This window comes from Hemitrygon akajei, chromosome 5 (genome assembly GCF_048418815.1).
Source record: "Hemitrygon akajei chromosome 5, sHemAka1.3, whole genome shotgun sequence".
In the NCBI taxonomy this organism is placed as follows: domain Eukaryota; kingdom Metazoa; phylum Chordata; class Chondrichthyes; order Myliobatiformes; family Dasyatidae; genus Hemitrygon; species Hemitrygon akajei.
This window is the reverse complement of record NC_133128.1, coordinates 60,575,064-60,719,242: the sequence shown is the minus strand read 5'-3', so window position 1 is coordinate 60,719,242 and position 144,179 is coordinate 60,575,064. Positions and strand designations below refer to the sequence as shown.

The 144,179-nt window shown below is 40.3% G+C and overlaps 1 long non-coding RNA gene across 1 annotated transcript; it reads left to right on the top strand.

Moving 5' to 3' along the window:
- The first annotated feature begins 36,152 nt into the window (after nt 1-36,152).
- Nucleotides 36,153-98,319, top strand: LOC140727310 (uncharacterized). The gene is made up of 3 exons (XR_012098821.1): nt 36,153-36,274; nt 95,531-95,729; nt 97,537-98,319. It is a non-coding gene; the product is annotated as an uncharacterized lncRNA (long non-coding RNA).
- Nucleotides 98,320-144,179: the final 45,860 nt, after the last annotated feature.

Below are 144,179 nucleotides of genomic sequence, written 5' to 3'. Positions count from 1 at the left end.
ATCTCTATCAAATTTCTCCTCATTCACTATTCTCAAGGGGCAAAAAGTCCTAACCTAGTCAACATTTCCCGATAACGCAGGTCATCAAGCCCCAGCAACATCATTCTAAATTTTCCCTGTGCTCTTCCAATCTTATTGTTATCTTTCACATTGGTTGGTGACCTGAACTATACACTATACTCCAAATTTTGCTTCACCAACATCTTAAACAACTGCAAAATATTAATCCAACTCCTGTACTCAGTACTTTATTTTTTGAAGACCAATGAGCCAAAAACAAACATCAGATGAAAGTAGGGGCAGAGATGGAGTTTAATCCAGACAAGTGTGAAATGTTGCAGTTTGTGATATCTAATATAAAGGGTACTACAGAATAAATGACATGATCAATGGCATTAGAGGGATCTTGGGTCTTGGTACGTGGCTCACTAAAAGTGGATACACAGGTGGTGAAGAAAGCATATGGCATGTATGCCTTCATTAGGCAAGCCAAGGAGTTCAAAATTCAGGGATTTATATTACAACTTTATAAGACTTTGGTTGGAGTATTGGTACAACTTAATATAACTTCGGTTAGAATACTGCATCTAATTCCAATTACCTCAATCCTGGTCACCTTCACCGAGGAAGGATGCAGAGGTTTTTGAGAGGATGCAAAGGAAGTTTACCAGGTTGCTGACTGGTTTGGAAAAACATGAGAAGAGCTTTGAAAGCTGGGGCTTCTCTTGAGCAGCAGAGGTTGAGGGGAGATTTGATAGAAATTTATACAATTACATGAGGCACAGACAGAGTAGACAGCCAATATCCACAGAAAAGCTAGATATTTTGCAATGTGGCAATACTTTGAAAGTTCTGCCTCATTCTGAACAACACTTGGTTATTTGGACTTCAGGTGCAGGTAATTTTTGAGAATAACAGGATTTAAGATGAAAGGCAGCATATACAAAGGTTATGTTTTGAAATTTTTTCAGAGTGGTGGGGGCATGGAATTCTCTGCCAGTAGTGGTGGTAGAGGCAGATAGCATCGGAGCACTTAAGAGATTCTTAGGGAGGCACATAAATATGCAGGGAAGGGCTTGATTTGGTCAATTTGTGGGGAAGAGGGAATAGATTACCGTAATTAGGAATCATTGGTTTAATTAGTTCAGCGCTACAAGGTTGGGCTTAGGCCTGTTCTGTGCCTTACTATGTTAATTGATTTATGAACAACACTCAAGATATTTTTGGGGATTATTTTTTCATTGCTGCATTTTTATTTTTAGTTACACCATAAGTGCCGTATGAACATGTTGATTTAGAAAGCTGAAGAATATTTGAGAGGACATTGAAGCAGTTGAATAATGGATACTGTTAATGTCTAAGCAACTACATAAGAGTATAAGAAATAGAAATGGGTTCAGGTTATTCAAGACCTTTTTTGGCCTACACCGTTCAGTAAGATCATAGCTGTTCTCATATCTCACCAGCTTTATATCCCTAACTCCCTTAATACTTAAAACTATTACTCTCTAATTAATATACTTAAGAACTGAGTCTCTACAACCCTTCTAAGCTTTAACAGATCACCATCATTTGGGTGAAGAAATTTCTTTTAATCTCTGCCCTGACTCCTTATTTTCAGACTGTGACTATGGGTTCAAAATACCCCGGAAGGATATGCATCAATTATACACTAACCCTGTCAAGCCCTTAAGGAATTCTGTACATTTCACTGCTCATTCTCAAGAGAATACAAGAGAAAGCTTTGTCCGCTTAATCACTTCACATAGAAGAATCCCCAGAACAGCTAGCTATTTTGCAATGTGGCAATACTTTGAAAGTTCTGCCTCATTCTGAACAACACTTGGTTATTTGGACTTCAGGTGCAGGTAATTTTTGCGAACAACAGAACTGTAAAAATGAACTGGCATTAAGTCAATTCTGATTAACTAAAATGTTAATGGCATTTTTCACACCACAGATACTGCCTGACCTGCTCAATGTTTCCACCATTTATAGTTTACTTTTCATACTTTCAGGATCTGTAACATTTTGCTTTTGTAATTAAATCCATCCTGGAATTTAAAGGAGCTTTAGTTTTACATCAATGAGGCAAAAATTGAAGATTTTTGCCTCATTTAAGACTGAGATGGAGATAAGTTAGCATTGCAACATATTTTTGTGCTCCCTGGATTTGTTAATCATCTGTTTGTGAGGTACCACTAAGTAATAGGGCACTTCCCAAAACAAATGAGGTTTCGTGTGAGACCAATGTTTAATGGAATGAGGGTCAAGTAATTGAATTAGTATCCAGAGTCTATTGAACTGGAGAAACTCACAGAGGCAATGAATTAATTAAGCTTGCATTAAATTAAATAAAATAGTATCAGTAATGTTAACTCTGAAACTACATAACTGTTGTAAAAACCATTCTGGTTCACTTCTATCCATTAGGGAAAGAAAGCTGTAGGCTTTACCCAGTCAGGACAATGTGTGACTTCAGACTGCTATGTCCTAAATGCATTAGCAGTGCATTCAGTTCAATGGGCATTGAGATGTGCATAATAGAAGCTGGCCCAGCTATCTATATTGATAAGCTCGGAATGAATATTTTAGAAGCTGGCCTGCATAACTTCTGCAGTCAACATAGCAGGCATTTAAAGATATAGTGGTGACAGAACTTTTACAAGGTAGGTTCAGAAAACCAAGTATTTATGCTGATGTTGAGAATAAATGGGTGTAGTGTGAAGAGACACAAAGACATTTGAAAAAAAATATTTAAAAAAAGATTCTTGGATATCTTTGGAAATAAACACTATTAGGAATAGTGTGAAGATTTCTGGGTGAGAATTGTACTTGGAAAAATTCATTGCCGATCTTCTGCCAAGTGTCTTGGAGATTACTGAACCACAGGCATCATTGATTTTTGGTTCACTGCCTGAATGCTGTACGTTAGTTGATCTGGGCCATACAGAAGGTTGGAGTGTTGATCTACATCAGATTTAATGAAGAACACTACCTTCTCAGCTCTATCATTAGTTCCTATCATTCGAGAAACTGTTCTTGGAAATTGGGTAGGATGGCTTTCTGCTCATCTGTGACAAGTGGAGTAACCAAGCACTATTGTAATCAATTGTTCTCAACCTGGGGTCCATGGAATTAAAAAGTTTCTGAGCCCTTGATTGCAATGTAGATCTGAAGGACTGCCACTTGGCTGAACTACCAGAGAGAATATATTGTCCAGACAAAGCTTCATTCAAATGTATTTCATCTTTCTGAAGGCGAGGAAAGAGAGAAAAAAAAGGCATTGGATGGGAAATAAAAAGTGTGGAAAGAAATTAAATCCTATGGAGTGAGCACTGTATGTGGAAAAAATCCCCAAAGCGGAAAGATTCCTTTCTTTTTGTTTGACAGAAAATCTCAAGCACAGCATGAAATGTGTTGGATTGGAACATTTCATAATATATAAAGCAAAAGCTTTGATGTAGGCCAATTACTGATGAAGGCGCAGATGCATTAAACATTATAGAAAGGGCACAAATTATTCAACACATCCTATGTTCAGAATGATGTGAACTTAATGTTTGGTGGTATGCCCTTGTTTCAGAAGTTAGTGAAGAACTCTTATCAGCAGTCTTATGTTGTTAATTGCCTTATCATTGCAATTAAATATAAAGTTATGAATAGTTTCAGAAATTGGCTGTATTTAAAAAAATATATTTTTAATTTAATTTGAAAACTCATTAGTTCATTTTTTTTTAAAAGTCATACACAAAGGGAATTCTAAAGTTTTTCTGGCTAACTTATCTTTATTATATAATAGGATTTGTTTCAATATATCATCACTTAAAATGACAAAGTAACAAATTGATATATCATAATAAAAATATTTGTATCAATTTGTAACTCTATGGATTTAATTGTTCTGAATTAATTGAACACAAAATTGCACTGTGCCTCTCTAACAATTTATCGATTTTTGAATTGATTTCTGCCAAATATAGATGGGTTGTAATTTCCATTGCATTTCCAGCAACCCATCAAAAGGACTTACTGCTGTTGCAGTATGGGATAGATGTCAGGGATTTAAATTCTTCTTGTTTCACTGGTATTTCAAAATCTATCTTTATGATTAATATCATCTAAGTGCTTTAGCAAAACTATCTGATGCACTGTTATATCATAACTAAAGACTTAAGTTCAAATTTAACTCTGGCATAAAGTTCTTTTTATTATCCACTGCCCCACCCCAAAGACTCTTAGAGCTAAGTTGAACTGCATTAAGATTGTGATGCATGACCCAGAACAGCTGGAGATTGAATTCATTCTCTACGGTCATTATTAAAATGTAGTAATCGGTCCTTGCTAGCCACTTGGGTGATTACCAGAGGGACAGCTTCATGCATGGCTAGTGCTGCAGGTGAAACTGCTTCTGCCTGCTTTGCACCTTTTTAAGGAGAGAGGCAATCTGTTGTGACAGTAAGGTGCAACAGACTCTTTGCAGCTGGCTCTGAGAACTGATGCAACACAATCAGAGTGTGGAGTCCTTCATTTATTGACCATTGCTGGCTTGAAAGAAGGAGATATTAGCTGAATTCACAGAGAAATAGGAGTGCCTTCAGGCAAACCACAAAACATGAATGGGAGGAGAAAGCTGTGAAAGTGAATGCAAAGAGCACAGCATCGGGTATCTAGATGAATTGCTGCAAAAAAAACCCCAAAATGACCATAAACAAGTTGTCAAGGTTGGGAATTACATAACCAAGCACTGTCTCACACTGTCCATGATCTTTATTTATGAGGACACGATCGTAACATTCATCGGCAACATCCATCATTAAGGACCGCCATCACCCAAGACATGCCCTCTTCTCATTGCCACCATCAAGGAGGAGGTGTAGGAGCCTGAAGACACACACTCAACGTTTCAGGAACAGCTTCTTCCTCTCCACCGTTAGGTTTCTGTATGGACAATGAACCCATGAGCACTACATCAGTTTTCTCCCCTCTCTTTTTCCACTTATTATATATATATATATATATTTCTTATTGTAATTTATAACTTTTATTATTGTTTTGCAATTTACTGCTGCTGTTAAACAACAAATTTCATGACATAAACTAGTGATATTACATTTAATTGTGCTTTATCTAACCTCTTCATACTCTTAACACAGACACAAACCTAAACTCCACACCACATCACTTCCACAAACATCCAATTATTCAATTTATGCTGGATCATGGCATTTGAATTAACAGTTGGCCAGGACACTGGGATAATTTGCCTACTCTTCTTTGAAACAGTGCCAAGGAATGTTTTATTTCTATGCAAGAAAGCAAAAGGGACCTTGAATTAAGCAGGTCGCCAGCTTTTCTCTGGAGTAACAGCTGAAATTTTGTGCATGTGGCTCTAGGTAGGAATTTGGATGCAAGAATGCTATCGATTGGCTCATAACAGAAACAGAATATATTGAATGGTGGGTATACTTTCCCAGTGGGAAGTCTACAGTCCTGGTAAAGCACATGATCATGCACCCTGCTCTTAACTTCTGAGAATGAAGGATAACGAAAGCTGATCTCCTGAAGATGAGAGAATCTGTGACCTCCGCAATGCCACAGTGTTCTGCAAACTATAAATATTGTCATCCTTGCCTCCTTAAATCTGGAAGTAGTGAGGAGCATAACTGCAGGGTCATATTCAGATATCATTCAGCTTGGAAGCAACGCAGGTATTCCAAGATACAATGGGATTGCTTTTCACTGTTATTGTAGCTTTCAACTAAATTTATTTAATTAATTTATTTAGAGACATAGCGCTGAATTGGCCCCCTGAGCCGTGTTAGCGGCAACCCACTGATTTCATCCTAGCCTAATCATGGCACAATTACAATGACCAATTAACCTACTAATCGGTATGTTTTTGGGAGGAAATTCATGCTTTCCAGGGGAAGGATATACTAGCACCTTGCAGAGGATGTTGGGAATGAACCCAAACCGTCTCTTTTGCTTGCATTTTTGGAAACAGCTCTATTTCTATCTTTAATATCTCTATTTTTTCCTTTCAGGTTTCTTTTGAAGACCCCGACCTGGAATTACATGCTAACTTTGGCTCTTTGCGGGAGTGGGACCCGCTCTTGGGATCTCACGACTGGCAGCTATTCAATATACCAAAGACACGGCCTAGAAGACCTGTGCACCTTCAGAGTTCCAGAATTTCATGTCTCTGGAGGTGGGTGGACTTGAGGTCGGTGCCTCCGCAGGAAACTGGTGTGTCGTGAGAGTACTGGGAAGATCGAAAGCAGTGAGCTGGCTGCTGGCTGTGTGACCAGTAACCCGAGTTCTTTGGGCACCGAGCTCGGAAAAAGCGACGCAACAGACTCTAAAGATCGCAAATCAGTGAGTTGTTTGTTATGTCTCCCCTCTTGCTGTCAAGTGGAGACATCTCTTTTTCCCTTATTAGGGAGAGAGAGTGCCTGCGGTATGTCAAATTACCGGGTGAGTGAGTAGTCTTTGGGGTACTGCAAGTCTGTGTCTTTATTGATGCTTTGCTGCACACTTGAGTGCTCGGTGGGGGGCACTGATGCTTTTTTGCTGGTGGGGAGAGGGGGGGGGTCATTGCTTTGCTGCTGCTTATACATGGGAAGGGGAGCTGGGGGGGGACTTTGGGGATCTAACATTTAACTGTCATTCATTCTTTGGGGCACTCCTCTGTTTTCATGGATGGTTGCAAAGAAAAAAGAAATCAGGATGTATATTGTATACATTTCTCTGACATTTAATGTACCCTCAAAATCTTTGAACTATGATGTCCTGCGCTGTAATATCGTCGAGCTGACTGGTACGCTACCATGGTGTCCCAGTAATTTGATGGGCTCAGATGAGCCAGCTTTCATTGGATCTCAAATCTGAGTTCAACTAGCTTCAACTGAAAAGAAAGTCAGCATATAATTTGCTGGGTATCTGGTCCACAACTGTTAACTTACACCAATAAAAATGATATGAAAATTAATGGCTTAGAACTCCTGAACCTAGGCCAGCACCAATCCCAAAACCTAACTGTGTTTCCCTTCATTAAGCTTGGTTCCCAGCATCGACATGAGCCCAAGTTAGTTGAGGTGCTTCTCACTCTGCTGCCCGCACCATAACAGTGGACTCCTCACAGAGGTTAATGGGGCAGCATAAACTTCCGCAGGCTTCTTCACTCACAGGCTGCTCGCTCTGTGCCTGCACTGGGTTAAAGCTGATACAAGCACAGCAATTTCCATTAAAATACGTGGAAGGCATTAACTGCTGATACCAAAGTAGGAAGTTATTTTCCATTTGAGTTAGTCAATATTTTTTTTTTCTCCTGGCATATGTATGTGTTTGTGTATAAACATAATAAAATTTGTAATTTAACAGTATTTTAAATGTTTTAATATAGATTTAAGATGTCACTGAATTTCAGTAGCCCCAGTAACAGTGATATTTTTGTCAGCCATTCTGCAAGTGTGGCTGTTTATTAGCATGAGATGCTTCTGTTTGTTTTGGCAACATTAATAAACCACAATTTGAGTGCATTAAGCTGAAAGCCTTTCAAGTGAAATATCTTGCTTTCACTGTGTAAAATATTTCCCCCTTTTCATGGTTAAAGTTAATGCTGGAAAGAAGCCGGAAATTGATTGATTTCTATCGTGACAGTTTTGCACTTCCTAAGTGGACCAACACCCACTTAACTAAGAATAGCAATACTAAAGGACATTAAGCTAGCTGCTGAGTGAAACAAAATGAGAACATTGTTACCTGAATTAAATCTGAAAAGTGAGTGAACAGCATTTTGATATCCTGTGGGATTCCATTATTTGAAATGAAGATGAACTTGCTGAGATGAGCGCTTGGCCTCTACATTTTGCTGCAGTGGCTAAGTTCAAGGATGGTGGTAACCTTTATCATGTATATTCCTTTGTCAGTTGACATTAACCCCATGAGAGCTCTTATCTCTGGTCTTCTCCAAACTGCTAATATTGACCTCTAACAGCCACTGACATTGTCTTCATCAAATGAATGTTGTTCCCAGGCAGTCTTTGACAATGACAGTCTGACCTAGTTTGGCTATCACTAAGGGTGAGGGCTATCACATATAGGTAATATTCATACCTGACTGCAGTAGTCTTGTCCATTCAGCTCACAGGCACTTATCATTGAAAGAAGTTGAAATCTACAAGTTAATCTGATGATCTGATGATTCTCCACATTTAGTTAGTGTTTTATGAGAGGTATAATTTACAACTTGTTAACATAGAACATTATAGCACAGCACAGGCTCTTTAGTCAACGATGTTGTGCCAACGGTTAACATACTGTAAGATTAATCTAACCCTTCCCTCCTACATAACCCTCCATTTTACTATCATCGAAGTTTCAGTGCCGCAGAAGAAACATAATGTCTGTTAATTGTAATTTCTGCACCAAAACACTCAAAGCATCCTTGGCCAGCCATTTCACCCATGATTTTCCACTTGATAATTCACCATTTCATCTTAATTTTGGGTTCCAACACATAGTAAATCTTTTTAAAAAATTTTTGTACAGCAAAGAAAAAGCTGGTGAAGAGATTCTCCATTAGTAGACTGGTCACCTAGTATAGTATTTAGGTTGCAATCTTGGTACCTAGCCCTTTGTTCACATGCAAGTATCTCATTAAAATCTTAGAAGAGATGAAACAAGACTGAAGACCCTCTGGTTCACTGTTTAATGGAGAACAACCCCATCCTCATACTTCTATTCACTTGTTCTTTCCTATATCTTTGCAAATTAATCTCTCTGATCTGCCTATTCAATTCTTTTTTAAAGATAGCACTTGATTCCCTTTCCACCAAACGCTCCAGGCAGTGTACTTTAGATCCTAACAATTCCCTGCATAAGAAAAAAACCTTTTCAAATCCCCTTTGCATCTTTTGTTCAAAATTTTAAATCGGTTCTCCTTGTTCATGTCCTCTCATGATATCAGTGATCCAGAATCTACTTTGACTTCTCCACATAATTAATAATAATTTAAGGATCATCAATTTTATTTGTAACTTTATACTTAACGATGCATTCTGGACCAAGCAAAAACCTTACATTTCATTGTAATTGTTGCCCTTGACTGTAATGAAACTTACCAGATTTAAATCAGTTTTGCATTTTGTCTTCAGATATGCTGCTCATTTTGAAAATGCCTTTTGATAGTTTGTTGACTTCAAATTTCATTGCAACTCACCAAGCTGGCTCATCCCTCCCATAAAATGTCATTGACTTTATCACACAGATACTGATCCTGAAATTTCCTGCGCTGCCAGTTATTGTGTAAATGTTGGGGTAATCACCAGTAATAAACCTTAAAAAAAGTGCTGAATTGCTGAGATGGTGGACAGGTGGCAGGTCAAGTGGTGTCAACCAAATTGAATTTTCCTTTCCTGTATGGCAACAATTGCAAGCCCCATTTAGAGTTAGTTGCCAATATTAATGTCTTATGGAAAAGCAAATGTAAGTCCTCTCCGCTGTGTTGCTGCTTAAAGGGGGATGACAGAATCGTGCAGAAGAGAAATAGACTCTTCAGCGCACAGGATCTGTGTTGGTCATGTTGGGCAGGAGGAACTCCAGTCTACAAATTAGTGGATTTGAATGAATCAAGGACAGAGGAAGCAGAGGAAGAGGGTTGTCTTTGCCCCTCTTCCCCTCAGTTTGTGGACTCTGAACTGATTCTTGCTCTGGGATAATCTAATCCGAGCAACTGAATGTACACTTCGGGTAATGACCAGTTAAACTGGAGACTATTTTCAGATGAGTAGCTATTTATCATGTAAAGTGCCAGATCTACCAAAGAAGCCATCTGTAATCTCATTAGACCATGTCTGGATCACCTAGTTTAACTGGTTTGGACCAGTTAGAGTTGAAAACTACAAATACACAAGATACACAAGGCTAGGTTAAATCCAAGAAAGAATGTTGGACCCTGGTCTAGAACCAGTAAGAAGGTGACTCAGTTATGTCAGGAAACCTTGAGCCAATGGGATGGAGATCCACCAGTTCAACTGATGAGGAAGACTATTTGCTGATGATACAAAGATTGGAGGTGTAGAGAGGGATCTGGACCAGCTGGAAAAATGGACTAAAAAATGGCAGATGGAGTTTAATACAGACAAGTGTGAGGTATTGCACTTTGGAAGGGAAAACCAAGGTAGAACATACAAGGTAAATGGTAGGGCACTGAGGAGTGCAGTAGAACAGAGGGATCTGGGAATACAGATACAAAATTCCCTAGAAGTGGTGTCATAGGTAGATAGAGTAGTAAAGAGAGATTTCGGTACATTGGCCTTTATAAATTAAAGTATTGAGTATAAGAGTTGGAATGTTATGGTGAGGTTGCATAAGGCATTGGTGAGACCGAATTTGGAGTATTGAGTGCAGTTTTGGTCACCAAATTACAGGAAGGATATTAATAAGGTTGAAAGAGTGCAGAGAAGGTTTACAAGGATGTTGCTGGGACTTGAGAAACTGAGTTACAGAGAAAGGTTGAATAGGTTAGGACTTTATTCCCTGGAGCATAGAAGAATGAGGGGAGACTTGACAGAGGTATTTAAAATTATGATGGGTATAGATAGAGTGAATGCAAGCAGGCGTTTTCTACTGAGGCTAGGGAGAAAAAAAAACCAGAGGACGTGGGTTAAGGGTGAAGGGGGAAAAGTTTAAAGGGAACATTAGTGGTGGGGCTTCTTCACCCAGAGAGCGGCGGGAGTGTGGAATGAGCTGCCAGATGAAGTGATAAATGCGGGCTCACTTTTAGCATTTAAGAAAAACTTAAAAGTACATGGATGAGAAGTGTATGGAGGGATATGGACCGGGTGCAGGTCAGTGGGACTAGGCAGAAAAATGGTTCGGCACAGCCAAGAAGGGCCAAAAGGCCTGTTTCTGTGCTGTAATGTTCTATGGTTCTCTGTAAGAGACAGGAGTTCCAAATACGTAACAGTGGTAACTCAGTAGGAGACTATCGCGGATGTGAGATGCCCCACGGAAATGTGGAGATTCAAATGAGACTACGAGGAACGGGTGGCAAGCAGCAGAAACTCCTTTTTAACTAGTAATATGATTTTTGTTCTTTGACTGTTCATAGAAGGTCAGGAAAACTTAATTGGTGTGCGCACAGGTGTTGATTGTGTAAGATCATGTGTCTTTCCATTGAGACAATAAAGGTCAGTAAATACAGATTCCCTCTCCCTCTCTGATCAATATTATAATGGGTGATTCTGGTAACAGTCATCAAATATCCACTTAAACTAATCTCATTTGTTTTATTCTTTCTATATTCCTATCAATGTTCCCAGACTCCGGGGTGTGGTAGAGTCTGGGAAAGTTGATACGAATATAGGGAGAGGAAAACAAATTGTTTCATAATAAGGACAATTTATAGTGGTCGATTAATCTACCAACCTGCAAGATATTGGGATATGGGAAGAAACTGGGGTACTTAGAGAAAACACATGCAGTCACAGGGAGAATGTGCAAAGTTCACAAATAGATTACCTGAGACCAGGATTGAACAGGGTTTCTGGAGCGGTCAGACAGCAGCATCACTGTGCTACCCTGCAATCAGTGATTTATAGTCTGATTAAGGTTATTTAAATGAAATAACAATTAAATAAATTGACAAATTTTACCTACTGGGAGTCTCGGACACAGCCCAGTATTGACACAGATGTTCGTTCCAAGATGGTGTAACTTGAGGCAATTGGAATATAGGCTGGTACTTGCTGGTTCTTCACCAAGCATAGATTAGGAGATGTCTTGCCAGTAATGTTCCTTTCCTCATTTCTCACCACAACTGATCTATACCGCAATGAGATTCCCTGACAAACATCAAGAATGACCAGGAACTTTTGACACGTTCCCTCAGGATGTATGGTAGCATGGCTTTCTATTTTCAATGTCATTGTGAATTATAGGATACCTAAATTGATTCTCCCTAATAAATGCTATCCAATTGGGATCACTACAGTTATAACCCACTTTTCCCTTTGTTTCATGCACAAAACACTGGAGGAACTCAGCAGGCCAGGCAGCATCTATGGAAAAGTGTAAACCGTCAATGTTTTGGGCCAAGAGCCTTCATTGGAACTTCATCTCCCTGTTTGACTGCTTGAATCTTTTTTTTTAAATTTCTTGTTATATTTCTGAAAGTTTTAAGGTGTCATATTCAGAACCTTTCCTTTTGACAGCAGATATATGTGTAGCAGAAAAATCTCACCCAGCTCGCACCTCTCCATTTCCCTCTTGGTTCTCCCATCTTTGTTCCCTTTCCCATAAACCCCAGCTCCCTATCACCAGTTTTATCCCCCTCCCCCTCCTAGTTTGATCCAACTACTATCCACACGTTTACCTTTTGAATCTGCTCTCTCACTCATTTTGTTCCATCTGCTCTTCTCCTCTCCCCTAACGGTCCCCATTAACAGCTTTACATATCAGATTTCAGCACTAGTAGCCTTCTGTGTCGGCTAACTATTGAGTTCTTCCAGAAGATTGTTTATTGCTCTAGCACTTGTAATCTCTTGTGCTTCCAACTGGTGCTTAAACTTTTGTTCAATATGTGTATATAGTTGTTTTTTATTGACATATTTTCCATAGTTTCTGGGTATTGTGCTATATTAAATTTTCTAAAACATTGGATGTATGTCTGCAGGGCAAAACGACAATCTAACTCATTCTGAACCCTTAGTATGTGGGGAATGAATACCTGTTAGTGAGCAATATTTGCAGAGGTTCTGTACAAGATAAAAATTGCAGGTTTGTTAATGTCTGTCGAACATTTGCTGAAAGAAGCTGGGATTCTTTCTTAGTCTCGAGCACCATTAAAATGTGAATGCCTGTCAAGTTGTCTTGATGGATTATTTTATTGGATTCTGGCTTATCGGTTATATGTAATATTAATCTTCTTTTGTAATTCAAAAGGACTAGTGTGTGCTACGAAATAATAGAGAATGATTATTAAAGTGTCTGTATTTTTGAGGGCATGCTGAACACTCTGTCGATGGACACGTGCAGTTTGAATGAAGGAAACTAGTCTGTGTTGAGATGAAAGGTCAACGAGCTGGTCTGTCTCTGTGTCTCTCCACACTTGTGAAACCAGTACTTATTGGGCTGCCTTTTCCTGTTTCTTTGGATTTCAGCTGAGGACCAGAAATTACAATCAGCACCCGGGACCAAGGAATGGTTTTGCAAGTGAGTTGGAATTTGGAGTTCCCCTAACAACAGCAACGTTCAAGCAGTGGTTAAGAATCATGAGCCCTGAAATCTTGGTGGAAATCTTTGTGACTTGCTGCGTCATATTTTGTGTGGTTTATTTGTGGTTTCTTTTTATGATAATAAATTAGGCTTATATTACTTTGCTGTGCTGTAGTACCCTGATTATCACATCTCCTGAATACTCAAGCATTTTGAGCCTGTTCAGCTCAGTCCATTCCAGGCATCATCGTTTTTCAGGAACTCATGTGATGTAATTCTACCCTGCCATCCTAGGGAACATCCTCACATCACCCATTACTGACTGGTTTGCTGCAGCGACCTCTCACAATGTATGAAAACTACAGTGAACTGTCAGGTCAGCAGAAAAGGTCATCGGCTGCAGTCTACCATTACTGCAGGACCTGTATGCCTCCAGGACAAAGAAGTGGGTAGGGAAAATCATTACCACCGAGTCTGTAAACTGCATTTTCTGAAAGCTCCCTTCCGGAAAGCGTTATAAGGCTATTGAAACAAAAGCTTCATGACTTTTTAGAAATTTCTTCCTCCAGACAGTTAATTTGATCAACCATTGTCATTAGCTTCACTCCCCTCTATCTATTACCTCGTCACCGCATTGCACTGTAGGCACTTTAAGATACTTATTATTTTTAATGCTGTGTACATTGTAAAATTCATCCTAGTATTTATTTATGTACACTTGATTACATTTATGTCCTTTAACCACTACTTTTTATACACCTTTTTACATATAATTCTTTATTCTTTGTAACTGTTGAATGCTGTTTTTGTTGCATGTCACGCTGCAACCAACACACCACAGCAAAATCCTATTACATTTACATTAAGTGTAAATGGTGAATAAGGTTAATCCTTGATCCTTTCTGATACTAGATATCAAAATAATCTTTCTCTGATTCATGGAGCTGGATATCTGATCATCTCAACAATTGGAATAACATACTATTTCCAACCGTTCCGGTCCACCCCTTTCTTTAGCAAAAAATTATACATTACATAATGCCAATTTCAACCGTCAGCTACTTTTTCTGTTTATATTCTGTTTGGTTTGCCCTTGTGCACCTCACGTCTTTTCAACTACTAGTGCAACTTCATTTTAAAAAGACAAAACTCGCAAAATAGTACATTTGAAATTGTTATATCACTTTCCTCCCCCATAGCCTCATAACCAATTAGTGCTCTCATAACTTGTTCTTGTCACCCTCGTTTTTTTAATATATATTACCAGATGTTAATAATTTTTAAAAAAAAGAATCCGATCCCCCAGTTTTCCAAACAAGTGGACTGTTGCTGCAAGAAACAGACAGGATAACTTTATTCATATTTTGGTGACATGGAAGCTACTGGCAAGGCCAACATTCAGTGCCCATTCTCTCATTGCCTACCCTTGGGTGGTGATGAATTGCAGCGTTCTTTCTGGTGAGAGTTCATGCATGACACTCTGGGATTTAAAGATCCAAAATTGAATATTTTCAAGTCAGGGTGTGTATAATTTGTATTATCAGAGTGTGTATGATAAACATGCAGGTGGTGTTGTTTCCATATGCTTGACGTCCCTGTACCTCTTGGTGGTTGGGGCTGTAGGTTTGAGATGTGCTGTCAAAGCACCCTAGGGAAGTGCATTTTCTATGTAGAACACACAAGCAGCATAGTGTAGCAGTAGTAGAGGGAATGGATGTTTAGGATAGTGTCTGGTGACAACCAAGCAGTTTGCTTTGTCCTACATGGTGCTGAAGTGCTTTCCCTGTTGTTACTGTTCTCAATTCAGAAATTTCACTCATGCTCTTTATCTGTGGATGTCACAATTGTCATGAAGTGATTAAAAATGTGCTGAAGAACATGGTTTTGTGGTGATCCAAACTTTTAATGACTGCAGCACTGCAAAAGAACATGCTGCCCAGGAGGAAAAAGTTATGTGAAAGTAAAAAAGTAGTTCAGAAGTACCTTCCCCTCTGTGAACTGATACAGATCATAACACTGAGATAAATAGTCTCCAAACCACACACAATGCCATCAGTTCATTTTACTGTACACTGCAGTTTAAGTCCTTTCTAGGAATGTTGCCAATACTTTCATATTGGCAGGAGATACAACAGGACAAATATATGATAAGAATGGACATTACATGAGATAACCCCATTTGATTCTTTTATACACAGGATCTACAGTTAACACAGACCATGCTTGCTGTTTGCAGGCTTCAGCAGATGGATAATGGGGAGCAGAGCATTAATTATTACCTACAAATTGTTGTGCTCTATGGCCATTTCGAGAACCAGTTGCCATGCAAATGGAAGCAAGGGCTCTGATGAAGCAATAAGCTTCGGCACACCCAAGACACCTGGGAGAAAACTGCCCAGTGCAGAGAGGCTAGGACAGCTCTGGTGCAGTCAGTGTGAGTTGCTGTCAGGGAGTCCACCCTGAGCCCCCTGATAAGCTGGGCAGCAGGGAATGCTCCACTATCCTTCTGGCTAGTTGACCTGCGGTCACTAAGAGGAACTCGGTCACTTCAGTTTAGGGCCCTCGCAAACACAAAGGCAGATTGATTTTGTTACAGACTTCTGGAGGAGGCTGAAAATGTGATTATCCCAACGCACCATCACCTATTTTAGTACCGCACCCTGCTCAGTAATGAAAGGGCTTGCTGTACCCAAACAGCAGACTGGGTTTTAAGTGGCGAGTAAGTCTTGGGCATAATCTCCTGAGGCCTTACCCCCCCTGAACACCCTGACTCTTGTTGACTTCTTGCTGGACACCACAGGATTTTTCAGATTTTTTAACGTCTACGAAGGTTAGAGATATTTAAAAACTGTTCAAATAGAATTTAAGCAAACATTAAAATAGAATAAATGAAGAACTGTTTTTTTCCTTGTTGTTCGTAATCCAGTTCTGCTCAAGTTAATGGGGTCCTTGTTTGTACACTAGTCATCTCTGGTGCAAAGCATCCAGATCTTCTTTTCAAAATGTCACTGCTCCACTGATGGGCTGAACGGGGGAGTCTAGCATCCACCAACGGCTGAGCTCCAGTGTATCTCAGACCTCGGTCTTTTACCACATGAGTGTTGTGAGCTCCCTTCGGAAGTGCTCGCTTTCAGTAAGTATGTTGGGCCTGTCACGTACCCCGTGACCGGGTTACCGAACCAGCAGAAATGGAATACACATTGGAGTCTGGTATTACTGTAACTAATAGTGTTTATTAGTAAACTAAGCAATACAGTAATATAAAATGCAAATATATGAAACAAGTTAGCAATGATATATACAGAAGTGTGGAAATAGGAATCAAAACCAAGCTCCTTCAAAGTCTAAGGGTAAATGGATAGTCTTACGATGGTGAAGAGTTCAGTTCAGTTCAGCTTAGGTCGAGGTAGTTGCTGGTGTACCGTTGGAGAGAGAGAGAGCGAGAGGTGATGCCGTTACCATCGAACTGTCCCGTTGTCTTCCTGTTATGGACACCGACTATGACCATATCACATACGACCGTTCTTCAGTGGTGGACCTGTCACCCAAGCAAGGGTGGACACACAAACTGTTCCCCACCGGTCACACCTTCTCACACTGTGAACCACTGATTGATTTCCCCGAATCGATCCTCCAAACCCCCACCTTCACGTGGGTGCACAACGCTCTTTCAGTGCCCCGTGGTGTGTTTGCTTGTGTCTTAGCAGACCTGCTTTTTATCTCCCCTTTCAGGGCACCGGCTGTCCATCAACCCGGTCCTGCCTTGCTGTCTCTGCAAGAATCTTACAAGCAGGCAAAAGTGTCCTTGGAGCAAAGGTAAACAATCAGCCAAGGAGCCATAATATTAAATCATGTCTCTCTCTCTCTCTCTCTTCTGTGTGGGATGCCTCCTCCCTCTTCTTCTCTCTCTCTCATTAGCAGCATAGTTCACAGGGGGTCAACTCTGGACTCCATCTCAGCTTGGTTTGCTCATCACAGGCCATTGTCATAGTTAAAGTTACCTTCGTCCACAGTTGGAAATGTTCACAATGCTGCTCAGTAGCATTTACAGTATATGCCAATGACCTACAAGACTGGCAAAAAACAATGAATCCCAGGATGGTAGTTGCCTCACTTCAATCTCACAAAAAGTGAGATCTGAGCACGGCGGTAGAGCCTTTAGAGATTGTTTTGTCCCTATAGGTCACTGCTGCATGCCTGAATAACTCAGTCATGAGTAGAAGCTCATCTTATTTGTTAGTGTTAAACATTTCTGAGAATGTCTTTCCATTGTATCTGTCCCTGACATTTTGTTCCATTGACTTCATTGCTTCTGACTTCAATAAACTGAATGTTGGGAGGGGAGTATAAATAGCAGCTAACACTTTCATATCCATTTAATGCTTGCAATCAAAGGCAAACTACAATCCTTGCTTTTCTTCTACCATCTGTCCACATTTGAATTAAAAAAGACGGACTATTCTGTGAAGAACTCTGTGCAGTGCAAGAAATGTTCTGGATATATAAGACTCAGAGTGAAAGCTAGTTAAAAAATTGATACTTACAAAAATTGAAAAATAGACCGAAGACTCCTCAACAAGCTAGACTATGTCTTTGATTTTACCATCCTCAAGTGCTTGACAGTTAAATGAACAGAGCAATTTAAATTACATGGCACCATATGGTAGGTATTTACTTTTTCAGTCTAGGGTGCAGGTGTTTTATGTGACTGTGAAGATATCACAAGAGGACAATATTCTGTAATGTAATCTGTGATGGGTTCAAATTATTGCATCACTAGGTAGGTCAGCAAAGAAAATATATTCCTAATTCAATCTGTCTGATATGGCAACATGCAAACATTAACCATCTAGATTCAGCTGAAGGAAATCACTTAGGATTAGATCTTAAACCTCCAATTAGAGTAAATGTACTTTGCTTTATTTGCATTTTGAAATGTAAAGTAATTGGCCCCTTTAAATGATTATCTAATGGTTTTACAGCTATAATTTGTATTCATTTTGATAGGAAGCCATGGACCATGAAGGGTTTTCATTTATACTGAATCTAAAGTGGACAGTCAGAGCTCATAAACTTTGTATTTCAAGTGTTTTGTCTTTCTATGTTGAAAATGTACAGTATATATTATCTCGCAAGGTTATTCAATTTACTAATGTTTAAGAACAAGAGTTGCTGCAGTACACCACAGGCGTTTTATTCAAAAACTATAAACATGTTCAAGTGTGAAAAAAGAGTAAGTCCCATTGAAAATATAAAAAAAGGACATACTTCTGTGTAAGATATTTATCCTTTTGCTAATGGACGAATGCGATTGCATAAAATATCACAGACTACTACTGTATATATTCCAAAACATACCTGATTTTATTATAGAAATAGATATATTATTTTAACTTTTAAAATTGTTTTAAAATATGGATCACAATTTTATAAGATATTATAAGATTTTATAAGACTTTTATAAGAAATATACTGTATATGACCCAAGATTGAAATTCCATTTAAGAATATGGATTTTTAACACAGGCAAGTGTAAGGGTCTAAGGTAAAGAAGCACGTTTCAGAAATGGATGAAATCTGTTAACGATTTAAATGAATAGGTAAGATATAAGAGGCAAGAAGGTCTTGTATACCTGATTCTCAGTACATCCAGTCAGTGCAAAGCAGCATTCTACAAAACCAATATCTTGAACTATCTTACCAAAGCACAGAATTACGAAACAGAATAAGTCATGCTAATTCTCTTTCATGACTTGGATGGACTGGCCTTTTCAATCCTATCCATATCTCACCATTAAGTGTCAGAAGCAATGCAAAGGAGAAGCTTATGCTCCAAGACTGGCTTACGTGACAGAGGCAAATCCTTAACCTGATTATTACTCCCTGTACACCAGGATACTATGGCTGTACTGTGTACTGGCATCTTGCAAAGTTTGCTTTCATTGCACCTTAGAAATCAATGACCCCTGTCACTAATAAGGATAAGGGCAGCAGGTACACTTACAAAGCTCTCGTCAAGTCCGGACTTGAATATGTGTCACTGCACATCACCGTTACTCAGCTGTGCAGTGGCAGTACCGTCATCACACAGACTGCATTAGTTCAAAAGGACAATTCACTGCCATTCACTAAAGGGGAATTAAGGTTGTGAACTAATTGCTGCCATTTCTTCAGGAAGTATTGAAATGCGGCTGAGGAGCACTTGACAAATATTATTGTGTTGCTCAAAGAAATAATACAGTACACAATTCAGTTTCTAACTCAAGCATTCCATATATCGTGTCCTCACAGAATTTCATCATATCTGAAGACTTTACATCCAGCACTGCAAGCTACATTTTCAATATGCTGCTTGAAGATGAGCTATTGGATTTGCAAGCACCTTGATGATGAATATTGGGAAGATCTATCTCAATGGCTAATCTGCAAACCAGTGATATGCTATGCAGTGTGATGGTATTGGGTTTGTTGACCCTAAAATTCTAAACTCATATGAAGACCTTAAAGCCTGTTCAATTTAGATAGCTACGGGTGCCTTCACTAAAGGGAGGTTATACTGTAATCACTTACTCTTCAAATGCTGGCTCACTTCCCTGTTTATCCTCACTGCAAGTTTAGCTGCCAATGCTATTTGAGCAGGTCCTTCCAACGCCTGTACCAAGGAGAAGATACTTCAAGCTAGTGAAGTAGTTTTAAAGACAATTCATTTATTTTTAATGACACACATTTAAACCCAAACAACATTTTAAAACATATTTAAATCTCAGAGGATTTGTATCTTATAAACAATTTCCAAATTACAAATCATTTCTAAAACACAGAGGATTTCCAGAACATAGATACATAATCTTAGAAGAAATACCAAATAATTCCTTGCAGAAATCAAAGGCAAAGGAATGGATTCTAGTTCACCGTGTGCATTCTGTCATTCTTTTAGATGTTTCTAGGTCATTCTAAAAAGATTGGATTGCTCTCTACATTTTTATTGTTTCTCTGCTACTTGGGTAACTTCATAACCAAAATACTTTTTTCAGATACCTTTTTAACACAGTCTAAAAGCTTCTGGAAACTGAGATCCCAGTTACCCACATTTAATGACATGAAGCTGATTCCCTAAGTGCACAAGCCATCTAACTATTACCAGATCAGCTATTTGAAATGCTAAATGATAGTATCAGACTGGTCTGCAAGCTTCCATGAACTGAACTACTTAGCCAGTATTGACTGGTTTGAAATAAGCCCAGTTAACATACCCCATTGTCTTACACTGCACCTCTTTAGCAGTTAGCCCAGGTGCTGTGGACCAGCAAGTCTGATGCTCTACAGACGGTGCCTATTTGCAAAGCTGTTCTTTTGACTCCATACTCTTTATTGCTTTCTATTTATATTAGGAACTGAAAACTGGTTCTCGCTTACTACTAGAAGCTAAACAAAGAATATTGGTTGCAAGTTTAACTTATTCAAAAGCAGACCTTTGGTTGTTAGAAGTATCAGCTGCTTCTGGCAAAAAAAGAAAGAAGGACTCTTTGGCCCTGGACAGTGAATATGCATCACAGCAGCAAGTTAGGAAATACTCCACAGAATTACACAAATGAAAGTCTTTCTTACACATTGCATGAAACAATAAGTAGAAAGTGGTAATCCTCTCTTCACTACATGTTGGATGCAGCAATACAGGTTAATCCTTCATTGTGGTCCCTTCAGAAGACACTCAATGTAGCCCTTTCAATGCTTCTGTAAATATCTTCTTGTGTTCTGCATGTTTAGTCTCTCCCATAAGCAAATTTTTATTGCCACACATCAAATCATATGATAGCAATACCCATGGCCATAACAATGAAGTACACCATTATATGAACTGGATAGAATGAAATCTCTCAACTGCCTTCAGGTGCACTTCTCCAACCTTCTGAAACATGAACCAAATTGTCACTTTAGTTAGATGAGGCTAGAAACAAACTATAGCTTTGATTTATTCCTCACTGGTTAGGTGAATTTATAGTGACACAGTAAATGTCACTTCATTGCAGATAATTCAGTGAATCTCCTCACTGTATGGAAAATAGCAAATCTCATTACTCTGACTCATGACGTGGGCTTCATCTGCACTATTACTTGCTAGCTCTTTTTCTCATTCTGACCTTTTTTACACACAAAAAAAATTGACGTGTCTGAAGACTTTACATCTTGATAGATTAGAATCTCATCCCAAACTTAGTAAACAAAACAGCAATAGTATTTTTGTTGCTCCTCTTCTCAGAAACACAGGAAATCATCCATTTTAACCCATGGTTTATGCACAGTTTGGTAGGTAAGGGTGTCAATAATATAATAATTTCAAAATATTGGAGAAGACCACCTGATGTTCTCAAAAAAATTAGAGCCATGCCAACACAATGTTTAATATGAAGCTGGACTCCATTGTTTCATGCCTGTGTGACATTTTCCATGATAGGACTAGAGAAACAAGAGCACAGGAAAATAGGAACAGGAATAGGCCACATGCTCTACATTTAGTATCATCATGGCTAGAACCATCATACCCTAGGCATCAGCTCCTCCCCATGTCTGATCTCCATCTTCATTAATTCCCTGGTCTTTCACAAATTTATTTACTTCCACTTTAATTACATCTAATGATCTAGTCTACAGAACTCTCTGGGGAAGACAAATTCAGATATTCACTTTGCTCTTTGAGAAGAAATTTCTATATATTTCAGTTTTTAATAGCCTGCCCTTAATTTGAAACTGAAGTCTCTAGTCGGTGATTAGTGGCGTTCCACAGAGGTCTGTGTTGGGGCCGATTGTTTTTACGCTATATGTTATTGATTTGGATGGTGGAATTATGGCCTTGCTGCAAAGTTTGCAGACAATACGAAGATAAGTGGAGGGGCAGCTAGTTTTGAGGAAGTACAGAGGCTACAGAAGAACTTAGACAGATTAGGACATTAGGTATTTAACCCATTTCTTTGCAAGATAGAAGAACAGGAGGAGAGCTTGCAAGAAGAAACTATCAAAATTGAGAATGATGAAGGAGCAAAACTGCTTTTCAGAAATGTGGGCTTTTGTGGTTGGTGGCTACACTGTCTACGAAGTTTCCTGGTCTTTGGAGAAGAGCCAAACTGCTCTTCATTGTATTTCCACCCTCCTACCTTGTTAAAAGGCCTGAACAACTGTAATAAAACACCCCTGTTTCTAAACTCCAATGCCTCCACAAAAAAGAAAAATGGATGCCAAAAGATGCTATTTAAAATACTTACATGCAAAACATTCTCATGGAGTACATTACTCCTTTTGTCTTGTTTCATGCTTCCACACTTTTCAAAAATATTAACTTATACTTTTAATCTCTCTGGCTGTGTCAAGTCAATTAGCAACTAATTTAGCTTTGCTATTTTGATTAAACATATCCTATCAAGATCTTTTCTCTCAAACCCCTTCTAACATTTTTACATCCTAAAATGCACCTTTCAGTTGCTGAGTGTCACTTTATAATCACATTTCATCAGATTCAACATCTCAGGTATATTACATTTATCTGCTTTACCGCCTATTTTGACAATTTTGATCCAGTCACAATACCTGATAAATTTTATTCACATATTTAGGATATTTTCCATGCTTCCTTTTCAAAAATATCACATATTTCTTGCTCCCTTATCTATCTCACAATGTGTTAGCTCTGAGACATTGTGTACAATTGATTTGTTTACAATAATGGAATAAATACCGTAGATTCTGGATTATAAGCTGCTACTTTTTTCCCACACTTTGAACACTGCGGCCTTTACTACGGTGCGGCTAATGCATGTTTTTTTTTCATGCCGCCAAAAACATTTTGCCTCGTAACAGTAGACCAATAAAATTGATGAGTAGTTCACAGAGGTCCAATGAAATTGTACGATAAATCAAGCGCACTTTCACAATTAAATTATTGTAAATCAGTCATTTGTACTCACCCTCATCAACATGGAAAACACTCGAAGAAAAGCATTGTGCTGCCTTTATGGCAGTTATTTAGTTTATAATATTTTCGCTTAGTAATTCATTTGTTAGTATTTTCTAGTTAAAGTTAGAAGTGTTTTAAGTATATTTGTTTTCTGTGCTACATCCCGGAATGCTATGATGTCACATCTGGTTTCGCCGCGTCTTGTGGGAAAATACCGGTTTGCGATAAACGGAAAGGAGGGGGCGAGTGCATTAGACCCGAGCGAGAACGCTGCACGCATATGATGCAGCTTTTAAGTTAAAGGCGATCAATAACTTTTCCTGGTAGGCTGCAGTATATATATTTTTTACCAGTCATTAGGAGATATTGGAATGTTGTTCGTGCACTGTTCAGTAAAAAAGTATACGCAACGTAATTTGTGTGTTACCGATACGTATGTATATTTAAAAGTAGCCGTGTTACAGGCACGGTTCGAAAAAAAGCATTTGCAATATGTATTTGTTTATGTTACCATACGGATTTAATTAAAAGTTAAAAAATCCTCACGTGTAATATCTTTCTGTGTAAATATCTCATATTACGACGTGGGACACCTACGGCTTAAAATCCGGTGCGGCTTGTACAAGTACAAAATTGATTTTCTTTCTAAAATTAGAGCCTGCGGCTTTTAATCAGGTGCGCTCTGTAGTCCGGAATTTACGGTATACTAAATCCTGTTTCAAGTATTAGCAGTCCAGATCTGTTTTCCACAGACTACTGGTCAGATCATGCTCCATCAGCATTTATTTATTTAGAGATACAATGCGGAACAGGCCTTTATGGCCCATCGAGAGGTACCACCCAGCAACCCACCTATTTATTACTAGGCAAATCAGAGGACAATTGACAATAACCAATTAACATAATAACTGGTAGTGAAACTAGAGCACCCAGAGGAACGAGCACAGTCATAGGGAGAACATGGAAGCTCCTTACAGATGGTGCCAGATTTAAACTCTGAACCCTAGAATGCTCTGAGCTGTAATAGGGCAGTGATAACCACCACACTACCACACCATATTCTTTAGAAGTGTCCAAAGGCAAGGCCAAAGCTTGCTTGGATCTCTTGTATGATAGTGGGGATAGCCTGCCAGATACCATGTCAATCAATCTGGTTCAACTTTTAGATATTAGTAAGTTTAGTTACATTCTATGCTTGAAGATTATGAGCAATTTAGGAAGTAAAATGTCTTCTTACTTCACTCTTTTTTGGTCTAGTTCACTATTTGTGATTTAGTTAAATCTATTTTTAAACGTTTTCACTTGTTCTTCAATTTTTAATAAAAGCTTAAAATCCCTGACAGCTTTGACAAAAGGAGAACTCCTTTTTTGCCAAGAGTCAAAGATTATCAGGGTTTTTTGGAGGCAGTATGATTTCACTACACCAACAATTGCCTAGTTATGCCAAGTCTTTGTGCTTGTCTTGAATGAACAATAGACCAATGAGACAGGCACAACTGGCCCAGGTAAGGACAGGGAGGCAGAGAACAAAGATTTTGAACAGCACAATTCAGCCCAATCTAAAAGTACTATTTAGTTATCTTATTTTAGTTTATCTTATTTAATACCAGTACTATCACCTCATTAGGTCAGACCTAAAGTAGTAAGCCATTAGAACAGAGGCTCATAATACATGGGAATACATATCTTCACTTACAACTATATGGATCCTTTTATTATTCCAGCTGAATGATGCATGCCTAGAAATTGGACACATTATCACTTACTTAAAGAACTGTCTCACTTGGTTGAATTGTCATAGCAAAAGCTTCAACCGAAGTTGTCCTCATTACAGAATTGGATGAGGGAAATGTATTTATTTCAGTGCATTTGACACTTTTCTGGTATCGGACATGCATTTAGTAATCCTGGCGCCATCTCCAATGGGATCCCTCCACCAAGCACATCTTTCCCTCCCCCCAAATTCCTGCCTTCTGTAGGGATCACTCCCTACACGACTCCCTTGTCCATTTATCCTTTCCCACGGACCTCCCTCCCTGCACTTATCCTTGCAAGCAGAACAAGTGCTACACCTCCCCCAATGCCCCCGCCCTCACTACCAATCAGGGCCCCAAACAGTCCTTCCAGGTGAAGTGACTTTTCACCTGTGAGTCTGTTGGGGTCATCTATTGTATCCAGTGCTTCCGGTGTGGCCTTCTGTATATTGGTGAGACTCAACGTAGATTGGGAGACCACTTTGCCGAGCACCTACACTCTGCCCACCAGTAAAAGCAGGATCTCCCAGTGGCCACCCATTTTAATTCCATTTCCCATTCCCATTCCAACATATCAGTCCATGCTGTGATGAGGACACACTCTAGTTGGAGGAGCAACATCTTACGTTCTGTCTGGGTTGCCTCCAACCAGATGTCATGAACATCAATTTTTCAAACTTCCAGTAATGGACCCCCTCCCTCACCATTCCTCATTTCCTTTCCCCCTCTCACCTTACCTGCCCATCACCTCCTTCTGGTGCTCGTCCTCCTTCCCTTTCTTCCATGGTCTTCTGTCCTCTCTGATCAAATTTCTCCTTCACCAGCCCTTTATCTCTTCCAACTTCCCAGCTTTTTACTTCACCCCTCCCACCCACCTGGCTTCACCTATCAACTACTACCTTGTATTTCTTCCTCCCATGCCCTCACCTTCTTACTCTGACTGCTCATCCTTTTTTCTCCAGTTCTAATGAAGGGTGTCAGCCCGAAACATCAACTCCTCTCTTTTCCATAGATGTTGCCGGGCCTGCTGAGTTCCACCAACATTTTGTGTGTGTTGCTTGGATTTCCAGCATCTGCAAAGTTTCTCTTGTTTGTGATCTAATGGTACCACTATTTTTGCATTGCAGAATTCTCCCTTTTTAATACAATCTATGTCCTTCTTTAAATCAACACTACAATTAGGAGCATCTTGGGTTATCCGTTTTAATTGATTTTTTAAAAGGGCAATTCATTGACTTCGAAGAATTGATAGGCAGTTTTAGCTGTCACCTTAATATTGTAAAATATCACTCAAATCCTGCAGACTTATACTACCAGTGAGTATTTTGTTTTCAGCATTTAGTTACTGAGATGTTTATTCAATGAGTGCCTCACCTATTACTGGAGATCTCGACATGACAAAGACTGGTCACACAGTGGATCATGTATAGGAAGAAAATGGGCAAACTCATGCTTGCCAGTGGTGAGCCTGTCCCTCAGAATCTTCATAGAAGTCACAGAAGACTTGTTAGATTAACAGTGTAAATGTAGGCTCAGGTTTTTCAAGGCAAAAATTTATTTATATGTTGCTTGAATGAGTGAGGAATCTCACATCTGAAGGAAACAGCTGGAGCCACCTTCTGCCAGAGTTTATGCAACAAATGATTAGTGCTCCAAAAAGGGTAAAATCAAATTTATAGCTAATCGTATGAGGCCATGGTGCTTCAGCTGAAATCTGATAAAAATTGGATAAATTATGAAAATAATCAATGGTTAAATAGACAGCTTAATGCAGTATGTGTATCATCAGCTAATGGAGTTTTCTTCTTAACTTTCTCTTGATTAGTTACTGATCTCTACCAATATAATATGGGAGCCAAGCAAATATGTGAGACTTAAAAGTAAGAAAGGTGAATAAATCAACCAAGGGCACATGCTAAATTAGAAAAGGACATATAAAATGACAACTACAAAAGCCATAAAAGTATTAATGGCATTTGTTTCTGACTATTTGTTTTATATCAAAATTGAACAAACATACTGAACAACCCCTGTTTCTTGTTGTAAGTTCTTTTCAATTAACATCTAATGGTATTTGAGTCCTCTCTCTCTGTCTCTTGAATAGTCTCTGTATTACAATGCAAAATACTGTTGCAGTCAAATGATACAGCTAAATTAAATTATGTGTCTTTCTCAGAAATCTTTTAAAAATACATCTGGTATGTAGCACATGATGGATAACTACGGTTCAGCTGCATAAGGCTGACTGAATTATTGATTAAACTTTTGAACACTCGAGATCCCCAATGTCTATAACATTTTATTTTGCAGAATTTAACCAAAACACTTGTCAGTTTCAAACCGTATTATTAAATATGCAATAAAACCTGTTAAAAATCTGGTTGAAATGGTCTGAATTTAGAAGTGATAGCGAGCTATCAAACAGTGATTTTCTCAGTTCGGATCATGAGGCTGTGATGAAGCAGCAGAGTAGTTCACATTAACATTCCTCAATCAGAGATGATCTACTGATCTCACTCTAAGGGACTCTGCTAAGAGTGAAGTTGGAACCTGAAGGAATTACATACATTTAATCCTTATCATGAAGGCTTGAATATTTGTGCCTTCAATGTTGAAAACAGCCACAAGATATGATGAGAGTTCACAAATATAAATGCTCCCCTCGCAAAAATTAATGACCACTAAAGTAAGCTTAGAAGAGTGCAAATGAGTAAATTTATATCTGTAATTACAAACGGTGCCAGTCTGATGGTAAGGCTGTTTTACTTTGGTGCTTGTTTCATGGCTACCTCTGAGAGGATGAATCTCAGAAACATACTCTGTGTACATATTTTGATAATAAATGTACCTTGAATTTTGATATTGTCTGGGGGTGGGGTGAGTATAGGAGGAACTGAGTAGATCAGGAAGAGAGAGAATAGGAATGGAAGGGGATTAGTGTTACCTGAATTTGGAGAATCCAGTGTTCATGTTTTTGGTTGTAGATAACAAGGAGCAATTTGCATATCCGAATTGAAGCAAACTTGAGTGTCTGAATTGTGTGTGTGTGTGTTTCACTGAAGTTTGCCACCTGCAATAACTGTTAACCTCACATTGCCAGGTGGAAGTTAAGGTAGCTGCATCCATGAGCTATTTTGTGTCAGCTTCTATTGAGCTTACATGGTTTAATAGCAGTTCCAATAGATAGATAGATAGATAGATACTTTATTCATCCCCATGGGGAAATTCAACTTTTTTTCCAATGTCCCATACACTTGTTGTAGCAAAACTAATTACATACAATACTTAACTCAGTAAAAAATATGATATGCATCTAAATCACTATCTCAAAAAGCATTAATAATAGCTTTTAAAAAGTTCTTAAGTCCTGGCGGTTGAATTGTAAAGCCTAATGGCATTGGGGAGTATTGACCTCTTCATCCTGTCTGAGGAGCATTGCATCGATAGTAACCTGTCGCTGAAACTGCTTCTCTGTCTCTGGATGGTGCTATGTAGAGGATGTTCAGAGTTATCCATAATTGACCGTAGCCTACTCAGCGCCCTTCGCTCAGCTACCGATGTTAAACTCTCCAGTACTTTGCCCACGACAGAGCCCGCCTTCCTTACCAGCTTATTAAGACGTGAGGCGTCCCTCTTCTTAATGCTTCCTCCCCAACACGCCACCACAAAGAAGAGGGCGCTCTCCACAACTGACCTATAGAACATCTTCAGCATCTCACTACAGACATTGAATGACGCCAACCTTCTAAGGAAGTACAGTCGACTCTGTGCCTTCCTGCACAAGGCATCTGTGTTGGCAGTCCAGTCTAGCTTCTCGTCTAACTGTACTCCCAGATACTTGTAGGTCTTAACCTGCTCCACACATTCTCCATTAATGATCACTGGCTCCATATGAGGCCTAGATCTCCTAAAGTCCACCACCATCTCCTTGGTCTTGGTGATATTGAGACGCAGGTAGTTTGAGTTGCACCATATCACAAAGTCCTGTATCAGTTTCCTATACTCCTCCTCCTGTCCATTCCTGACACACCCCACTATGGCCATACAATAGCAATACAATACAATAGAGTAACTGCTTACAATAGCAGTTACACTATTGGGAGTATTCTATAGGCCCCCTGGTAGCCGCAGAGATACCGAGGAGCAGATTGGGAGGCAGATTTTGGAAAGGTGCAAAAATAACAGGGTTGTTATCATGGGTGACTTTAACTTCCCTAATATTGATTGGCACTTGATTAGTTTCAATGGGGCAGAGTTTTTCAAGTGCATCCAGGATGGATTCCTGTCACAGTATGTTGACAGGCCGACTAGGGGGAATGCCATACTAGATCTAGTATTAGGTAACAAACTGGGTCAGGTCACAGATCTGTCAGTGGGTGAGCATCTGGGGGACAGTGACCACCACTCCCTGGCCTTTAGCATTATCATGGAAAAGGATAGAATCAGAGAGGACAGGAAAATTTTTAATTGGGGAAGGGCAAATTATGAGGCTATAAGGCTAGAACTTGCGGATATGAATTGGGATGATGTTTTTGCAGGGAAATGTACTATGGACACGTGGTCGATGTTTAAGGATCTCTTGCAGGATGTTAGTGATAAATTTGTCCCAGTGAGGAAGATAAAGAGTGGTAGAGTGAAGGAACCATGGGTGACAAGTGAGGTGGAGAATCTAGAAGGCAGCATACATGTGGTTTAGGAAGCAAGGATCAGATGGGTCTCTTGAGGAATATAGGGTAGCAAGAAAGGAGCTTAAGAGGGACTGAGGAGAGCAAGAAGGGGACCTGAGAAGGCCTTGGCGTGTAGGGTAAAGGAAAATCCCAAGGCATTCTGCAATTATGTGAAGAACAAAGGTTGACAGGAGTGAAGATAGGACCGATTATAGATAAAGGTGTGAAGATGTGCCTGGAGGCTGTGGAAGTGAGCGAGGTCCTCATGAATACTTCTCTTCGGTATTCACCAATGAGAGGGAACTTGACGATGGTGAGGACAATATGAGTGAGGTTGATGTTCTGGTGCATGTTGATATTAAGGGAGGTGTTGGAGTTGTTAAAATACATTCAGGCGGATAAGTCCACGGGGCCCGACAGAATATTCCCCAGGCTGCTCCACGAGGCAAGGGAAGAGATTGCTGAGCATCTGGCTAGGATCTTTATGTCCTCGTTGTCCACGGGAATGGTACCGGAGGATTGGAGAGAGGTAAATGTTGTCCCCTTGTTGAAAAAAGGTAGTAGGGATAGTCTGGGTAATTATAGGCCAGTGAGCCTTCTGTCTGTGGTAGGAAAGATTCTTAGAGATAGAATCTATGGGCATTTAGAGAATCATGGTCTGATCAGGGACAGTCAGCGTGGCTTTGTGAAGGGCAGATCATGTCTAACAAGCTTGATAGATTTCTTTGAGGAGGTGACCAGGCATATAGATCAGGGCAGTGCAGTGGATGTGATCTACATGGATTTTAGTAAGGCATTTGACAAGGTTCCACATGGTAGGCTTATTCAGAAAGTCAGAAGGCATGGGATCCAGGAAAGTTCGGCCAGGTGGATTCAGAATTGGCTTGCCTGCAGAAAGCAGAGGGTCGTGGTGGAGGGAGTACATTTGGATTGGAGGGTTGTGACTAGTGGTGTCCCACAAGGATCAGTTCTGGGACCTCTACTTTTTGTGATTTTTATTAACGACCTGGATGTGGGGGTAGAAGGGTGGGTTGGCAAGTTTGCAGACAACACAAAGGTTGGTGGAGGTGTGGATAGTGTAGAGGATTGTCGAAGATTGCCAAGAGACATTGATAGGATGCAGAAGTGGGCTGAGAAGTGGCAGATGGAGTTCAACCCAGAGAAGTGTGAAGTGGTACACTTTGGAAGGACAAACTCCAAGGCAGAGTACAAAGTAAATGTCAGGATACTTGGTAGTGTGGAGGAGCAGAGGGATCTGGGGGTACATGCCCACAGATCCCTGAAAGTTGCCTCACAGGTAGATAGGGTTGTTAAGAAAGCTTATGGAGTGTTAGCTTTCTTAAGTCGAGGGATAGAGTTTAAGAGTTGCGGGGTAATGATGCAGATCTATAAAACTCTGGTTAGGCCACACTTGGAGTACTGTGTCCAGTTCTGGTCACCTCACTATAGGAAGGATGTGGAAGCATTGGAAAGGGTACAGAGGAGATTTACCAGGATGCTGCCTGGTTTAGAGAGTATACATTAAGATCAGAGATTAAGGGAGCTAGGGCTTTACTCTCTGGAGAGAAGGAGGATGAGAGGAGACATGATAGAGGTATACAAGATATTAAGAGGAAAAGATAGAATGGACAGCCAGCGCCTCTTCCCCAGGGCACCACTGCTCAATACAAGAGGACATAGCTTTAAGGTAAGAGGAGGAAAGTCAAGGGGGATATTAGAGGAAGGTTTTTCACTCAGAGAGTGGTTGGTGCGTGGAATGCACTGCCTGAGTCAGTGGTGGAGTCAGATACACTAGTGAAATTTAAGAGACTACTAGACACGTATATGGGGGAATTTAAGGTGGAGTGTTATATCGGAGGCAGGGTTTGAGGGTCGGCACAACATTGTGGGCCGAATGGCCTGTACTGTGCTGTATTGTTCTTTGTTCTTTCTTTGCAGGTTTCAAGCACAACATTCAGATGTGACTTACGTCTGTTTGAATCCGAGGATAGCCTGGAGCATTGCATTGTGATTGGAAACTCGTGCATGCTAATGGACTTGTCCACAATTTCTGCGTTTGGAAAAAGGCACTTCATGTTCTGTAGAAGCCCTCATGCAGATCTATGCCCAAGTCCATCTTGCATGCATGCTGTCTGACCAAACCTAGAGCTTCAGTGTGTATTTGTAGTAGATCATTCTATTTGTAAACAGTGCCATTGAAGTCAGTGCCTGACTCCTTTGCAGCAGAATGGGATGCTGGAACCATCACTGGCTTTGCTTTCAGCCTTGATTGCAAGTTCACCTGTGCTTAGTGTCTCAGTATCAGCACACTGCCTCAGGACTAACCTTTAAATTAGTCACAGTCTCAACATCCAAGCTGATGGCCATCAATGTTATATCAGGTAACACTGCAAATTCACCTCACGCTCTTCTTGTGCTTTCACTGTTCCTTTACCGGCTTATAGCTTTGATTCTCAGGTAGTCACAAATCTGGGGTCAGGAGTCAATTAAGAATCGCAAACTTGCAGCTTCTGAGCCAAAAGGGACTGTAGGGCACAGAAAGTGGATTAAAGCAGAGGATTAAGGAACACTTAGATAAGCACGTGGATGAGAGAAAAATGGAGGGCTATATGGGAGCGAAGGGCTAGCCTGCTCTCACAGTAGGTTATAAGTTAGGCACAATAGCATGAGCCAAAGGACCTGTACTTTCTGGTAGTGTTCCATGTTCTAAATATGAAACTAACACACCCAATATTGTTTCAACTTTGCCACTGATTTTTACCTTCATGTTAGTTTTGAGGAGTGGGTAAATATTAATATTTTCTTGAGAAATAAGTTATGGAACTGTAACTGCTCCTGTCCTGGCCATTATCTGCTGCTGCCTGTGACTATACACCACCATTTACCACACGGTGCTGAGTATGCTCTGGAAGATAACTGAGGGCTGGGCTTGTCAGGTTTTAAAGGATGGCGTGTGTGCAAGCTGTTAGAGGTGAGTGCAAAGCTGTCATTGTTCAAAATGTGTGAAGGTCAGATAAGCCTATAATTGCTGCATGAGTCCTGTGTTCTGATTTGTTCGTTGATATGTGTGGGATCTGTTGCAGTAATTGACGTTTAAAGCTTGTGATGACAGGCTGTGCAACTGCAGATGTATTTCCAAATCTTGACCAAATAATGTGGCATTGCATCCAATGTTCAGGCTTGACTCCTTGCATTGCCCACTTAATATTTACTCACACGAACTTTGCATTTCATTTGGAGAGCCTCTTAGCTTACTCTGGTTGGAATATATATCTGCTCTACCTGAATCAGATAGATCTTGCTCAAACTCACTTTTGCCTCTAAAGTTACACTCAGAAAATCTTCTGTAATCACATTTCCTTTTTCATTCTCTCAAATGATCTTCAAGGCTTTCCTAAGCTGCTTCTATGTGGTGCCATCTGGAACAGAACACCAGGGTCCTTGTGTATGCCAATGGTACCTTCTCACAGGGCCTTCCCTCACATCTCTTCTGCTCCTGAACTATTAGCAAGTTTGATTGTCTCACACTGCTGGGAGATTGCAACTTCGATTGGAAATAGTGAGAAGAATGAATCTATTATCTTCAGTTCCTACAACAAACTCTTCATTTGGCACCAATTTCATTAAACTTCCTGACTATTTTCATAAGCTGCCCAATTATAAACATTGAAATCAAACTGCCTCAAAATGAAGTAAAACAATTCTGTTATTAAAACTGATTTCCTTGGAATGTGAAACAAAGTTTGACTATACTTATGCACATTTTGGAAATATAATGCTGTATTCTTTTGTTACTAGAATAAGAAACGGTCAAATTTAAGTAGCACTTGTGGAAAGTGAAACATTATGAACATTCTGGGTTGATGACCTTTTATCAGAATCATCAGAAAATTCATCCATATTAGGTCTGTTTTACTGCAAAGGATCCGACCTGACCTGGTGAGTATTTTCATAAATTTATTTATTTCAGATTTTCAGTATCTGCAGTTTCTGTTACTGACATGTCCTTCTAGCAGCTTATCTGCAGTTATCACGTTTTTGCAACCCTCTCTCAGTTGACACTACATCAGTCTCTCTTGATCTTCACTGGACCATTGAAACCCATTTGATTGTCCCCATCTTTACCCTTGCTTTGCAATTTAATATGTATTTAATTCCGAAATTTCTTCATTTCTGACGTAAGTTCATCAACCTGAAGCATTAAAGCAACACATACAAAATACTGGAGGAACTCGGCAGTCCAGGCAGCACCTATAGAAAAGAATACAGCTGACGCTTCGGTTTGAGACCTTTCAGCAGGACTGGAACATTCAGCAAGACCTGAAACATTAACTCTGTTTCTTTCTCTATATGAGTATGAGTCTTATGAGTATATCCATCTGTCTCTGTTCTCATTTCAGATTTCTAGCATCTGCAATTTTTTTTTTGGTTTTTGGTCGTCAGAGTTACACTGTTTTATCTCCAAATACATAAATGGCCCCCAAATAAAAGATTTTCAAAAGATTTACAGTTTATGATGAAAACAATTTTATTTAGTGAAGAAATTATTTTAGTTATGACAATGATGTCAAAAATTCACAGCTAAAAAACATGTTAACTGCATGATGTGTGATTATAAAGGGGAGTGCTGCAGAAAAAATAAAATGAAAATTTAATCTGAGTGAGAACCTGTTCATCTTATTTTATATGTTCTGCCAGTAACAGTAGCAGTTAATATTTAAAGTTAAATAAAAACTCACCAAGAAATGAGATGAATATTTATCATTATTTCTGCAAAAGGCTACAGTTTCCACACTGGACTTAGCAGTTGAGAGAATGAAAATCAGAAAAATTATCAGCCTACCAATAGCCTGGGAAAGTTGTCTGAACAAACCGCAGAAGCTGCAGAGCTAACAAGCTGAAGGTTATGATTTGTACTCACCTTAGCAACTGCACAAGATTATATTAATTTTAATTGCAGCCTGTATTTTATAAGTCTGATACGCGCCTAAAAAAATGTCTGAAAGATACTCCTACATAACTGAGAGATCATATGCATCCATTTTAAGGCAATAATGATTTTCATGACGAAATGTACCGGGTGTCTCCAAGCATTTTCTTTCCATGGGATGATTAGATGTACTCCAATCAGACTGTGAATAATGCGTAAATCAATGTTCTCATTAATTTGCATGTGCTTCAAGCTACGAGCATTGATTTTAATGTTCAAGGAGGTTTTGCCCGGTAGTGAATTGAGTACATTAAGAATAGCTTTCGGCTCTGCTCTCAAATTCAGAAAGCACAAGGCCAACAAACAGGAATCAGATAAAAATACAACAGGGTCATGTGAACTTCACTGACAGCTCTGTCATGCTGTGTCATAGGAAGACATAATCAGGCAAAGAAGAGAGGAAATGATTCAAGGATATGCTCAAATGTCTCCTTGAAGAAATGAAGTATCTTTACTGACTTCTTGGAATTGCTGGCTCATCACCACTCAAAATGGAGTAGGAACATTTGGAATTCCATTGAGAATCTTGATGCCAGCACCAGGAGCACACAGAAGGAGTGTATCACTTCGCAAAATACCCATCAATTCCCCACTCCTCCCACAGCTACCACCTGCCCAACTTGTGGAAGAAACTGTGGTTCCCAGATTGACCTCATTTGCAACCTCAGACCCCATTAAACTAGAGTGGAAGTAAGTCATCCTTCATCTGAGAGATTACCTAAGAAGAAGAAGGAATACACAAGAGATTCTGTAAATGTTGGAAATCTTGAGCAATGCACAAATTGCTGAAGGGACTTGGCCGGTCAGGCAGCATCTATGGAGGGCAATACACAGTTGACGTTTTGGGCTGAGACCCTTCATCAGGAATGATAAAAAAGAGGGGATAGAAGGTTTAAACAGCCTTTCAATGAAACGGTTAGAAGTGTCAATCACAGTTTTCATGAATGCAATGCAATGTTTTGTGAACACTTTGAATCTTAAAAGAATGAAAAGCAACGCTCAGCACTGGTTAACAGAAAAGGACTTCTAAAACTTTGTCTGGAATCTAGTTGCCTGTGCGCATTTCATTTACATTTTAATAACAGTCGGCATGACTGAACAAGCATAATCATATCCGTTTACTTAAGCTCTGATACAACTGGCTGTGATGCACCATAAATACAAATAAAGCACAACTAAAGCTTGACCTAAGCTGTGAGTTTGCTGAAGCTACAACAGTATTATGCTACATTTTTGACCCATGTCATCATGATCATACTTCATTCTTTATACACTGAATACCTCTCTCTCTTTTGCTAAAGCTCTCTGTTCCATATTATTTCCTTGCAATCTGTCCTTGCAATTTCCACCCAATAAACCACCCAACTTACCACATGGTAGCAGTCCCCAGCGACCTGGCCACATCCACACCCCCATCAATAGAGCAGCTGACTGGAACCCTTCAGCCATTGATCACCCGGTGTCATTTCTGTCTTCCCTCACTGTGTCTAATTCAGCCTTGCCTGCAACATTGCTCTTTATGTGCCACTGAATTCTTAAGCAGTCCGCTCACGACCAAATTGGTTGTAAGTTCTTTGTGCAGTGACTGCCTCATGTGCCTCTTCAGGCTATGAGGAAATTCAAGGCAGCTGATCTCTAACAAAGGTGTATTTAACATTGATGATGCATATACATCCTTGAGAAGCCAGCAAAGGTAAGCATGCATCTTGTAGCCATTCAAAAATATTGATGGACAGTTTGAAATTACTGGTGTAATATAATCATGTGAATACTCAATGTGCAATTTCTTCTGACCAAATGCTTCCCTTACAAAAATCAAGATGAAATTTAATGTGATCATCTTAAGTACACATAATATAAGCAGAGGTATTTTCTACCCTTCTTCCATCTTCATGTCATGAATGGACAACCTGTGCATTCGATCACTTTTGATAATTACACCGGGTTAAGGCATTCTTCGCTTTAAACTTCAATCTCTGCTTCTGCGATGGTTTCATGCTTTGAAAATTATGAGTTTTGTGATAAATCATGTGGTTATATCCACATGCATGATAGTTATTTCCTGCCAATTTTATGTGACACAGCTTGTAATGACTGAGTATTAAAATGACTGCAGTCTGTTCATGTACTATTAATAGAAAATCAAAGCTTCATTTCCTTATGGATTTGTAGCTGACCTCATTTTACTTATACCTTTATGCAAGATGTTTTTCTTCAAAATCCAAGAGCTCCTAGGAAAATAGGAATTATAAAAAGAAAAGTGCCTTCAAGCAAAGTTGGCAATTTGAGCTCCAGCAGCCTTATTCTGCATTGCAATGATCAACAACACGAGTTAACAAACACAAAATTCCACCACCGATTTTTCATTGTCAACTGTAGCAAGGCTCAGGTGAGAGATCAAATAATACCTGGTACAATAGGAGTCTTTTTCTTAAAACGTTGGAGATTTCAGATTAACTCTGTGCTCTTGTTATCCTGAAGTGCTGCTGCATAAGGTGATAAAGAAGACTTAATTAATCACTAAGCTCCAGAAGACAGTTGCTTTAATATGACTCGTAAGCAATGCTGATTCGAAGAAGCAATGTCAAAAATTGTGTTAATTAGTTGGTTTGCCAGTTACATGGACAACAGTCTGAAGACATTCAATGCACCTTGCATTAGACCATGGATAGACAATAAAGAGACATCTTAATGTTGCCAATGACTTGTACTTCACTCTAACATCTTCTACTGTTTTGATTGTGGAAGCTGATAATGCAAACTTCCACCTGTAGCTTCACGATTTTCCTTTGAACCTGTTCCAAAGTGTTAGGAACAGCCTCCTCATTGTACAATTAACACAGCAGTTAAATAAAAACTGAGCTTCCATATGGCTCCTGGTGACTTTTCTGAACTGGTGGGAATTCTGCTCAAAGGTGGAATTGCGCATATACATCTTGGGGACTTTTTGCCCCATGACAAAAAAACTTACATCTTGCTGCAGGGTTCATTGTCATGGTTTGGCTATCACTGGGTCTTCCATTTTAAGTTGGTTTTCTGGAGATATGAGGGTGAGGGAGCATAGTAAGGCAAGAGGAAGGAACGCCAGCGTAAACGTTAACTCACCCACCGAGCTGATGCCTGTGAGATTCTAAGAAACTCATTCATGACCCGTAACCCAGTTTATTTGCTGCACTAATGGAGATAGGACTGACTCCCAACAAACTCACCACTCTCAAGAGAGGGTTGGCAATTTAAATAGCATAATAACGCTTTGTAGGTTGAACAGTGAAGCCTAGCAGCTGAAGGGAGCTACAGAGTAGATCAGACAGAAGGCAGGTGTTTATATACCATTGTTTGCAGGCAAGGAGGAGCAAGAGACCTTCTCTATCCATTAACGTCCTTGCTTTCTCTGGAAAAAGATATTGTCTTCCTCAGAATTGACAACCAAAACCCACTGCTCGTGTGGTCTTCCCTGCTGCTACCCATTAGGTAGGTTCAGATGACATCTGTGCCTTCTGCTCCTTCTAGAGACACAAACTGCTTCTATGAATTTTGTATTGACTTATACATAAATAGGCTGAGGAAAATAATGTTCTGTCTTCTGCAATTGATGACTCTATTCTTGATTTTAAACTGAAAGGTTTCCCTTAATTTGCTAAATCAAATTCTTCACTGACTTGACAAGGAAAGCTGGTGAGCAGCATTGCTAAGCCAAGCTATCATCAGTGGGAAATACACTGTATTACATGGCACCACAACTAACATAAGATCTTCAGTAGGAACTCTCCAGGTAAAGATCAATGTGAATGAGTGAGTTACCTTGCCCTCCACTGTTCCACCTTAATTCCACAACTGCTGTCAGCAGAACTGAAGAGATTTCAGCCTCATGTGTTCACAACAGAAAATTAGTGATTCATTTTCATTAAGCTGGTAAATTAAGGCACTGTGGAAGAACAGCAGTTAGTGAGACGCTGTTACGGCCGGAGGTGTTGGAGTTCAGAATCCAAGACCGATGTCATCTGTAAAAGAGTCTGTACATCCTCCCTGTGGAATGCGTGGCTATTCTCTGGGTCCTCTGTTTTCTTCCCACAGTCCAAAGAAATACTGTTTAGTGGGTTAATTGGTCATTGTAAATTGTTCCGTAAATAGTTTAGGATTAAATTGGGAATCTCTGGGCCGTGCAGCTCAAAGGGTCAGAATAGCCTATTCTGCACAATATCTCCAAATAAATAAATAAATTGTAAGCTTGAGACAAGAAAGTCTATAGATGAATTTATGAAAAATATAAGCTCACACCGGCAGAGATATTTTTACAAAAAAAGTTCTTAACTAAAATTCAAGTTAATGGATTTTGTTTTGGGAGTTTTTTTCTGCATCTAATACACAGACATAATTCTGAAAATAAAGGAAGGTATTTTAATTCCCAGTATTATCACAATGATTGATAGGGAAAGTAAGTTTCATCAGTGAACACACAGTAGATTCCAGCTATTACTTCAGATTGGTTACAAGGGTTCTCTCAACTAATATAACCAAAAGTATCTTCTGAATGTTATTCCAAAATGCATGGAAAATCTAAAAACTATCTAAAATTACTTCTCAGAGCATTCAGGGAAAAAAGGCGAGGTAGGATATTATTGCTACATTGAATAACTGATAAACTGCTATCAGTAAATCATATATTTTTCATCTCTTTTGAGCTTAAAAAGTAAATTATTTGGACTTCTTAAGCTGATTGTATTTTAAGATTTTCTTCACATAACTATCTCATTATCCTAACAAAAAGGTTACACCAAGACATGCCAAAAGCTTCACAAAAACTTCATCATAATTCTCTCGAAGAATGGGTTCGGTGCCTCTCTGACACACATAATAGCTTCATGCATAAAACATCACCCTACCGCACAGTTTTATTTACAGAACAAAAGGGAATGAATACAAAAATAAAATGCCCATTTAAAATAATCTGCATAGATTTGTGGTTTAGACACAGTTGATACTTTGTGGAGGACTTTACAGAACTCCTTGTTGTGTATTATTTATTTGCTATGAAAGTGTGATGTGCCCAGATAATTTGAGGCCCTCTGTTGGTCAGGGTCAGCTATCAATATTGCATCCTGGCTCTACGTGCTATGCAAGCCAGGGCACTTGACGATATGCAGAGCAAGCTATTACCCATGCAGTTGATGAATCTAAAGGAATGGCAGAGACTGATACAGTCTGGCACCAGGAGTTTCCAGTCAGCATCAGATTCAACGTAGGACAGCTTTAGGAACCCCAGCTCTGCATTTTTTCTTGTTTATTCCTGAAGCCTTTCCAGCGAGTGGAGGTTTGAGATCAGAGTTTTCCTTCATCTAGATGAGCTGTCATCCAGGCTGACGAGCCCCATCTACGGCTGGTTTTAAGGTGCCAGTAGCCCACCTTTGACCCATCTCCTGTCATTAGGAACGGTTCTGCCGGGCTTAGTTCTTAAGCCATACATGAAGGCCAAGAGATGGACTTTGAGTTCCGAGGCTATTGAGAGCACTCCATTGGGAGCACTTAATAAGTAGTGATGGAATCTTATCCCCACTACCTCCTCCAGCTAGGACAACCTTAAGGAACCCCTGCTACTCATGTATCTGTCAACACAGTCTCAGAAGTACAGTTTGTAATAATATATAATGCAAAACCATATTTTTAAAAAATCATTGCCATCTTTCATTAGGTATGAAATTTGAAATTTCAAATGTACTCTATTTTGTTTTTGAAGCTATATGAACATGTTTGAACACTTCTCTCCGAGTAGGCAATTTGCTTGACGAAGTTGTTCCTAATCTACATAGTCTTATTTGCTAGATTACCAGATTTAGGTAATTTGCCTCTCAGAAAATATATGCATTTATTTATTTATTTAGTGATATATTGGCATGGATAAGCCTTGCAACCATAGAAACCCCTGACATACCCAATTTAAACCTCACTTACTCATGGGACAATTTACTACGATTAATTAAACTATCCAGTGTGTCTTTGGACAGTGGGAGAAAACTGGAGCATCCGGGGAAATCCCATGTGTTCCACCAGAGAATGTATAGAGTCTCCTTACAGAAGACTCCAGAATTGAACTCTGAACTCCGATGCCCTGAGTTGTAATAGTGTTGCTCTAACCACTATGCTACAAAGATGTCCATCGTTAACATTATTAATAATGTGATAACTTATTAATAAATAGTCTAGCCTTGTCTTAAAAGCAGCAGAGAATAAAATTAGAATTGTCTTTTCCTCAAATAACAGGCCAAATCTCTATTTTTGTTTAAAAAACATAGAAAACTTACAGCACAATACAGGCCCTTTGGCCCATAAAGTTGTGCGGAACATGTCCCTACCTTAGAAATTACTAGGGTTACCCACAGCCCTCTATTTTACTAAGCTCCATGTACCTATCCAAAAGTTTCTTAAAAGACCTTATCGTATCCGCCTCCACCACCGTTGCCGGCAGCCCATTCCACACACTCACCATTCACTGAGTAGAAAACTTACCCTGACATCTCCTCTGTACCTACTCCCAAACACCTTAAACCTGTGTCCTCTTGTGGCAACCATTTCAGCCCTGGAAAAAGCCTCTGACTATCCACACGATCAATGCCTCAAAAATCAAATACTTGCTCAAATATCAAGCAAAGGTAATTAAAACCAGGAAGAGAATGAGAATCATTATTCTAACTTCAGTATGGGAGGTCACAAGTAAAATAGCTGAAGAAATATATAGATAGTATTTATTTCAAGTTGTTGGTAGAAATGAATGTAAAAGGTTAAAAAGCATCAAAAAGATTATGAAGACATCAGAGACCAACAATATATTAGAATCAACATTATATTGGAATCTTGATGATTAAAAGAAATGTACAACTTGCACTGAAGAAAGGATACGAAGATAATGTGAGAAGGATCTGGCAGGTAGAACGATGCATAATTCTTACAGAGCCTATGGATATATTAGGAGTGCTAGGAAGAGATTAGGTCTACATGGGCATCTGTATGTGGAACAAAATAAAATGGGTGAGATTTCTAATAAGTATTTCTCTTTAGTTTTTGCAGTGGATAAACCAATGGAAGCTAAGGAATTGAGGTAGGTTCTCTTGGACGCAGCATATGGATTAGCAGGATGCCCTAACGTGCCTAATGGTGGATACGTCAATGGGGCCTAACCTGGTGCATTGTCGGATGTTGTGGGAAGCTAGAGAAGAAATTGTGGAGCCCTTGCAGAGATTTTGGCTTCATCTCTACCCACAAGTGAGGTTCTGGAGAACTAGAGACTGGCTAATGTGGTGTCAGTGTTCAAAATGTGTAGCAGAACTGAGCTAGGAAACTTGTAGGCGTGCGGGTTTGACATTGGCAATGGGTAAATTACTGCCGGGGATTTAAGGGACAGGATTTACCAATATTTGGAGAGACAGGGTCTGCTTGGGGATAAGTAGCAAGGTTTTTTGTGTTGGAAGTCATGTCTAACTTCCTATCTGACGGAGTCCCTTAGAGGTGGTCACCTGGTGTGTAAATGAGCATAAGACAGGAGATGCTGTCTATATAGATTCTAGCAAGGCACATTACATGGCTCTTCATAGCAACCAAGTGTGGAAGGCTGGATGGCATGGATTCCAAGGGGATACAGTGAATTTATTCACAATTGGCTCAGTGGTAGGAAGCATAGGATGATGTTTCTCAGACTGGAGGCCTGTGTCTGGTGTTGTGCCAGAAGGTTTAGTGCCAGAACCTCTTGTTTGTAATTAGGATGTGAACATACAAGATATGGGTAGTAAGTTTGGGGATGATGCTGGAATAGACGGTGTTGTAGATAGTGTAGAAAGTTATGAAAAATGACAGAAGGATCTTAAAAGATAAGTGTGTGGGCTGAGGATTGCCAAATGGTCTTCAATTCAGTTAAGTGTGGGATATTGCAATTTGGAAGATCAATCCAGGATAGGACTTATACAGTGAAAGATACGACCGTGGGGAATGAAATGGAATGGAGGGACCAAGAAGTGCAAATGCATAGTTCACTGAAAAAAATGAGTCATAGGTAGATAGGATGGTGAAAAAGGTGTCTGTCATGCTGGCTTTCATTAATCAGGGCATTGAGTATAGCAGCTGTGAAGTTATGCTGCAGGCACTGTCTATTGGTGAAGTCACACTTGTATTGTGAACAGGTTTGGTTACCCTGTTACAGGAAAGATGTCACAAAACTAGAAAAAGTACAGAGAAGATTTACCAAGAGGTTTCCTGGACTTGGGAGCCAAAATTACAAGGAGGGGTTGCAAAGCCTAGGCTTTATTCCCTAGAATGAAGGAGACTGAGAGATGATCTAATGGAGCTATATAAGATCATGGGGGTCATTGACAGGGTGAAAGCACATGGTCTTTTTCACAAACACAAGAGATTCTCTAGAAGTTGGAAGTCCAGGCAATGCACAAATGCACACAATAAACATAAAAAAGTCCCTCACTCTCTTATTCTGGCATCTTTCCCCTTCCATTCTGTCCTGATGAAGGGTCTCAGCCCAAAATGTAGACTGTTAATCCATTACCATAGAAGCGGCCTAACCTGCTGAGTTCCTCCAGCATTTTGTGTGTGTTATTCTTATTTTTCTCAGGGTGGGGAGGTTACTTAAAATGAGAGGGTATAGGTTTAATGTCAGAGGAAAGAGATTTAAAAGGAACATCAGGGACAGTTTCTTCATACAAAGGGAAGTGCATAGTTAGAATGAGCTGCTAGAACTAACAGATGAGATGAGTATAATGGCAATATTTAAAAGCTTGGGTAATTACATTGGTGGAAGTGGTTTAGAGGGCTATGGTCCAGCTGTGGGCAAATGAGACTAACTCAAAAGGCAACAGAGTTGACATGAACTGAGACCTGGTTTCATGCTCTATGATTATGAAAGATTTTGCTTTCAAATTCTGCCATGTACTCCATTTCCTCGTTGCTGACATTGTATCTTTTATGGAATCCTGGCTCATTCCAATTCTGACATGTTAGTTTCATGTCTGGCCTGAAATAATCTAACCATACATCCATGCAACAGTGAGACCAAGTGTTTCCATCTCTGTCAAACTGCATGCAGACTTTGCTTTTGGATTTGAACATCCACATGCACCACACTGAGTAGTCAAATTGAAAGGTCTTGACCTGAAATATGAACTGTCCATTTCCCTCCATCGATGCTGCCTGACCTGTGGAGATCCTCTGGCATTTTGTGCCATTCTCATGCACTTCTGACTGATATCCGTGAAGTTGAAGTCATCCAAAATGTACCATCTGTATTGTAAAAAACTCCTATCCCAAATTCCATAATCTTGTTTTCATTGACTTTCTCTGTCTCCAGGGTAAGAAACAACCTTTAAATTTAAAAATTCTCATTCTTGCCTCTCTCTGCTTCTGAAAGGGCTTCCAAAGTACGATCCCATGACCTTTCTGGGCTTTTTTTTCCAGCCTCCTGAGCAACCCACATGACCTTGTTTCCTTTTTTTCAGGCTCTTTACCTCTTTTCATAAAACCTTCTTCTTTGATCGCCTGGTTGAATATCCCTAAAGTGAAAATTATGCTTGAAACTCCCCATTTTAAACATTTCCTTATATGCATATCAAATGTACTGTACTACACAAATGTAATTTGGACTGGAATCAATAGATTGGATGCAAGCTGAGATGCTGCATGTTTAACAAAGATGGTGAGACAGACAAAGTGAATGATTACACTCAATCATCTCATTACAAACCAATGGAATTATTTTATAGGAAGAAACATGAGGATTATTTGCACAACAAAATTCCAAGGGTAAGGTTCTTCCCAATTAATCTCCTCAATTTTGCTCGTAGATTGATGAAATTGCAATCTTCTGTTACATTCTTTCAGGATTTATAGAATGTATAAGAAATTGGCTAAGAAATGGACAATAATCAACTTTGATCAGAAGATCAGGTACTGCAGTGGCAGTAAGAATGTATAACTTACAGTTGCTTATTCTCTTGCACTGTGCAGGATGTTGTTGAAATTAGCTTTGTTATTAAGAATTACATTTGATTAGCATAAAGCTCCTAATATGTTAACCAGGTTACTCAGGCACTTCTTTGATCATTTCCTTTGACATTTTAAAGAGGTTGACATGTTATGCATAAAAAGATGGCTTCCAAATACTCGGTTTATTTTGTTTTACTGACAATGCGTTCACAAAAGATGAACAATCAGCAGAAAAATTGCAATTAAAATACATTTTTTTCTGCTGATTTCTATTCTCCTTGCATTGGTTCAGTATTAGTATCATCCAGAGCTTTGATTAATCATAATGTAAAATCAGTGCTGTTTCCAGCTACTGTGTGACTGTGACCGTGACTGAAACTCAAATGATTTAGCAAAGAATTTTTGTTCTTTGAATATATTTTGGCAGCTCATTTAGATGCTGATCTTGGATGAATTAGTTATTTTTTAATCTCCCGCAGTGCATTTTATTAACCAATTTTCTCCTTTCTACCTCCTCTCCTCTTGAAACAGCACTAATTGCTACTTGGGTAGAGATCCATGAGAACCCAATGTAAATAGCCATTTTTAACATGCAAGCTTGAATAGTAGTACTTTAATTTTAACGCTCCTGAGAATGTTGGAAAAAACAAGATTAAGATTAGGCTGAGTCAACTCCCTTCCCTTCTGCCACCATTTCATCTTTAATAAACTTTGAAAGTGCCCATGACATAAACTAAGTCCAGTCCCAACGGTCCCTAATCTCATTGGAACCCAATACCTTAGTTGTGGTTACAAGGTTCCTCCCAATCCCCAATTACCATGGCAACTTCCCCTTATCGCTTTTTGTACTGAGTAGCTTGAACATTACTAATGCCTCAAACCTGCTTTAAAATGTTCTGCAGGGCAGGAAGCCATTTGCATGTATTTTACCACCTGCCTAGACATGAAGAGGGTATCTATGAGTTGCAATTAATTTGGAGAGGTTTTGCCAACATATTAGTTCCCAATATTGTGATATTTGGAACTAGTGTGCTCTGCCCATTACAAACTCAGGTAAGATCTCAATGACTTGCTGAGAAAAATGAATAATTACCAAGGAATTTGGGGTTTTATATTTTAATAACTTACTTTTGTATAGCAGTTCGAACATTGTTGAAATTAACTTCATGGAGCCCTGTAAAGAGCCCATTTACACAAGTTCTACATTGACAGACTTAAAATTCTCTCAACACACTGATCAAGATGGCGCTGTAAACCACGGTGATGTTTAGTGGGCTATGTACAATACTTCTAAATACACCTCTTTTAAATTACTCTGAACGAATTCTGTAGCATGTATATTCCCTCTAAGCAGTGTACTTTTAAATTAGCTTTATGACTCTTACCTCATGTTTTCGATATTTATTGTTTATTTAATTATTATTATTGTTTCTTTATTTCTGTATTTGCACGTTTTGTTGCCTTTTGTACACTGGTTGAATGCCCGAGTGAGTGTGATCTATTATTGATTCTGTTATGGTTATTATTCTATTATGGATTTATTGAGTATGCCCACAAGAAAATGAATCTCAGGGTTGTATATATAGCAGCATGGTAGCGTAGTGGCTAGCACACTGCATTACAGTACCAACAACCTCGATTCAGTTCCTGCCGCTGCCTGTAAGGAGTCTGTACGTTCTCCCTGTGACTGTGTGTGTTTCCTCCCACAGTCCAAAGCTGTACTTGTTGGTAGGTCATTGTAAATTGTCCTGTGATTAAGCTAGGATTAAATTGGGGGATTTCTGGGTAGTGCAGCTCTAAGGACTATCTCAATAAATAAGTATTGACATAAATGTACTTTGATAATAAAGTGACTTTGAACTTTGATCCCATCAACTCCGCCGAGATTCCACCTATGCACACTTGGGGAAACTTAACCTGCTCACCAACTTGTCTTTAGGAAGTGGAAGAATACCTACAAGGTCACAGAGACAATATGCAAACTTTCCACAGACAGTTTGGTTTGAACCCAGGTCACTGGGACCGTAAGACAACTACTGACTGTGTCACAGTGCTCCCATCTCAGTCTGTGCGATGATTTTTCACCTTCACAATGTGGAAAAGTGGTGATGCATATTGAAGTGCAGAATGAGAAAAAGTTTCTGTGCTTGTACTAATGAGTAGTTTTGCACCATTTAGGCTAACTTGGATGCAAGTTATTGGTAAAAATTCTGAGTGACATCCTAAATCACCATTTTGAAAGGGAATTAATTAATTATAACAGTCAACATGGATTTGACAATACAGAATTTAGTTAACATTGAGGAAGTAACCAAGACAGCCAATAAAATCACCATATTTCAAGTAGTTCATATGATTATTTGCTCTACATTTAGCTAGAAGCCACATGGCAGCTTGACTATTAAAGTAAAACCCTTTAGTGCTGAAAGCTGAGCACCAAAATAGCTTAGCGCAGAAAGGGACTTAGGAGTGCATGTGTGCATCCATAGATCTCTAATGGCAATAGGAACTGTTGAAAAAGTAATTGAAAAGTTATATGGGATAATTGATTTCATTGATCATGAACAGAAACATGTGAAGGGGTAATAAACTTCAAAACACTAATGAGGTCAAACCAAAGGTAAGGCAGGAAATTCCGGTCATGATATTTCAGGAAAGGTATGACAACACTGATGGGACAAAGGAGAGATTTACAGTAATGTTGCCAGAATGGAATTTTTACAGAAGGTACATATGTCTCTGAGAGAACAATAGCTGGGCCATAAAATAAGAGGAGCAGTTGTGGGAAGTTGTGAAATTACTTTTAGCCACAGAGCACAGGAAGCCTGGAAATGGTGGTGGGAGAACAGTACAGCACAGGAACAGGCCCTTCGTCCCACAGTGTTGTGTTGAAGCAATTGAAGTTGTAATCAAATGGCTAACTAATCAAATATCTTCTTGCACATATCCTTCCATTTGCCTCACATTCACCTGCCTATCTAAACGCCTTTTAAAAGTCTGTAATGTCTCTGCCTCTACTGATGCCCCAGGGACTGCATTCCAGGCACCTACCACTCTGTGTAAAAAACTTGCCCCTCACATCTCCTTTGAAGTTATCCACTCTCACTTTAAATGCATGCCCTCTGGTATTAGACATTTCAACCCTTGGAAAAAGATATCATTCGTCTACTCCAGTTATGCCTCCCATAAACTTATAAATCTCTTTCAGAATTCCCTTCAGCCTCCAGAGAGAGCAATCCAAGTTTGTCCACCCTCTTGTTATAACATGTCTTAAACGTTGGCCCAGATGGTCTGGGGGCTTTTCTCTCTGTGACGCTAAGGCATTGAGACTGCCCTCAGCTGCTGTGCTTTGTGCCTGCGAACTTTGCGGTGATCAGATCCACTAAAATGATGAACTGAATACCGAGGCTTTGGGTCTACTCCGGGTTGCTCCGGGGATTTTCATCTAAGGACTTAATTTGGTTCAGAATGCTATTGTTGTTGCTCACTTCTGTCATTTGCATGATTTGTTTTGTGCTTTATTTTCTTTTTCTCTGTGGCCACTGACAATTTGTCTTTTTTAAAAATTGGGTTATTTCAGGTTCCTTGCTTTGTGACTGCCTGTAAGGAAACAAATCTCAAGGTTACAGAATTTATGGATTATTTGATAATAAATGCACTTTGAATCTTCTAATTGCACCAACATCCTGGTAAACCTCTTCTGGATCCTTTCCAAAGCCTTGACATCCTTTCTATAGTAGGGCAAATACAACTGAATTTAATAATCCAATTGCAGCCTAATTGCAGTTTTATAAAGTTGCAACATAACTTCCTGACTTTTTTAGCTTAATGTCTCGACTAATAAATGTAAGCATGTCATATGCCACTTAACCACCCTATCAACCTATATGGTCACTTGCAGGGAACTATGAACTTGGACCCATAGATCCCCCTGCTCATCAACACCATTAAGGTTAACAGTGTATGGTCGCTTTACATTTGACCTGCCAAGGTGCAACGCTTCACATTTGGTCAGATTAAACTCCATTTGCTATTTCTCCAACTATATCTTTAAAAGATCTATATCCCGTTGACTTCTTTATTTTAAAAATTTATTTATTTATTAAATTTTAGAAATTACAAGGAATAAATGTAATAATAAAATAGTAAGAAAAATAATATTGACCCTCCCCCCTCCCCTTAACCCTACCCCCCTTAACCCTTATCTAAAGAAAGAAAAAAAAAGAAAGAAGAGAAAGATGGCCTGGATATTGGAGGACCCCCACATGCTCCATGGAGTTCAAAATAATTTTGATATTTATTTTTACTTTCCCCAATTACTATAATTTTATCTTCAAAGGACCTGTGTATTTAATCCTATCTTTTGTAAGTATGGGAGCCAAATTTTCAAAAATATATCATATTCATTTCTTAGATTATATGTAATTTTTTCAAATGGAATACAACTATGTATTTCATTATTCCAATGATCCATAGTTAAATATAAATCAGATTTCCAACTAACTGCGATAACTTTTTTGGCTCCTGCCAATGCAATTTTTATAAATTTTTTCTGATACTTGTTCAATTTAAGTTTCGGTATTGTCCCTTCAATGTCTCCTAATAGAAATAATAGTGGACTATGTGGGAGTTGTACTCCAATAATTTGTTCCAATAAAAGTCTTAAATTTATCCAAAATGGTTGAATTTTAAAACAAGACCAGGTAGAATGTAAAAAAGTACCAATTTCTTGATTACATCGATAACATTGGTCAGACATATTTGAATTAAGTCTATTTATTTTCTGTGGTGTTATATATAATTGATGTAAAAAATTATATTGTATTAATCTAAGTCGAACATTTATTGTATTTCTCATACTATCAAAACATAATCTTGACCAGTTTTTTCCATCAATTTTAACATTCAGATCAGATTCCCATTTTTGTCTTGATTTATGAGTTCCTAACTTAATTGTTTGTTTTTGAATCAAATTATACATACAAGATGTAATTTTTTAAATTTTTCCTTTCTGAATTAATATTTCTACTTCACTAGGTTTTGGCATCAACATTGTTTGTCCCAGCTTTTCTCGTAAATAGGCTTTTAATTGAAAATAACAGAAAAGAGTGTTATTTGATATTTTATATTTATTTTTTAATTGATCAAACGACATCTTTACCTCCTTCAAAACAATCACCTATATATTTAATCCCCTTTTGGAACCAATTATGTAAAAGTTTATTATCCATTGTAAAAGGAATAAGCCTATTTTGAATTAAAGTTCTTTTTGCTAATAAAGATTTCTTTATCTCATCGTCCATATTTACCTTATTCCATAAATCAATCAAGTGTCTTAATATAGGAGATTCTTTTTTTTCCCGTATCCATTTGGATTCCCATTTATATATAAAATCCTCTGGTATATTGTCTCCTATCTTATCTAATTCTATTTTAATCCATGCCAATTTTTCTTCATCAAAAAAAGATGCAATAAATCTAAGTTGATTTGCTTTATAATAATTCTTAAAATTTGGAAGTTGTAACCCCCTAAATCAAATTTACATGTCAATTTTTCCAATGATATTCTTGACATGTTACCTTTCCAAAGAAATTTCCTTACATATTTATTCAGTTCTTGAAAAAACTTCTGAGGTAATTGTATTGGTAAATATTGAAATAAATATTGCAATCTAGGAAATATATTCATTTTTACAGCATTAACTCTACCTATTAATGTTATTGGTAACATCATCCATTTATCAAGATCCTCTTTTATTTTTTTTAATAATGGCAAATAGTTTAGTTTATATAAATTTTTTACATCGTTATCAACTCTAATACCTAAATATTTTATCCCATTCATTGACCATCGAAATTGAGTTGCTAATCGACATTGATTATAATTTCCTTTGGTGAGGGGCAAAATTTCACTTTTATCCCAATTTACTTTATAACCTGATACTTTCCCATATTCTTCCAATCTAAAAGATAATCTTTGCAAGGATTGCAATGGGTTTGTTAAATAAATCAAAACATCATCAGCAAATAAATTAATCTTATATTCTTCTTAATTAACTCTAAAGCCCCCAATATCTGGATCTGTTCTAATTAGTTCTGCTAATGGTTCTATTGCCAATACAAATAAAGCAGGTGATAATGGGCAGCCTTGTCTAGTTGACCTCGTTAAGCAAAATGGTGTTGAAATCTGACCATTTGTAACTACTTTAGCTTGAGGATTAGTATTTAAAGTTTTAATCCATTGTATAAAAGATTTTCCTAACTCATATTTTTCCAATACCTTAAATAAAAAATCCCATTCCAATCTATCAAATGCTTTTTCTGCATCCAAAGCAACTGCCACACTCATTTCCTCTCTTTTTTGTGCCAAATGAATTATACTAAGTAACCGAGTTATATTATCCATTGATTGTCTATTTTTAATAAAACCTGTTTGATCCATATGTATTAATTTTGGTAAATATTTAGATATTCTATTAGATAAAATTTTTGCTAGTATTTTATAATCTGTATTCAACAAAGAAATAGGCCTATATGATGTTGGTTTTAAAGGGTCTCTATCTTTTTTTGGCAATACAGTTATGATCGCTGTTAAAAAAGATTGTGGAAGTTTATGCATTCTTTCCACTTGGTATATTAATTCCATAAAAGGAGGAATTAATCAATCTTTAAATTTTTTATAAAACTCAGGAGGAAAACCATCTTCTCCTGGGGATTTATTACTCTGAAGTGATCCTAAAGCTTCTTCAACCTCTTTTAATGTAAAGGGCATATCTAATCCTTTCTGTTCTTCCAAATTTAATTTTGGAAGGGTTATTTGTGATAAAAATTTATCTAAGCAATCTTATTTTGTGATTCTGATTGATATGGTTCAGTATAAAAAATTTTTAAAGTTTCATTAATTTCTAAAGGCTTATAAGTAACCTTTTTACACTTGTTCTAATTGCATTTATTGTTTTAGAAACCTGTTCTGTTTTCAACTGCCAAGCAAGAATTTTATGCGATCTTTCACCTAATTCATAATATTTCTGTTTAGTTCTCATAATTACTTTCTCTGTACGATATGTCTGAAGTGTATTATATTGTAGTTTTTTATTAACAAGTTGTCTTCGTTTTTCTTCTGTCATATATCTTTGAGATTCTTTTTCTAACTTTATGATATCTTTTTCCAATTGATCTATTTCTGCTGCGTATTCCTTTTTAATTTTAGATGTATAACTTGTAATCTGACCCCTTAAATATGCTTTCATCGCTTCCCATAATACAATTTTATCCTCAACTGAATATAGATTTGTATCCAAAAAAAATTGAATTTGTTTTTTCATAAAATCACAAAAATCTTGACATTTTAATAGAGTTGAATTAAATCTCCATCTGTAAATCGATTCCTCCTTATCCATCATTATCATTGTCATTATCAAGGGGGAATGATCTGACAATATTCTTGCTTTATATTCCACACTTTTCACTCTATCTTGAATATTTTTTGATAATAAAAAAAATCAATCCTTGAGTAAGTTTTATGTCTGTTTGAGTAAAATGAATAATCTCTTTCTCTTGGATTAATTCTTCTCCATATATCAATCAAGTTTAAATCTTTCATTAATGATAAAGTTAGTTTTGTTATTTTTGATTTTATAGCACCTTTAGTTGATCTATCCAGAACTGGATCTAAACAAAAATTAAAATCTCCACCTATTAATATTTTATCATGCGCGTCAGCCAAGTTCAAAAAAACTTCTTGTATGAATTATCATCATTTTCATTTGGTGCATAAATGTTCATAAAAGTCCATAATTCTGAAAAAATTTGACAATGTATAATCACATATCTCCCCCCAGAATCAATTATTACATTTTGTATTTTAATTGGTAAAAATTTATTAACCAGAATTGCAACTCCTCTCGATTTTGAATTAAATGAAGCTGCAATGACGTTTCCAACCCAATCTCTCTTTAATTTCTTGTGTTCTGTTTCTGTTAAATGTGTTTCTTGTAAAAAAGCTGTATCTCCTTTCATTTTCTTAATATATGTTAAAACTCTTTTTCTTTTCACAGGTCCATTAATTCCATTAACATTAAAATTTAAAAAATTAAGTAAATTAATCATTCATAGTACCTTGGGAATTCTTTAAAATTCTCCATGTTGCTATGAATTTCTCCCCAATCATCCAGGCAAAGAAGAAGAAAAATAGAAGAAAGATAACTAATATATAAGAAAAAAAAAACAAAATACCCCCCCCCACTAATGTTGCGAATAAAAAGAACACAACATTACCCCCCTCCATTTTTCGGGTCATGGCAATCACCATGATTGTACACGCGAAACTCGCAGCTATCGATCAGGAGCTCCTCCAGCTCCCCCGCAAAAAAAAAGAAACAAATATTAATAAAGAAAAAAATAATTAGTGTCTCTACTCCCAATTAATACTCCTTGACCATTTTTTTTCTCTTATAATTGTCCATCAAGTCCAACCTTGTTCCAGTTTTCATCATTAGTCCATTTCATTTCTATAATTCCTTAGTCCTCTTCATGAACATCAGGTAGTTCTTGTACAAATTTCTCCGCTTTCCGGTAATCAACAAAGAATCTTCTTTCTCCATTATCCAGGAAAATTATCAATTTTGCTGGATAGCTCAATAAAAATTTATAGCCCTTTTCCCATAAAGATTTTTTCACTGGATTAAATTCCTTCTGCCTCTTCAACAGATCGTAGCTTATGTCTGGATAAAAAAAAACTCTTTTCCCTTCTATCATCAATGGCCCTTTTCTCTTTTTAGCACCTTGAGTAGCTGCCTTCAAGATCATTTCTTTATCTTGGTACCTTAAACATTTTATCAAAATTGATCTCGGATTTTGATCTTGTTGCGATCTTGGTCTTAAAGCTCTGTGTGCTCTTTCAATTTCAATTACTTGACTTTCTTCTTTCATTTCCAAAATTTTCGGAATCCATTCTTGAAAGAATTTTATTGGATTTTCTCCCTCTGTACCTTCCATAAGACCAACAAATTTAATATTATTTCATCTACTGAAGTTCTCAAGTGCATCCATTTTTCCCAACATCCGTTTTCTTTCTGTTGTCCAGGCAAGATTATCGTATTCTACCTTATCTATTCTTTCCGTGTTTTCTTCTATTTTTACTTCCATCTCTTTGACTTTATTATCCATCTTCTTTTGTTTTTCCACCACATTATCAAGTGTATTCTGCATCCTTCTTATATCTGTTCTTATAACTTTAAATTCATTTGTCATATCTGTTTTTATAACTTTTAATTCATTCGTTATATACATCAGGATATCTTTTATGTCTCCTTTAATCTCTTCTTTCTTTTCCTCTTCTTCTTCCTCTGAATTTCCCAAAGAGTCTGTTTCTACTTCCGATCCACTTCCAATTTCACTTCCAGCCGTAGTTGAGGTTTGTAGTTTTGTTAATATCTGTTCATGCATACTTGCGCGCATGCGTTGTTCTTGCCGTTTCTTCTTAGAGACCGCCGACATTGCTGCAACTTCTTTTCCCGCATCATCAAAAATGCCATGTACTTCATCGGAAGGAGATCCAACTTGAGTCCGAGGCTTCGCCGAGACGGATAGGCCTTTTTCCCCACCGATTTGCGTCGTCTTCTAAGTAGTAGCTTTCTTTTGTTTCAGTTTAGGAGCCATATCAAAAGATAATCCTGAGTTGCTTATAGTTAGTTTCTAATAGATATTTAATAACTCTTCTTCATTTAAACCTTATTTCCTTACTTTTTGCGAGGGAGCTGGAATCCCAACGTCTTGACCCTACGTCATTACGTGACGCCCCCCCCCCCCCCCATTGTCTTCTTTGTCAGTCTTCTATGCTGTTCACAACACCAGCAATCTGAAAACTTACTAACCCACCCACCTACATTTTCATCCAGGTCAGTTACATACATCACAGAGGTACCAGTACAGATCTCCTGCTGAACACCACTAATCACAGACCTACAGCTAGACCATTTCTCTCTAAAGAAGCCAATTCTGAATCCAAATGGCTAATTCACCGTGGATACCATGCATCTTCTGGAGGAGATGCCCATGAGCGACTTTGCCATATGCTTTACTAAAATCCATGTAGACTGTGGAAGTGCAGCAAGGCAAGGGTTAATGACAACATTCAAGAGAAAATAACTGTGGTGGTGTGTAGTCAAACCCAGACAAGGGAGACCTTTGAAGTGAGACTGCTGGAGCCAATCTTGCTTACTGCAGACAGATAGGTGCGAGTGACTCTGGCAGTATGTAATTAACCTCAAAGAACATAGCAGTAGGGGGCGCTGGAGACAGACAAGAGAGGAATAATGGAAGGATGTGAATTACTCCCAACAAATAAAGGACAATTGCTTTACTAACTTCAACATATCACTGGTGGTCAGCTTGAAGTTTTGATTAACTTCTCACATCTCTATTGGAAGTGGCAATTGATCTGGCAAGTAAGGAATGCAAATATATACGATTTAGCAAATGATCAAGATCTGTAACTGATAAGCCAACTCAGTATAAAAATAGCAGCTTTCTGCTCAGACTTCAGAACAGTGTGGATGACAGGAGCCACACTGTTCTCCTTTGCACAAGTAAAAGAAAAATACGTTTGAGTTGTAAGAGTGTATGTGTCCTGGACCCAGTTATATTTGTTATTTTATTGCATTATCACTGACAATAAGACAACATCCACAGCTCTACCTTCACCACTTAATAGATGAGACTTTTGGAGAGGTGATCACACTCGGAGCACAGGCTTTGGACAGTAGATGGGTGACCCCCAGGAGAGGTGAGGAGATTAGCAAGCCAGCGCAGGGTTTCCGCTGTGGCCATTCGCCTCAGCAACAAGTATACCTCTGTGGGTGTTGTTGAAGGGGATGACCCTCTAGGCCACACCAGCAGCAGCCAGGCTTGGGTAAAGTGAGGCAGTGCGGTAGTTAGAGGAGCTGATAGTTAGAGGGACAGAGAGGATAGTCTGTGGCGGCAAAAGGGACCCCTGGATGGTGTGTTCCTTCCTGGGTGCTAGAGTCCAGGATATATTGGAGTGGCTGTAGGATATTCTAAAGGAGAGGGTGAGCAGCAGAGGTGGTGGTGCATACTGGCACCAATGACTTAGGCAGTAAAGGGGACAAGGTCCTATTCAGTGAGTATATATAGCTGGGGAGGAGGCTGAAGAGAAGGACCTCCAAGGTTGTCATCTCCGGATTCCTCCTAGTACTACGGGCTAGTGCAGGTAGGAATGGGATGATAGCACAGATGAAATAATGGCTGAGGAAATGGTGCAGGGGACAGGGTTTTAAGTTCCTAAAACTTAACATTGGAAGATATCCTAAGGAATTGGTGACTTGTATAGGCAGGATGGGTTGCACCTGAACTGGAGGGGGCCGGATATCCTGGCTGGGAGGTTTGCTGATGTTACTCGGGAGGTTTCAACTTGTTTTTCAGGGGGCTGGGAAATGGAGCACCAGGTCAGTAAGGGAAGGATCGGACAGGAAGCTAGATGTCAGGGTAAGTATGGAAAGGCAAAATTTAAATAACAGGTATGATGGATCAGATAAGCGTGGTATGTGAGTTTTAATACTATGAGTATCATGGGTAAAGGTGATGAACTTAGAGCATGGATCAGTACATGGAACTATGATGTTGTGCCCATCACAGGAACTTGGTTGAGAGAGAGGCAGGAATGGGTGATTAATGTACCAGATGGTGGAAGTTTTAGAAAAGTTAGAGAAGGAAGTAAAAGATAGTGAAGAAGTTCCTAGAACATGGCACTACCTGGAGCTTGGAGAATTCAAACACTGGCACAGGCAGTCTGGAAGTCCAAGTGTCGGGTACGGAGGCAAGGGTCGGGTTGGTTTTCCTCGATCTCCTGCAAATGTTCATTCCTTTCCCCGTAGCACCAAGGCTGTGACCTGATCTGACTGCTTGGCATTTTGCCCTGTTGGTGTGATGAACTGGGGCAAGGTGGGGTCTAATTACTTCCAGTATTTCCATGACTGTGTTTTTTATCTCTCCCTTTCTCTGTGCAGTGGCTTTTAGTTTTTTTTAAAAATTGGGTTATTTGGGTATCCTATAAGCAGACAAATTTCTAGGTGTATAATTAGATAGATAGATAGATAGATAGATAGATAGATAGATAGATACTTTATTCATCCCCATGGGGAAATTCAACTTTTTTCCAATGTCCCATACACTTGTTGTAGCAAAACTAATTACATACAATACTTAACTCAGTAAAAAATATGATATGCATCTAAATCACTATCTCAAAAAGCATTAATAATAGCTTTTAAAAAGTTCTTAAGTCCTGGCGGTAGAATTGTAAAGCCTAATGGCATTAATACATTCTTTGATAATAAATATGCTTTGAATCTTTGAAAAGAGGTGGAGGAGGAGCTGCACTACTAATCAGGGTCAATATCACAGCTGCACTCAGGGGAGACATAATGGAGGGTTCAGGCACTGAGTCTATTTGGATAGAACTCAGGAATAGAAAGGGTGTAATCACACTAATGGGACTGTACTACAGATCCTCAGTAGCTATTGGGACATTGAGGAACAAATAAGTGAACAGATTAGGGACACGTGTAAAAATAATAGGATTGTTGTCATGGGGGATGTTGACTTTCCTAATATAAACTGGGACCTTCTTTGTGCAAGAGGTTTAGATGGGGCAGGATTTGTTAAGTGTCTCCAGGAAGGTTTCTTAAATCAATATGAGGGCAGTCTAACAAGAGGAGGGGCTGTACTGGACCTGGGTTTGGGTAATGAGCCTGGCCAGGTGACCAACCTTTCAGTGGGTGAGCAGTTAGGGAAGAGTGACCACAACTCCTTAACCTTCAGTATAGATATGGATGGGGATAGGTATGGTGGGAACTAAGACGAACACCGTTTTTTTTTGTAGGTCCACATTAGACATGTAGAGGGTGCTTAAAGATCAATTGCACAGAGCACAGGAAAGATATGTTGCTGTTGATGGAAATATTAGAGCACCTTACTCACTTCTTTTACCTCCTTCTCTATCTTTTCTGAAACATCAAAACCCTGACACATTAAGCACCCATTCCTTTTCCTCTCTCAGCCAAGTCCCTGTAATAGCCACAACATCATCGTACAATGTACTGAACCATGATCTAAGTTTATCACCTTTACCTGTAATACTCCTAGCATTAAAATACAAACACTTCGAACTATCCATCCCATTGTATCTATCACTTTGTTCCTGCATTTTTTACTGTCCATGGCATCCATCTTCCTTTCCAACCCTCCACTTTCTGACTTGGTGCTCTGGTTCCCAACACTTTGCCAAATTAGTTGAAACCCTCCTGGGTAGCACTAACTAACCTCTCAGTGAGGATAATAGTTCCCTTCCAGTTCAGATGCAACCCGTCCCTCTTGTAGAGGGTCACCCCTGCCCCAGTAAAGGTTCCAAATAGCCCTGAAACCCTGCCCCCGGCTCCAGTTCCTCAGCTACTCATTCATCTGTATTTTCCTACCACTTCTGCCCTGACTAGCTCTTGGCACTTGGAGTAATCCAGAGATTACTGCCTTGGAAGCATTGCTCGTCACCATCGTTCCTAACCCCCTGCAGCCCATCCGTGTGGATCTATACTCACCGTGCAGGACCTCACCCTCCTTTCTACCAAAGGCATTGGTGCCAATCTGCACCAGGATCTCTGGCTGCTCATCTTCCCCATTCTGCAGCCCCTCTGAGACATCCTGGACCCAAGCACCTCAGAGGCAACGCACCATCCTGGTGGATCTTTTGTGGCCACAAAACCTCCTGTCCATCCTCCAATACATCGAGTCTCCCGTCACTATCATTCTGCCTGGGTCTACCCTTCCTTATTGAGCCTCCGAGCTGGCCACAGTGCCACTAGCCTGGGTGCTGTTGCTGTGTGCTGATCGATCATTCCCCACCAACCCCCCCCCCCCCCACCCAGCAAAAGGGTATACTTGTTGCTGAGGAGCATGGCCACAGGGGAACACTGCACTGTCAACTCCCTTTACATCTCCTGGTAGTCTCCCATCTACTGCAGGGCACCATCTCCAAATCACTGCACAATCTCCCAATCTGCAGACAAGTCGCTACATTTGAAAAATACTTGTATCAACACATGATGCATCAGCTCTACACAATCAGAAAAAAAATCTTTATTTTGTATGTCAATATTTAAGAGTCTGGGTATGAGATTTGAATTTGGCTTTATACAACCGTTTCCACAATTTTTGAGAATAGTTCACTTTAAAACAACTTATATTCAATAGGATTGGTCTAGTATTAGTCCACATGATCTAGTTAATTCTTTCTTGGCAAACATGTACATGATGGTTTGAAGATCCTCATTTCTGCTATGAATTTCTATAACTCTGCAATTTCCTGTTTAAGCTTCTGGCAATCCAGATCAAAATGAATTTTTCAAACTCAACACAGGAGACTGCTTTTAATCAATTTTAATTTCTGGGAAGTTACAAGATGAACTGCAGACATATGACATTTTAAAGTATCTTGATATTACAGAATACCTGACCACCATGTCAAATACACTCAATGACCACTTTATCATACATACCTTCTGTGCCTAATAAATGGGTATTGAGACCATGTTCATGGCCTTCTGCTGTAGACCACCCACTTCAAGCTTCAACATGTTGTGCATTCAGAGAAGAGCCTCTGCACACCATAGTTGTAACACATGGTTATTTGAGTTACTGTTGCCTTCCTGTCAGCTTGAACCAGTTTGGCCATTCTCCTCTGACCTATCTTATTAACAAGGCATTTTCACCAGCGGACTGGATGTTTTTTTATTAGTTTACACATCATTCTCTGTAAAACTTAGAGACTGTTGTGTGTGAAAATCACATGTGATCAGCAGTTCTGAGGTATTCAAGCATCCCGTTTGAACCAACAATCATTCCACAGTCAAAGCCACTTAGACCCCAATCCGATCCGATCCGATCCCCTACCCCATTCTGATACTTGACTATATATATCTACTTGCTTTTGTGCATTGAGTTGCTGCCATATGATTGGCTGATTGGGTATTTTTTAAAGAGCAGGTGTACAGGTGTATCTAATAAAATGGTCACTGGTTGCATCTTGGTCCTGAGACCCATTTTCAGTAACTGATGTACATCCGCAAGGTTAGCTTCCATCCAACATTTCAAAGTGAAGATAAAATTTCAGGACCCACCGCCAGCTCTTGGGTCCTCAGAGACTCTGTCTTCCTCTCATTCCACCTTCCCTGCACACCTCAACCCTCCTCTCTTCTCCAACACTACCAAGCCCCTTCCCCCCTCTGACCCCAGCTCTCATCCATGCTGGGCCTTCACCATTCCCTCTGACATTTCCCTCTCTGAGGCAGAACATTGTCCTCAGTAAGGTCCTCACCTTTGTCCCCTTGTGCCAACACCTCGGTGAGTTTCGCGCCCTCCACGACACTGAGCCACCTCCGTCTCCATTCCTACTTCATTGACAAGGACAGTCCAGTCCATACCAATGACCCCTTCAACTGCCTTCAACCCTCCTCCTTTTCCTGGACATCCTGCTCTGGATCTATTCATTGCTAACTGACCATGAGACATTAACCATCTCCCACATCATCACTGACCATATTAACTCTGAATCTCCTATCTATCACCACCAACCCCATAGATCCCTCACCCTGCACCTTCTGTTTCTACCTCCTATCCAAGATCCACAAACCTGCCTGTCCAGGTAGACTCATTGATTCAGTTTATTCCTGCCCCATTGAACATATATCTGTTTATCTCGACTCAGTTTTATCTCCCGTGGTTCAGTCCCTTCCCACCTACATCCATGACACTTCACACGTTCTTGATCCTTTTAATCATTTCAAGTTCTGAAGGCCTCAAAGCTCTCCGTTTCTTTCTGGACACCAGATCCAACCAGTTCCTCTCCACCAAAACTGCTCTCTGTCTGGCGGAACTGGTCCTCACTCTCAATAATTTCTCCTTTGGCTCTTCCCACTTCCTTCAAACAAAAGGTGTAGCCACGGGCACTTGTATGGGTCCCAGCTCTCTCTCTCTCTTTCTCTGTCTCGTTTTACGGCGGTTGGCACCCAGCTTAGTGGTGCATTACTGCCACCTTCTGCTCCGGAGTGTGCGATAGACCCACATTCTAAATCCCTTCACCCAATCTCACACACACACATACCCTAACCTACACTTTATTCTCCCATCTTTGGCCATCCTATTACCCTATTCCTGTTTATCCATCATATCCCATAAAAAAATACCTGTACCCCTTAAGAAAGCTAAAAATACCCTAAACTGTGTTCTCTCACCCATGCCCAGCAACCCTTTTAATGTGAATTCCTGCACCCCAATTCCCTTAGATTAATTCTCATCATCTCTCTGTATCCCATACTTCCTGCAACTCACAACTACATGTTCTATTGACTCCTCTTCCTGACATTCCTCACACAATCCTGTCTGGAGTTTCCTTATTAATTTCAATGTTTGGTTTAGTGCACAGTGCCCCAGCCTTAACCTAGTCTGCACAATTTCCTCTCTTCTGTATCCATGGGTCCCAGCTATGCCTGCCTTTTTGTCAGCTACATGGAACAGCCTATGTTCCAAGCCAACACTAGTATCACTCCCCAACTTTTCCCTGGTCCATTTCTGTCACCTCGCTTTCTTAATCTCTCTGTTTCTATCTCCGGAGACAATTTATCAACTGATGTCTTTTATAAAGCCACAAACTCTCACAGCTACCTGGACTACACCTCTTCCCACCTCTTCATTTTTACTTGGAAAAATGCCAACCCCTTCTCTCAATTCCCCCATCTCTGCCGCATCTGCTCTTAGAATGAGGCTTTTCATTCCAGAATTAAGGAGGTGTCCTCCTTCATCAAAGAAGGGGTCTACCCTTCCACTACGCTGCCCTTAACTGCAACTGTTCCATTTCACATATATCTCCCATCCTCCCGTCACCCCACCAGGGATGGAGTTCCTCTTGTCCTCACCTACCACCTCACCAGACTCCACGTCCAGAACATAATTCTCTGTAACTCCAGCCATCTCCAATGGGATCCCACCACCAAACACACCTTTCCCTCCCCCCACCCATCACTTTATGCTTTGCACAGGGATCAGTTCCTACACCACTCCCATGTCCATTCATTCCTCCCCACTGGTCTCCCTCCTGACACTTATTTTTGCAAGCGGAACGAGTGCTACACCTGCCCCTACACCTCTCCCTCACTACCATTTAGGGCCCCAAACAGTCCTTCCAGGTGAAGCAACACTTCAGTGTGAGCCTATTGGGGTCATCTACTATATCCAGTGCTCCCAATGTGGCCTCCTGTATATCTATGAGACCCGATGTAGATTGGCTTCACCAAGCACCTATGCTCCATCCACCAGATAAAGAGGGATCTCCCAGCGGCCATCCATTTTAATTCCACTTTCCATTCCTATTCCAATGTATCAGTCCACGGCCTCCTCTACTTGCACGATGAAGCCACACTCAGGTTGGAGGAGCAACACCTTATATTCTGTCTAGGTAGCCACCAACCTGATGGGATGAACATTGATTTCTGGAACTTCTGGTAATGGCCTACCTCCTTTCACTATTCCCCAATCCCATTTTTCCTCTCTCACCTTATCTCCTTACCTGCCCATCACCTTCCTCTGGTGCTCCTCACCCTTCCCTTTCTTCCATAGCCTTCAGTCCTCCCCTATCAAATGCCCTCTTCTCCAGCCCTTTATCCTTTTCAGCAATTGACTTCCCAGCTCTTTAGTTTACCCCTCCCCTCCTCAAGGTTTTCACAGTTTCACCTATCACCTACTACCTTTTATTTCTTCCTCTGCTCCCCCCCACCCAACCTTCTTACTCTGACTTCTCGTCCTTTTTCTCAAACTCTGATGAAGGGTCTCAGCCCAAAACGTCGACTGTTTGCTCTTTTCCATAGATACTGCCTGCCCGTCTGAGTTCTTCCAGCATTTTGTGTGTGTTGCTTGGATTTCCAGCATCTGCAGGTTTTCTCTTGTATGTAACTACCATATTATGAAATCAGCTGGTCTCAAAAAATGTATCCTATTTATTTCAGAGTAAATGCTTTAACTTACTTTCTTCTAAGGACTATTACAAAATACTTCCAAAAAGCAGATAACAGAATTACATGTTAAAATCCCAGTATGTTAGTACATTGAAATTTTTGCATTTTGATGTAAGATGAAGCTCTGTCTCATGTTTTTCACATCTGAGAAATCACCAGAAATGCATACAATATTTTAAAGTAAAAATCTTCTGATCCTATTCTGCCTGCAGGGAGCCGGACTTAAAAGCACATTGAAGTGGTCAGTAGATAGTACCAAAAAACGCTGAAGATATTCATAGTCTAGAGCTTTTATAGAGTCCGATTAAATTGAAAGAAATGGCTTCAAATTTTAATCAGATAGCTGCAAATGACCAGAGAGATATATCAACCAGGACATGCTAACACTGCCGATAGAAAAAGGAGAGGCAGATAAGCTCGGCATGACATAAGAGGCAAGAAGCTACTGCAGACAATCATCCTGGACAAAATTAATTGGAGATAGAAAATGCAAAAGGGATTTACTAGCAGCAAGGATGAGAAATTTTATTATGTGAAGAGATGGAAGAAGTGGAATTTATCCCTCTTTGAGCTCTGAGTTTAAGAGACTTTGGAAAGATTTTAAAAATCATGATTGAATTTAAAAGGAGAGATAAAATGGTTCTTTGGAATATTTGCTTAGTAACTAAATGAGGCAGATTCAAAGTGACTAGCTAGAGAATCAGAGGCACCCTGAGGAAGACGGAAAGGCATTACTGTAATATTCCAAATCCAGTCTGATGAAGAATAAAACATTTCCTGAGTTATGAATTGAGAACAGTTGAGTAGGGTTACGATGGAGAGATGTGCAGAGGCGAAGCCAGGCAAGCGCAGGCAGAAGATGAACGCATGGCGGAGGCGAGCGAAGGAGAGAGCAAGGAAAGTCCTGATGTCTGACTGATTTAAAAGGCGGTTTGAGGGTGCAGGCCACAGAGCAGTCAGAGAGCAAGGAACGGCCTGAAGTTTGGATGATTTAAGCGCCTGGCCAGATTGAAAAGGTCAGCGTGTTGGGACTGGAGGCAAGGGACAGGCTGATTCTGCCTGGTTCTGCATGGTCCCACTCATTGCTCCACCATCTTTGATCAGCTCTGCGTTGAACTGATGCTGCGGCCTGCTCTGGCTGCAATGATGCCACTTTGTGTCTTCCATACAACTACAGTTCTGAATGCTATTTGCTTACTTTCATTGTTTGCACAAATTTTTTCTGCGCATTGGGTGCTTGACTTTTTTTAATGGGTTCTTTTGGGGCTTCTTTGTTTTGTGGCTGCTTGTAAGGAAGCAAATCTCAAGGTTATATAATATATATATAGATAATAAACATATTTTGAACCTTGATGGCTTTAAAGCATATATTGCTCTGTAATTTTCAATAGTTTTATTACATATAAGTAATCTGCTCTTTAATGTGGAAATTAAATATCAGCCAATTCTAAACTTCTCCACTCTGGACTTTCTTCCACATCTGTTGGTACAAATTGAAGACTGATAATTTAGTTGCCTTTCCAGCTAATGCTTTATCTACCATATTAAAACACTCCTTCTCCTCCTGTTCTCCCTTTCCTAAGCATTGGAACCTATGTCTTCTTCTGAGGTTTCTTCTTCTTATATCGTGCAATCTCTGAATTCATTTCCTCTATGAAACTCACCTTGAGTCCATTGGCTCAAACGTCTGACCACTCAACTTTCCACACCCGCTGATAATCCAGGACTCATAGTAAACTTGTTTGGACCTGTAGAACTTAGCAGCGGGAAAGGAGCCAACATTATATTTGTAATAACAGTAAGAAAGTTAACTTGCTTTCACTCAATGACAATGCAAAATGCTTCTTGCGATGTTTATCTATTTCAGTATTTTATAGTAATTTTATGTCTTTGCACTGTACTACTCCCACAAAACAGTAAATTCCATGTCATTTAAGTGGGTGTCCTCACATACTGTTCTTCTCCTTTACATCACTGTCATCTTCTCATTTTAAAAGTACATTTTGTGTATTTAACATGTCAGTAATATTTGAGTAATATTGTAGATATATTATTTGATTAAGTATTCTGAGATCGTTTAAATAATTCATTATGGGTTATATGCAAATGTATGTGAATAGCATATGTCATTACCCCACCAGGTCATCAGTGCACGAATCATTAAAGTAAGAAGCAAAGTACACATGCATTTCCCAGCTCCATTGTTTTCTTTCAATCAGTTTTCTGTTTTGGAGTTACAAAACGAAACAGTGGCGACGAGTATTTTTAAAACTAACCCTCCTTCTGTTGAAGCAAAGCAAGGCGTTTGAGTTTTTGAGTTTAAAAAAAAAGCACAGCACGCTTTCCTCACAGGAGGGCAGAGGTAGTTGAGTTTAAAAAATGGCAGAAAATGGACAAAATCTACGGGTTCATAAGCAGTGAGTACCAGGTGATAATAATAATAATAATAAATAATTTAAAAAGCAGAAATGGCTGGCTACATTGAAAACGTTGATGCATTTGTTTGCACAACAGGCAAATGGATATTGAAGACTGAACGATTTAAGCAGTATTTTGAAGTAAATGAAATAGCCAATGAAAAGCATGCCACTGACAGGAGTTAATTTATGTAGGGATTGCGAGTTGTTATATCATCCATGCTGAGAGCTAAAGTGGTTGTAGGAGCCACATCTAATCATCTAGCTGTGGTCAAACTGAAATCGTTGGCTCAAAGCTTTGTCTGGTGGCCTGGGATAGATCAGCAGTTCGAGCAACTTGCCATGTATTGTTTGGGATGCCAGCACATCCAGAAGAAAGGTATCCATTGCTGTTAGAACCACTTCCTGTAGTCCCATAGTAAACTCCTACAACCATCACCGAGGAGGCTCCAGAACCTGAGATTGTTTCACAGCCATAAGTCTCACCTGCCAAGCAGAGTGACCACCTGCCCCTGTCAAGAAAGACGTTATCTCACAAGAGTTAAAAATCTTCCACAATGATTAAATCTTTCAGCCTGAATGGGACAATTTAAAACTTCCTGTGCTGTGGATGTCTATATATTAATGGCATTATATAGTGTTATACTGTACATCTATATGTATATAAGTGAGATGCATTTAATACTGCGTTGGAGTTTGTAGCTAAGCAGGGAGGAAATTGTGTATTTAATATTTCAGAAATATTTGAATAATATTGTAAATATATTGTTTGATTAACCATTTCTTGTTTGTTTAAATAATTCATTACAGGTTACATGTAAAAGCACATGAATGGCATTCATCAACACACCACCATGTCACAAGCGGGTGTCTCACTAAAGTACAAAACAAAGTACACCTGCATCTCCTAGCTCCATGTTTTTCTTCCAATTAGTTTTATGTTTTGGAGTTATCAAACAAAACTGAACATATCCCTGGCATTGAAACGCCACTTCTAATCTCCCAGTCCTCTGCAAAATCCATGAATGTATTATCATCTCTCTGTGCCCCTCTTTTTAAAAGAATTTGCACACTGAAATAGATACATGAGGTTCATTGTGACTGTGGCCATAGTGCACACTTCCTTGCTTGTGGAAGAAACTGGGCAGACAGATAGCTAAAATCACCTGGGAAATCTTCCGATTGACTATCCATTCCATGCCCACAGTTTTCAATTTTGACATGCAATTTGCAAACACACATTGAATCCAAAGGATATAACCAAAAACACTTCAAATATCTGTATTTTCTATGTGAAATGACAATGCATTTTACCTAGCAATAACTTCCAAACAGGTATCAAGGCCAAAATACATCATTGTGTCACAAGTGGCAAAATTGTGGCAGCATTTGAGTCATTAAAAGCTGTGGGGCTTGGAACGGGGACAAGGAAAGCAGCAAGGAGCTGTACGGTCTTACCGTACTTTTCCACCTATCTTATGGAGATGGGTCAACCTATTTGAAAGTTATATCGAGCACACCACTAAATTTAAAAATGACATTTTAGTGTGATATCAAAGTGATAAGCACAACGCTTTACAGTACCTGTGAACAGGGCTCAGTCCTGCTGCTATCTGCAAGAGTTGATACATTCTCCCATAACCATGAGGATTTGCTGCAGGCATTCCAGCACTCCAAAGACGTACAGGTTAGGGTTAGTAAATTGTGGGCATGCTATATTGGTGCTGGAAGCATGGCGACACTTTACAGGCTGCTGTCAGCTCATATTCAAACTGTGGTTGTTATACATTCAAGTATACTTTGATCCTTACGGGTTGCTGAAAATCTTCCTTGTGTGTTAGGCACTGAATGTGTCGTGAAAGGGCATTCTGGGTAGATGACTTACAAGCAAAATAAACAGCTGCACATTTGTTGCTCACCTTTCCGTCGCTTGTTTGTGTTATTCACACTCTCCCGGATTCCCAGTACCACAAACATAACAACTGGCAGCGAGGCGACAAGTCCTCATGTGATATTTATTGTTTTGTCCTCTTTGGCACAGAAAGTTCATGTCCAATGCAATGTGGGTGACTGAAAAGAAGATGCTGGCTGACAAGAAAAGGCTGCAGGAAGTGCGGTGAGTGAAGAATCCATGGGGAGAGAATGAGAATGAGATGGTTAAGTTCAACAAATAAGAGAAGGAGAGAGATGGATAAGACTGATTAACTTTTAGAAACATAGAAAACCTACAGCACAATACAGGCCCTTCGGCCCACAAAGCTGTGCTGAACTTGTCCTTACCTTAGAACTACCTAGGCTTACCCATAGCCCTCTTTCTTTTATGCTCTATGTAGCCATCCAGGAGTCTCTTAAAAGACCCTATCGTATCTGCCTCCACCACTGCTGCTGGCAGCCCATTCCACGCACTCACCACTCTCTGCGTAAAAAACTTAACGCTGACATCTTCTCTGGACCTACTTCCAAGCACCTTAGAACTATGCCCTCTCATGCTAGCCATGTCCACCCTGGGAAAAAGCCTCTGACTATCCAAACGATCAATGCCTCTCACTATCTTGTACACCTCTATCAGGTCACCTCTCATCCTCCGTCACTCCAAGGAGAAAGGGCCGAGTTCACTCAACCTATTCTCATAAGGCATTCTCCTCAATCCAGGCAACATCCTTGTAAATCTCCTCTGCACCCTTTCTATGGTTTCCACATCCATCCTGTAGTGAGGTGACCAGAATTGAGCACAGTACTCCAAGTGGGATCTGACCAGGTCCTACATAGCTGTAACATTAACTCTCGGCTCTTAAACTCAATCCCAGCAACATGTTTGGAAGTATGAGGCCATATGATGAAACGACAGAGCAATGGAGTTTTTTCCCGAAAGATTTATATATTTTACACCGGCAAGTCAAATTTCAAATGATATTCATGTTCCAACATTTCTGTGGGTGCACACAGTAAATAACCCGAGGTTGCCATCAGGAAGAGCACTCCATCTGGAAAATGCATTGAGGAGCTACGGTACACTCCATTTGAGCTTCCTCAACAGCTTGTAAGTGACAATGGCCCACACATCCTATCTGAAGAGTTCAAGGGCATATATGGAAGCAAACAGTATTCAGCACGATGGCATTCAGCCACTAATGGCTTTGCAGAATGATTTGTACACACAATGAAACAAGCCCTCAGCACTTCAGTGGGAAGTGGATCCCTCAGCAAGCACCTTAGCAGTTTCTTGCTGACATACCACAACACAGCTTGCACCACCATCAAAATGGCTCCAGCCTCTACACTGAAGAACAGACAGCTTTGCACCTGGCTTGACCTATTTAGACTCTCAAACACAAAACAGATTGTGCTAAATGAACAGGAAACCCAAGCAGAGAGACGTGCCAAAGCAAAGTACAGAAGTTTCACAGCAGGAAGGAGAGTACTTGCCCAGAACTTCATTTCTGGGACAAAATTGATAGCTGCGATGGTGCTGGGATAAACTGGTCCCGTGCCATAAACAGTGGAAGCTAGTGACCAGAATATCTGGAGAAGGAATGTTGATCAGCTGTTGCTCACTTCTGAGGCTATTGATAACCAACACAAACTGACCAATCCAGATCCTCTTGTAGAAATGGCACAGGATTCTGAGACAACCACTGCAGAATCTCCGTTAAGACCAAATGACATTTTTCCAGTGCTCACCTATGATCTGTGCTTCTTGAGGTGCCCACTACTGACAATTCAGTATCCAAGCCAAGACCAAGATATACATCACCAACAGATAAGATGACTTTGGCGTCATCCCCAGATCATCGGCACCCTCACAGGAAATGGTGTCCTCCAGACAGATTGAATCTCTAGTTTAGTGACTGACCTTCAGCACATGGGGCAAAATAATCCCCAGCATTACAGAAAGTATGGGAATAGAGGCAGTCTATCCTTTTTCCCTAGTTTAGAGAAAAAATGTTTTTTTGTTGTTGGTTGAATTAGATGATTACTCTTTTGAATGTTAATAGTTCAGCAGCTGGTTTGTGTATGGGAAGGGGGAGAAACCTTTAAAATACGGGTGTGTGGGGGGAAGGAAATGTTATACAATCATGAATACTCTGACCCTTACGGACTGCTGTCAGGCTTCCCTGTGTGTTACGTACTGAACACAATGTCAGAGGGCATTCTGGGTAGATGATTTACAAGCAAAATAAACAGCTGCACCATTGTTCCTCACCTCTCTGTCTCTCATGTGTGTTATTTGTGGCCATACGGCTTCCACAAGCTTAACAATGATGGTCATTGACACAAACAACGTATTTCACTGAATGCTTCAATGTTTCGATATACACGTGACAGATAAAGTTGGTCAATCTGAAAGAGACTATGGCAGCCTTCTCCTGGGTGGACTGATTTTCTCTTATATATACCAGTCAGCTGCCACCTTATGCCAGGAGTTGCTGACTAGTTGACTGCAGGATCCAACTGTTGCTCAGTGTTTACAGTTAATGAAACCTCTTCCATTTAAGATCACTGCTGTCTTGCACTGGCCTCTCAACAGCTGCTTAAATTTCACCCTCAAAACTACCATACTTTATTCTAACATACATGACATTTTTGTTGCAGATTTTTTAACAAATTAATTGTAATCTATCTATGAGAAATGCTGATGCCCCATCTGTAGAACTGAAGTCACTTCAACAAAGCAGTTTTAAGACGTTCTGAGTTTTCTATTTGAGCTTCAATGACCCAATCGCTTAATTCTGCTCCTTTTTTATGTTCTTATGGTAAATGTAGCAATGGAGTAAACCTATCATCAATCCGTACAGTAAATAGATGTCTTATAGATGCAGAACAATTAACATCAGAACAATTGTTTAGAAATTAGACACAGTTGCAGACATGCATTATGCAGAAGTCACACATAAAAGGTGTATTTTGCATATTAGATTGTACAGTTTATCTTAGTGCATTTGATGTTTGCCCACTGACCAGACAGGGATCTAATGATGCCATCCAGAGTACAAACGTTTATAAACAGAAATCGAATATTAAAGGTGCCACCCATGACCTACAATTATAAAGTGGTTATAAACATTCAGCAAGTAAGGAAGGGGATGGTACTTTAAGTTTTCCACTATTCCACTGAGACATTGATCTCTCAGTTGATAACCTTGAATTTCATTCATCAACATATTCCAGGAGCATTTGTGCATGTCCCTCTAACTTCTAGTAGCCCTTCTCCATGATTTACCACATAGGTACACGCTGTCAGTGTGATAAGCCTGTGTCTCATTGTGTCACATGACCTCTTGTAGCCTGTACAGAACATCCAAGGGTAGGACAAAGTGAGGTGGTAGCTGGAAAGATACAGCAAGTACCCATTTCCCCCTTTTCCACAGCTTCATGGAAAGTTTGTCTGACTTGAAGAGAATGCAGTGAGTTAAGGGTCCAATTTGTGTCTAAGAGCAGTAAGAGTTCCGGATCACAGAAGCTTCAATCCATCAATGGTAACTAGGCAATTTAAAGTTACTAAATACCTACGGGCTTTTTGTTAAATCCTATTCTCAATAATAGTAACCATGAAACAACTGGATTGTGGTTAAAACTTATCATTAATGCTCTTCAGGGAAGCAAATCTACTAAACTTGCTGTGTTGCATTAAAACATTGACCGAATGTTTGGACTGTTCAAAATGACAATTGATGTGTTTGTGAGATCGCAGCATGTAGAATGTCTGAACAAGGTAAATACCGTAGGTCTGTTAATGTCCACAGCTGGATTCTTTCTTAGGCTCAGGCACCATTAACACGAGGATGTCGGTTAACGATTAAATGTCTGTTGGTCACTTTGAGATCTAGGTTGATGAATTCTTTCTTAATGTCTGTCAAATTGGCTTGATGCATTTATTTTTGGATTCCGGGTTATCACTTATAGATCCAGTGAAATTAACGCCCCCCTGTAAGCCCAAGGGATGTTAAGTCCAAATATTGGTGGACTGATGGTTAAGGAGTGAACACTAATATCTCTAAATAATTTATAAGGGTACGCTGAACAGTGTTAATAAATACATGTGTTGTTTGAATGAAATTAACAACATTGGAACCAAAGATCAAGGAGTTTGCTTGTATACGTGTGTCTCTCTATGCTTGTGGAACCCCATTTATTAATTTAACTTCCCTGAGCTGGTTGGACTTTGCCTAGACTGGAAATCACAATTGGTATCTATGACCTAGTGTGGGTTTGTAAGTGAGTCAGAGTTTGGAGTTTGGAGTTCCTCTGACACGACAACAATCAAATGGTGACTAAGAACCATAAGCCCTGAAATCTTTATGAAAATCTTTGCGACTTACTCTGTAATATTTTGTGTGGTTTATTTGAGTTTTCTATTTCTATGATAATAAATTTGGTTTAAGTTACTTTGCTGTGCTTGTTCACTTATTACCACATCTCTTGGACAATTGAATTGTTTGGGTCTGATCAACCCAGCCCGAAACATCGACTGTTTACTCTTTTCCATGGATGCTGCCTGGCCTGCCGAATTCTTCCGGCATTTTATGCAGATTGTTTTGTGTTTCTGATGGGACTATTACACTTGTCTGGTTTACTTCAGCCCTTTACTTCATCCACCTATCACCTCACAGCTTCTTACTTCATCCAACCCTCCCCCATCCACCTACCTCCCACTCAGATAGTTTCATTTATCACTTGCCAGCTTGTACTCCTTCCCTTCCTCCACCTTCTTTCCCATTCATTGCTAGTCCTGATTGGGGGGGAGGGGGTTCCACCCCAAACATTGATTGTCTATTTTTCTCCATAGATGCTGCCTGCCCTGCTGAATTCTTCCAGAATTTTGTGTTTGTTGTTCTGGTCTTGTGCATGTTACTCCAGACAATCAATATGGTCTACTCTCACTGATTCCTCATTTCATGGGGATGATTTTGGCCATTCAATAAATGACACATCTCTAGCAACATCCACATCCTGTGAATGGATGTAAACAAGCTTCCCAAGTCTCCCTATGCTTCATTCTATCAACAGCAGCTCTGACCTCAAGGAGATCCTTAACAAATAGCTTTGCTCCTACCTTATCTTATACCTGTTTTTGCAGTAAACTGCAACAAAAATATTAATCATTTATGAATGTCTTGAAGATTGAATTCCAACTCTGTCCAAATTTATTAATTAACTAAAATCGACAATGTAAACAGTAAGGGGACGGGGGTTACTTTAATTTGGTTTTACTAGGCATAGCAATAACACATTAATAGTACAAATTGACTAACATTTTTTTTGACTGTCTGGCAGCTTAATGTTGCTAAGGGATTTGATGGGATTTTCCTCTGCAGCTTCTAAACATGTGAGGGAGCTGTCATATCAGATTCCTACTGCAGTTCTGTGTTGGTGTTGCTGATGATAATAGGGGTATAAATTCAATTCAATTCAAGTTCAGTTGTCATTCAACTATACATGAACACCCGTGAATACAGCCAAACAGGACAGTGTTACTCTGAGACTGGGGTGCAAAACACAGTACCGAAAGAACATAAAAGACAGTGAGCACTTAAAAATGTCACTAAGATACAGCCAAGCAAAAAACAAAGATAGTCCAGACCCGAGTGACGAATGCCACAGAAATCTGCAGTCCATCACAATACAGCTTGACATTTGCTGAGTGAACACTAGGGGCAGCACCAACTCAGCTCTGGATCCTGGCGAATTGCACTGGCTCAGATGCCTCTCTCCTGGATGCTGTAAACAGGTGACACTGTGGCTTGAGGCCTAGTCTTCTGACCTACAAAACAACAGCCACATTTAAGATATCAATAAAATATAACCACGCAAAAAGAATATATATAATCCAGTCCCAAACCATGAATTCTGCAGAAGTCTGCAGTCAACCACAATACAGTTTGTAAGAGGCTGAGTGAAAATTGGTGGGGGCTTCGGCCGCTCTGACTCTAGCCTGGAGGCTGCACCATACTTCCCCCAGTGGAGCGCACCAGCTCCAATGGCTCTCTTTAAATTGGCCACACTGAGGCTTGAGGCCTAGTACTTGCTATGACTGAGGCCACACAGCTCCCTTGCCACCCACCCCTGCTCTCTGCTAATAAATCAGTGAATTGAACTTGCGGCATACCAGATTAACAATGTCCAAAAGGGTATTGCAATCACAAGAAAAGTGACCAAGACAGTCACTACCAATTCCCACATGCAAGCAAAGCAACTGTGATAGTGCAAGGTAAGTCTCATATTTTCTTCATCATTATTCTAGCAGTAAAGAATTCTTGGAAAATGGGAATACTATTGGCATCCAGGATTGCTTGCTGAGGTCAGTATCTTGACAAATTAAAATGCTAACAGGAATGAGAAGTATTGAAGTCAGTCATTTGTACATTTATTATTAGATGTCAAAGGGAACAGCTACTTCCATTTATCCAGCACATTGATGACATTTCACTGTAGATTTCTTCCCTTCCTTCTTCCACTGATTCTGCCTTTTTCATATTGTGCTCTCTGATCCAGACTCTGATGATAGCTATTGGCCAATATCCACCACAAACTCACTGGCTCCCTGAATACCATACTTGTTCCCAACGCACTTCAATTTCCAATCTCCCAGTTCTTCTGCCTTTCTCACATCTGTCTGACAATGCCAAGTTCTGTGTTTTCATTTATCCTCAAGTGAGAATTGCTGACAGAAACTTTAATCACGTTTGTTCTCTTTTCTGCAATTCTGCTTTCATGACTTCCCCTTCCACCCAGCTCCATGACGGTAAACGTTCTGTCTACCTTCCATGCAGAATATGTTCCTCACTCAAGTGCTATTTACGCAACACATTTACACATGATGGCTCCATCAAATTCACCTTCCCCCCCTTCCTTTTTAAATATTCTGAAGAAACTTTTCTTTCCCAAAGTCCTGGTCTAGTCTTCAAACTCCCCTTGTAACACATTTCCTCAGTCTGATGCCTTCCTGTGCAAGAATTGATGATGTGTCATTTACCATTTTACTATCTTCCTTCCCATTTTCCAGAGCTGCAGGGATCATTTAATGTGAAGCCAATTGCATCCAACTATTGAATAAGGGACTTACAATTTTAGGCCCAAATAACAATTTCAGATTGTTACCAACATCTCTAAGATTTGGGGAAAAACTACAAGTAGTGATTCCATTATTCCTGGAAAAGTTGATTGTACTCTTTTCCATAGATGCTGCCTGGCCTGCTGAATTCCTCCAGCATTTTGTGTGTGTTGCTTGGATTTCAAGCATCTGCACATTTTCTCTTGATTCTGTTATCCCTGTTTATATTCACTAAGACCCATTATTTATATATTACACTGCCATATTGTGATTTTTTTTTCACTTTCCATCATCAACTATTTTGTTATTTAATCTCTCTGCTTTTAACTCTTCTACAAAACTTTGTTTTCGTCCTCTCTTCCATTACCTGCCCTCTGTGCTGATTACTTTTCCCAGTTTTTATCTAAGGTCATCAATGTAAACTCTGTTTTTCTCTCACCTGATGTTCTTTGACTCTTTGAGCATTTTGTGCCTTTATAGCAATTTGTCTAGTTAATAACTGCCCACTTCCTTAAGATTTTTACTGCAAAAAAAATACTCTGGTCCACCCCATTTCCATTCTCTGCCTTACCAACTTAGGTTAAGGCAAATATGCAGTGACATCTTTCTGGAAAAATTTCAATCAGGATGTTTTGATTTTTCTGTCCTATCCCTATATACTTTCATATTAAAAGAGGATATTAAAAAAACATTTAAAAAGTAATAGCAAAATGAAGTAAAATCATAAAACTTGGCTTCTAACATGTGTGAGAATTTAACAAAGCATATTAACACAGAATAATCAAATAGCTGAAAATGATGCAGCCTAAACCTCGACTCACACCATTTACCTCTACAAATGTTGCTTAAACTGCAGAGTTCTTTAGGTTTTTTTGACTTACATTTCAGCATCTGCAGTCTCTTTTGTCACCAGGTAATCCAGATAGATTGCTTACTGATACAAAAGTTATGAAAGAGATTTCTTTTGGTTTTGTGGCTGATTGTGGTTATACTGTAAGCTGATGTTTTATTCATTAAAATTGTGTTGTGTTAGAAACATGTTAAGCTAGACAATCCAATATACTGTAGTTGTCTTTGAACCCCAATCAGCATAATGAGCAGCTTGTGTGACTGAAATTCTAGTAAATAGGTAAATGCCAGCTAAACCTTCTCAAACCTTCTCTGGGGAATTTATTTGTAATTTATATTTCAATACCTAAAAAAGATCCATTTCAATCTACAAAATGTGCTCCAATTCCCCTGGCAGCAAAAAAAAATTAATGTTGTGATAAAATAACACAGAAATAAATTTTACACAAATGCATTGCACTTCCAGAGAAAATGAGATCGCATTATGTTCATAATAGTAGGTGTCCTTGTATCTCAATGACAAATAGGCATTATTTCAGAGAGGGGTTTCTTTTTGGCTTCTGGCCAAAATAACAGTATCAGGTACGAATAAGTCTCAACTGCTTTAGGGAACTGGAGAAATCGGAAATCTGCCTCCTGCCTTAACTTAATACCTGATATGCCGATTACTAATATTGTTGACTTTTGTCTTTTTGGGTATCATGGTCCTCTTCCTTCAAATCTACCATCTTCATTACATTTCTTTCAAAATTCTCCATCCTTACAAATTAATCCTGCCCCATGTCCAGTTTTTCTTTCTTCTCTGTGTCTGATGTGTTGGAGCCTTCAGAAATTTTGTCACCTGTCCTGCAGCTCCTCTTCCAAATCCTTCCATTATATTTCTGCTCTTGCCAGGGTGGGGAAATGGCTCCGAACAGTCACTAGTGATAGTCCGACATAGATAATCAGAGCTTCTTCATTCTCCTTGATCTACATGTAGGCTATAAAACTTTTGAGTAAAGCAACCTCCTTTGAACCCTTCCACTGTGGTGCACCTGTTGTGGACTGCACTTAACCTGTTACCAGTCTTTTCTGTCCCACTGCAGGCCACACAGGCAAACAGAGCTGCATTCAGCACACAGCCAGGAATCAGCACCTGTGATCACTGCTTGCTCATTCTTACTTGGGCAGGATACTGAGGATTAAATATATAAAGCCACCATCCTTCCCACGCAAATAACACCCACCCACCCACCTCAGCAACAATGATTCCCAGAACCACACATACTGGGAGGCATTCTGGGAGGTATAATGTAGTTTCAGCAATGCCCCAGACAACATACCACATTCAGATTCATTTAAGGACTATCAATATTGCTACATAATTAAAATCCAGAATTAAATATTTAATATGCTTTAAAAACTGAAAGATAAAGAAGAAATGTGAAATTAAACAGCTGAACTTTCCTTGCATATCTTCTTCCATTGAATCAGCAGGGTTGACAATCCCCAGACAAGTGAATTCAGATCCCATTCTAGCATTTGACTGGCATGGAATCTGAGAGGTGAATTCCCAGCATACAGCCAGTTGATGGAGTGAAGTAACAGATGTGGCAGCAGCTGTCATTCACCGCATCTCCGTGGGTCTGTGTACTTCTAGAATTTACTTACCTGTGTGCAGCTGAGTACTGGCCTCTCTTTTCAGAAACACTAGCCACAGAAAGCTTTCTTCAGCATGTTAAGAAGTCAGCTCCGAAGACTCCTCTTCCCAATCACTCAGGTTCTCCTTTCCAAGTTCATACAATTCTATACAATTATATCCAACTCAATATTTGATGTTACCATTGATTTGTCTATAGTCCCCATCCTTTTCCCCATCTTCCACCAGTAAAATCCTCCAAAACTATCACACCAGTTTCCAAATGCACCCAGTGGGCTCTTTATTAGGTACAGGAGAGTGAACGTTTGTGGTCTTCTGCTGCTACAGACAATCCACTTCAAAGTTTGACGTGCTGGGCATCCAGAGATGCTCTTCGGCACACCATTGCTGTAACACGTGAGTTATTGCTGCCTCCCTGTCAGCTTGAACCAGTCTGGCCATTCTCCCCTGACCTCTCTCATTAACAAGACATTTTCACTCACAGGACTGCAGCTCACTGGGTGTTTTTTTTTTTGTTTTTCACGCCATTCTCTGTAAACAACAGAGACTGTTGCCTGAGGAAACTTGAGGAGATCAGCAGTTTCTGAGATCCTCAAACTACTCTGTCTGGCACCAACAATCATTCCACAGTCAAAGTCACTTAGAACACATTTCTTCCCTATTCTGATGTTTGGTCTGAAAAACAACTGAACCTCTTGACCATATCTCCATGCTTTAGTGCATTGAATTGCTGCCACATGATTGGCTGATTAGATATTTGCATTAAAGAGCAACTGTACAGGTGTAGCTAATAAAGTGGCTATTGAGTGTATCTCAGCATTACATGGGCCTGAGTCCTCCATCATCTCTGCATGTTTAGACTGTTTTTATGTCCTTTGGATAAAATGAGTCGAATTTTGCTCCAATCAAGGATCAGGAATCTCAAAGTCATCAACTTTAGTTCTCCTTTTGTGCTTTGTCTCTTAGGCATTGATTCCATGCCACATAATGGTATCTCTCTGAATCTGAAATAGAGAGCATTCTGGGTCCCATATTTGTCCCCACAGTGAACTTCAGACAACATAGATGGGACTATTAACTTTCTATTTCCTTCTCTGTTGCACTATCCAAATCATCTCCTACCTCAGCTTATCTTGTCTGGTCCAAGAGGGACTACTACACAATCAGATTCCAAGATTCAGATTAAACAATAAACTGAGGTCACTTCAACACTTTCAGATAAAGAATCCATGATACAATTTCAAAGACATGCAAGGCAGTTTCCTTCAGTGTCTGAGATAATATTTGTATCCCAATGAGTTTTACAAATACAATTATATCATGATCACATTCCTGCTTGTGGTAATTTACTTCGAACAAATTGGCTGCTGCTGTATTTTACATTCAAATGGGGACAATACTTCAAAAATAATCTTTTAGTTATTGCAGTCATCTGTAAGTCACCAAAGGTATTGCAATAATACAAGTTTTCCTTTTCGTTTATCAGCTTTAAGTTTACATCCTAATCATTTTCTAAAATAGATGGCAGCATTTTAGAAGGTAAACCTTTTGAAAATCTGAAAAGATGATAAGAATTTCAACAATGTTTAAGTTAAGATGGCTGTTTAATTTAGATGATCAGTGGTACTGCCAACTAGTAGACATGAAGGATAATTTCAGTGCCCCTCCTTTGTGCTTATGTCAAGATAAGCTTGGCAACTGAAGTATTTTTCCTATTATGCATTTAGAAATAAAGTCATGGTTTTATAACTTTTAATGTCAGAAGTGGTGTTTTTTTCAAAATATTGAGTCAAGAAGAGTATAGTTTCCAGGAAAGTACCACTTTGTCTGGAGGGCTTTGCTCCAAACTGAATTTGACAAAAACAATCACAAAGTCCAGGTTTCTTTTGCATGTATCATTATAATGCACTTTGCCAAGCTCCATTTGTGAGTTTTACTGCCAGTTTCCATTTAACCACTCTCTCCCTTCTCTCTTTTTCCATTCCCCATTCTGGTCCCCTTCTCTTCACCTCTCCTGTTCATAACATCCCTCAGGCTCCCCTCGTCCTTCTAAAATATGGAAAATGGCCCATAGTTTCCAAAATCTTCTCCCAGACATTGATTGGTAGTGTAACATGCTGTAAGGTTTCACTGATAATGTAATGGTTTCTCTGTAGCAGCAATGTTTGGGTTATGACTAGAGATAATGGGGTTTGGAATGCTGTTGTTCTTTCTTGTGAGTCTGGAATTTTCGCTGTCTTTTGCCGGGGTGAGATGAGGAGAGAAGATGTGAATGGAGATGGTTGGTAGACCGCCGGATGCAGTGGACTCGGAGGAGGTTGATGGTGGATGACCAGCTTATCAGTGAGCTCCAACATTGCATAATAGACTGTTTCATAAATTGGGCCCTTTATCTTTTTTTTCATTTTCTTTACTAACCATATAGTCAAATTAAGAATTATAAAGCTTAATCATTTAATTGCATATTGTATACTGTTTGTCATTTCGGGGTACTGATTTGTAATAGCGGACACATTGCGCAGCATCCACCCAAACAAGATTTCTTCAGTTTGGCCGGATCACCCCCTATATTAAGCCACTAGCCAAAGCAAGAGTTACACTAAGGATTCATATTATGAAACTGATGGGTTAGAGTGGGAATTTAGTGTTGCATATGTGAAGTACTTGGCCCATTCTGTTGCTGTCTTCACCGAAGAAGTTAATGCTGACTCAGAGATCGGCCTTTGAATTTGTGCATCCCCAGATGTTTTCTGTGTACTGCAGCTTGATGATTGATATTGGAAACAAGAGGTTCCAAGGAATGTGTCTGGGTGAATACACAACCTAACTAGACTGAACTCCTGCCTCAGCAAGGACCTGGACCCACTGCAATTTGCCTATCACCACAATAGGTCAATGGCAGATACAATCTTAATGGCTTTTCACATGGTTTTAGACCACCTGGACAACACAAACACCTACATCAGGATGCTGTTCATCAACTATAGCTCAGCATTTAATACCATCATTCCCATAATCCTGATTGACAAGTTGCAGAACCTGGGCCTCCGTACTGCCCTCTGCAATTGGATCCTTGACTTCTAACCAGAAGACCACAATCTGTGCAGATTGGTGATAACATCTCCTCCTCACTGATGATCAACACTGGTGCACCTCAGTGGTGTGTGCTTAGCCTACTGCTCTACTCTCTCGATACCCATGACTGTGTGGCTAGGCAAAGCTCAAATACCATCTATAAATTTGCTGATGATACAGCCATTGTTGGTAGAATCTCAGGTGGTGATGAGAGGGCGTATAAGTTGAGATACACCAACTAGTGGAGTGGTGCCGCAGCAACAACCTTCCACTCAACGTCAGTAAGACGAAAGAGCTTATTCTGAACTTCAGGAAGGGTAAGACGAAGGAACACATACCAAACCTCATAGAGGGATCAGAAGTGGAGAGAGTGAGCAGTTTCAAGTTCCTGGGTGTCAGGATCTCTGAGGATCTAACCTGGTCCCAATATATTATGCAGTTATAAAGAAGGCAAGACAGCGACTATATTTATTAGGAGTTTGAAGTGATTTGGCATTTCAACAAATACAAGTTTAATAGAGCTGTTAAGGAGGGTTTAAACTAATTTGGCAGGGGATGGGAACCAGAGTGATAGGGCTGAGGAAGGGGAAAACAGAAATAAATCAAAGATAGCATGCAACAGAGATGATAGAAAGGACAGGCATAAACTGATACATAATCACAGCCAGTGGGATAAGTTACATGACATCAGAGGTGTGGTGCAATTAAAACAGAAAGCAACAAATACTGGACTGAAAGTGTAGTATTTGAATGCACACAGCATAAGAAATGAAAATGGACTATCATGAAATTCAGCTACAGATTGGCAAGTATGATGTTGTGGCCAATACTCAGAAACTGGCTAAAGGATGGCTGCCATTGGGAGCTGAATGTCCAAAGATATATGGTGTATTGGAAAGATAGGTTAGTAGGCAGGGGGGCTGGTGTGGCCCTGTGTATAAGAAATAAGATTAAGTCATTAGAAAGGGATGATATGGGATTGGAAGGTGTAGAGTCTCTGTGGGTTTAGTTAGAAAATGGCAAGGGTAAACAGATACTAATGGCAGTTGTATACTGGCCTCCAATCAGCAGCAGGAGACCGAAAAGATGTGTCAGAAGGGCAATGTCATGATAATCGTTGGGGATCTTAACATGGAAGTAGATTGGGAAAACCAGGTCACCTCAAGAAAGCAAATTTGTAGAATTATTAAGGGATGGCTTTTTAGAACAGCTTGTCGTTGAGCCCACTAGGGGATCAGCTGTGCTGGATTGGGTGTTGTGCAATGATCCGGAGGTGATGAGAGAGCTTAAGGTTAAGGAACCCTTAGGGAACAGTGATCACAATATGATCAAGTTCACTTTGAAATTTGAGAAGGAGAGACTAAATTCAAATGTGTCGGTATTTCAATGGAATAAAGGAAATTACAATGGCACGAGAGGGAAATTGGCCAAGGTTGACTGGAAAGGGACACTAGCAGGAAGGACAGCAGAGCAGCAATGGCTGGAATTTCTGTGAAAAATGAGGGACGTGCAAGACAGATATATTCCAAATAAGAGGAAATTTTCAAATGGAAGAGGGACACTACTGTGGCTGACAAGTGAAGTCACAGCCAAAGTAAAAGCAAAAGAGAGGGCATACAAGAAGCCAAAGTTAGTGGGAAGATACAGGATTGGGAATCTTTTAAAAAGTTGCAGGAGGAAACTAAGAAGGTCATTAAGAAGGAAAAGATGAATTATGAAAGTAAGCCGGTGACTAATATCAAAGAAGATACTAAAAGCTTTTAAAAAATTGTACAAGGCATTGGTAAGGCTGAATTTGGAGCATTGTGTACAGCTCTGGTCACCGAATTATAGAAAAGATATCAACAAAATAGAGAGAGTACAGAGAAGATTTACTGGAATGTTACCTGGGTTTCAGCACCCAAGTTACTGGGAAAGGTTGAACAAGTTAAGTCTTTATTCTTTGGAGTGTAGAAGGTTGAGGAGGGACTTGATAGAGGTATTTAAAATAATGAGGGGGATAGATCGAGTTGATGTGGATAGGCTTTTTCCATTGAGAGTAGGGGAGATTCAAACAAGAGGACATGATTTGAGAGTTAGGGGGCAAAAGTTTAAGGGTAACACGAGGGGGAATTTCTTTACTCAGAGAGTGGTAGCTGTGTGGAATGAGCTTCCAGTAGAAGTAGTAGAGGCAGGTTCGGTATTGTCATTTAAAGTAAAATTGGATATGTTTATGGATAGGAAAGGAACGGAGGGTTATGGGCTGAGTGTGGGCCAGTGGGACTAGGTGAGAGTAAGTGTTCGGCACGGACTAGAAGGGCCGAGATGGCCTGTTTCCATTCTGTAATTGTTATATGGTTATATGGTTATAAGTATATAAAGGATAAAACAGAGTTGAGGGTATTTAGCATCAGTCTTCACAGTGGTGTTATGTACCCTTTGGGTTCATTTTTTTTGTGGACTGTCACTTTAAAACACCGAAAGAATGAGAAGGACTTTTGGACACTATTTGAGCTGCTCCAGAGAGAGCGAGAGAGATATATATAGAGAGAGAGAGAGAGAGAGAGAGAGAGAGAGGCAGAGGCGGAGTTATTTGATGGACAATTGATGTTATGGTTTCTCTGCAGCCTATTTTGAATATATAAGGACAGTTACAGATGCACAGGCACACACAGCTCAGAGTCAAGATGGATTCGGTCAATGGAAGACACCAGTGAGTCAGTCGCTGGTTTAACTTTTCGGTAGCCCAAAAGGGGTGAGTTGAGATCGATTCAGAGTATTGATAAATGATTCTCACAAGTTTCTGTAACTGGAAAAAGTTTGCAGAGAAGAGAAGAGGGGAGAGGAAGGTTTGAAACAGAAGAAACCTAGTGACAAAGAGATCACTGTTTGGACTCTCTCTCTAAGTAGCCCTGTGAGGGTGAGTTTGTTTTCATTCGGCTACGAAAGTGTGATTGCCACTTAGTTAATCCACAGGAGTGGGTTCTCTGGTGAGGGGAAACCTTTGTGAATACCACTTGTGTGTTTACCCTTTGTTTGGGTGTGGTAGTTCACTGAAGAAAGGCACCCCTGTGGCAAATCACTGTTGGCATTATTTCGTATGTCGTAGAACTGGACAAGTGGCTATCACGTTGTGCGTTTGGGGTAACTTTGTGGAATCTACTGGTGTGTCGACCCTTGCCTGGGTGGTGGTTCCCTTGAAGATGGTCCCCTTTGTGATAAGCTACTATTGGTGATAATCCATACATGGATTCTGTTTGAGTATCCTGTGGCCACCACTTTAGGATGTCTTGTAGCTGAACTTGGGTGTGGGACCACTTGTGTTGAAAGGATATTCGTTGAAGATCACTGTCGGTGATACTTCGTGTGTGTGGAGTGGAACAACTTCGGAGATAAAACATACTGCTATTGTTATTTTGTATTGCTGACGTGGAATATCGACGTAATTGCCTTCTCACAACATTCACCTTTAGATTACAAACATCTGGCATTAATTAACCTGTGCATTTGAACTGACCTTTTCTTACACCCCATTGTAATACTGTATCACTTGCCACCTAAGCTTGAAGAAGTTTGGGGATCTATATATTTACACCGTTAACTCTTGATTTACCTGGTTTAAGTTACTATATGATGTAGTCACTGATGAAGTAGTGTTTTGTTAACAGCAAAACCAGACTCCAGGTGTGTTCTATCGCGGCTGAAACTTTTACAGAGTTGCATGTATGTAACAGTGGAAGACATCTGCAGTATATCAGACATTCAAGAGTGTCAGAGCAGTGAAGCATGTGCAGTGAAAATTATGACTGAGAAGGTGCTTAGGAGGCTTAATGGTCTGAGGGTGGATTAATCTCCTGGACTTGATGGAATGCACCCTTGGGTTCTGAAGGAAGTAGCTGGAGAGATTGCAGAGGCATTAACAATGGTCCTTCCAGAATTGCTAGATTCTGGCATTGTACCAGATGACTGGAAAATTGCAAATGTTACTCTTCTATTTAAGAAGGGTGGGAGGCAGCAGAAAGGAAACTATAAACCTGTTAGCCTGACACCAGTGGTTGGGAAGTTGTTGGAATCGATTGTTAGGGATGATATTATGGAGTACCTGGAGACACATGACAATTTAGGCCAAAGGATTTCCTGAAAGCAAAATCCTGCTTGACTAACTTACTGCAATTTTTTGAGGAAATTACAAGCAGGGTAGACAAAGGAGATACAGTGGATGTGGTGTACTTAGATTTTCAGAAGGCCTTTGACAAGGTGCTGCACATAAGGCTGCTTAGCAAGATAAGAACCCATGGAATTACAGGAAAGTTACTAGCATGGGTGGAGCATTGGTTGATTGGCAGAAAGCAGAAAATGGGAATAAAGGGATCCTATTCTGGCTGGCTGCTGGTTACCAGTGCAGTTCTACAGGGGTCGGTGTTGGGACCACTGCTTTTTACAATGCATGTCAATGATTTGGACTATGGGATTAATGGATCTGTGGCTAAGTTTGTTGATGATACAAAGAAAGGTGGAGGAGGGGGTAGTGTTGAGGAAATGGAGAACCTGCAGAGAGACTTAGATAATTTTGGGGAATGGGTGAAGAAGTAGCAAATGAAATACAATGTTGGAAAGTGTATGGTCATGCACTTGCGTGGAAGAAATAATGGGCAGATTATTATTTAGATGGGGAGAGAATACAAAATGTAGAGATGCAAAGGGACTTGGGAGTCTTTGTGCAGAATTTCCCAAAGATTAACCTCCAGGTTGAGTTGGTGGTGAAGAAGGTGAATGCAGTGTTGGCATTCATTTCTAGATGTACAGAATATAAGAGTAGGGATATGATGATGAGGCTCTATAAGACATTCATGAGACCACATGGAGTATTGTGTGCAGTTTTGGGCTCCTTATTTTAGAAAGGATATACTGACATTGGAGAGGGTTCAGAGAAGATTCATGAGAATGATTCCAGAAATGAAAGCGTTACCATATGAGGAACATGTGGCAGCTCTTGGGCTGTATTCCCTGGAGTTCAGGAGAATGAGGGTGATCTCATGGAAACATTCCAAATGTTAAAAGGCCTGAACAGATTAGACATGGTAGATTTCCCACAGTAGGGGAGTCTAGGACAAGAGCGCACAACTTCAGGATTGAAGGACATCCACTTAGAACAGAAAAGTGGAGAAATTACTTTTGTCAGAGGGTGGTAAATCTGTGGAATTTGTTTGCCACAAGCAGCTGTGGAGGCCAAGTCATTGGGTGCATTTAAGGCAGAGATAGATAGGTTCTTGATTAGCCAGGACATCAAAGGGTATGGAGAGAAGGCAGGAGAGTGGGGATGACTGGAAGAATTGGATCTGCCATGTGTGAAAGGTGGAGCAGACTCAATGGGCTTAATGGCCTACTTCTGCTCCTATATCTTTTGGTCTTATGGTCCAGCACCCAGGGCATGCCCTTTTCTCACTGTTACAATCAGGCAGGAGGTACAGAAGCCTGAAGGCACACACTCAGCAATTCAGAAACAGCTTCTTCCCTTCTGCCATCTGATTCCTAAATGGACATTGAACCCTTGGACACTACCTCACTTTTTTAAAATATATATTATTTCTGGTTTTTGCATGACTTTTAATCTATTCAATATATGTATACTATAATTTATTTTTAAAATTATTATTATTATTATTATTATTATTTTATTTTGTTTTTTTTCTTCCATATTATGTATTGCATTGAACTGCTGCTGCTAAGTTAACAAATTTCACAACACATACTGGTGATAATAAACCTGATTCTGATTCTGATTAACACCAGTCTGTATTGAGATCAAATCGACAGTGGACGCTGGCTAGGACGAATGGAGCAATGGTTTGCATGTGATCATGTGAAATGAATTTGGAATGATTTTATGCCATCAGATGAAATTAATTCTGTCTGCAACAGAATTTAAGAAGCACACTCCACAGACTCCCTAAACTGACAGAATTAACTTGTTTTATTTGGTTAAAAAGGAGCCATGATTGACAGCAGATGCCATTTTGTGCAATTTGCTTTAGGGTTAACTTTCAGTGAAGACACCCATTATACTTCTAGATACATATTATGGTTTCTTTAGGTAGTACCAACCCACCAAACTTAAAGCAGTGCTCTCTCTAGTAATTATAGCTGATATTACCTCTCTCCCTTTGTTCACTTTTGCCATCCCCATATCGGTTCATTTTTTCATTACCTAGACATCCCTCTCCTCCACCTTGTTCCATCTCCTCAATACCCACATACCTATCTGCCTGGGCTTCTTCATGCAGATTCACTTTTCCTATCCCTTCAACACCTAGTTTCATTTGCCCACCTATCATCGACCAGAGTCTCCATCTCGTCCCTTATTCTCACCTCTCTATACTGGCTATCATTCTCCCACAATCTAACTCCTAAAGCAAAGCCATGATCTGAAATTTTGATCATGCTTTGGCCTTCACATGTGCTGCTTGGCCCACTGACTTCCTCAGGTACTCATTTATTTTGCTGTTAATTCCAGCTTTTGCTGTCTCTGGTGTCTGCAACATCAGAGTCTATCTGTCAGCTAGCAGCATTGCTCTGACAGCAATCCTTTGGTTCTTTTTTTTTGTTTCGATCACCAACAGCCTAAATGCAGTCCAAGCAGTAGTGTGCTGCCTTTGTGAACAGCATATGGTGACATCACAGTTCCCATCAGAACAGAAATGATTGGGTAACACCCACTTTCATCACAGCTGGAGAATGCACTGCTTTTAGTGAGGTTGAACATATAGTCTGAACTATCTAATGATACCAGGCTCACTGCATGAACTGCAGAAATCCCCCAGTTTTTATCAAGAGATGTTGCTATAGATATAGGTCACAAATCCTGTTGGTCTTTATAAAGAGAGTAACCGAAGTTAATGTACTAATGTGTGCTGTGTAACATAACCTGGTTAACTCACACCCAGTTTTATTCTGCTCTTCCCACAGCAATGAACTAGATTTGACTGTTCTATATTCTAACTAAGCAGTGTGAGGTAATGAGAAGGATACAAAGATTCACAAACTCTTGTTTAATTGAGAGGATTTATGGCTTTACTGAAGATTTTAGCCTTCTCATTAATTTTGAGAAAAAGTAGGAAGAAATGTTTATCAATACTGTTAGTATGGATTATGACACTTAGATATCTGTGAAGTTTTATTTTTCCACTTTATTGTTAACATTCTAATTGATAACAGTAAGATAAACGAGGTTGAAATAGTTCCTTTTTCCTGCTGCTCTATATGTGTTCCTCCCTCATTCATCCCTTTCCTATTCCTTGTCTCCCACTCTCCACACCTACCCTCTAATCTGTTTCTCTCTAGGTGAGTTCTCAGGAATCAAGCACTGCACACAGCACCAGCAATTCCAAGAAAGGTGACTGTGCTGGGACAGAACACATGACAGGAGGCCAGGGCCCCACAGCTGGAATGGACATTTCTGTGTGGAAATTTGGGGAAATTGTTCATTTGGTCATGGAGCAGTGGGTGCTAATATAGACGTCAGAGTTGATCTCTGTTAGCTATAGATGTATGAATGTGAAGAGCTCAGGAGGAGGGGGAAAAATGTGGAAAAGCTTCAAAAAATTAAGATTCTAAACTACCCTTTCACTTTCCAATCTTTGAAGAACAAACCTTCTCACTATCTTGTTAACTTCTCTGTCTCATCTTTCTGTCTCTTTCTGTCTCTCTGTGTCTGGTCTCTCAGTGTCTCCGTGTCTGTGTCTCTGCCTCCATCCTCATAGCCAGCTCCCTTTCCTTGGTCAATCTCTCCCAGTCTTGTTCTGTCTCTCCTTCTCTCACAAACATGTCGATTCTGTTTCCCACCCTTGTCTAACTCACAGTCTATCTGAAGCACCCAAAATATCTATAATCATCACTGCAGCAGTTCATTCCTCATATCACTGGATATTCACTGTCCAGGGGTGGGAGGCCTTGTTTTCTTTTTGCCAAGTTCAGCTTTCTAAACGGCAGCAGGAGTGAGATTCTAGAGATCAAAGTATTGTTTTTAAGTAAGTTAAACTTCCAATTAATATTCTTTGCTTTACTTATTGTCATAAATAAGAGCTAGCCTTCAGTTCTTAATGTAAATGGAAAGCAATAATGAACCTGGAGTTGAAAGGACAACTACACAAACAAACAGCACTGTCTATTAAGCACATGATGCTGGCCCACAGCACAGGGCTGACTGCTCAAGAGATGAAGTGTTTAACGATGAGGTTTTGTTAATTGGCTTGAATCAAACCAAACAATGTTGACTAAGTTATTTAGTTCGAGGAAGCTTGCAAACCTAATTCATGCTAATACTTAGCACATCAAATACCAGATCTGTTAATAGTCTGGAAGTTTGTTTGCTCAGAGGGGCACTTCTCACATTATTAATTGTCGGTATAGTAACATAGAAAATAGGTGCAGGAGTAGGCTATTCGGCCCTTTGAGCCTGCACCACCATTCAGTATGATCATGGCTGATCATCCAACTCAAATCCCTGTACCTGCTTTCTCTCCATACCCCCTGATCCCTTTAGCCACAAGGGCCATATCTAACTTCCTCTTAAATATAGCCAATGAACCGGCCTCAACTGTTTCCTGTGGCAGAGAATTCCACAGATTCACCACTCTCTGTGTGAAGAAGTTTTTCCTCATCTCGGTCCTAAAAGGCTTCCCCTTTATCCTTAAACTGTGACCCCTCGTTCTGGACTTCATATCGTATCTGGGAACTCTGTCCTAACAAGCTTTTAGACTAACTGTATGAAAAGGTACTTGAAAAAGTATAACATATCTGTGAAACCACCCGAGTGGCAGATAAACAGTATAAATGTAAGTGAGCAATCAGGCTTATTACGAATCGTCAAGAAACATCAAGAAGAATGACAGAAAGAAGGGCCGAACGTGAATCCATTCTGCTGCCTTTGATTTCTGCAATGGATGACTCATTTGATTGCATCTCATTATTATATATGTCCTTTTAGTTAACAGGCATTGTACCTGTGCTTTAGAAATGTTTGTGTTTTAGAAATCATTTGTAATTTGGAATTTTTTTTTGGGTTAAGCACAATAGGCAGCGATTCAAACAGAGAGAAGAGAAATGGGCTAAAAATTCTATATCTGAATGCACGAAGTGTCAGAAATAAGGCGGATGAGCTTGAAGCTCAGGTGCGAATGGGTAACTATGATGTTGTTGGGATAACGGAGATTGCAGGGAGATCAGACCTGGGAAATGAATGTACAAGGGTATACGTGCTATCGTAGGGACAGAAATGTGGGCAGAGGGGGTGGGGTGGCCCTGTTGGTGAGGAATGAGATTCAGTCCTTTGCAAGGGGGGACATAGGGTCAGGAGAAGTAGTGTCTGTGTGGATAGAACTGAGGAAACGTAATGGCAAAGGGACCCAAATGGGTGTTGTCTACAGGCCACCAAACAGTAGCATGGATATTGGGTGCAAGTTGAATAGGGAGTTAACATTGGCATGTGGCAAAGGTAATGTTGCAGTAGTTATGGGGGATTTCAACATGCAGGTGAACTGGGAGAATCAGGTTGGTGCTGGACCACAGGATAGGGAGTTTGTAGAGTGCCTACGGGATGCATTCTTGGAACAGCTTGTACGAGAGCCGACCAGGGACAAGACTATTCTGGATTTAGTGTTATGTAATGAACAGGATTTGATAAGCGATCTGGCAGTAAAGGAGCCATTAGGAGGTAGTGATCATAATATGATAAGTTTTTATCTGCAATTTGAGAAGGATAAGGGCAGCTCGGAGGTGTCAGTGTTGCAGTTGAACAGGGGAAACTATGGAGCCATGAGGGAGGAGCTGGCCAAAGTTAACTGGATGGATAGCCTAGCAGAAAAGACAGTGGAACAGCAATGGCAGGTATTCTTGGGAATAATGCACAAGGTGCAAAATCAGTTCATCCCCCAGAGAAGGAAGGATTCAAAGGGGGGAAAGGGGCCACAGTGGTTGACAAAGGAAGTCAGAGATTGCATAGCATCAAAAAAAAGGAAGTATGACAGAGCTAAGGTGAGTGGGAGGACAGATGATTGGGAAGTTTTTAAGGAACAACAGAACTTAACTAAAAAGGCAATACGGGGAGAAAAAATGAGGTACGAACGCAAGCTAGCCAGGAATATAAAGGAAGATAGCAAAAGCTTTTTTAGGTATGTGAAGAGAAAGAAGATAGTTAAGAACAATGTTGGGCCCTTGAAGAATGAATTGGGTGAAATTGTTATGGGAAACAGAGAAATGGCAGAAGAATTTAATGAGTACTTTAGATCTGTTTTCACTAAGGAAGACACAAGCAATCTCCCAGATGTATGGATGGGCCAAGGACATAGGGTAACAGAGGAAATGAAACAGATTGACATTAGGAAGGAAACGGTGATGAGTAGACTGATGGGACTGAAGGCTGACAAATCCCCAGGTCCAGTTGGTCTGCATCCTAGGGTACTAAAGGAGGTAGCCCTGGAAATTGTGGATGCATTGGTAATCATTTTCCAATGTTCCTCAGATTCAGGATCAGTTCCTGAGGATTAGAGAATGGCTAATGTTATCCCACTTTTTAAGAAAGGAGGGAGGGAGAAAACAGAGAACTATCGACCTGTCAGCCTGACATTGGTGGTGGGGAAGATGCTAGAGTCCATTATTAAGGATGAAATAGTGGCATATCTAGATAGCAGTGATAGGATTGGGCCGAGCCAGCATGGATTTACCAAGGGTAAATAATGCTTGACTAATTTGTTGGAGTTTTTCGAGGATGTAACCAGGAAGTTAGATGGGGGAGATCCAGTGGATGTAGTGTACCTCGATTTTCAGAAGGCATTTGATAAGGTCCCATATAGGAGATTGGTGGGTAAAATCAAAGCTCAGGGCATCGGGGGAAAGACATTGACATGGATAGAAAACTGGTTGGCAGATAGAAAGCAAAGGGTAGCGGTGAATGGGTGTTTCTCGGAATGGCAGGTGGTGACTAGTGGGGTGCCACAGGGCTCGGTATTGGGACCACAGCTGTTTACAATTTACGTCAACGATTTAGATGAAGGCATTGAGAATAACATCAGCAAATTTGCTGATGATACTAAGCTGGGTGGCAGTGTGAAATGTGATGAGGATGTTAGGAGAATTCAGGGTGACTTGGATAGGCTGGGTGAATGGGCAGATACTTGGCAGATGACGTTTAATGTGAATAAGTGTGAGGTTATCCACTTTGGGAGTAAGAACAGGAAGGCAGATTATTATCTGAATGGTGTAGAGTTAGGTAAGGGTGAAATACAAAGATATCTAGGAGTCCTTGTTCATCAGTCACTGAAGGTGAATGAGCAAGTGCAGCAGGCAGTGAAGAAGGCTAATGGAATGTTGGCCTTTATTACAAAGGAAATTGAGTACAAGAGCAAGGAAATCCTCTTGCATTTGTACAGAGCCCTGGTGAGACGACACCTGGAGTATTGTGTACAGTTTTGGTCTCCAGGGTTAAGGAAGGACATCCTGGCTGTAGAGGAAGTGCAGCGTAGATTCACAAGGTTAATTCCTGGGATGTCAGGACTGTCTTACGCAGAGAGGTTAGAGAGACTGGGCTTGTACATGCTGGAATTAAGGAGATTGAGAGGGGATCTGATTGAAACATATATGATTATTAAGGGATTGGACAAGATAGAGGCAGGAAATATGTTCCAGATGCTGGGAGAGTCCAGTACCAGAGGGCATGGTTTGAGAATAAGGGGTAGGTCATTTAGGACAGAGTTAAGGAAAAACTTCTTCTCCCAGAGAGTTGTGGGGGTCTGGAATGCACTGCCTCAGAAGGTAGTGGAGGCCAATTCTCTGGATGCTTTCAAGAAGGAGCTAGATAGGTATCTTATGGATAGGGGAATCAAGGGATATGGGGACAAGGCAGGAACCGGGTATTGATAGTAGATGATCAGCCATGATCTCAAAATGGCGGTGCAGGCTCGAAGGGCCGAATAGTCTACTTCTGCACCTATTGTCTATAAGATACAAATTCTATGTTTGTTTTAAATGTGTTTTAAGAATTCTATTTAAATTTAAATGTGTATCACTTAAAATAAATTAGCTGTGTTTAAACTACTTTGTTAGCTGGAAGTATCTCCTCCTTGGTAGGGAGATGGAGGCACCACTGAAATAGTGGGTATTGGCAACTAAACTTGCCATGGATGATAAAGAGGGAAGTGATCTAGCTCTTGAATAGTAGGTGGCTACAGTATAACCTCCCTTTATGGAGGGTACCCATAGCTATCTATATTGGATAGGGCTGGACATTTGAATTTGGAACTTTGCAGTCAGCAAACCCAATACCATCACAATTATTCATCAATCAAAATTTGTATCTCACTCTGTTAATCCCACCAACTCCATAACCTCACATTCACACAATGACTATCCTGCATGCTCTTCTTTCACAGTTGCTATCCGTTGCATGTAGAAAGCATGGTTTACTTGGATGTGGTGGGGGGGCGGTAGATTAGATTAGAAGGTTGTGTTTCATGAGGGGAGACCCCCTGGTTTTGTATGTTGTGGTGAAACAGGGAAGAAAGGGAACTTACTCTCTTGGCTTCATGGAAGTTGATTAGTTAGACATGCTGATTTGATTGCATTTCTTACAATCCTTGGAGAAGTGTCTGGCCTGAAAGAAATGCTCCATGAATTGAACAAAAGCATGGAAGGATCTACATTGAGGTCAAAGTTCATAGCTCCCTGAAAGTTGATGCACCGTTTGAAAAGGTGGTTAAGAAGGCCTATGGCCTGCTTATCTTTATTAGTCAAGGCACTGACTTCAAAAATCAAGAACTTATGTTGCAGGTTTATAAACCTCTAGCTAGGGTGCATCTGGACTATTGCATACAGTTCTGGTTGCTTCAGTATAGAAAGGATGTCGAAGCTTTAGAGATGGTGCAGAAGAGGTTCACAATGATGTTACCTGAATGACAGGGCATGTGCTATGACAAAAGTTTGGACAAACTTGGGTTGCTGTCTCTGGAGTGGTGGAGGCTGAGGGGAGATCTGATTATGATCAACTAAGATTATGAGAAGGATAGATAAAGTAGACAGACAGTATGCTTTGCCCAGGGTTGAAATGTCTAACACCAGAGGGCATATATTTAAGGTGAGAGGGGGTAATTTCAAAGGAGATGTGAGGGGCAGTTTTTTTTTTACAGAGTGGTGGGCACCTGGAATGCACTGCCTGGGGTGGTGGTAGAGGCAGAAGCATTAGAGACTTTTAATAGGCACATGAATGTGAGGGAAAAGGAAGGATATGGACATTGTGTAGGCAGAGAGATTAGTTCAGTTAGCTGTTAAATTACTAATCGGTTTGGCACAAAATTAGGGGCTGAAGGGCCTGTTGATGTTCTATACTGTTCTATGTGCCTCAGTCTAGAACTAGCTCACCAAATTTACAAGTTTATTGTAAACAATCTGTAGCCTTCTTGGAATCAAGAGCAAAGACAGTTCTCTAACTGTCTGCATGGAAATTCACAACATCTAAGTGAGTAGAATTTAATTCATTACTTTAGTAAATTTCCTTTACAAGCAATTATTTTTGTTCAGTGATACATAGTATCAGAAGGTTCAGTCACCGTGCCATAGTCGATGAGAAATAACTAAATTCATTTGCTCTCTCCACTGGGAGAAGAATGACAGAAGGGAAAAGATAAAAATGCCTGGTTCTTTCATAGAGGTAGTGATTCTTTCATAGAGGCTTCATAGAAGCAAGAGACCTGAGTTTGGGGCCAAGGCATGATCTCAGGTCTGCAATTGTGCAGACTGATATGCCAAATATACTGTTGTGTTCAAGGTTGGTTGCAATATCAAGTGAGACCATGAGATACTGAATGTATTCTTGATAACGAAACGTTATCATTTGCAGTTTCTCTCAAGTATTCCGTGAATTAAAAGGAGACTGCAGTTCCTCTTTGACACTATCAGGGAGTTGTGCTACTTTGTATTGTTCTGAGCCTGAATAAATATCCATGAAAGTATTTAACTGCAAGTATTCTAAGTGGACCATTTGAGTGAGTGCACAAGGTGATATGACTTCTCCCATTTCGTCCTAGTCAAGGTTGGTAATTATTGTCTTCAACAAAAGATGTTATGTGACAGGCTCTACCTCTCTTTATTTGCATATGCAAGCAACAAAATAAATGAGACTACGCTACAATAGGAATATTGGGGTTGTATTTTGAATGTAGCTGGCCGGTGATCTGGTGGAAGAAAATACACTGCAAGGTTCTCCAAGTAGAACAGTGAAGGTAGCTGATGGTAGAATATTTGGTGAGTTCAAGAGATATGAATGGGTTCAGTCAGTCTTCCTGGATATAGAACAAAAGGGAACAATTTCTGAAAGTGAGCACTGCCTTCAAGTTGTTAGGGAAGTGAGTGAGTGAGGCCAGTCAATGGTCGACCATGGATGTTGAATCCTAGCTGTTTAGGTACACAAGCCTGGGCAATACGATATGGAGAACAAGCTATAGCCCATATAGCAAGCCTCCCCTTTCCACAGATCTAATGAACCCACAAGAACGGCAGAGACCGATACAGTTTGGTACAAGCAGCATTGCAGGAGTTACCAGTCAGCATTGAACTCAACATAGGACTGCCTTGGGGACTCCAGCTCCGGACGTTTTCCTCAGGGCTTATTCCCAAGCCTTCCCCATGAGTGGGTATAGCCACAAGGCAGTGGAGGATTGAGATCAGAGTCTTCCTTCTCCTAGATGAGCTGAAGAGCCCCATCTGCCCAAAATGACTGGTTTTAAGCTACCAGTAACCTGCCTTTGCTCCTTCTCCTGATTGTAGAAACAGTTCTGCTGAGCGTAATAGCTAAGCCACATGTGAAGGTGAAGAGCTGGACTTGGTTGTCAGAGGCTGTTTGAGGTGCATGTCATTGCGAGCATCTAACAGGTAGTGGGAGCTTGTTCCCATTACCACCCTCAACTATAACAGTACAGTAGGTCAGAAGAGGAAGAAAATATTTCTGCTGGTGGGAGTGCAGGGGAAAAATAAGATGCTGATAAATGTAGATGAGTCTCATATGAGATGGAGTGAAAACTTTGTAGGGACAATATAGTCCATGACCTTTAGATATTTCTGAGAGTTCTGTTTGGTACTTGCAACCAGGAACAAGAGGGAGGATCACAGATTTGAAATGTTGACTGCTTCTCTTTCCATAGAGAATGAATTGTTTTGTTTTACCAGCAATCACCGTTTTTACTTCTGATTTCCAGCATCTGTAAATTTTTTAAATTTTTCAACCAAGGAAACAGTTGGTGAACACATTGCCACACTAAAGACTGTAGCAGGTTTGTGCTGCAAATAGTTAGCTTATTGTTCATTTTCGTGTATACAAATAGATAATTTGTTTGTATGGGTTCATTTTATTTTTAAAGGGGAAGCAGTGTGTGTTATGCTAATATAAGAGTACTATGGGAACTGAGGTCACCATGTGGTATGACATTGATATCTAGTTGTAGTAGGCAGTACATGATTGATTGAAAATCTCTGCCCTCAAAAAAAGGATTTTTTGTTGATAGCTCTAACTCTGTTTATTTGATCATGCAAGTAGATATCCAAAAGAATCTATAGACACTGTGATGACTAAATGGATATGGGAAGGAAATTCTGTAAATTACCCTTCTCTTTTGTTCTGTTGCCAGAATTCTTTGAGCCCTTTGGAAAGAAATTTGAATTAACAACCTGTCAGGATCATCATACTTTATAACTGAGAATGCACTGTAGGCTCAGCTCTTTCCCTGACAAAGTGAATGTTAAAGGGCAGCCACGTTTTGGCAGGAGAAAGAGAAATGAATATTTAAAAGCATCAAGTTCACTTGGATTGTTCATCAACCTGCAAATTTTTTTTTAGGTGAAAGGACAGATGAGAGACAAGGTCACTTCCAACAGAGATGTCTTCACCCAATCAGCCTAAGAATGTCTGCCTGGGAATGTCTAAGGCCTCTGCAAAATGCTATTCAGTAGAGACACAGTGGTTTGCTCTTCAGCTTAATAAACCTTAATTTTAAGAAAAAATTGACACCGAGATGGCCTCATCAGTGGCTATGAAGGTGAGCATAACTTAAGACCTCTATGTTTTAAAATGCTGGCATACACCCCAGGGGATCCACACAACATCAATTTGCAGCGTTCAGAAGCATCAGAAAAGGTCATTAGGGAAAACAACTTCATTCATTTTACCATAGAGAATGGCAGAGTGTGAAGAGGCACTGCAAATGTGCCGTGCAACACAGTTCCCTGAGGAACAGGATTGTATTGTTAACATCCATGTGACCATCATTTCAATCTCCCAGTGCCCTGTGTCCAGCTTCAAAAACAATAATGGCAAGATTCCATTTTCCAATGAATAAATATTGTCAAATTTAACATAATTCACTGTACTAAAATTTTTCTATAGAGGCTAGGCCTGAAGGATATAATTCGGTAACATCAGTTACTTCCTTCAGGTTTGGCTTTTGATACTGCAGTTTCATGAATGAAAAAGTATTTGGTCGTCAGATTCCATTTAGATCCTCTTGAAACCAAAATCAGCTAGAAGATGTACAGTTAGAGGCTAGGAATTCACATTTAGTGTGAAGAAAAAAAAAATAACATCACACACCCACACCACAACATCGAATCAATTACAATCAGTTTAAAGTCTAACCTTACAGAGCCATGATTCTATTTAACGGCGGTGGCTTCCCCTGCTTCTGTGGATGCGGTGTGTGGAAAGGATGGAATATGTAATGGACAATCAATCCATATCACTGGTTCAGCACCTCAAACAAATATGGATGTTATCTTTTAAAAAAAAATACTTGCTCCAGGTAATACTGCAGAACTCTTGTAATTTAACATTGAGTATAAATGATATAATCCGGACATGAGTTAAGGCACACCAGAGCTGTCACTACTCACAGTCAATACCTTTAGAATCCCAATGACCAGCATTCAATTATTAATAGACAAGTGATTTTGCATTTAGCGTCACTTTATTAGTAAATATGTAACATTGCTGCATGGCATTTTTATTATTGCGAACGTTATTGGGTGCCATCACTGAGTTAAACAGTGCTTCAAAAAAATAGCTGGTGTTCAGTAACACTATCAACATTTTTGAAAGAAATATGATCTCTGCAAAGCAAGTATTTATTCTAACTTGGGAATTAGAAACAAAGGATGTGTAGTTGAATGGACATACTTGAGACAGATTCTCCACTTATTAGAAAATGTAATTGCAATTAGTGGGATGTATGAAATGTCGGTTCACTGCCCTGTTTTTTTCTTTATATCTGCCCCGATCTGAAAATGGATTGTTAACTGGCACAGTAACTAGCTAAAACTGCATCCAATATATCTCACCAGTACCTTAATTGCTAGTGAAGGATAAAGAAACAGGCTATGAAAATTAGCCTATATAGTGTATTTTGCCTGCAGTGATCATGCCCTCAGTTGAAATTTAATTACCTTCTCAAAAGTGTGGCATCAGTGAAAAAAAGTCATGTGCCATGACATACAGGAAATGGTTAGTCAATATGAAAACAGCTGCCAAATCACACTTCCCCAAGGTGATTTTGAAAGATGAATGTGCACTTGCCATGATGCAATATTTAAATTCTGTCTAAATATTTTTCTGAGCCGTGCACCTTGACCACTCTTCCCATCTAAGGTTTCAGCTTTACTGCAGTCGCAGTCAGCATAGGGGTTGCTAACTTTCATTCAAATGGTAAGAGAGGCTGTGTGATTTGTTTTATACAAAGGTGCTGGGGGGGGGGGGGGAGGGTGAGTTGATTTATGTAAGAAGTGTTTCATTTAAATAAATCCTTAAAATTGTATTGTAATCAGGGAATTTATATTGTTTCCAAATGCTTTCAGGATAATCCAGGGCCAAAACTCAAGCTCAGCTGTCTACATCTTACTCACCTTAGACAACTCCATTTCATAGGACTGCTACAGCAGGATCCTATCCAAGACATCGGGCACCAGCCTTCTACAAATCCTAAGCATGACTCAAGACATCTTTAGGGACAGGAAGGCAAGGAAAGGATCCAATTAACCACAATTTGTTCCACAATCTCATGTGGCACTGAAGATTTTCTCTTTCTTTGAATCTTTGATTTATTATAAGTTTCCTATAATGTTGTAATGGCACATTATGATAATACTATAGAAATGCAGATAGTAGTTATTTTTACACTGCATGGAATGTAAAAAATGGGTCCTGAATCTCCAATATTAGTATTACATTTGGAAATACAAATATTTCTTTTCCAGTAGTGGCCTGTGGGTTCCCTAAGGTATACTTCCAAATGTCAATGTTCTTATGGTTCAAAGAGCTTGCCTTGATTATCACCTGACTGTCTGTAACCTTTATGTATTAACAGCAATTTTCACAAAACAGAGTCCCAGTTGCAATCATATGCATATTTATTTTCCATTTCAGTAGTTCATAGATAATTCCCTAAGGCCTGATTGGAAGAAAATAAAACTCGCAGTTCTTTACTCTGAATCCTGTTTTTCCATCCGAAATGTATCCAGGGTGATTTATGATGTCCATTTTCAGCCCGTGGAGTCCACAGAGCATAGAACAGTACAGCACTAGACAGGGTACTTAGTCCACAATGTTGTGCTGATCTTGATGCCAGTTCGATTCTTTTAACATTGTCACATCTGCTGGTTCTGGAAAAACAGTCATGATGATTCACAATTGTTAAATATCAGTTTTTGAAAGATAAATTTCAAAGTAAATTTATTATCAAAGTACATATAAGAAACCCTGAGATCTGTTTTCTTGTGGGCATACTCAGTAAATCCAGTAACTGTAACAGAGTCAATGAAAGATTGCAACCAGTGTGCAAAAGACAACGAACTGCACAAATACAAAGTACAATCATTAATAAATAAATAAGCAATAAATCAAGAACAAGAGCTGAAGAGTCCTTGAAAGTGAGTCCATAGGTTTTGGGAACATTTCACTGATGGGGCAAGTGAAGTTGAGTGAAGTTATCCACTCTGGTTCAGGAGCCTGATGGTTGAGGGGTAATAACTGTTCCTGAACCTGGTGGTGTGAGTCCTAAGGCTCCTGTCCCTTCTTCCTGATGGCAGCAATGAGAAGAGAGCATGACCTGGGTGGTTGGGGTCCCTGATGATGGATGCTACTTTCCTGCAACAATGCTCCATGTAGGATACCTGTTTGATTCAGAAAGTAAGCAAGGCTCTGAAAACTTGTGCCAACCAACTGGCAGGAGTATTCAGGGACATTTTCAACCTCCCACTGCTATGGGTGGAAGTCCCCACTTGCTTCAAAAAGGCAACACTTATACCAGTGCCTAAGAAGAATAATGTGAGCTGTCTTAATGACTGTCACCCGGTAGCACTCACATCTACAGTGATGAAATGCTTTGAGAGGTTAGTCATGACTGAACTCCTGCCTCAGCAAGAACCCGGACCCACTGTAATCTGCCTATCACCACAATAGGTCAATAGCAGATGCAATCTCAATGACTCTTCACATGGCCTTAGACCACCGGGACAACACAAACACCTATGTCAGGATGCTGTTCATCAACTACAGCTCAGCATTTAACACCATCATTCCCACAATCCTGATTGAGAAGTTACAGAACCTGGGCCTCTGTACCTTCCTCTGCAATTGGATCATCAACTTCCTAACCGGAAGGTCACAGTCTCTGTGGATTTGTGATATCATCTCCTCCTCATTGATTATCAACACTGGTGCACCTTAGGGTGTGTGCTTAGTGCACTGCTCTACTCTCTATATAGGCGTGACTGTGTGGCTGTGCATAGCTCAAATACCATCTATTAATTTGCTGATGATACAACCATCAACCATCTGATGATACAGGAACGAAATATACGAACTAGTGGAGTGTTGTCACAGCAACAACATTGCACTCAACATCAGTAAGACAAAAGAACTGATTGTGGATGTCAGGAAGGGTAAGGTGAAAGAACAAATACCAATCTTCATATAGGGATCAGAAGTGGAGATTGAGCAGTTTCATGTTCCTGGGTGTCAAGATATCTGAGGATCTAAACTGGTCCCGACATATCAATGCAGCTATAAAGAAGGCAAGACAGCGATTGTACTTCATTAGGAGCTTAAAGAGATATTGTATGTCAACAAATACACACAAACACTTCTATAAATGTACCATGGAGAGTATTCTGACAAGCTGCATCAATGTCTGGTATTGGGGGGGAGGGGGTGCTACTGCACAGGACCAAAAGAAGCTGCAGAGGGTCATAAATTTAGTCGGCTCCGTCTTGGGTACTAACCTACAAATTATCCAGGACATCTTCAAGGAGGGGTATCTCAGAAAGGCAGCGTCCATTATTAAGGACCTCCAGTACCCTTTTCTCACTGTTACCAGCAGGTAGGAGGTACAGAAGCCTGAAGGCACACATTCTGCAATTCAAGAACAGCTTCTTTCCCTCTGAAGTCCAATTCCTAAATAGACATTGATCCGATGAACACTACCTCACTTTTTTAATATGTATTATTTCTATTTTGCATGATTTTTGAGCTATTCAATATACATAAACAGCAATTTATTTATTTATTTATTTTCCTCTGTATTGTGTATTGCATTGCACTGCTGCTACTAAGTTAACAAATTCCATGACATATGCCAGTGATAATAAACCTGATTCTGAATCTAAAGAATCAGGAAAGATTAAACGCAGTAATTGCAGATGGTAGACACCTGAAATAGATCAGAAATGCTGAAAATATTCATCAGGTCTTGCAGTAACTATTTACACTCAGTAACCACTTGATTAGGTATACCTGTGCACCTGCTCATTAATGCAAATATCTAATCAGCCAATCATGTGGCAGCAACTCAATGCATAAAAGCAACAGGTTCATTTGTTCAGATCAAACATCAGAATGTGGAAAAAATGTAATTTAAATGACTGATTGTGGAATGATTGTTGGTGCCCGATGGGGTAGCTTGTGTCTCTCAGAAGCTGCTGACTTCTGGAGGTTTTCACTTTCAAAAGTCTCTAGAGTTTATGAGAATGGTGCAAAAAACAGGAAAAAAAAAACCGAGCAGCAATTCTATAGGCAGAATGCCTCGTTAATGTGAAAGCTCAGGAGAGCATAGCCAGAATGGCCATTCAAGCTGGCAAGAAGCTGACAGTAGGTCAAATTACCACTTGTTACAACGGTGGTGTGCAGAGGAGCATCTCTGAACAGACAACACATCAAACTTTGAAGTAGCTGGGCTACAGCAGTAGAAGACAACAAACATACATTTATTAGCCACTTTATTAGATACAGGAGGTACCAAATAAAATGACCACATTGAAGAAATAGAGTTAACATTTTCTATCTAAAACATTTCACAGGAACTTAGAAATCAAAACTGAAAACATTAACTTCTTTTTTTTCTTTTCATGAATGAGCATAAGAATAAAGAGCAGAAGAGTCACCTTTGGCTACCTGAGTTCAATTCATTTTTTAGCATGATGGCTGATCTTCCAGCTCAAAATCACTTTTCTGCACTATCTCCATGTTCCTTAATTCCTTTATTATTCAGAAATCTGTTGATCTCTGCTATTGAGTTATAGAATACTACAGCAGGGAAACAGGCCCTTTGGTCCATCTAGTCCATGCTGACCTGATTTTCTGCTTTGTTCGATCTGTCTGGACCCTGCACCCAGACCATATCCCACCAAATCCCTCTGATCCATGTACCTGTCCAAACTCCTCTTAAATGTTACAATTGAACCCATATCCACCAGTCCAGAAGCATCTCATTCTACACTTACATAACCTTCTGAATAAACAACTTTCCCTTTAGGTTCCTGATAAATATTTCACCTTTCTCCCTAAATCTATCACCTCTAGTTCTCGTCTCACCCAAGCTGAGGGGAAAAAGACTGCATGTTTTCACAGTCTCTATACCCCTCATAATTTTGTACACATCATTGTCCTGCACTCCAAGGAATAAAATCACCTGCAAACTTAGTCACCCTATCATATTTCCATCCAAGTCAATTACATAAAGGAATTAAGGAATTTGGAGATAATACAGGAATATCATTCTGAGGAAGATCAGCTATAATCTTAAAAAGAACACGAAGTGGACTTAAGGATGCAATGGACACACACCTGCTTGTAATTCTTCTGCTCACTTGTGGACGAGAGGAATAAAATTTTGAATACAAATAACTGACCCTGTACAGCCATCAAGGATAGAGAAATCCATTGATTAACCATCCTTAAATGAAGACATTTCTTCTCACCTCATTCCTGTATCCTTAGACTATGACCTGTGGTTCTAAATTCTTCAGCCAGGAAAACATGCCCCTTGCAGTCACTATTAGAGCTCTAAGAGTTCTGCAAGTTTCAATGGGATCAGCTTGGAAAATATAAGCCTAGTCCACTCAATCTCTCTCTCTAGTCAGTCAATCAAACATTCTAGGAATCAGTCTAGTAAATCTTCATTGCACACTCTCTCTGGCAGGGCACAAAAACTGTTACACAATATATCAGGTACAATCTTACCAGGGTCTACTTTACTGTAGAAGCTGCCAGGCTAGTCAATAGGTTTCAATAGGTACATTTAATGTCAGAGAAATGCATACAATGTACATCCTGAAATTATTTTTCTTTGCAAATATCCATGAAAACAGAGGAGTGCCCCAAAGAATGAATGACAGTTAAATGTTAGAACCCCAAAGCCCCCCCTCAGCTCCCCCCAAGGAAAAGCAGCAGCAAAGCAATGATGCCCCCCTCCAGCAAAAAAAACAACTGCACCCCCACCAAGTACTCAAGCATGCAGCAAAGCATCAATAAAGGCACAGACGCAGTCCATCAAAGACTACTCATTTACCCGGTATTTGACATACCACAGGCTCCCCATCTCTCCCTGATAAGGGAAAAAGAGGTGTCCCTGTTTCCCAGCGAGAGAGGAGATATAACAAAACAACTCGCCTACTTACGTTGTGTTGCTTTTTCCGAGCTCTGTCCCAAATAACTCAAGTCTCTGGGCACGCAGCCAGCAGCCAGCTCACTGCTTACGATCCTCCATCTCCCATGATGCATCAGGAGGTGGCACCATGAAAATCTGGCACCTTGAAGGCGTGCTTCCGTTCCAGACCACATCCTTGGCATATCGAAAACGGCCGGTCATGAGGCCCCTAGAGCGGGTCCCATTTCTGCAAAGAACCAAAGTCAGCATGTAACTCCAGGTCAGGGCCTTCAAAAGAACCCAGAAAAGGAAAAAAAAGAGATATTAAAGATAGAATTAGAGCTGTTTTTGAAGATGCAAGCAAAGGAATCTCTGTTAGGTGCCATTATCCTAAGCTTTGCTCTCCATCTAAATGTTCTTATAGATTATTAAACTGTATATTCAGACAGTGTTCCTTTTTGATTCCCATGACATTGTTCTTAGAGACTATGTTAAGGAACTGGACTGCATCTCGATGACCTTTAGCAGTCTCTGGGTTGCTTGTGCCATGCACCAATGAATATGAAAATAGGATGAGTTAGCAGATGAACGCATGGCTGAGGAACTAGTGCAGGGGGCAGGGTTTCGGATTTCTGGATCACTGGGATCTCTTCAGGGGAAGAGGTGACCAGTATAAAAAGGATGGGTTACACCTGAATTTGAGGGGTCCAATAACATTGCTGTCAGGTTTGCTAGAGCTGTTGGGGAGGGTTTAAACTAATTTAGCAGGATATTGGGACCTGGTGTGAATGGGCTGAGGTCAAGGTAGTGGGTACAGAAATCAGAACAGTGTGTAATGTGTGTCAGTCAGGGCAGGCAGATGATAGGGCAAAATTTCTGTCAGTGGGATGAGTTGACATGTAACATTGGGGAAAAATTGAAATGAGTTATGAAAACAGGATTAAAGGTGTCATATTTGAATACACACATTGTATGGAATATGGTAGATGATCTTGCAGCACAGTCAGAGATTGGCAGATATGACATGGGCATCTCTGACTTGCGGATGAACGAAGGTTATAGTTGGGAACTTAACATCCAAGGATACACATTGTATTTAAGGACAGGCAGGTAGCTGGAAGAGGTGGGGTGGTTCTGTTGGTTAAAAATGAAACCAAACACTTAGAAAGAGGTGACGTAGGATCTGTAGACATAGAATTCTTGTGGATAGAGTTAAGAAACAGCAAGGGTAAAAAGACCCTGATTGTTGTTACAGTATTTCCAGGCCTCCAAGTGGTAGCCAGGATGTGGGGTACAAATGATAAAATGGGAGATAGAAAAGGTAATGATGTAAGAATCATGGAGGATTTCAATATGCAGGTAGGTTGGGAAAATCAGGTTGTTACTGGATTCCAAAAGAGGGAATTTGCAAAATACCTACAAGGTGGCTTTTTGGAGCAGCTTGTGGTCAGGCTTGAGCCCACTATGGAAAGGGAAATTTTGGATTGATTGTTGTGTAATGAACAAGATTTGATTAGGGAGCTTAAGGTAAAGGAACCCTTAGGAGGCAGTGAGCATAATATGATAGAATTCACCCTGCAATTTGAGAGAGAATAGGTAAAGTCAGATGTACCAGTATTACAATGGAGTACAGAGGTATGAGAGAGGAGCTGGCCAAAGTTGCAAGGGGACACTAGCAGAAATTATGACAGAACAGAAATGCTGGAGTTTCTGGGAGCAATGCAGAAGGCACAGAATAGATACATCCCAAAGAAGATGTCCTCTAAAGGGAGGATGATGCAACCTTACCTGACAAGGAAAGCCAAAGACAGCATAAAAGCAAAAGAGAGGGCATATAATAGATCAAAAAATAGTGGAAAGTTAAAGGTTTGGGAAGGTTTTAAAAACCAATGGAAGGTAACTAATAATAAACATGAGAAATTCTGCAGATATTGGAAATCCAAAGTAACACTTTGGAGGAACTCAACAGGTCACACAGCATCCATGGAAATAAAGAGAGTTGATATTTCATGCAAAGACCCTTCTTCAGGACTGGAAAGGAAGTGGGAATATTACAGAATAAAAAAGTGGGGGGAAGGGAAAGATGATAACTAGAAAGAGAAAGTTAAAGCCAGGTGAATAAGAAAGGTAAACTGCTGGTGAGGAAGGATCTATTAGGAGAGGAGACTAGACCATAGGAGAAGGGGAAGGAGGAGGGGACCCATTGGGAGGTGATGCGTAGGTCAGAAGAGGTAAGGGGCCACAGTGAGGAATGGAAGGAGAGGGGAGGGGTAGGAAATAAATTTAAATTCATGCTATCAGATTGGAGGCTCCCCAGATGGAATATATGGTGTTACTCCTCTACCCTGAAGGTGGCCTCATCGTGGCACAAGAGTAGGCCATGGACTGACATGACAGAACAGGAACAGCAATTGGAATTAAAATGTTTGCCCACCAGGAAGTTCTACATCTGGTGGAATGGAGGTGCTCAGTGAAGTGATACCCCAATGCATGATGGGTCCGCTTCAGGAGCATCGGACACAAGAGGTGATCCCAGCAGATTTACAGGTGAAGTGTTGCCTCACCTGTAAGGATTTTTGAGCTGAGGAAGTAAGTGAATGGGCCAGATTAAATACCAAGGTAAGCTAGCCAATAATATAAAAGAGGATACAAAATTTTGCAGATACATAAAGAGTAAAAGCGATGAGAATGGATGTCGAACCATTGGAAAATGATGCTGGAGAGGTAGTTATGGGGGAAAAGAAATTGTGGACAAACTTAATATGCATCTTGCATCGGTCTTTACTGTAGAAGACACTAGCGGTAAACCAGAAATTCAAGAGTGTCAAGAGGCAGAAGTGAGTGCAATTGCTATTACTAGTGAGATGGTGCTTGGGAAACTGAAAGGTCTGAAGATAGGTAGGTCACCTAGACTAGATGGACTACACTCTAGGGTTCTGAAAGAGGTAGCTGAAGAAATTATGGAGGCATTAATAGTGATCTTACAAGAATCTCTAGATTCTGGAATGAATCTGGAGGACTAGAAAACTGCAACTATCACTCCACTCTGCAAGAAGGGAGGAAGGCAGAAAAAAGGAAATGATGGACCAGCTTCAGTGATTGGTAAGACGTTAGAATCCATTATTAAGGATGAGGTTTCCAGGTACATGGAGGCACACAATAAAATAGGCCAGAGTCAGCTTACTTTCATTAAGGAGAAATCTTCCCTGACAAAACCATTGGAATTCTTTAATGAAATGACAGGCAGGATAGACAAAGGAGAATCAGTGGATATTGTTTACTTGGATTTTCAGAAGGCCTTTGACAAGGTGCTGCACGTGAGGCTGCTTAACAAAATAAGAGTCCATGGTATTATAGGAACAATACTCTCACAGATTGATGATTGGCTGACAGGCAGGAGACAAAGAATGGGAATAACGGGGGTCTATTTTGGTTGGCTGCCGGTGACTAATATTGTTCCACAGGGTTCTGTGTTGGAACTGCTTCATTTTTAAATGTAACAGTGTTTCCACCATTTTATTTATGTACTGTATGATATCTTTTTGATATACTGCATTTATGTGAAGCTAATGCTCTTTGGTAATGAAAGTGGCAAGGTGGGGGTGGCTATTTTAAGGGTAAAAGGACACAACGATAGAATTAAGATAGCCACCGTTTTGTTAAAAACTATTCCGGCTTTGGGAACTTGAAAGACCTTTGCATATTAACAACATTGCAGCTTAAAGGGTTTTCTCTAGCTTGAGGATAAAATAGATGTCCAGAAAAGAAAATAGTGCAGGGGAGTTTTACAAGGATGTTACTTGGATTGGGGAGCATGCCTTATGAGAAAAGGTTGAGTGAACTCGGCCTTTTCTCCTTGGAGCGACGGAGGATGAGAGGTGACCTGATAGAGGTGTACAAGTTAATGAGAAGCATTGATTGTGTGGATGGTCAGAGGCTTTTTCCCAGGGTGGACATGGCTAGCTTGAGAGGGCATAGTTTTAAGGTGCTTGGTTGTAGGTACAGAGGAGATATCAGGGTTAAGTTTTTTTACGCAGAGAGTGGTGAGTGTGTGGAATGGGCTGCCGGCAGCAGTGGTGGAGGCGGAAACGATTGGGTCTTTTAACAGACTCCTGGATAGGTACATGGAGCTTAGAAAAATGGAGGGCTATGTGTAAGCCTAGGTAGTTCTAAAGTAAGGATATGTTGGGCACAGCTTTGTGGGCTGAAGGGCCTGTATTATGCTGTAGGTTTTCTATGTTCTACGTTTTTAAAAAAGGACATGTCCATACAGACCCATAGAAAAAAGATGAATTGCAAAAACCAAAAAAACTCTGGGCACCACTCCAAAGAGATTAATAAAATGTGATCTTGCTAGGCACCAACTTTCTTCAACATACATGGAATTTAGGAAGTAAATAGGAGTCAAACAAAATCTAAATAATCAATTTCCCAAACAGTTTCTGCTGTGTAAGAGATCACTCCATTATCTCCTGAAGAACAATGTTTCCAGAATATCTCAGTTAACTGCCCAATTTTCAAAGGTATGAGCTAACAGGCACTTTCACCACTGAGGATATTATTTCTGTCTTGATTTGGAAGATCATAAGTTCAACTATTATTCCAAACATGGTGAGAATATTTATGAGCAATGTATTCATATGAATATAAGTAGCCGCACAGATCATACAGGCCTACCACATGATTAAAAAAAATCAGAATTGATCCATTTTGTTTTTTTATTCCCCATAATGCCTTTAGTTTCCCACTTAAAATAGTGAATCACTTCCAGGAAAAGGGAGTTCCAAAGATTCACAATGAACTTCCATAATGATTAAATTCTCATGAGTTACCATGATCCTATTGCTATATTGAGTAATTTAATATGTTCAGGTCTTCGAGGAGTTTTGTTAATGTGATTGAGGATCTTAACTTTGCTTCAGAATGTTTACACAATTGAGTCATGACTGTATTAGGAGGTATTTACTTTGAAAGCCCGTGTGACGAGATGAATAATCTGATGACACCCAGAATAAGGAAATTTGCTGGAACAGCAAGGACAAGATAGGAAGCGTTCTCAACAGGTCACACCTTCCCGGGGTTTTTATGAAGATTTGTGTTCACTGAAGTATTCCACCATTTAATGCATCCTTACAGAAATATTCTACCAGTTCTGGCCTCAAAGCAGAGGAGGGAAAAGGATGCATTGCAAGCAGCTGCCATACTCACAGTATTCATAAGCCTTTTGGGTGATGTGATCCTTCCACAATAAAGCTAAAACCATTTGGAGCAACTCACACTTTACTGCCAACTGTTAAATACGGGCATAAGCTATTCCAAGTTGGCAGATATGATTTTCTGTTGCTAAAGAGGAACAAGCAGATCGAAGCTTAAGTAGGGAAGAACCGGAGAATTCTCAAAGATGCAGGCTGTCATTAACTAAGGCACCTTATTTTGAAGAAGTTACATGTCAATTCTAAAATGCTGAAAACTTTGTGTCCAGTCCACGTGCAACCACACACAGAGCACCACGCAGTTCAATAACAGCAGTTGTGATTGGCTTAAATACCCTTCAAACTGATGTACTTTCAGCAAATGAGTCACAATGGTAATCAATTAATTGTCTACATGGACCAGATGCATATAACTTGTTTCCATGCCAACCAAAACACGTCTCGGCAACATAGAATAAATGAAAACTACATTGCTGCATGGAACATTAGAGATTAGCATGCTGAACCACACATGACATTAACCACACCAGATCGTCATGCTGTCATCAGCAGAAAGGTAGTGAGATTTATGGTGGTCTACTGAATGTGGAATCACCTCATTATTGAGGTAACTATAGCACCAGAGGTAGAGGAAGAAGGGAAGATGAAAGAAAGGAAAAAAGATTGGAGATAACAAAGATGCATCAAAGGTGTTTTTTCAATGAACAGCTCACCTGACCACATATATATCAATAGCCCAGTCACACTTCATTCCCTTTGTAGTTGAACACTACTTAGCTGTGACGTAAGAATGTAAAAAGAATTATAATTAAAAGACATTTATTCAGGTACATAGATAAAAAAAAGATTTAGAAGGATATGGGCCAAATACAGGCAAATACATCTTAGTCAGCCCAAACTTATTTCCATGCTCTACAATGCTGTGGCTCCATAAATGTTGCCCAGCAATTACAAACTTTGTAATTATCTTCATACAACACCTTCCAGCATGTCTTCAGTATGGTGGAGAGGAAAGAGGGATGTGGAGGGAGGAGATGGCTGTTTCCCTACACCTTTGGAGGATAAACTCAAGAAACCTTGAGCCTATAAAAGTCTAGCTTCAGAAAGCATGTCCCTAGCATGTATCTGCACTGGCTTCTTAACAGGCATCAGTGAGATCCCTTATTGAATAGAAATAGCAAGGGGAATAATTCTTGCTTCATGGAGGCACTGGCTTCCTTCTAGGAAATGGTCTCATCAAACTAGGTAAGCTGATATGGATCAAATTGTTATCTCATCTTTGAAGTCCCTCTGATTGCAGGCACCCATTGTGTCCTGCCAGTAGTCTGAGCTTATACGTACGCTAAACTGACAGAAGTATGAGCTTTCACTGCAACACCCAGGTACCGGGTGCTTTCTACTTACTTACAATAGAAACTGGAACATCAGCAGTGAGTGGGATTCCCATGGTTAGGAGCTGATGGACTTGTGAACCATTTCCTTATTTGCAAAACAAAAACTGTAAACTCTCCAGAACCCGGGACTCCTTTATGTTCTTTGGAAGTCCACACAATCTTCCTGGCAGAACGGTCTATCAATGAATCAAATTTTTCATCGTGCATATCCATCAGTCTTCGGGAGGGTCCTGCAGCAGGGGAGTAATACATTATCTTCCCCATGTTTGCTACAGAGTAGAACAGAAATGTTTCATTTTTCCAGGTTGTCAAGTTTCCGCAGCTGCATGCCCTTAGTGAGTGCACCTGTTTCCCCAGTGAAGGATCTGCAGACGTGTGCCTTTCCGTTCTGATTGCATATCTGGACTGTGATGAAAAGCAGAGGACATTGTGGGTACTAAGCTTTGTTTTCTGGGAATGATTCTCAAGGGTTCATTCTATGTCAGTCTTCAACAGTGATGATCATTTATCCGAATCAACGGGCAAAAGCTAACTCCTCGTTAAAGCAACCTTAGAGCCAAAGGCTTTACTGAATTATCTGTAGGTGTCTTCATGCTAAAGTTCTGGTAGCTGGATAGATTTGTTGGAGTCATGCAGTGGAACCCTAAGGGTCTCCAAATCTGCTGTTATTTGCTGCATACTGAACAACTGTTTTTCAGAGATGTTTGCAACATTGAGCCACCATATAATATATATATCTTATATATGTCTTTATTCTCAGAGGGGCGTTTGAGGAGGTCCTGAGTAAGTCATATTTTCTCAATACTATCTATCAAGGTAAAGCCCTGTTGAGATGTACTTATCATGCTTGAGGGCCTGGGCTTGCTGTTAATGCCATCTGTTAGATCACTTGTTGGATTTACTCTGGCATTGCCACTAATTGGCTTTGCGCCATACAAACTGAGTTGTGAGTCAACTGAGCTCTCCAGTTAACATCTTGTCTCATGTTATTACACTCTGCCTATTTCTTCTGCATTTCATCAGTCCCTTATGTGTTTCACGGTTTTTTTTTATCCAATTCAGTGAAGGAACGTTATCCAATCAACAAAGTGTTGTTTTAAAGGTGGGAACATGAAACAAAGGTTCCCAAGGATATGAAGATATTTTTAATAACATTCAACAGTTTCCTTAAAATATTTTTGTTCACATAAGCAAATTGTTTTTGGTGCAGCTAACATATGTTAGAACTGTTAAATTATTTACCTTAATGCATCATGTGTTCCTTCACATTTTGCTGTCCTGAGCCATGTTGTAAATTGTGCTTGGCAAAATAAATGAAAGCACAGGAATGTGTACACTTCTTTGTTTTGCCTAAGGCTGGTTTGCATCAGGTTTTCAAGGCACGCAAATATTCAGGATTCAATTTTGCTGGGTGATGCTGTGATTTGCATCATTTATGTGGTTCACAGGTTACACAATAAGCCATGTATGCATGGGCTGGAGCCAGATTTTAAACAGTGAGCTTGCTCAGGAAAAATTAATTGATGTATTCATAAATTCAAGGTAAGCTGTGGTTGTGCTTGCTGTCACAGTACTTCTGCTACCAAATCAGCTGCTAATTATTTATAATCATTCAATGTTCCTTGAATGATTGAACTTGGCCTCACAGAGGTCCACTTCAACAAAATAAAGTTATATTTAATTAATAAAGGAAATGTTAAAGGGTTTTGAGTGATTATGGTTTAAGAGAATGTGCTGGTGTGGGGAGATCGTTAAAATGCAATTGAGGTTATCACTGTTCCCTCAGCACTCTGGGGCTTGTTTATCCAAGTATCTGCAGCTGTTAAACAATCTGTTACTGGGAGTTGAAAATACAATTTGTGCCCCCCTAAATATTAAAGGAAGTACACCAAAGATGTTGCTGCTGAACATTAAATCATGCAAGTTCTATTTATGCTTCCCAATTTTTCCTTTAAATACTTAATGACTTATATTTTTTAACCAGGATATGAATTACATCACTTGAATTTAGGGGACAGAACTGATTACTTTGCAAATGATAGCAATGCTTTGAATTGTTCATTAAATGTTTAGCAAAGTGCTAAGGAAGCGATTAATATGCAGATACAAATACAACCTCTCTAAAGACAAAAATGGAATCCCACCTTGGCAGGTGGGGAATAAAGATTTAAGTAATTAAATAAATTTGAAATAAAGCTGTTCAGCATCAATAACCTACCGTACTGCTGTAAAAAAAAACCCTTCAGGTCCATAATGTCCTTCAAGTAATGAAAGGTGCCATTCTTGTCAAGTCTGGCTTATATGTGACTTGAGGCCCATTAATGTTGTTGTCTCTTTATTGTCCTTTGCAGGTGCAGAAGTCTATTGGTTCAAAAGGAGCCAAGGACAGAGGATAACTGCTGGTCTTGCCAGTAATGTTCACATCCTGTGAATGAATAAAACTAAAAATACAGTACAATGAAACTAAGTGATGTGAAATTCACTAGCTGGATAGCAGGATGGGACCATGCAAAAATAATGCCATCAGATACATCAAACCATATACAGATATGTAATAACAATGATAATTAAAACATCATTTTGTTACTTAATTGCTCAACTACTATTTAGATTTATATTTATTAATCGCATGTACATCGAAACTTAGTTACTGTTAACAACAATCACAATTTAAGGGTGTCCCGTGGTCTACATTCCTCTCCTGTCAGTTTCCTTCTTCTTCAACTCTTTACCTTTTCCACCTATACCTTCCAGCTTTTCACTTTATCTCGCCTCCCCTGCTCAATTACCTTCCTGCTCACCTGGGTTCACCTATCACTGACTAAACTTGTCAAGTTTGTTTTAGGCCTTTACCTCTTCCACCTATCAATTCCAAGCTTCTTACTTCATTCCCCCTCCCCCACTCATCTACCTGCCCCCCACCCCCCCCATGTAGTTTCATCTATCACTTGGCAGCCTCTGCTCCTTCCCCTCCCCCACCTTCTTATTCTGGCTCCTTCTGCCTGCCTCTCCAGTCCTTTTGAAGGGTCTCGGCCTGAAATTTTGATGGTTTACTCAATTCCATAGATGCTGCCTGACCTGCTGTGTTCCTCCAGCATCTTTTATTTGTTACAATATGGGGATGTGCTAGGGTAGCCTGCAAGAGTTGCTACTGTGGTGAACTAGATATACCTGTCTGACTGCTCCTGTGGCTCCTCCCACAGACCCCTGTATAAAGGCGACTGTGGGCTGCTGCTCTCCCTCATTTTCCCCAGGATGTAGTGTTGTTTATTCTTCCAGTCAATAAAAGCCGATATCTCGCTTCCTAAGTCTCAGCGTGAGTTATTGATGGTGCATCAGCTACACATACCGGTGCCAACATAGCATGCTGAAAATGTTCAGCAGAAAACTACAAGCAACAAGAAAGCAAACTCCTTTCCCATACCCACACCCACACACAGATGGGCCTCCAACCACAGCTGACTTGATAACCTTAGGCTTTGAGCAGTCTCTGACCTCTGGGCTTCGACTCCTGGAAATACCAACATCTAGGCTTCAGCTCTAGGATTCAATGATCATAGGCCTTCAACGTTAGACCCTGCTGACTGGCCTTGGGTCTCCAATCCTGGGACTTACTGACCTCAGACTTCTGATCCCACGACTGCCAGCTCTGGGGATTTGCCCTCATTCTCAGGGCCCATATACCTCAGACCTCGGGTCTCCAGCCTCAGTGGCCTCCGACCTCAGAGCACTCAGACCTGAACTTTACATCCAGATCACTTGCCTACTTCTCCATTTGCTACCCCTCACCTCACACTCCCTTCATCCCTGTCCCTACCCCTAACTCTCCATGCTGATCCCAAAAACCCATCCCTATAATTGTAAAAAATCTAAGTCTGAGCCATGAACCCACTGGACTTTGCACTATGACCTCCCATTAAAATTGGTGAAAATAAAGAAATGGAGTGATCTTTAGTAAACTTTTCCTAGGAGAGAGAGAGCCTGCCACATGTCGAATTATTGGGTGAACAATGTAGTCTTTGGGGTAACTGCAAGTCTGTGTCTTTGCTATTGCTTTGCTCATGCTTGAGTGCTGGTAGTAGGTGTGCTTTATTTTTGCCGATGGGGGGAGAGGGATTGTCGCTTGCTGCTGCTTACGCGTGGGAGGGAGGAGAGCGGGGGGGGACGACTTTGGGGTTCTAACATTTAACTGTCATTCATTCTTTGGGGCACTCCTCTGTTTTCATGGATGGTTGCAAAGAAAAAGCATTTCAGGATGCATATTGTCTACACTTCTCTGACATTAAATTGTACCTTTGAACCCTTGAACCTTTGAATTGATCAAATGAGCAGTTTAGTTGGAGTTGACACTGATGAGAGAAATCAGTAATTCTGAGTAAACCCAGCAGGAGCAGTGTTAATTGAAAATAACGGGAAGCATGAGGAGCATGATGGGAGAATATAAATAAAGACAACACAACAAAAGTTATGACAGTAAGTAACCATTTAAAGGATCAAAGATCCAGCAAAAGTATGAGGCACAAATATTGCGGGCAGATATGAAGGTAAGGGATACTCAGACAATTTGACTCAACTGGGAGACACTTTTGAAATGTCCTCTTTTTTCAGTAAGTGAATCTGAGATGTCCTTTTTCAGGGAATGGAGCTTTCCTACACTGCTGCTTTAAACAACCCCCCACCCCCCCATCCCCATCGCCCACAACATACTCTGGAAGGAACAAGGATAGAGTTCCCTCGTTTGTTATCTTCCATCCTAACAGTCTCTGCATCTTCAGCGGGGGACAGTACTAGGCACAGTACAAGGCTGATTGGTGATCGGAGACTGGGGAGTGAATGCACATTTGTTGGATAAGGAGGGCTCATGTGCTGTACAAGTGTAGGCCGTCACGGGGTTACAAAGGCTTGACTTATGCATAGACACACATTTGAGCTTCCATAATATTATTAAATTCAAAAGTCTGATTTATGTATAAATGTTTACTACTTTCTCCCTCTACAATAGTAACTTGTCTTTTTTTTAAATCAGTCTTATGTGTTTTTGATGATATTCATCAAAAGTGGAAGCATGGTTATCGAGCTGAGTGACTTTTGTGAATTTTCCAACAAGGACAAGATCAACTTATGGACCTCTGTCAAATGGAATATGTTCATTACCCAGGACAGCCAATACCTGCTTCCTCAGAGTGTGGAATTTTGTACATGGAATGGAGAACAAACTGATGACAGAATGAAGATGAGAATAAAACGGAATGTGTTTTCATAGAGGACGGTACAGTGCTGGAACTAGGAACTGCTTTCTGCAACTAGAACATGGAGGACCCTGCAATGTGATTTTTGTTTGTTCAGTCTCGGGGTAAGGGGTATCTCCTTGTGGCTGCAGGATAAATCTGAGTGAATTGCACCGCACCGCTTCATGACATACAGCTGTCTGAGAGCTCCAGTGACCTGGGTTCCATTCTGACCTCTGCTAATGTCTGAGTGGATTCCCCAGGGTGCTCCAGTTTCCTCCCACATTTGCAAAAATACTGGTTATTGCTTAATTGACTATGCTAATTACCTCTAGTATTAGTGTGTGGTAGGTGAAGTAATGGACATTTGTGAAACAGTGGAGTAAGTAGAAGGATGGGAATGCATTGGAAACTGGCATAGACTTGATAGACTTGTATGTCAATATGAAATATAAGGAAAGTATGTGAGGGGAGATCTAGTTGTTATAGACCATGTATAAATCTACAACAGTAAAAAAATGCAACTGTACAAAGAGGATTTTGTTAATTGGGCTCCAAATTAATATACAAAATTTCACAGTTCACCATATCCAGATTCTCATCAGAATCATGCATAAACTGACAAAGTGGAAAACAGTTTAGAAAGTTAAATATATGATTGAACATGCCAAGTGAGAATTGGGGATTTTCTCCCATGAGGAAGGAGGGAGGTGTTCCCTTAGCTTTGGTTCAATTTAGATATGTAGGAACCAGAGTCCAAACAAATTTAATAATTAAGAGTAGTAAATAGGCTTATACATCAATGAAATGTGATGGAAGGACTTGGGCAGTGATGAGTGCAGAAACAGGAAGAACCACAAAAAATATACAACTCTTTGGCAGGAAATATAGCAAAGTGGATCATTTTATAAAATGGTGAGAAACTTGAAAATGTTCATATGTAAACTACTTAGGGAAATCATTGGATACAAATCACAGAAAGTGAATGTTTCTAAAGAATGAGGGAAACTACATCTAGCAAACTGTACTCTGTTTCGGTGTTCTGGTTGAGAAAGGATATACATGTTTCAGGGAAAGTGCCTCAAAGTTTGCTACACTGTTTGTTATCCCTGTACAGACAGTTTCCACCTAGCTAACAAGAGTCACCTGCCTCTCAGTTCCAACTCATCACCTGCAACCTATTTAAACCCAGCTCTCAACCACAATCCTTGTTCACCAATCGAACCAGCCAGCCTCAACCAGATGCTTCTAGCCTTCAATTACCTTGTTGCCCTGCTGTGTTAAGTATCTGTTCTTTCTTGTTTTGTGGTTTCCCGTGGCTTGTTATTTTGCAGCTTATTATAAAAGTGACAGCTCACCACCAAGTTGTCTCCACTGCTCTGATTTGGGTCAAGCCTCCTCTACGTTTCCTGAGAAATGAACCAGTGATTGACCCCGAAGAGTTTTCTTGCCTAAAAGATGTTGTCCGCCTTAATGAGTACACAATCCAGAAGCAGCAGGAAACCATTGACCATCCGCACATCACCACCACTCTCATCCAACTCCCCACCTCATTATAGCAACCCAGTGCCAGTCAACTTCCTCTCTTGAATTCACAGATTCCAGTGCCTGAACACTTTGACAGATCCCCAGCCTGACGTTGCAACTTCCTGTCCCAATGCTTCTTGCATTTCGAGCTGCAACCTTCTCGGTCTTCTGCAGATCGAGCCAAGATTGTCTTCACCATCTGTTTTGACTGGGTGAGCTCAGATCTGGTCCAACACTGACTAGGACAATAAAATCACCATCTGCAATAAGTATCAGGAGTCCACTGCTGAGGTGCATCGTGTTTTTGACCGTCCGGGAAGTGGAAGGAAGGCAGTGGATTGGATCCTTTGCCTGCATCAAGGCTCACAGTTGGTGCAGGATTACACTCTGGAATTCAGGACATTCATAGGAGAATGTGGTTGGAATGGAAGAGTGCATTACGATCACAGCTTCTCAAAGAGCTTGAAAGACAAGCTGCCTGCTTGGGAGATGCCCACCAACTCCCAAAGCCACATCACTCTGCCCCTTTGTGTTGACCAGCATCCTATGGAACGACCTCCAGGTCACCAGACAGAACCCCAGTTCCATTCCCAGAGCTATTTCAGGCTGCAGGACCTTCACCAGCAAAGTCTCCAGAACCAATGTAGTCAGGTAGAGCTCCCTGAAGCCTTACAAGAATCTGAGCATTGGTAGAGGAACAACTTGTGCACTTACTGCGGCGCAGCCTTTCACCCATGCATCAAATGCTCGCTGTGTCCGGGCAAATGGCACCACTAAGTAGAGACAAAGTAGCTTTTACCTGGTATGCTTTCCCTGGCCCCTCATTCCAGCATCACAGCCTAACTCACTCTCTCTGTCCTGCTTCACACCCCGACAGTTGTACACATACAGGAGGCTCTGGTAGATTCTGGTCTAACAGGTAACTTTGTGTGTACAGCTTGGACTCCCTGATGAGACTATCAGACAGCCCTCCTGCATCATGGCCATTGACAGATGTCCCCTGTGGTCTGGGATGGTCTGGGGGTGCATGTGACCTGCGCTCATGAGCAGCAGAGAGCACCACAAATCCATTCAATTCCTCCTAATCGACTCATCCAATAATCCTCTCATCTTTGGTTACCCCTGGCTCTCCACGTATGACCTTCACTTTGCCTCATCATCCAGATCACTACAGAGTTGGGGACCCACGCCCTGGACCACCTGCCTGCACCCTGTAGATCCTTGGAGCCAGAGAAAATGCTTGACCTTTCCAAACTCCTTCAAGAACTATAACTTCACCATTGCTTTCAGTAAAAGGCATGACAGCACCCTGCCATTGCATGAACCACATTACTGCACGATCGATCTCCTACCAGGCACTACCCCTCCCCAAAGTCATCTGTTCTTCCTCTCCTAAGCTATGAATGACTACAGTAACTTGCCAAATTGCTACAGCATCGATTCATTCAACCATCCCAGTCCCCAGCTGGCACAGGATTTTGCTTTCTCAAAAAAAATGATGGCGGTGGGGGGGGGGGGGGGGGGGCGGGGGGGTGTCTCTGTTCTTGCATTGCCTACTGTGGACTCAACAAAATCACCATCATGAACCAACAACCTCTCTCATCGATGGGTAATGCATTCAAAAAACTCTACAGGACATAGATATTCAACAAATTGGCTCTATGGAGTACATACAATCTGATCTGCATCTGCCAATGAGTTGAGTGGAAAATGATGCCCATATTGTCTATAAGCCACTCTGAAAACTTGGTGATGCCTTTTGGACTTTGCAGTTATTTTCCAAGCCTTCATTCACGAGATCCTGGGAGACATGCTACACAGGTCTATGTTTGTTTACCTCAAAAACACCCTCATCTTCTTCCAAAGACCCCCAAAACCACATCTGTCATGTCTGTTCAGTCCTTCCAGCTTCTCCTCTCACCTCCCTCATCAAATCACCTACCTTGCAGATAATTTGGTCTGCTTCTGCAGACTTCAGAAGAAATCAAGTGATGTTTCACCCCTGCCCTCATTCTCCACCATCTGAACCACACAGAAAATTCTGTGGTAGAGGAGAATACATCTGATGTTGGTGCTGGGGCTGTCCTCTCCCAACAAGGAGCTGATGGGAAAAGACATTGACTGCTGGTGGACACAGAGCCATTCCTGATCTGGACTGTCCACTAGAACCACATATCCATTCAGCAGACCAACCAAATCAACCTACAACAGGCTCACTGGACCCTCTTCTTTGAGTAATTCAACTCCACCATCTCCAACCGACTTTGCTCCACAACTACTAAGGCAGATGCCCTGTCATGACAGTTTGACCTAGTTAAAATGTAGATCAACCCCTCAGCCCATCATTCCATCCTTGAAGACTCTCACCCTGCCCATCTGGGATCTTGAGAACCAGGTGTGCCAGCTCTGGCCTACACACCTGACAACCACTCAGAAGTGCCAGCAGCCATGCAGTCTGAGGCACTGCAATGGGCCCATTTCTTACCCGTCTCCAGTCAGTCAAGCACTTGAGGAACCCTGGATTTTCTGTGATGCTGGTTCTGATTACTCACCATGATCACAGATATACATCAGTTCAACGCTACCCTCAGTGTGCCCTGACCAGTGGCCATCTGGTCTCCTGCTAGCCCCTACCAGTCCCTCAATGCTTGGGGTCCCATATTGCCATGGATTTCACCACTGGTTTGCTAATTTCTGATTGGGTCATGCTGATCATGACAATGGTGGAATGGTTCTTCAAGGCAGCACACTAGGTTGCCTCCCCAAACTTCCAGCAGCCACCAGGTGAGCCAGCTTCTCTAACAAGTAGTTCACCTCAGTTTCCCCCAGCACATTGTGTCGGACTGAGATGCACAATTTATCTCCCACTTCTGGCAAGCCTTCTGCTCCCCCTTCTGCATTTCAGTGAGCTTGTACTCTGGCTATCATTTGGAGACCAATGGTCAGTCAGACAGAGCTTATCAGCAAGTGGAGAAGTTTCAGCAATGCCTCACTGGATCTAACATGAAATAATCTGCTCTGGGCTAAACTGTCCCACAATCTACACACCTCCTCTGCCACGTGTGTTATCCTTTGAAGTGCTTCATGGCTACCTACCCCAGCGATCCCTGTGGAGGACCCATCCTGGGTCGCTACTGCTGGAATGCTTGGAAGAGGACACAGAGGGACATTTTAGTTAGCAAATACTGCTTTATAGGATAAGGGACTGTTGAGTGCAGTAGGTCTACATATCTTAATGTTTAGAAGAGTGAGGGGTGATCCTTTGGGAATATGCAACATTCTTATGGAACTTGACATGGTGGTTGCTAAGAAGGCAATTTGTTTGGAAGGGGCAACAGAGATCAGAGGATATAAAATAACTGGCTTGTTGGGGCCAGAGTGAGAAGAAATTTCTAAATCTATTGAATTAAACACATTTGAAATTTTCTGCCCTGAGATTATGGATGCTTTGTTAATGCATATATTCCAGAATAAGCTAAATATGCTTTACAATTCTTATAGTGCTGGTGATTGGAGTCAACACACAAGATCAGACATTAAATGGTGGCAAAGATTTGCAGAGCTAAGTTGTCCATTCCTGTTTCTTTTCTTGGGGGAAATCATACTTCTTTGATTCCATTCAATCCATTTGTTTAGGGATTACTAAAACAAAGAGTCTGGCTCACTCTTGTCCGATGTAGCATAGTTATTTGACACCACTGCTCATGTGCTAAAGTTGCAGAGGCACAAAAGAGACAAATTGCTATGGTTTAAGGAGTGACAGTACTTTAGAAGAGCACAAATAGAGTTTGGCAGGTACGCAGTTATTATTTTTCGATTCAACAGTTTTGTAAACAGTTCTGACAGTGTTACCCACAAAGCAATAACATTACCTAAAGGTTGAGATCCAGCTCTGCAAAAACAAAATTCCATCATAAAAAAATGAAGTTTCAAAATGCTGTAATTTCTTAGAATCTCAGGGTCAAATAAGGTAACTCAGATTAAAATTTCATTGTTGAATCATCAGGTTATGTTTGAGAAGACAACAAACTTATCATAATGTATATTTTTCTTACTATTACTGAAGCCAGTCAGATCAGTTTCAATCCAGTCCACTACCTGAAATAGTCATTGTTGGTTTAAATATGTATATTCCTATGCCCTTCATATTTATTATAACCAGCCACTGAAACCTTTGAATGAAATTGCATGCCTTTATGTTAAGTGTGTCTGATTTTAATACGGGTTGGCCATGTTTCTTAGGCATCAGGAAAATCAACAGGTGAAAGTTGGCCAAAACATGAAGAACTTTTATCTCAGTGGTTGGGAGCTCATACGTAGGATAGTCAGGATGAACAAGGTTGGTGGTTAGAACGGTATTATATTGGTTGGGAGCAGGTATTCATTTTCCTTGGTTGAGGTGAAAAAATTGACCATCAAGGAAGATTAAGGTGATGGTGGTATTAATGAGTTGATTGTTGGGAGGATTGTGCTTGTTTAGGGGAGAAGTTTGTTGTTAAAATCCTTGACAAACTTGTGTGGTGGAAAGAGTATTGACTGGCTACATTAGGCCTGGATTGGGAATATCCACTGCCTTTGAGTGGAAAATCCTATAAAAGGTAGAGGATTTGGCTCAGCACATCACAAGTAATCCCTCCCAACCACTGAGCGCAGTGACATGAATCTTTGTCATTGAGAAGCAGCATCCATCATGAAATATCCTCACCACTCAGGCCATGCTCCGATTTTCTGCTGCCATCAGGTAGAAGGTACAAGTGCCTCAGGACTCGCTCCACCAGGTTCGAGAACAGTTACTATCCTTCAACCATCAGGTTCTTGAACAAAAGAGGATAACCACACTCATTCTTTTTCCGGTGCTGCCACGACTAATGATCTCACTATTATTTCATGCTCTCAGTGTATATTGTTATTTATTTATATTTGCATTTACACAGTTTGCTGTTCATTGATTCTGTTTACAGTTACTTTTCTATAGATTTGTTGAGTATGCCCACAGGAAAAAGATTCTCAACGATGTATGTGGTGACATGTACGTACTCTGATAATAAATTTTACTTTAATCTTTGAAAAGTGCCTGTCAGAAGCAGCATAGTCAAATGAATTATCTAACTTTTGGGCAAGTCAGACCTTGTCACTGGAGCTAAGATGATGGGCAGGCAATGAGTTAATAATAGGAGAATCAAAATCAAGGTTGGTAGGAGGTCTTTTAGCACAGGCATAGCTCACAGAAGTAAGGAATAGCAAACTGATTCTGTAATACCGTAGCAGAGAACAGGAAGGATTCTCTATGGTGTTTGTATCGGATAGAGAAGTCTGGAACCAGCTCAAACTGAGCCAAACCACCAACTGCAGACTAAAGCAAAACTCATGCATTGCTACCAGCCCAACACCAATCCTATGAGCTCCTGTACAAAAGCTTGCCTTTCTACTGCATACAAGTTAAATACAGAACTACTCACAGCTCATGCACACACAAAGCACTCAGGGTTAACAACTCATGTAACACACAGGTTTAACACTGCAAAAGGCTCCCCCACTCTGTGTTGAAATATAGTACAAGGGAAAAGTAGATAAGCAACATAAGAATAATAAAAACTTTGGAGGTGGGGGGGCATGTGACGCAGCTTGCAGTGGCCACTCCGGAGCTGATGATCTGTTATTTGGGAAGCGGGGTGCCATGCGCAATCATAATCGGATGAAAAACGGACATGGGAGCATGGAGGAACATCTGGAAATCTCCAGGAAGACATTCTTCATTGCTGCTGCTACTGTGAGGTCCGGGTCTCTGCTGGGAAGAACAGGCCCCCAGTCCTTAGGGTCGTGTTGCCGATGGCCATTGATGGGGGCGTCTTAATACACTCGGCAGAAGGTGGTGCTCGGAGACAGACTCGGGAGTCCGCTGCGGTTGGAGCGCTTTCACTGTGTGCTGTGTCTGCGAGGCTGGGTTCGACAGAGCTTTCACTGTGTGCTGTGTCTGCGAGGCTGAGTCAGGCGGCGCCATGAAAGTCCATAGCGGGGGTACTCCCTTCTGCCGCCAGCGTGGGATGATGAGTCTATCAGTACCCTGAGGACTTGTGGAAACTGTGGTGGCTTCTTTTGAACTTATAGTCTTTTGACATCTTTGGACTATTTTTACTGTGCCCATGGTCTGTTTTTTTTAAATCAATTATGCTATTGTTTGCACTGTTGTAACTATATGTTGTAACTATGTGGTTTTGTGCAGGTCTTGTAGCTTTAGTTTTTGGTCTTGTTTTGTCTGGTGGATTTGGAGCTCCTTTCTGGGTAATGCGCTAAGATGGTAGCACGATATTAATACGCAGCAGCCTCTCCGGACTCTGGATTGGGGATTGCCAAACGTTATATGGATTTTCTGGTGTAGTCTGTTTCATCATGTGCTTTTGTGATATCATTCTGGAGGAACGTTGTCTCATTTTCTAACTGCATTGCATTTGTGGTTTCTGAATGACAATAAACTGAATCTGAATCTGATTTGTTCCTGGACAAATAATTACCCCATTCACATCAGCTTGTAATAAAGAAGTAAACTCTGGACTTAGTGTGAGTTCTTTCTGTCTATATCCACTCAACTGAAATCTACTTTAATATACACATAAAACATTGGAGGAAGTTAACATGTCAGGAAGCACCTATTGAAGGAAAAGGTCAATTAATGTTCTGGGTGGAGACCCTCTGCTTGGACTCCAGCATAAGTGAAAGGTCTCAACTCCAAATGTCAGCTGTCTTTATGCCCTCTAGAAATGCTGCCTAGCCTGTTGAGTTCCTGCAGTGCTTTGTGTATTGCTCAAGATTCCAGCATCTGCAATCTCTTGTGACTCCTCTCTGAAATCTTGTCCCCACTTGCACCATCATTACTTTCCCCAATAATCATTATCAGCATTGTCATATTTCCCCAAACACACCCTCATTCTTAATTACTGTCAGCTTGCTCATGCTGCAGACTTGTCCTACTCCACCAATGGAACATCCCCCTGATATTCTCCAGACACCTGCCCAAACAATCCCACCCATCCCAGCCCTCCATTAACTCATTCCTGCTGTACACTTTATGACATATGATGATCTGCCAATCATGTGGGAAAATAAGCAAAAAACTTAGAAAACAAAAAGTTAAAACCATCCTTTAGTTTTCATGCTGTATTTCCCAACTTCCCATCCATGACTATTCACTGCCACACTGAAACTATGAGTCCAGACATATTGGAGTCAATATGTGAGGGACACCTCATTAAATAATAATGTAGTTTTTGGCACCACACACAAAATGCTGGAGAAACTCAGCAGACCAGGCAGCATCTATGGATAAGGCTAAACAGTCGATATTTCAGGTTGAGACCCTTCTTCAGGACAGTCCTGATGAAGGGCCTCGGCCTGAAACATCAACTGTTTACTCTTTTCTATAAATGCTGCCTGGCCTGCTGAGTTCCTCCAGAGTTCTGTGTGTGTTGCTTTGGATTTCCAGCATCTACAGATTTTCTTGTGTTTGTGAATGCTTTTTTTGGAATGGCTTGGCTTTTAAAAACCACAACATGGGCAAAGTCAGCAACATATATGTAGGATTTGCTACCAAGTGTTGTGCAGCTGAACTATTTTTGGCATGGTACTTATATGCCAGAGCTCCTTTCAGGGCATGGAATGAGATAAACCAACCTGAAGAATCACTAACTCTGTCCTTAGTAATTGTTTAAGGGAAGTAGTAGAATTTCTGCAACACATAAGTCAAATAGAAAACTACCAGCTTCAGAAGTAGGAAGAAATGGAAGGACAGATTACCTCACTGCATTCCAAAGCATTCTACAGTGAATGAAGCCATTAAGTGTTGGAAGATCACAATTAAATCTCACCCAAAAACAGTACCTCCAACAGTGCTGCACGCCCTCGGTGCTGCAATGGAGAATCAGCTGTTTATTTCTCACTGATTTTTTTGGTAAAAATTCAGCAATTTAAAAGGAACCTGAGGATTATTAGTCATCTGCCTCTCTGATCACTTCAAGTTAAGTCTTGATGCAGGGCTTCAACCCAAAACATTGACAATTCTATTTCTTCCACAGGTGCTCGACCCGCTAAGCTCCTCCAGCAGATTGCTTGTTGCTCCAGATTCCAGCATCTGCAGTCTCTTGCGTCTCCAACCTGGATTCATTAGTGGTTTTGTTGAACTGCAAGAACTGGTTCTTGCACACAAATGATTGGCAGGATTAGCCCATAACCTCCTGCTTTGAAGGTCTAAAGGAATTATGTCTTAAAAAAGAAATTTTACCAGTTTCTCATGACCAAGGGAGAAGGAATATATTACATGTTAAGGAATCCTGGATGCCTCTTAATAGGACATCTAACCCCTCATAGCATATGATTCAAATAGATGACATGAGTGTAGCACCGGATGTTTGGCTAAAAAGACAGATACCTTTCCTGCAATGAGTTATGGAGAATGAGGCAATGTGGTGACAATAGGCAGCTGCAGCAGACTAACTGCAGCCAACAGTGCAGGAGATTTAAATAAACAAATTTTCTTGCCAAAACATCCATCATTTGGTTGACACATTTGTGACTGAAACATTTCAAAATGGTAATGATGTCTGTTGGAAGACCAGAGAGCCAGGAATGTTGTTTGTCCTGCCTAGCCCTGCCTGCTGTTGACAATACGTCCCTAACGATCGTGCTGATGGCAGATACTGTTGCAGTAGATGCATTTGACCTTTGAAGGAACCATGCCAAGCCAGATCCTGGGAAAATAGGTGCCACAGTTGTCTGCAAAATGATGCAAGTTGGCCATCCAAACCCAAGAATGACGATTCCTTCCATTATTTTTTGTTGGAACTTGTACCATCCAAAACATTACATCAGGCAGACAAAGCGAAGAATGACTCCTGTGTTAATTTGAAGTGGGTAGAAGGGCAGGTGACTTACAATTCGGAGCATCATAAACACAAAATGCCTTTTGAAATTCACTGGTCAAGTTCTACACAAGAGATCAATTAGGGACTGATAAGCAATTGATATTTATGCAGCCCAGAATCCACAAACCAACATAAGACAGTTGTTGAGATTAAGTTATAAAGCCATCACCTAGAATCTTGTCTTTGGGAAGTGAGGGAACCTACATGGGGTGGCTTGAGCTTTCTTTCCACAAGGAAAGTACAAAGGCCAATCTATTTGGGTCTCTTTCCATTCCTCAGTGTTCTACTTTACCCGGCACAAAAAGAACCTCACCTGGTTAAGATGCAATCAGCTTCCAATGGTTCCATCAGTTTTCAAAACTAAGAATGTGGACATGAGTGGCTGGATTTTCTCATTTTTCATAAAATGTGATCAACTGTAACTCCATTGCTCTTTCCTCAGATGCTACCTGATCTGCTGAGTATTTCCCACAATTAATTTTGTGTCAATTTAAAATGGATTACTAATGGATTTCCAGAGGGTACATACCCTGGTAATATATATTGAAAACTACTCATTTACTATTGGATAAATAGGACTAAAGTCCACCCTCTTAAACCTCCAAGCTTTTGTCTTTAGATAAACATTATCACTCTAATACTACCTGGACAAGAAAGATACCCATGTACCAGTGGAATGTGCTAGGCCCATAACCCAGAGTTTGGTGGATCAAAACCATCCTCTGCTATGGAGAGGCATTGTAGTGTAGTGGTTAGCATAGCAGTTCGTGTAATGGTATTACAGCAACAATGACCTGGGTTCAATTCCCCTGAAGTCTGTAAGGAGTTTGTATATTCTCCTTGTGTTCGTGTGGGTTTCCTCCAGTTGCTCTGGTTTCCTCCCTCATTCCAAAGAAGTATGGGTTAGTAGGTTAATTGGTTGCATGGGTGTAATTGGGTGGCATGGACTTGTGGGGCTGAAAGAGCCTGTTACTGTGTTATATTTCTAAATAAAATTTAAAAGAAACTGAAAATAAATTCACATTCCTTACATTTTCAGTATAGTTTCAACCAATAGATTGGCTCACCTTAAATCCAAATGCAATTCATACAGTGCACATAATGCCTGAAAAATAGCTAAACTTAAAAATACCATCCAAACTTAGTTGTTTCTATTCTTTTAATGTTTAATCTTTCATGTCAGCCTTCCCTGGGCTGTACTAATACAAGGTTAATCTGCTACTTCAGCCTTAACATTGAAAGAACACAAGAGCATCATTTGCATCCATGGACTTAATGAATGAGGTTTATACTCAAGAGTATGGGAAGAAATTATGCAGAGCTGATTGGGAATACACTAGTGAGAATAAAGGGAAGTTGCAAGAACAAGGATAAAAACAACAATACAAAGAAAATCTGAGTAGTATTCTTGCTGAAATACTCAGGTAGTTTGCAGCTTCACAGTATGGAAGCTGACTTCTTCTGCTAAAATCTGACTAGGGACTCTGGGATACTTTGAAGCTTTTAGTTGTTGGAAAATACCTTCAAATTGCAATTTCATGTCTAGACTATCATCTCATATATTGAAAGGTCAGTGTACAAACTGTGCTTGTCAGGAAATCTGCCACAGGATTTTTTGAATTAATCCATCTAAACAAATGGAAGGATATTTTAATCTAATGAACCATCCACAAGGGGATTTTATTTTGATGTTACATATCCAGGACAGTATCTATTTTGCTAGCAGAATGTGCTAAAATGGACACTGAGATGGACATTTTGCTGATTTAAGTTAATGGCTGGAGAATACACCGGTGGAAAACTGGGTGCATTGCGAAATGGGCTGGCAATTCACTGTCAAATTACGCCCTATAGTCTTTGGAATTTGCAATCTCTCTATTTCCTTTGTACCGAATATATCTCAATCACCAGACGTACATGGACATACTCTGATGTATCATAATAGCAAAGAGGGAGTCCATACTGCTGCTACAGATATAGCAAAAAGGTAGGAAAAATAAAAACAAACACACATTTTACCGGTTTGGAACTGCAGTCAAATACAACTCAGACAAAAGAAGAATTTACTAGAAGGTAAATGTGCTAAACCTTGATAGACAAGAATACTAACAGACTCAGTGTTGCAATGGAGGCGGCAACTTCAGCATAATCTTTAAATGACCAATATTCTTCCTGCAAGTAACTAAAGCACCTTTACCTCACAGAGGCCTGTTTACAATCACAAATGTCTGCCTTCAGTTCCTAATCCAGAATTTTTGCAAATTAACCTCTGACCTGATCCCAACCTGACCATATTCGAAAATTAAGACACACACTTTGCGGCTACTTTGCTGAATTATTTCTTAAATATTGAAGAATATTCAATTCAAAGGTTCAAAGGTCCAATTTAATGTCAGAGAAATGTATACAATACACATCTTGAAACACTTTTTCTTTGCAAACATCCACAAAAACAGAGAAGTGCCCCAAAGAATGAACGACAGATAAACGTGAGAACCCCAAAGATGCCCCCAGCTTCCCCCTCCCGCACATAAATGGCAGCAAGCAACAATATCCCGCTCCCCCCAGCAAAAAAAAGCACACCTGCTACTGAGCACAAGTGTGAGCTAGACAATAGCAAAGACACAGACCGTGCAGTTATCCCAGAGACTATCGCATTTCATCCGGCATTCAACAAACCACAGGTTCTCTTTCTCCCTAATTAGGGAGAGGGAGGTGTCCCCCAGTTGATGCCTAAAATGCAAAATATTACTTCAGACAGGTGGCTATGCTTACCCAGAGAGATGAGTTACTGAAAGCTCTTTGTTAAGTTCACACAAGTAAAGGGATCACTTAAGATAACAGGATGAAATAAGTTGTGACTGTAATCACTTTAGGGCATCTTGGTAAAAAAAAGCTCTTACAGCTTGAATAGATGGAGGACTCAAACAGGTTTCTGTGGGAAAGGCCCTGTTATTTTGAAAATGACTTGAACTGGAGCTTTTATTCCAGGATTTGCTGTTTTAGAGGGTGACCATTATAGATTTCACAATCATTTTTGCTGATGTTTTCTGTGGTTTGATAATGTGGTAGCAGCCCATATTATGTGAAGCCCCACAGAGTGCCCTGACTCACTTGTCAGTAATACTGAATGGAGTATCACAACATGCTTAGTTCCTGGTTCAGTCACAAATATTACTGGGATCCAACTCCATTTGCAATGATCAGAGACAACTTAGCCACAAGTTTTCAGCTATTTTCTCAGCTGCTTCAAAAGGCAATTAAGTATTCTCTTATTCAGAAGAAGGCCACTGTAAGCTGCCCTAAATTGTCATACTGCCCTCTGTTAACCCACATTCATATTGGGTGGCTGAAGGATCAATCAAAAGCACAGCCAATGAGATATGGAGAAAGAAAACTGCAGATGAGTTTATTATGACTAATGCAAAATTACGTGAAGTCAGCACAATTCTGTAGTGTAACTGTCCACTGTTCCGAAATCTCTAACATTATAGAATACAATAAATTAGTAATTTATTATCTGTCATGGAGACACAAAGAGATTGGATGGGCTGAATAGTCTCCTTTGTGCTAACCTGTTCCATAATTCTGAGAAAAATTGCATGTAATTTGTGGTGAACTAGATATACCTGTCTGACTGCTCCTGTGGCTCCTCCCAAGACCCTGCTGACTACCCCTGTGGCTCCTCCCACAGACCCCTGTATAAAGGCGACTGTGGCCTGCTGCTCTCCCTCATTTTCCCCAGGATGTAGTATTGTTCTTCAGTCAATAAAAGCCGATATCTCACTTCCTAAGTCTCGGCGTGAGTTATTGATGGTGCATCATAATTTTAAACCACAGTCTTCCAGATTTCTTCACTGTAGAGCTTCCAGATGTGTTACAGATGGTTAAATAAAGACTAACTGCTGAAGAGCACACCCTTACCAAGAGGCTGGAATTTACAGGGTGTCAGGCCTGCATAGGCTGGCTCCTCCCAGCTAAAAGGAGTCACCTGCCACTTGTTTCCAAATCGTCACCTGCAGCCCATTTAAACCCAGCTCTCAGCCACAGTCCTTGTTCACTCACGTGAACCAGCAGCTTCAGCTAGTTCCGCTTAGCCTTCAGTTACCTTGTCGCGTTAAGTATCTGTTCCCTCTTGTTTTGTGCCCCCTTGTGGCCTGTTATTTTGAAGTTTATTATCGAAGTAATTGCTCAGCACTAAATCACCTCTGCTGCTCTGTGTTTGGGTCAATCCTCCTCCACATTTCCTGACACAAGGAAATGCCAGGTGTTTCACACATTCCCACTTACCTTAGAAACTATCAGGAGTAAATGCAGAAGTCTTGAAATGGTTGGCTAAACTCTCACAGTGATATCTTGATTTATATTCCCAGTATTGAGCTCCATTAAAAGTTCAGTGATGAAACATAAACTACAATTTTGACAGTTGTGTTCCATATGTTTTTATCAATTCTAATAAAATTTAATTTTTAATTGGTTATTCAATATTAATGGAATGTTTCCAAAGATGAAGGGCATTCAGAAACATTCAATTCCCTCAACAAGTGCCTGTCAAAATATTTTGCAGTCATTTTACAGATGGAGATTGTTCTGGCCCATTCAGACGATGTCATAATTCTGCACCAGGCCTTACCATTTTGGATTAGTAGGGCATTTAAATACAAACAGGGACTGACAGAGGTACAAATGGATAACTCTTTGGTGGTTGTCTCTCAGGGTCCGAGGAAGACTAAACATTGTGCAGTGATCTGTGGCTACGCATGTGGCTTCAGAGGCCGAAGGCTGAAGCACACTTGCGGTTGCGGGTTGGACATGGAATGGCGGTTGTTGGAACAGGTGCATACACAGCTCTGTGGTGTCGGTCTCGTGCTGCTGCAAGGCGCTGATTTCGGTCATCCTCAAAGTCAGATGCGGCTTTTCTGATCAGGGCGGACCACGCAGCCCTGTCCGCTGTGGACTCCTCAAGTTGTTGAGGCTGGAGGTCTGCCTATTTGACGCACAATTTCAAATTGTCTTGGAATCGTTTTGGGGGCGGCCCTGATTGCAACCGCCATGCTCAAACTCACTGTAGAGCAGCTGTTTGGGGATTCTTGTTTCACCCATGCTGATTACAAGGCCAGTTCAGCATAGCTGGGCCTGGAGGATCCTTGCCTCAATGCTTGTGCTTGTGCTTGTGCTGTCAAGGATTTCCTGGTTGGTGATTCGGTCCTGCCATCGAATCCTCACGATCGGCCGCAGAGAGTGTATGTGAAACTGCTCCAGCTGTTTGATGTGCCTGCGGTACAGGGTCCAGGTTTCACAGCTGTACAGGAGAGAGGTGAGGACCACAGTCCTGTACACCTTGAGCCTGGTTGAAAGCTGAATGTCCTTGTGCTCCAGAACTTCGACACGGAGTTTCCCGAGTGCCTGGCTGGTTCTCTGGATCCTTGCTATGATCTCTTTGTCAAGGGATTCATCACTGGAGATGGTGCTTCCTAGATACTTGAAGCTCTCCACATTCTTCAGGACAGTGCCATCGATGGTGATGCATGGCTGAGGAAGGTGACTGTTTGGCGCAGGTTGTAGGAGAACTTCTGTCTCACTGAGGCTGATTTTCAGGCCAAACAGCTTTGAGGCTGCGGAGAACTTGTCGACAATCATCTGCAGGTGGTTCTCCTGGTGGGCCATGAGGACACAGTCATCAGCAAACAGGGCTTCAGTGATGAGCCTCCTTGACGTTCTGGTCTTTGTAGCAAGGCGTCTCTACTTGAATAATAAATGGATAACTCCACTGAGGGCATTTTAGTGTTGGTGGTGAATTCCAGGTCACTGGATCACATGATGTACACAGTGGTAGAAAGTAAAATGAGATGTTTCTTCTTGCTTTCTCAGTGATTGTTTTCTATATTGCAAATTGCTTGCTTCTATTTATAAATTTTCCTTCATTTTATGCGTCTGATACAGAATTCGAAATAACAAGATGGCTCCTGAAGACATATCACCTCTTAAAGGAATATAATCATCTTCACCTTCAATTTCCTTTCAAGGCACACTTGACTTGTTTGTTCATTTACTATTAATATGCCACTATTTTGTATTTGTCTACTGAACACTAACATGTGAAAATCACAACCATGAGGAATGAATCTCAAGAAAATTAGGGATAAACCATGATTGCATCTTTGGTTGCACTGTCCAAGAATAAGAAGCAAGAAAAGGGTCCTCAGAATTTTCAAAGTTCTGTATAATTTTGCCTTAATGCCAGGAACCACTAGAATGCAGGATGAATTGTAGTTCCTTCATTGTGACTTCAATAAAAAGTAAATTAGGGCGAGGTGTAAAATGGATGGCCAATTTGTGACTGTCTGACTTCACCAGTACAAGCAGTTAAAATTAGCCCATAATTAATCTGTTTTACAGTTCCTTCTTGAACAGGCTGAGGTACAGAACATACTTTTACATACTTCTGAATACAAAGTTAAAGATATATACAGATACCTTACCAAGAAAACATAATACTGCAATTCCTTTCATCAAGTCAAGGATACACTTTAAATCTTAAACTATATTTTAAAATTAAGGAAATATTGAACTTTAATAATTCATAAGACTTTATATGAAATTTCCTGAAAAAATACTCAAAGATTAAACAATAAAGCATAAAATGTTACTGTTCTATGAATAGTTGGGAATGATGTTTCTTATAACAAAAGTCTTTCCATTACTAAACTAACTTCAAAGCATCACACCAGACATAAAATGTGTGGTTTTCAATTGTTCTTTTAAAAAAATTCATTCTATTCAAATTCATGAACATATTATTGGGAAAATTATAATCTTGTCACATTTTGATTCTGGTTAATCAACATGTAAATTTCTACTTAAACAGTTATTTTCTCAAAACAGATGCACTTACAACTAAACCTGATACAAAAGAATAGAATTTTCGTTTAGTCATTTTGGAATAAGCTGATAACAGTCTTCAAGCATCATAACTCTGACTTTTTTATACCAATGAAACAGCCTAGGTACTGTCATTATTTCATGCTGAGTTCTTCCTTCAAAATTGCAGCATATAAATCCTCCATTTAAGTTTGTGTCCTTAGCTGGACATAATCACATTGCCTCTTGTCAGATGAGTGACTCTAATTTTCTCAGATTAATTCTGCACCATGGAAGCCATGAAATTAGGGCATAAAACACTGCAGCAGAATTAGGCCATTTGGTCCATCGAATCTTCTCCACCATGCATGATATATTTTCCTTCTCAATCCCATTCTCCTGCCTTTTTTCTTGTAACTTGTGATGCCCTCACTAATCAAGAACTTGTCAATGTCTGCATTAAATGTACCTGATAACTTGGCCTCTATAGCCATCTGTTGCAATGGATTCCACAGATTCACCATCCTTGGGCTAAAGAAATTACTGCTCATCTCCATTCTAAAGGGACATCTTTCTATTCTAAGATAGTGCCCTCTTCTCCTGAATTCCCCCACCGTTGGGAAGATCAATTCCATATCCACTCTATCCAGGCCTTTCAGTATTCAATAGATTTCAATTAGATCGCCATCCCACCCCCCCCACCCCCTTTCTTCTGAACTCCAGAGTGTACAGGTCTAGAGCCATCAAACATGCCTCTTACGTCCAAAAGCTCAAAGTACATTTATCATTAAAGTGTGTACTCTGTATACAACCTTGAGATGTGTCTTCTTGTAGGCCAGGCAGTCACAGAAACACAATAGAACCCATTAAAAAAAAACACAACAAAGACCATTACAAAACACCCAAAGTGTGAAAAATAGAACACCTTGTGCAATCAATAAAATAGTAAATAGCACACAGAACATTAACTACAGAGTTCCTGAAAGGAAATCCACAGACATGGAGCCAGTTCAACACTGAAGTGAGTGAAGATGGTCCAGGAGCTCAATGGCTGCAGGTCATAGCCACAGAGCCAGTTCAGCACTGAGTCGAGTGCCAATGGTAGCAGACTAGATGGCCAGTTCAGCACTGAGTCGAGTGCCAATGGTAGCAGACTAGATGGCCAGTTCAGCACTGAGTCGAGTGCCAATGGTAGCAGACTAGATGGTCAGTTCAGCACTGAGTCGAGTGCCAATGGTAGCAGACTAGATGGCCAGTTCAGCACTGAGTCGAGTGCCAATGGTAGCAGACTAGATGGTCAGTTCAGCACTGAGTCGAGTGCCAATGGTAGCAGACTAGATGGCCAGTTCAGCACTGAGTCGAGTGCCAATGGTAGCAGACTAGATGGTCAGTTCAGCACTGAATCAAGTAAACCTCACAGAATAGTGAGCTAGTGAGTTAGTTCTTCACCCTTTACCTTGACGCCTTGATCACTTCCCGCCTGATGGTAGTAGTGAGAAGAGAGGGTGACCCGTCAAACGTAGGAAGGCGACACTGAACATCTGTTCATTTTATGCTGTCACCCTCAATGCTCTTGCTCGATGCTTGAATCAGTGCAGAGTAATGGAGACAACCACAGCTATGTCTTCTGCCATCACGCCTCTATGCAACGTCCACTCCCAAAGATGGCCACCCAGCCATACCTGCACTCTCAAGAATCAAGTTTGCTGAATCCCCCAGATGATCAAAAAAGTGCCAGATCATTTAGTTGGTTGAAAAGAACAATCTTAAAAGGGAAATTTGAGGCTGCAGACTGCAGCGATTGCAGAACAGAAGAAGAAAGTCATGTATATCTACTAGAGTATTTGGTAGTTTTGTGAGCTGTCTGCAGACTGTCACCATTGGTTGTTGGCATCATCTTGCCACCCCTTGTTTATGTTAACCCTTTCATTCCAGGGATAATTTTTGTTAACCAACTCAGGACTTTCCTGAAAGCCAGTGCATCCTTCCATAGGTATGGATCCAAAGCTGCTTACAACACTCCAAATGTGGTCTGACCAACACCTTCTAAAGCCCCAGCATAACATTCTTGCTTTTATGTTCTGGTTTTTCAAAGTGAATGCTTTTGTCTTTCTTAACTGCAAGTTAACTTTATGAAATCCTGCACTGGGACTCCCAAGAAGGTTTGCATCTCCGATTCTTGAATTTGCTCCTCATTTAGAAAATAGTCTGTTCCTTTATTACTTCTGCCAAAGTGTATGATCATCTACTTCCCAATGCAGTCTTCCATCTGCCAATTTTTTGCCCAATCTCCTAATCATCCAAATCCTTCTGCAGACTAATTGCGCTATTACTCCTCTGTCTATTTTGTATCATCCTCAAATTTGGCCATAAAGCCATCAACTTTGTCATCCAGATCATTAACATATAGTGTGAAAAGTAGCAGACCCAATATTGACCCCTGTAGAACATTGCAGTTATTAGCAGCTGACCAGAAAAGGCCCTCTTTATTCCCAATTAATTCCACTTAATCCCATTCTTTACCTTCTGCCAGTCAGTCATTCTTATTTCATGCTGGTAGTTTTCCTGTTATTCCATGGGCTCCTGCTTGTTTGGCAGCCTCATGTCAAAGACTTTCTAAAAATTCAGGTAAACTTCCATTGACTCTCCTTTGTCTATCATGATTTTTTTTCTCAAAAAATTCCAACAGATTTGTCAGACGAGATTTCCGTGCTGACTTTAGCCTATTTTATCACATGCCTTCAAGTACCCTGAAACCTTATCCTTACTAATGGATTCAAACATCTTACCAGCTGGCTATAATTTCATTTCTTCTTCCCATCTGTGATTTTGCAGTCCTCCAGAATTTTTTCCAAATCTAGTGATTTTTGAAAGATCACTACTGATTTCTTCACAATCACTTCAGTTACCTCTTTTGGATCCTCAGCGTGTAGTCCATCTGGTTCAAGTGACTTATTTACCTTCAGATCTTTCAGATTCCCAACCACCTTTTCCTTCGTAATTGTGACTGTATTCTCTTCTGCCTCCTGTCTCTCTCAAATCTCTGGCATGTTGCTGTTGTCCCCCACAGAGAACTCTGACATAAATAATGTATTCAGTTGATATACCATTTCTTTGTTCCCATTGCTGCCTCTCCAACCTCACTTTCTAGCTGTCTGTTGCCCACTCTTGCCTTTTCTTTTCTCTATATCTGAAAATTATCATATTAACAAGTCAAATTTCTTTTAGGTGATTGTAAATTTGGAATATTAGTTACTTCAATTGGCCATAATTTAAATGTTACATCTAGTTGCTAGAAATAGTTTTTGCCTATTTTCATGTACAAAACACTGCAAGTCAGATTTCCCATAAGCCATTGCAAAGCAGTTTTGTTGTAGTTTAAACCAGAATGAAGCAGTAAAATACAGTACAGCCTGCACAATTCCTGATTGAACCACACTGAATTCAGCACAGCAGTGCAGAAACCATTGCAAGATATCTGCTCTTAAAGACTCTTTTACATTTTGGTATCATGGACACAAAAGAAGCTGAATGGGAGAGGGGAAAAGCTTTTAGAATCACTGAGAAAGACATTAGTGGACAGCTGCATGATGTATAGTTCCAGGAGGAAAGACTTGCTCAGTACGGGGAGGGCCGGGTTGGTAGTAAGGAAACACACCAGGGTCATCATCAGAAGGAGCAGGCTAGAAATAATTCCCCCAGGTATGATAATCCTTCTTCAATGGAAAAATTCCTTAAGAAATTTGATTATCGCAAAGGACATATAAAAGCAAGGTAGAGGACATCCAATGACATCTCTAGGATGCAGAGATGCACTCATACTTACACTCCAACTGTTACTCCATTCATTTTTCCCCACTACACCATAAGACCATAAGACATACTGTAGGAACAGAATTAGGCAACTTGCCCATCAAGTCTGCTCTGGTATTCCATCATGGCTGATTTATTATCCCTCTCAACCATGTCCTTCTGCCTTCTTGCCATAACATTTGATCTCCTGACTAATCTAGGACCAATCAAACTCCACTTTAAATATACCCAAGGACTTAGCCTCCATGGCCATTTGTGGCATTGAATTCCACAGATTTTCTACCCTCTGGCTAAAGAAACTCCTCTTCATCTCTGTTCTAAAAGCACATCCTTCAATTCTGAGGCTGTGCCCTCCCCCACTATAGGAAATAACCTCTCCACATCCATTCTGTCTATGCCTTTCAATATTCAATAATTTCAATGAGATCCCTCCCGCCATTGTTCTAAACTCCAGCGAATACAGGACCAGCGAATAAATGCTCCTCATATATTTACCCTTTCATTCTTGCAATCATTCTTGTGAACCTCCTCTGGACCCTCTCTAATGCCAGCACATCTTTTCTTAGATAAAGGGCTCTAAACTGTTCACAATACTCCAAGTGCGGTCTGACCAATGCCTTATAAAGCCTCAGCATCACATCCTTGCTTTTATATTTCTAGTCCTCTTGAAATGAATGCTAACATTGCATTTACCTTCCTTGCATTGATTCAATGCACAAGTTAATCTTTAGCAGATCCTGCACAAGGACTCCTTAAATCCCTTTGAGCCTCTAATTTTTAATATTGTCTCTGTTTAGAAAATAGTCTATGTCTATATTCCTTCTACAAAAGTGCATGACCACACACTTCCCTACACTATATTCCATCTACCACTTCTTTGTCCATTGTCTCAATCTGTCTAAGTTGTTCTGTGGACTCCCTTCTTCCTCACTGCTACTTGCCCTCCATCTATCTTAGCATCATCTGCAAACTTGGCTACAAAGCCATCGATTTCTTCATCCAAATCGTTGACTTATAAAGTGATAGAAGTTGTCTCAACACTGACTCCTGTGGAACACCACAGGCAGCCAACTAGAAAAGCCCCCTTATTCCCACTCTTTGCTCCTGCCAGTCAGCCAATCCTCTATCTATGCTGTGATCTTCCCTGTAATAGCATAGGTTCTTATCTTGTTAAACAGACTCATGTGTGGTATCTTGTCAAAAACCTTGTGAAAATCCAAGTAAAAACATCCACTGACTCTCCTTCATCTCTCCTACCTGTTCTTTCCTGAAATAATTCTAACTGATAAGTCCAGCAAAATTTCTCCATAAGGAAACCACACTGACTTTGGCCTATCGTGTACCTCCAAGAACCCTGAAAACTCATCCTTAGTAATGGATTCCAACATCTTACAACCACTAAAGTCAAGCTAACCTCCTATAATTTCTTTCCTTCTCTCTCTCTCTTCCTTCTTAAAGAGTGGAGTGACGTTTTCAATTTTCCAGTACTCTGAAATCATTCCAAAATCTAGAGATTCTTGAAAGATCACTACTAGGACCTCCACAATTCCTTCAGGAACCTGGGGTGCAGTTGCTCTGGTCCAGGTGACTTGTCTACCTTCAGATCTTTCAGCTGCCCAAGCACCTTCCTCTTAATAATAGTGACTACACTCACTTCTGCCCACTGACACTCTTTAATTTCTGGCATGCTACTGGTTTCTTCCACAGCGAAGACAAAAATTACTTAGTACTTATTAAGTTCACCTGCCATTTTTTGACTCCTATTTCTACCTCTCCAGCATCATTTTCCAGCGGCCTGATATCCACTCTTGCAAACTCTTGTCTCTATTTTACTCATTATATTTTTGAAAAAAACTTTTGTTATTCTTTTTCTATTATTGGCTGGCTTCCCTTCATATTTAATCTTTTCTCTCCTTATGGCATTTTAGTTGCCTTCTGTTTTTTTTTTAAGTTTCCCAATTCTCTAACATTTACTATATTATATACTCTCCCCCAATTTCACCTCACTGTTGAATTTCAAACACAGAAGTCAAGCTTTGAAATGCAAGATCTTTCATTTCCTCCATTTAAGCTAAAACAGCAAGGAATAAGAGAGACACAGAGGCTCAAATCTTGCTTGAGCAAAGCCTACATAGAACCTATCAGGTATGGTCACTAAGAATATTTCAACGTGATATGTTTAATTTTAAACCTGATTTAGATTCTGATTACTACATGCCTTTTGATTTGTTCAACAATAGATACCCTCATGTTGGTAAAATACCCTCCTACTCTACTCGTCTTTGAGAGCAAACTGAAGCACCATAGTTTGTTTTGTTCTGATAAAACATATCAAGGTCACCTCCAAGAAAGTGACTCCAACAACAGGCAACCAGTTTTGAGGGAGTTTGCAGCCGTTATTCCTGATTTCCTGCAGGAGACTCCTCGATGCAGGGGATAAAAAGCAACAAGCTTTGGTGTAGAAATATTAGATGTGATCACTTGAGAGAGAGAGAGAAAAAAATGTAACCTCATTGATTGAATCGAATTGTTGTGACCTGAATGAAATGCACTGCTTCTATTATCAGTAATGCATCTTGGAAATGTTAATTGATATAATGGCTTAATAGAACATCAGAAGGTATTTCTTAAGAGGTTTCTCATTGTTGAATGACTGTGGAATTTGTTGGCTTGAAATCATGGTCCCTCAATGTATCAAGGAATAGAAGGACAATCTAGTCAATTTGCCAGATTATTGACTCTTAGCTACTCTCTCTACTGTGCTGACCAACCTTCACCAATACTGAGCTGTAATCCATTGGTTACAAACTTTGACCAATATTTAAACCTCTACATGCAGCCACTCTAAATAAAGCATATTTTGTATAGAGGCCCTGTGTCTTAAAGTAAGATGCCACATCTGGATTAGGGCGATTTTCATCAATTCTGTTCAGTTAAATCATTCATGGATCTGTGCAGGGGGAATTTACATGTCTGGATGCAAGGAACTTACATGCATTTTCTGGGATCTTTTAGCTGATTATTGGTGTAGTTACTTTGTATTGAGGATTGAATTGCAAAGAGGATAATTGTTTTATATTGTGCACAACGATCTTGAAGATTCATATAAAATGAGGTCCCTGTTTGAAAATGAGGATTCCCTGGATCCCAATCGTTCTCTCATCCACAGCTATGGGACAAGGCTGAACAAGGACACCCTCTAATACTCTTTCTTCTGCTCTGCTTTGGCTTGTGCTTTAGGGATCTTTGACCCCAGGTCTGCACACTGCACTGACTCCAGTGTCAGCTTTTGTCTCAACAAGGTTGTGTGGCAGGCAGCAAACTATAATGAAGTCTGCACTTCTGCTTGCAATGCATTGCAAAGCACTCCTAGATTAATACAGTCTGCAATTCTTTCCCCTATGATTCTGATGTGTGTGGATCTCATCTTATTTTTGCTCATTTGCTGTTGCGAAAATATAAACCGATGTGAGAAGCCATTGATGCAGAGCATAGTCCTTCTATCTCATACGATCTATCCTTCTAGGGAGTATTAGTAACTGGAAATACTGAGGAGGAGGAAGAGTTCTACCTGGAAACGTGGCACTGAGTATCAAGAGATTCTTCTTATGATCCACAACGAGGGAGAGGAAACCTTTCCTGTTCACAAAATGGTCGGTGTTGGTGGCACCCAAATCAGTAGCAATGCTGGAATTTCATAATATGCCGAATACCTTAAAATGTAACATTGTGCCTAGGCTGATATTTTTCACTAAGATGTCTTTTTAGCTGGCCCTCTGTGAAATCTAACTTTAGTCCTGTCCTCAGGATTTCATAGAAGTCAGGCTGCACTTAAAATTTAGTTAATTGAGTTCATTACACAGTAAGAAAATCAAGTTGTTTCATTGTACAGAATGGTAGCTTCAGTAGTCTGAAATCATGAATGTCCTAAGTAGTCTCTTGTTTCTCTGAAAAGACTGCTGATATCCATTTGTTATTGTCTACTCTATCTTTTTATCATTCAGAAATTAGCATACATATTTCCCATGGATATTAAAATGATTAAGAAGTTCATCCCATTATCCAATTACTGCCAAGCTTAAAATTCTTCATCAGTAGAAGCAAATAAATGAATGTTATATTACTGACAACTATCTGCTCTCATTTAATTTTTCATTTGCCAAATATCGGCAGCATTTTAAGCTAAATACTGCTGGGGAATTTTTGGGTGTGTGCTCAAACAGAATTCCACCACCATTTTATTCATACAAAGAACAGGAGCAGAAATCCTGTCACTCAGGCACAGCTAATACTGTCTATTACGTACAGTGGGAAGCTGTTCTAACAAAGCTGCAGTCTCAAATGCTGCATTTCATTCCTTGCAAGGAAACAATCAGTGGTGAGAATACTTCATCTCTGCAAATCATTGATCAGCCCACAGGTAGCTTACCTATTGGCATGCTAGGAAGCCAATATAATTTTATTATAATCTCCCAAGATAGTATATTCCATTGTTAAACAATATACCAGAGGCCTCACTTATATATAATTGACAAGACTCACACAGAGGATTTCATGCAAAGAGCTGTGTTTGGCCCATAAATTTGAATTCAGACTGATTCTATTCTAGATCTGTCATGTGTTTTCCTCACAACTTAATGGATATGGTGCAACAATTACATCTGAGAAATGTAAATAACAATTCTATGAAGAAAAGTGTCAGCCAGTACTGTGGATTAACAGGGGTACAGCTATGGTACAAACATTTGACAAGCCTCGATGAAGCTCAATGCTCCCAAATGTGAGTGCAACAACAACAAATTTTGGTATGATTTATGTCCATGTGTCATTTCTTTTGGGAGAAATAAATAAAGATTTAATATTTTGTTGTAAAATGGTGTCTACTTTAAAGGAAGCCTTAATTCCATCCAATTCTGGTGCAGCATTAGAAAATAAAGTCAAAAAGGAAGCACTTGAAATACGTTTTAAGAAAGAAAATGGCTTTCTTAAAACTGACAAAGGACACTTGAAGGGGAAGTTCTTCCCTATAATCCTGTTACATTTTAAAAGATAGTAAAATCTGACCGTATACAATAATAGATTGCACAACAATAGACCACATTAATCCCAACCTTTTAAGACTCTTAAAATCTATTTCCCTTCGCACAATTTTCTAACATGTGATAACATTGAGAGGTGTGATGAACTCAAATGCACTGCACATTCAATCTGTCATCTGCTTCTTCTGTCTCTGTCACTCAGTCATTGTGTTGTATAATCTGTTAGATTAATGTCATCACTGAAAAAATTGGAAACCTTCCCTCATATTTCAAAATAATACCTATCAGGTTAATACTATGGTACTGTTGACAGATGAACAGAAGAACTGTGTGAAAAGCAGAAAATGCGCTTGGCCTGTGAAGCAAAAAGGCAGTGAGAAGAACTTTAATATCAAAACAAAATAGGACAGGTGCTAGAAAACTGTGGAATTTAGTGCAAGAACTTCCATTTAAACTGCATTGACTTGTAAGTCAGGAAGCAGATATTTGTGTGGAAATATTTTGTCACCAGGAAAAGCATGTTATACATAAAGTTCATCATTTTTTTCCTATTGCACATGAAGTCCGAGCTATCAAGTGCATACAATAGGACACATGTATTTTACATCCTCCCACGTTTTTCCATGATGGAGTGAGTAGTGGATATTTGAATCATCTGGTAAAATGGCGATGCGTGTGGACACAGCGACCTTTCGGGAGCCAAATAAAAGGTGCTGTTTTTCTTTGTAAAATTTGTTTTTAACAATCCAAAGGTAAATCTACTGCAAGAACATTGGGTACCATAGGGTTACGCCATCACTGAGCTGCTCATTGATCGGAGTAGCTGGACTGGCGACGGTGGTGGAGCTGGCTGAGGTGTTGAAGGGGCTGGCTGAGGTTGGGATGGTGGAGAAGGAGCTGGACGAGGTTGTGAAGGGGCTGGCTGAGGTTGGGATGGTGGAGAAGGAGCTGGCTGAGGTTGGGATGGTGGAGAAGGAGCCAGACGAGGTGTTGAAGGGGCTGGCTGAGGTTGGGATGGTGGAGAAGGAGCTGGACGAGGTTGTGAAGGGGCTGGCTGAGGTTGGGATGGTGGAGAAGGAGCTGGCTGAGGTTGGGATGGTGAAGAAGGAGCCAGACGAGGTTGTGAAGGGGCTGGCTGAGGTTGGGATGGTGGAGAAGGAGCTACACGAGGTTGTGAAGGGGCTGGCTGAAGTCGGGACTGTGGAGAAGGAGCTGGATGAGGTGTCGAAGGAGTTGGTTTGGGTTCGGAGGAGCTGACTTGGCTGCAGACCGTGTTGCTGCCTGCCACTTGGAATCATTGCAGTTGGTACAGTCTAATGTGGGAGATTGTCTCAGACATCTCAGTTATGATCAGAAGACTCCATTGGACAGTGATAATGTAGGTTGCCATAGGCCTATTACCTTGTCTGGTAGAGGGACAGTCAACATGAGAGCTCTGTAGCTTCAGTTGCTTGCTTGCTGCTGCAGACCAGGTGAGAGATGGGGAAGTGCAACAGTGTGGTTGAGCTCGGCTGGGGCCCGGCCTCTCTTGTCGGTGCTGCCCTCCTGTGTTCGAATGACGGAATAATGGGCTGGATTGCATGTGTCTGTTCATGGCCAGGAGACCATACCATCGATTGCTGGACATTGTTGTTCAGGGTTTTGGACTATGTGTTTTTTCCCCAACTGAATATGCTTCTGTGCTTGATATTTTGAACTGTGTTGCTTGCTATTTTTGAACGTTTGCTTGCTATTTTGAATGTTTGCACCTCAGACCCAGAGGAACTGGCTCATTCAGCTGTACCCGTGTATGGTTTGAATGATAATGAAACTTGATTTGATTTGGTGTTCATGCTGTACATTGCCAGTGATCCAGCACCCTGGCTGCTGTGTGGAGTTTGCACATTGCTCCTGCGATCCATAAGCTTCTCCGATTGTTCCACTTTTCTCCCACCTTACAAAGATATGCTGGCTGGCAAGCTGATTGACAATTGTAAATACCCCCAAAATGGCAGTGGGTAGCTGGAGAATAGAGGAAGGGACTGCTGAGCATGTGTGAGGAAATAAGTAGGGAATAGAATAAATGGTTTTGCTCCGAGACAACAGAGCAATAGACAACAGGTTGAGTGACCTCCTTCATATCCTTCTCCTTCTGTGGTGGCATCGTAGCTTAGTGGTTAGCACAATGCTAGTGTCAGAGTCTGAGCCTCAACTCTGGTCTCCTCTGTAAGAAAGTGAGCGCATGGGATTCCTCCCTCCTACACTCCAAACACGTACTGCTTGGTCAGTTAATTGTCCTGCTATTAGGCTAGGGTTCAATAGGTGGGCGTTTGGGTGGTGCAGCTCGCTGGGCCGCACCGGTGTGGCTTGTTCCGTGCTGTATCTCTACATGAGTCGGTGAAGTGGTGACTGTGGTGAGGGGAGGTGGGGGAGGATTGGGGAGATTGTTATTGTAAAGGAAGTTTTGTGGCCTGGTGAGGATGGGTCATCTCCTGGAAAGTTGTTGGTTTGTGACAGGACTCGATAGGTGTGTGGTTAGAGCTCACAATTAGGTTGGGAGTTTAGTGCCGTGCGAGGTGGGCTTTTCAATTGCACTACCTTAAAGCTAGTTTATCGTGAGAGCTGGGTCCCTGCTGATTAGGTTAGAGCTGGTCTCACTAACTTAAATTCCTTTAGTTCCTGCAGAAGTGCATTAAAACTGTTGCTTTACAGTGGCTCCACAGTAGTCTTGAGGTTGTGGCTGGAAACTTTGGTAGCCCGAGAGCCATAGGATGCCAAGCTAATGAACTGACCTTACACATGGAAATGCCTTCATTTTGCACGTTGGCCCATAGCAGAGTGCACAAAGCAATTCAAATAAGCCTCATCAATGGTGATAGTGAAGGAGGAGCAGAAGTAGGGAGAGGAAGGGGAATGTTTTGAAAGGAAGGTCAGCACAAGAGTTGGTTGCCAGCAATTGGTAATAGTGGGGGTTTGCAATCATCTGTTGCAGTAGATGGACATGACAGCTGATACACAAGCCAACAGAATGTCTTTGCCATGTTGCATCAGGCAAGGCTGTTGATTACCAAAACAGATCTTGAATTACACTGCGATTCAGTGAACAGAATGGAGTAGCCTTAAGATAAGCTGTGACAAGTGGTACATATAAACACAAGAGATTCTGTAGGTGCTGGGAATACAGAGCAAGACACTCAAAGTGCTGCCAGAACTCAGAAGGTCAGGCACTAGTTATGGAAATGAATAAACAGTCAACACTTCAAGCAGAGACCCTTCAGCAGGACTGTAAAGGAAGGGGGAAGAAGCCAGAATAAGGAATTGGGAAGAGGGGCAGGGGAACAGGCTAGAAGGTGATATTTGAAGCCAGGTGGGTGGGGGAGGGGGGTGAAGAAAGAAGTTGGGAGGTGATGAGTGGGAAAGGCAAAGAGCTGGAGAAGAAGGAATCTAATAGAAGGGAAGAGTGAATCATGGGGAAAAAAGAATGAGGTGGGTCACTGGGGGAGGTGATAGGCAGGTGAAGAGAGCAGGTAAGAGGTCAGGGAGAGGAAATACAGAAGAGGGAAGGGGAAGGGAAGAGAAGTCAATGTTCATGCCATCAGGTTGGAGGC